Below are 144179 nucleotides of genomic sequence, written 5' to 3'. Positions count from 1 at the left end.
CCACAATTTTGTTAGTGTTAGAGTTCAAACACTTATAAGCTTTACTCTTAGTGGAATATCCTAGAAATATGCATTCATCACTTTTAGTATCAATTTTTCCATTTCTATTATCCTTTAGTATATAATATTTTCTTCCAATGAGGTTTAAATACTTAACATTAGGTGCATACTCTTACCATATCTCGAAGGCTGTAACATTTGTACCTTTCTTGACTTGTACTCTATTCAAACTATAGACTATTGTACTTACAACTTATCTCTATTATTTTTTTGACACATTCTTCTACATCATCAATGTTCTAGCATAATCCATTATTGATCTCTTTCTCCTTTTAGCTATTCCATTTTGAGGAGGGGTTCTAGGTGTTGACATTTGTCTTTTGATTCCTCTATCATTGCAGAATATTTTGAATTCATTAGAGATAAAATCTCCTCCTCTATCATATCTCAAGAAATTCAAACTCTTACCTATTTCATTTTCAACTCTGGTCAAATGCCACTTAAATAACTGAAAAGTGTCATATTTTTCTTTAAGAAACATTAAAGTCATCATTATAGAGTAGTCATCAACAAATGCAATGAAATTTTTTCTATATAGTATCTTTTCTCTCCAATAGATCCACAAAGTTTAGTATGAACCAATTTTAAAATATCATTAGATGTATAGGTCTTGCTCTTGAAACTAGACTTTGACATTTTTCCCAATTGAAAATATTTAGACAACATTATTAGGTTTCTTATGTATTGGCAATCCTCTTATTATTTTCATCTTACTAATACTTACCAAATTGTCAAATTTCATATGATATAGACTCTTATGCCATAAACATATATCTTCATTTTATGTAATCAAACATGTCTCATAAGATAAATCTAGATAGAACAAGGTACCTCTATTTAAATTCTCAATTGGGAAAAAATATACTAAGAAGGGGCAATATGAAGTCATAATTACTCACAGTCAAATACAACATTGCCTATGATCTGCATTCAAACATCTCTTTGTTCAAAATTTTAACAATTATACTAGAGGTAACTAGTTAGGGTATTAGATCTACAAACATAATTACTCATAGTCATTACCACACCAATCATATCATCATATTTTAGACTATTAGATCTAGAGACATAATTACTCACATTCATTACCAAGCAATTCCAACTTTTAGGAAAAGAACACAAATTCAAGAGAGCCTTCATTTCTTCATCAAAATTGACATTCATAGAAGATAGTTGACTAGTAACTATATTAAACTCATTTAAATGATATGTAATAGATCCACCTTCTACCATCTTCATATTAAATAAACACTTCATGAGAAATACCTTATTTGAAGTGAAGAAATTTTCATATAGTTTTTCTAGGGTTTGCATCAACTCTTCCACCATCTTCAGTTTTATTATGTTAAATTTTACTGATGGTGCCAAACATAATTGAATACTTTCAAGTGTCTTTCTATCTAAAATCTCTCAGTCCTCATCTTTCATATATCCATGTTTCTTGGCTTTTCCTTCTAATGGCTTCCATAGATCCTTCTGATAAAGGAAGTCCTCCATTTTCATTTTCCATAACTAAAATTTCTGCCCATTAAATTTCCCAACCTTCAGCTTACCCTTGTCTACCATTACTCCCACTCAATTGTGAGACTCCCACTTAATTGTGAGACTGTCCTGCAAAGGATAGATAAAAAAATGAGGATAATTTTGATTTTAAAAAATGATGACAATCTGGCTTTGATACCACTTGTTAGGATTAATAATGGAAAAAAAAAATAGTTACATACAAATATCACCAATATTAGAAAATAATAAATCGCATAGAAGAGAACACAAGACATAAGGATTTAACAAGGTTCTCCCAATCTCTAGGCTACATACAACAATCCCAAGTCCAATATTATTATTATCTAGTGATTACAATCTACAATCCCTTATAGCTCAATATAACTATATGAAGCTACAATATCACCATGCATTATGAAATCACTACCCCTGAGCCATTTTATACAAGATTTTGTCACTTACAAAATTATGGCTAGAATATGTCCTCCAAGAGAAAAATAACATCCACCACCTTTTAAAATAGTGAATCATTTTTGGCTTCAGGGGCATTGGCCTTGAAAATCCCTGTGGGGGCATTACCCCTTGACCCCACCCTATACTGTGATAGGGACCACACTTGGAGTGCTACCCAGGACCTTGTTTTGGGAGTGCTGCCCCCAAACCCCTATAGAAATAATCTTGGGGGAAACTGCTCCAAATAAACCTTCAAGTCTAATTTGGCTCCACATCACAATATTACATGTGATCTACATTCATATTATCTATGTCCAAATTTTGGACAATTGTGACAATAACCTTCAAATCTAGGTGTAGTAGGTGTATTCTCCATTCTTGTTCTACACTCATGTATTTGATGTCCTTGCTTCTTGTAGTAAAAACACTAACTAGTAAAGTTACATTTAGGGTTTTACATACCATTTTTTCTTCTATACATGTTTGCAATATGACTTAGTTTTCCATAATGATAGCATGTAGGCTTGCCTTTTGACTTTACATTTCTCAACTCTCCATTCTTGGATGATTTTCCTTTTTCAATAGATGAATGTTACTTTAACATTCTTGTCTAGAAGTTTTGTCAGATGACCTAGGTGATTTCATGATTTCTTCAAGGTACTTTAATGCTTCATTGGTTTTGTTCAACCTTTCCATAATTTCATTCTTAATCTTCAATTCATTCCTCAGTAAATCAGTCTATGATCTCATATTTTCTATTTTCATGTCCTTCCTATTTATCTCCTAATTTGAATGAATTAGTTGATTCATCATATCTAGTCAAGTATTTGTAAGCTTTTACAAATTAGATGACCTTTCTTCAAGTTTGATCTCCATTTTTCTTTTTTCTTCCTTAGTCACAACCTTGTCTTTTTCACCTTTCTTCTTTTGTTTGGTCACTTCACATAGAATTACTAACTAAATTTCATATTCCTTCTTTAATCCTCTAACTTCTTCATGTAGAATACTATTCTTCTTAAGTAGACCTACAAATACTTTATTTCTGTCATTTGAATTTCCTATCCCAAATAGTCCTTGAGTATTAACTCTTCATAATTTATTTCATTTAATTGAATGGTCACATCCTTTCTCTTTGTTCGAGATTTCCTTAGTTCCTATCTTGCTACCTCAAGTTACTGCAGTATGAGCTAGATGTCAATCACTTGATTGTTAATAACCTTTCCCAATTTTTAAGCCTTCATCTCCAAGATCTAAACTCCCACGATATTAGACTTTCTTAAGAGAACTAATGCTTTGATACCAATTTTTGGAAGTCTTAATAGGGAAACAAGATACTAAGAGGGGGTTTGAATCAGGATCTATAAAAAATGTATCCCTAAAACAACTTTATTGTATTCACCACATTTTCCATCTAATATCTAATTCATGCATAACATAACTCATAAAATCAAATTATGTAACATGCATATTTAACTGTCAATCACATGCATGAAATGTAAACACATAACACAAAGATTTGGTTACCTAGAAACCCTCCAAGGTGAACGTAAAATTGGGGGTGGGGATAACACCCAAAAACCTTCACTACTTCAATAATAAATTGTACCTATTAGGGTTGCATTTTTTATCACTTCTAATGATCTACCATGTGAGGGGTTTACTTTGTTAAAGGTTTTTAAGACTATTAGGTCTTACATTGTGAGAGGATTTCACAATTAAAATAAAGGACTTGGTTAAGAGATTTTAAAAAGGTCTATTAAAACCACTCTATTAAGAGATTATACCTGACTTAGTTATGATTTAGTACTAGATCCTTTGATTTGCACTCTACTAATAATTACAAATCTCCTCTCTTCAATTTTGATCTGATCTTCAATCAGATATATCTTTGTTCTATCCTTCACTGCTTGATAAGGTCGCTATCTTTGTTCTACAATATCAAAACTCAATTTTTTTCCTTCCTTGCAATGTTCTCAGTTTCACACTTTGATTTTCTCTATGATCACACACATATCATGCTCACTCTTCTCTATGTTATGTAAATATAGGTTTTATATCTATCTATTTAAAAATTTCTAGAAAGATTTCTAAACATTTCTCTTTTTCTCTAATTGGTTGATCACCACATAGAGATTTATAATCCATTTCATAAATGTTTAATAACATTTGTAACAACCTCTAATATTAAATTTTTTTTCTATGTCATCTTGAAATGGTTTACCTCAAAGTTTGTATCATTTATGACTTGAATGTCAACTTTGTGTTGCTTGGCACTTATTGTCTCTGATGCTCGGCATTCACTATTCTTGTTATTGTAGCTCGATCTCAACTGTACTTGGCACCTTCTATATAACTTGACATCAATTTTCTTTTTCTTCTCAAAGATCACTAGGCTTGGATTATACTAAAATCTCTTAGCAACTTAAGACTTTCTCAACTCCTAAAGAGCTTAGCACATACATGTTTATTTACAAGTCTTCATATGACTTGGCCTATATAGAGTAGCTTGATCATTGCAATGATCAACTAACTCTTCCTTATATATAAATAAGTGTTTGATACTAATAGACAACAAGATTTATAGATACCAACAATCTCCCCTTTTGACATTAGTAGCAAAAACACTTTTTCATGATTGCATCATTACAATAAAAAGGAAGAATAAGAGTACTCCCCTTAAGCCTATGACTCAATTCTTATAGAAATTCAAAAAAAAATCTGACTAAATAATCAATGAACAAGATATCAATACATATAGTACATGACTCTAAATAGCCCAATTTTCTTATGTCATACCATGTCTTTCTTTTCAAAGCCGACTCTTGTGTACTTCAAGATCTCATCATTGTCTCATTCAATATGTAATCATCATTATTACATTCCCTCTTGTTTTTGTGTCTCATGGCCTTTGTTGCAGTTGAGTGGGTGGAATCAAATCATATTTTTCAATAAATGGTTTATGTATCTAGTTGAACATGGAAAGAGCATGATCCCATGTGGTTCTAGTTGATTTGAATACATGAATCTACAATTCTAATCATGATGCCAAGTCAATTAAACTATTAGCAATCGAAAGATTATGGTCTATCTAAATTAGATCCTTTTTTATTTTAGTCCACATTTCATAGCCTCTAGATGAGGACTGAACATTGATTGGATTGAGATTAATTTATCCCAAATACTATTGTTAGTTGTTTATAATAAGACCAATTTTCCTTGTGCAAACAATAGTTTATTATAATTCATTATACTGGATTTTGTTGAATCTGAAATAGAGTTGCATGTTTGCTTCATTTCAACCTAAATCTATTGTAAGTTTTCCCAAAAACCATTTGTGAATATTGGCACATCACATAAAATATTATAGAAATATTGTATCTTATGTACAAGTTCTTCTGCATTTTGTATATTTTTTGCAGTTCAACCTTACACTTGGCAATGGTTGTAGGGATTTTCTCCATAACTTTATTTTAAAATTTCTTTGTTGACCATGTGAGTAGTTTCTCATTTGCTTCAATATCTCTAGTATTTATTTGTTCAACAATATGTACAACCTTGAAAACAATTGGAGCTTACCCATCAATATTTTGTACATCAAATGCATCAATGAATATGTCATTTATGTCATGCAACAGTCATTTTTATTTTTGTTCTCTTCTCATTTCTTCTTGTTTCTTCATCTTCTTTGCCAAATTATCATGAAACATGATTTTTTGCTCCAAATTGAGATCAGCCAGATCCCATTTTGGCATCTCAATGACTTCATTTAGACTAACAGTAATATCTAGAGAACTGTCATTTATTTCTTTTCCTTTTCTTGTCGATGGAGTGCTCCTTCTCGAAACTGCCTTTGTAGAAGTAAGTGATGGGGTGTCACCACTCAGTTGTGTTAGAACTTTAGTGCATGAAATATAAATTGTAGTACTTGGTAATATATTATCTACTCATTGTCTCACTTCCTTGCTTCCCTCAATGTGAGGTCCTAAAGCATTTTTTGCTTCTTGACCTATGGTAGCACTGGAATTCTTTAGAATAATTGAGAGGGGGGGTGAATCAACAAGGTCTAGATGTCCAAATAAAACTTTTATAATTTAGTGAACCCATAAAAATTTCTTAACCATGTATGCAATCATTGTGAGTTAACCAAAACTATTGTGTTATTGTTAAATTATCATGCAAAAATTTTAAGCATACCACATTCATCAGTATGCATTACACATTGATTTAATTTGGAAATCCAATTTGGGAAAAACCACCAATAACATGATGCCCTATTAAAGGCCAACCATATTAAAGGTTACAACACACACTATTAAATGTGATCCAATTAAGGGATTTCAATCACCCTATTAAAAGTGAGCCTTGTTAGAGGACTTTAGGCCATTCACTTGGAATGCCACCCTATTAAAGGATTTTTCAATGACTATTAAGTCAACCTTTTACCAAAGGATTTACCCTAATCGGATAGAATTGTTAAAGAGTAATAGTAGAGTTTGATCTGATACAATTTACAACCTTACTTATAGATTATAGATCACTATTTAGTCATCAATTCTTTTTGGCTTCCAATCTTTTCAGTTCTAACAACTTGTTCACCCTTCAAGCATTCATCTTCATTAAGCCTTCTTACTTAATTTTTCATTGCAGACTTCTTTACTTAGATCACTTGATGAAGCAAACCCTTCTTTCTTCTCCTTGTCAGATTTTCACATCTAAATAACCTTTTTTTTTACACCTCTCTCCTTTTTTTACTTCATGACTAGGCATCCCTAGATATAGGGAATTAGAACTCTTTTTCTTGCTCATTATCCATCTCAACAATTAGGGTTTTCAATGGATTAGGTAGGATACAATGTATCTACCCCATATCTTATCTTCTCTAAAAACTTCTCCTAGAATCCATTTGAATTTTCCTCAAAAATGTTTTACATAATATTCTATGCCTCTAGCTCATCAATCTTATCTTCCTCTTGATTCACAAGTTTCAAGAAAACAAACTTGTCATCTTTTATTTGACGAATCTTCAATCTTTTTCATAATGCAACAACTTGGCATTATCAATTTACTGATGCTTGGCACATACTATGTTACTCAACATCTATTGTAAAATCGCTCAGCATCAATTAGATTTTACCGGTGCTTGGCACATACTTAAAATTACTTGGCACCTGTTAGTCTACTCAGAAACCACTAGAAAATGCTTTCACTTGGCTCCAACTGACTTTTTGCTCAGCTTGCACTATCTTTACTCGGCACCTTCCATCAACTTGGTCAAGCTTAGAAAATGAATTTTTTCAACCATTTTCATCTGAAATTTCTAAGTGTATCTAAACATTTTGTAACCCCAAGTAGATGATCAATACATTATGTTATCAATGTCTTAACTGATTCTTGCACTTCAATACATAATCATAACTCAAACTTTCCTGTAGTTACTTTTTTTTACATCGTGTTGATCAAATCCTTTTCACCAATCAACTAAGTGATAGTGTTTGAAACATATATGCAATTATCTTACCAACATATAGTAGGTTTGACATTAGTGACAAAATAATGATTAAAAACACTACTTACAAAAATGTTCTGACTAAAATGATATTTTCAATCATATATCAATGGGTAAAAGTTTCTACACTAGTTTCATTTGTTGATTTCTCTACCTCTTTCTCTTCTCCTTTAGTATCTAAGGGCATTTGCTACTCACCAATTGATGTGTCAGGTGTGGTCGCATGAAAAGGTGAAATATCACCTTGTGGGCTCGGTACACCTAAACTCTCTTCATCACTATGATCATCTTTGATGGTCATGGTCTCAATTGCTTTCTCTTGTTCCACTCCTTTAGTGGTTAGACCAAAATTATTTTCCATAATAAATCATTTTACTATACTATAGCTTCAATTTTAGTCTAAAGAATCATAAAAATTCTAAACTTAAAAATTAGTTTCTATACATGTCCAAAGATGTTGGCTAGTGTACATTCTCTTATTTGTTTCCCTACTTCAAAATCATGCTAAAACTTCCTTTATAATCTATTGTATAAATCAATTGGAATTTTGTTTTCCAATTCAGTAAGGGACAATTTATTTTTATCCATCATATCTATCATGACCTCCTCTACTTTTTCTTTGACATCATTATTCAATGTATCATACTTTACAAATCTAAAACTTGGTAAGCCTACAAAGCTCCTAATGTCAACACATACCTCATCAATATTCTTTGGTCTTTTGGGCACTATGACTCAGTGATGTCCTAGTTCATTTGATCTAGTGCTCTCTACATCATCCTCTTTACCTTCTTTCTTCTAGACTAACTCTATTCTTTTTTTCTAGCTCTTAAGGGCTTTATTTTTCTTCTTTTCTATGCTAGAGCTACTCGGTATGGTAGTCTTAACTACCTCTGTCTTTTTTGAAGGCTTGAAACTAGATACTTCTACCTTAGTTCTTGGCTTGGTTGGTGAAGACTGAGAGAGGGGTTCCACTACTACCTTCTTTGCAATCTTATTTTCCTTAGACTTTGTGATTTTCACACTTTTAGCCTTCTTCATTGGTGGACTGACCAATACTGGGGCTTTACCTCAATCTCTTTCTCTTCCTCACCACAATATCAAAAAATATTAAATCACACAAAAAAGAACACAAGAGACAAGGATTTAATGTGGTTCATCTAATCCCTAGGCTATGTCCACCAACAACAAGCTAGTATTATTATTATCTAGTTATTACAATTCACAAACCCTTATAGCTCAATATCACCACAAGAAGATACAATATTATCATGCATCATGAAATCCCTAAAACTAAGCCATTTTATACAAGCTCTTTCAACTTACAAAATTATGGCTAGAATAAGTCCTCCAATAGAAAAATAGTAGCCAATGCCTTTTACAATAGTGAGTCATTTTTAGTTTTGGGGGCACTACCCTTGAAAACCCCCCTTGGTGTATTGCCCCTCAACTCCACCCTATAATACAATGGGGAGAACACTTTGGGTGCTACACCAGGACCCCATTTTGGGAGCACTTCCCTCAAACCCCCATAGAAATAATCTGGGAAGAAACCACACCAAATAAATCTTTGAGTCTAATTACAATCCACATCACAACTTTTCCTTTGACCTGCATTTAGATGCTCTATGTCCAAAATTTTGAAAAAATTTATAATAACCTTCAAATCTAGGTGTAGTAGATGTATTCTTTATTATTGATCTACACTCATATATTTGATGTCCTTGCTTCTTGTAGTAAAAACAATAACCAGTAAACTTAGGTTTAATGTTTTGCATACAATTTTTGCTTCTGCAAATATTTGTAGTATGACTAAATTTTCTACAATGATAGCATGCAGGCTTGCCTCTTGACTTTATATTTCTCAACTCTCTACTCTTGGATGGTTTGCCTTCTTCAATAGATGAATATTCCTTTATATGTTCCTGTCTAGCAGTATTATAAGATAACCTAGGTGATTTCATGAGTTCTTAAAGGTACTTTAATGCTTCATTGAGTTTGTTCAACCTTTCCATAAGCTCTTTCTCACTCTTCAATTCATTCCTTAGTAAATCAGTCTGTGATCTCAAATTTGCTATTTCCATGTCCTTCCTATTTAGCTCCTAATTTGCAAGCATTAATTGATTCATCATGTCTAGTTGAGTATTTTTAAGCTTTTACATATTAAATGACCTTTCTTCAAATCTAATTTCCATTTGTTTTTTGTCTTCCTTAGCCACAACCTTGTCTTCTTCACCTTTCTTCTTTTGTTTGGTCACTTCATATAGCATTAAAGACTAAATATCATGTTCTCTCTTTAATCATCTAACTTCTTCATGTAGGCTAGTATTCTTCTCAAGTAGATTTGCAACTACTTTGTTACTCTCATTTGAATTTCCTATGTCAAATAGTCCTTGAGTATCAACTCTTTATAATTTATTTCATTTGGCTGAATGGCCATATGCTTCTTTTTTTAGAGATTTCCTTGGTTCATGTCTTGCTACCTCAAGTTGCTTCAGTATGAGCTAGATGTCAATCACTTGATTGTCAATAATCTCTCCCAATTTGTAAACCTCCATCTCCAAGATCTAAACTCCAAAGCTATTAGACTTTCTCAAGAGAACCAATGCTCTGATACTAATTATTGGAATTCTGAATTGGGAAACGAGCTACTAAGAGGAGGGATGAATCAGGTCTATAAAAAAATTTCATGCATAACATAACTTGTGAAATCCAATGATGTAATATATAGATTTAACTATTAATCACATCTTTGAAATGTAAGCACATATCACAAAGATTTGGTCACATAGAAACTCTCCAAGGTGAAGGTAAAATTGGGGTGGGGATGACACCCACAAATCTTCACTAATGTAGTAATAAATTTAACCTATGAGAATTACAATTTTGATCACTTCTTATTGTCTACCCTATAAGGGATTTTCCATGTTTAAGGTTGTTAATACTGCTAGATCTTACCTTGTGAGATGATTTTACACTTACAATAAAGTAAGGACTTTTTAAAGAGATTTTTAAAAGATCATATGTTAAAACCACTCTATTAAGATATTATCCCTTACTCCATTATGATTCAATACCTAATCCTTTCGTCAACACTCTATAATTGATTATAGATCTCATCTCTTTGATTTTGATATGATCTTCAATCTAATATATCTTTTTTGTCCCTTCTCTACTTGATAAGTTCGCTATCTTTGTTCTCCAATATCAAAACTCAACTCTTTTTCCTTCTTCACAATGTTTTCACTTTCACACTTTGATTTTCTTTGTAATCACACACATATCTTACTCACACTTCTATGTGATATGTAAAACTGGGCTTTAGACATGTCTATTTAAAGGTTTCTAGAGAGTTTTCTAGATACTTCCATTTTTCTTTGATTGGTTGATCAGTGCTCATAGGGATTTGTGATCCATGTTATAAATGTGTAATAACCTCTATAACAACCTCTATGAATATTAAATGTCATGCCTATGTTAGATTGAAATGTTTTACCTCAAATTTTGTATCATTTCTAACTTAAATGTAAACTCTCTATTAGTTAGAACTTATTGTCTCTGATGCTCGATATTTACTGTTCTTGATGTTGTAGCTCAATCTCAAATATACTCAACACCTTTTGTATAACTCAACATCAATGTGCTTTATCTTCTCAGTAATCACTAGGCTTAGCTTATACTAGAAATACTCAACGATCAAAGACTTTCTTGGCTCCAATAGATCTCAGCATACATATGTTTATTTACACATGTTCATATGGCTCGGCCTATATAGAGTAGCTTGGTCATAGTGATGACTAACTAATAGTTAGCATGCATGTTGATGATATTCCTTTTGTTGGGATTAAAAAAAAAACATAAATAACAGTTACATGCAAATATAACCAATATCAAAAAATAACATATCAAACATAAGAGAACACAAGACATCAAGATTTAACGTGGCTCACCCAATCTCTGGGCTACATCCACCAATAGCAAGTTCAATGTTATTATGATCTAGTGATTACAACCTTATTACAATTTGGAATCCCTTATAGCTCAATACCATCGCAAGAACCAATTTTTGAATCACACCTTATGAAAAAATCCCTAACCCTAAGCCTTTTATACAAGCTTCTTGTTGCTTACAAAATTAGGGCTAGAATAATATAAAAATAGTAGCTAGCATCTTTTACAAGGTCATTTTTGGCTTTGCGGGCACTACCCCCAAAAACCCTCATGGGGTTCTTGCCCCTCAACCCCACTCTATACTGTGATAGGGAGCACACCTGGAGCACTACCCAAAGACCCTACCATCTTGGGGGTACTTCCCCCAAACCCTCATAGAAATGATATGGGGATAAAAACTATGCTGAATAAAGCTCTAAGTTTGATTAGGATCCCCATCACAACAATCTCCCACTTGGTTACTAATCAGGCTCCACAACAATAACCTCCCACTTGCAGAATGATCATAGCACTACTAAACCTATAGCTCCCACTAGAATATCAAACCACCCTGGACTCTATTGTTCTTTTATTCTATTTAGTCTAGAAGACCAACCAAAGCTGAAGAGGAGTTTAGTTTCTCCCTTGTCACTACCTTTGTAAACATATCTATTGGATTGTCATCTGTATGTATCTTCTCCAACCTTAACTATCCATCATCCAAAACTAACAAAATGATGTGGTACTGCAATTGAATATGTTTTGTCTTTGAATATAGATCTGAATTCTTTGCAAGATGAATGAAACTCTGACTATCTATAAGAAAATAATTATTCCTCTAAGGTTGTCCCAATTTTTCCATGAAGAACTGAAGCCATATCATCTCCTTGGTTGCCTTTGTAGTAGCAATATACTCTACCTATGTAGTGGATAAAGCATTAACCTTATGTAACCTAGAAACCCAGCTCATTATTGCTCCACTAATAGTAAATACATAACCTATAGTACTCCACCTAGTATTAATATATCCTACCAAATCTAAGTCAACATTTCCCTATAAATTGGTAGTAGAGCCCCCAAAGTGTAAACACTTACTAGATATTGCTCTCAGATATCTAGGAATCCATTTAATTGCATTCTAATAATCAATTCCTGGTTGACTCATATACCTGCTAACAACTCCCAGTACATGTGCAATATCTGGCCTTTTACATATGATAGCATACATCAAGTTTCCTACAGCTGAAGTAAAGGCAACTTAGACATCTTATCCTCCTCTTCTTGTGCCTTGGGACACATCTCCTTAGTCAACTTCAAATGACCAGGTAAAGGTGTGCTGACAATTTTGACCAGGTAAAGGTTTGTTGTCAATTTTGACATTCTCCATAGAGAAATGTTGCAACAGCTTCTTAATATAATAGGCCTAAGATAAAGTCAATTTACTATTCTTCCTATATCTACAAATCTTCATACTAAGGATTTTTTTTTCTGCCCCCAAATCCTTCATAGAAAATTCATGTGCTAACTAGAATTTCAGCCCCTTAATGTTATCCATGTTAGACCTAACTACAAGCATATCATCAACATATAAACATAAATAATGTAGCTGTCATCATCCAACCTCTTAAAATAAATGCAATGATCTGAATGACACCTATTGAATGTATGCTTATGCATAAACTTGTCAAATTTTAGATACTATTGCCAAGGTTCTTGCTTCAAGACATATAAAGTTTTCTTCAAGCTACTTGAAATGCAAATCTTTAGTAGCCACAATACTTAAAATAGTGTGAATAGAAGTCATTTTAACAATAGGAGAAAATATCTCATCAAAATCAATCCCCTTTTTCTATGCAAATCCATTTAGCACTAACCTAGATTTAAATCATTTCTTACCTACATCCTCTTCTTTCAACCTATAAACCCACTTATTATGTAAAGCCTTTTTACTTGCAAAAAACTTGCATAAATTTCATGTCTTATTTTTTAGTAAAGAGTCCATTTCTTCTATCATTGCATACTGCCATTGAATCTTTGTATCCACCTACACAGCTCCATCATAATATTTAGGTTCACCAACATCTATTTGTAAAATAGAGTAAAAAGAAAAGGAAAATCCCAAATCCTATAACAAAATTCATTAATGCCATATACAACAAATACACATTCCTTTAACTTAGCTTCAAGCTTGGTTTTATTGTCAGAATATATATAAGAAAATGATTCATAATTGAAGGTTTTGAGAAAATAATAATTCACCTTCTTACGAATCCATGTTTCCTCTGGAATACCATGCTCCAAAGGAGTAGAGGAATCTTTATTAATCAAATATATAGTAATATTGATAGCCTTTGCCCATATGTTTAAGGGAAACCCTGCATGTAACCTCATGATTCTTGCACACTCCATTATAGTCATGTTCATGCGTTCAGCCACTCCATTTTCATGTGGAGTCCTTGGAATAATTTTCTATCTATGAATACCATTAGTGGAGAAATAATCTTCAAATTCATGACTGAAATACTCACCACCATTATCAAATCTAGACATTTTAATTTCTTTCCAGTCTCATTTTCAACCAAGCATTTCCATTTCCTAAAAGTTTGAAATACATCAGATATATATCTAAGGAAATAAAACCTTAATTGTGTTTGATAAAATTGATTAATTGTGTATTGTCTTTGATGTTACAAAAATTTCATATCATTATCAAATAGTATATGTTGAGCTCACTTGGGAAATGAAGAAAGTTTTCTATCTACCGAGCGTTCTTGTGATTACCTAGTTCAAAAGGCAGTGTCTACCAAGTTCACTCAAGCATCAAAAGAAAGTGTGGAGAAGATGAGTGTTAACTGAGCTCACTCAATTAATGAAGGAAAGTTGGATGGAAAAAGTTCTAACTAAGCTCACTTGGTTGCAAAAGGATCTTTGCAAGTGTTAACTAAGCTTCTATTTGTTAACATAGGAAATCTCTTCTAAGTTAGTTTCTAGCGAGCTAGGTCAGCTAACGAAGGCTTTTCTTATTTTGGCATAGTAATCTTAGCTAATTTATCTATTGGTTTTAGCTAACTAAGGTAATGAATATTAGTTATTCTAAGTTGTATTTGATATGACTTGACAATATGAAAGATACAAGTACTAGGTCAAGTTGAGACTTTAAAAGAGTGCAAGTATGAAGATGTTATGAATGTATTGAAGATGATGAGAGCAAGTGAATTTGAATGATAATCAGAATATCCTTATGGAGTAGAAAAAATTTATTCGATTAGGAAGGATCAAGTACAAGCTAGAAAAGAGATCTATAATCAGCAATCTAGTTTCATTTAAATCATCTCATTATTACTCTCTAACCATTGTAGCAGTGATCTAAATCTCTTAATAGAGTTGTCTTAACAGCAATTTGTAAATCCTCTAACAAAGTGGCAATTCTATTGAATTGTCTCAAGACCTCTAACAAGGCCACTCCTAATAGGGTCACACCTAATAGTGTCTTTTTTAACCTGTAATAGGGTTGGCTCCTAATAGGGCTCACTTCAAAAGAGTGAAAATAGTAACTAGTTGTAATTGGTGGTTTTTCCCAAAATGGATTTCCACGTTAAATCTTGGTGTCAAATATGTTCATGCTATTTTCTTTATGTGTTTGAAACTAAGTTAAAGAAAAGGTAATCATATATAACATCTAAAGTTTGTATGTTAAGCATTTATTAAGTACATTCAGTAATTACTAAGCTACAACATTTTATGTATGTTTACCAAGCATCAACAATATTTAGTTTTTAGATTATACTTTGTACTGACATTTAAGGGATCTAGGATTTATTTTAGTAGTAACTAATTCACCCCTTCCCTCTTATTCACTCCTCTTATATTTCCAAAAATTAGTATCAGAGCTTTTGGTGCTTGTAGAGAAGGTTTCAAGGACCTAAGCTAAAGTTTAAGATGTCTTACAAAAGAGAGATTCCCAAGTTGAACAGAGAGAATTTTGCAACATGGCAAGGACTTATGAGGTTACATTTAGCTACTACCAGTGATTCAAGGTGAAAAATCTTGATATTGAATACAAGACTCCCACTAAAACATTATCAGCTAAAGGCATTATTAAAAAGAATAATCATAACATCATGATGATTGATATTGCATCTGCTCTCAGTTATGTCAAATTTGATGAAGTCAAAGACTACAAGATAGCTCATGAGATGTGGATCAAACTAAGAGACATATATGGAGGAGATGATAATGTAAGAAGAGCTAAGGATGAAAGTCTTAGAGGGCATTTTGATTAGATGAAAATGAGAGAAGATGAGAACATTGCAAAATATGTGGAAAGATTCAAAGTAAGTGTAAGTGGAATCAAAGCATCTAGAGGAAACATTGAAGAGAAAACAATTGTAAGAAAGGTACTTAGAACTCTTCTTCCTATTTATGCAATTAGAGTGTCTACTATTCAAGAGATGAAATGTGATCCAAATAATAAAATATCTTTGGATTCTCTAATTGGAAGATTGACAACTTTTGAGTTAGATAACTTTGATAACTATGTTCCTAGTTCAAAGGTTATTGAACCTGCTTTTAAAGATAAAATCTCACTCAAAGAAAAGAGTAAGAAATCAAAGTCCATTCAATCAGAAAGTGAAGAAGAAGAATAAAAAGAAATTCCAAATAGTGATCTTGAATTTGTTGAAGCCCTACTTGCAAGGAAGTATTCCAAAGGTAGAGGAATGTATAAAGGTAAAGTTCTTTTGATCTATTTTTCTTGTGAAGAAATTGGTCGCATTGCTGCATGGTATCCAAATAAAGAGATCAAAGATGAAAAGAAAAGCAATAAGCACAAAGGAAAGAAAGATTCCATGAACTATAAGAACTATAAGGACAAAGGTAAGAAATATTTTTTTATAGCTAAAGATTATAATAATAGGGAAGATGAAATGGTATATATTGTTGTAAAACATAAATCTAATGATGAAGGAGATAAGATGGCACTTATCTCTCATGTTAGCAAAAATGATATATGGATTATTGAAAATGGATGTTTACATCATATGATTGGAGATAAAACAAAATTTGAAAACATGGAATATTATGGTGGAGGTAGTGTGATATTTGGAAACAATGAACCTTGCAACATAAAAGGAAAAGTATGTATTTTATTGACTAAAGAACTTGTATGTGACAATGCTTATTGGGTTGAAGGACTAAAGCATAATCTACTGAGTGTAGTACAATTGAATAACATTGGATTCAAGTTAGAATTCATGAGTGGATAGGATAAATTACTAGATGGAAAATGAAATCTAGTTGGATCTGGCAAGAAAATAAAAGATAATATATTTTATCTTGATCTCAATGATTGTTCATGTTTTATTGCTCAAGTAGAAGAAAGTTGGTTATGACACAAAGGGCTATGTCATGTAAACTTTGATAGTCTATTTAAGATAAGAAAACATAGAAGAGTAAGACGTATTCCTAGTTTGAAGAAGTCTAATATGAGTTTATGCAAGAATTGCCAAATTGATAAGATGGGAAAGACTAGTTTCAAAAGAAAAAACTATCAGTCAGAATAAGTCTTAGAAATTGTTCATACAGACTTATGTGGACATATTGGAATAGAGAGTTATAGTGGAGAAAATTTTTTCATTCTTTTTGTTGATGACTATTCTATAATGATGACTAGAATGTATCTAAAAGAAAAATTAGAAGCCTTTCAAAAGTTCATGTGTTATCTAGAAAGAGTAGAAAAAGAAACTAGTAAGAGCTTGAAATATTTAAGATCAAACAGAGGTGGTGAACTCATCTCCAATGAATTCAATAATCTTTGTATTGAAGAGAAATTAAAAGAAAAGAATCAGCCCCTGGTACACTACAGTAGAATGGTATAGTTGAAAGAAGAAACTAATCTATCATGGATTGATGATTGAAAAGAATGTTGCTATCAAATACTAGAAGGAAGCTATCAGCACTGGAGATACTGAAGATTTTTGGAATGGAAGATTCAAGACTAGTTGGAACCCCTATGTCTACTAGACATAAGCTTTCCAAGAATGATGATTCCATAGAAGTAGATCAAACCACATACAGATCAATGATTAGAAAATTGCAAAATGTAGTACATACAAGGCCTAATATTGCTCTAGCAGTTGGAATGGTGGCAAGATTATCAGAAAATCCTAAAGAAAATCACATGATGGAAATCAAGATAATCATGGGATATCTGAAAGGTATTGAAGACTATGGCTTATGGTATAAACTTGGAGGCAATTTGGACTTGAAATATTAGTTGATGCTAATTGGGCAGGAAGTCTTGATGACAGGAACAACACTAGTGGTGGAGCATTCTTTCTTGGTAAAAGACTAGTGTCTTCGACAAGCAAGAAAAAAAATTGCATCTCTCAATCAACAGCAGAGGCAGAATATGTGGCAACAGTAGTTAATTGTTCTAACATTGTTTGGTTTTAAACAATTGTTGGAAGGAATGAAGATAGAGATCAAGAATCCAATAGTCATATATTGTGATAACACCAATGCAATCAATATATCAAAGAATCTAGTGATGCATACAAAAACAAAGCACATTGCTATAAAATATCACTTCTTAAGAGAATTGGTGCAAGATAAAGAAGCAAGATTGGAATATATGAATACAAAAGAACAAATTGCAGGCATATTCACTGGGCCATTACCTATAGATATATTTATGTATCTAAGAGGTAAGCTAGGGGACATTCCCCTAACTAAAGCTCACTAAACAAAGATTTATGATGCATCAACAAGAGCTAAGTTGAAGATCAATCACTTGGTGTAGAATTGACAAGGGCATATTGCAAATGAATTAGTACGTAAGGTACATTGATATTAATAGAGTTGTTATCTTTGGCATGTGTTGTAAAAGAGGGAGAAGTTTATAATCATATCTCATAGAATTTTTTGTCATTTCAAAGAACGAGAAGTTTTCTATAAGAGGGAGAAAGTTAAGTGAATGAACTTGATAGAAATTGTTGCAAATAGAGGAAGAATCCAATGAAAGGAAGAGCTCATACTAATAGAGGTAGTTCTCAAGAATAAATCCAAAATTTCATTGTGTCATGACATGTTGTGTTGCCATCAATGCCAAAGAGGGAGATTTTTGGATACAATTGATTAATTGTGTGTTGTCTTTGATGTTACACAAATGCCATATCATTATCAATCAAGATATGGCAAGCTCAATTAGGCAATGAAGAAAATTTTTTGTGTCTATTGGGAATTCCTATGATTGCCTAGTTTAGAAGGAAATGTCTACCAAATTCACTTGGGTGTTGAAGGGAAGTGTACAGAAGATGAGTGTTAACCAAGCTCACTCGGTTAATGAAGAAAAGTTGGATGGAACTAGTGCTAACCGAGCTCACTTGGTTGCCAAAGGATCTTTGCAAGTTTGCAAGTGTTAACCAAGCTTCTGTTGGTTAACATGGGACATTGCTTCTAAGTTGTATTTGAGATGAATTGACAATATGAAAGATATAAGTACAAGGAAAAATTAAGAATTTGAAATAGTGCAAGTATGAAGATGTTATGAATTATTGAAGATGATGAGAGGAAGTGAATTTGAAGGATAAATAGAATATCCTTGTGGAGCAGAAAAGCTAGATTCGATCAAGAAGGATCAAGTACAAGCTAGAACAAAGATCTATAATCAACAATTTAGTTGCATTCAAATTAGCTCTTCTTATTGTTACTCTCTAACCATTGTAGCAGTGGTCTAAGTCTCTTAACAGAGTTGGCATAATAGCTATTTTTAAATCCTCTAACAAGGTGGCAGTTCTATTGAATTGTCTCAAGACATCTAACAGGGCCACTCCTAATAGGGTGATTAAATCCTCTAACAGGGTCACACCTAACAGTGTGTTTTGTAACCTTTAATATGGCTGGCTCCTAATAGGGCTCACTTTAGAAGAGTGAAAATAGTAACTAGTTACAATTGGTGGTTTTTCCCAAATTAAGTTTCCATGTTAAATCCTAGTGTTAAATGTGTTTATGCTATTTTATTTATGTGTTTGCAACTAAGTTAAAGTAAAGGTAATCATAGATAACATCTAAAGTTTGTATGTTAAGCATTTACAAAGCACATTCAATAATTACCATGCTATTGCAATTTATGTATGTTTACTGAGCATCGGTGGTATTCAGTTTTTAAATTATATTTTTTACTAACATCTAAGAGATCTAGGATATATTTTAGTAGTAACTAATTCACCCCTCCCCTCTCAATTTATCCTCTTATATTTCCACAACTTTTCTAGTTTCATCATCAATAAATGTAACATAATAATGAGAGACACCAAGGGAAGATACCTGAGTCAATCCCCATACATCTATATGCGCAAGCTCTAATCTCTCACTTTTCTTTTCCTTCCTAGTCTTTACAAAACTCACTCTCTTTTATTTTTCATACACACAACTTTCACAAAAATCCATATTGACACATTTCAGACTTAGTAAAACTTTCTTTGAATGAAGTACTTTCATACTTTTGGTGTTTTTAAAAGGTACTAAAACTACTAAGCGACAAAATGCTTAATACCAAAATGACAGTACATATGCAATCTAAAGACTAGCCTATTCTTATTAACAATGGCATATGTAAGGTATTTGGACCCAACTTCAACAAAACCACAGATGCTTTTCTACTCTTTTGGCTCTGCAAAACCAGGGTGGGTGTACCCAGGGATGGTTCAAAACTAAAACAACTGTATGAGGATTATTCTTAGTTTCATTCTGATTCTCATTTCAAGATCCTCAAACATATACATAATTCTTACTAACTTGGTAAACACATCCCATAAACAGATATGGCCAAGAATTCTTCTATAGATCTGCAGATGTTTTCAACAACAATGGCTAACTGAAGCTAAAACATTCCATGCAGACAAGTGTTGGCCAACTTTGAAGGTCTACAAGAAATAAAAGTAAAATTTGATTTGATGATGCATTTGAAAAACCATTTGTAAGATATTTCTCCTTCAGCTGAAAAAACTTGATCAGTGTCTAATCCATTGGGGTTCAGAGTCTATAGCAAATTCTTATATCTAATTTGTTGCCTTACAACAAATTCTATCAGCAATTCTTATCAGAACTTATCATTCAAAAATCCTTTTCAATACTTAAGGAATCTTATCACATTCATCAAAGCCTTTATTTAATCCATTGAATTAACAGCAATGATAAATGGATATACAACCTAACTAGATTGCATTCAATTGCACAAGTTTTTACTCATACAACATCAAGGTAGCTAAGTATTTAAAAGGAGACAAAATTTAGAAAGAACTGATATGGGGACAGTTCATATTTTGTACTCATTTCCTTTGAAAATGGTATATCCTTTACAATAGACTCAGAATGTCCTTCAGAAAGAAACACAGCTCATTCTATATTCATGTATTCTTAGAGAATTTGACAAAAAAATACATTACAAACTTGCTTTCAAAATTTGGACTAAAAAACCAGACTAAGCACAATACTTAGAAGAAATAGAATTTAGACCCTTCTTTAGCCTTGGAATCTCACTTAAATAGTGTGAGATGCAACAAGCTTCGGGCTAAAGAAAGTGGCAAGTGTCTTCTAAAGGATACTGACAAATGTATGTCATAAAAGACAAAAACAAATAACAAAAAAGCTAATACATCGAACAATCCTTGGTGGGTCCCTTTCTGTTATGCTGCTCAATTGTTGAAACAAGAAGATAAGATCTGATTCTTCAATTATTCTTCATCCTCAGAGTAAATAGCCATGAGGTTTGAAAGTGATGTATCATCTTCAATTACCTATAAATTTATTTCAACCTAGGGATTTTCCATGTCCTCATTATTAACTACGAGGGTGACTTTTACTTTTACATTTTCCTCCTCATCATCTTCTGACATTTGTTCTAGAAACTAATTTTTCCATTTATTAAAAGCATCATCATCTGGCCAATCAAAACTTAGAGCTTCTCTTTGTATCATTATTAAAGAATTTGCACTTTCTTCTAAATCGTCAAATTCTTTCCTCATAGTAGTATAAAATAACTGTATTTTTACTAGCTCTTCATTTGTCTTTGCCCAGAACCAGTGGCTAGTTTCACTCATGATGTTTATTATTCTTTCATTGAATAACTCATCCATCTCCCTTTTCCACTTTTCTTTTTCTTTTATTGTATCAACAGATTCTAAAGCACAAGGAAATAGGGTGAATTTTTCAGCAATATATTGGGAAAAACAGAGTGTTAATCTTCTCTATAAAGAATCTTTTTCATCATCAAAATTCTCTAGCTTATTTAATAAATCAAAAATCTTCTCAACTTGATGATAAGGCATTTGGATTGCAGATATACATATGATTGTAATATCATTATTTCTCTCCCTTCATTTCTGTGCAAGAAGAGTCAGTTTATCCTTATCTCTGTTCAACTCATCCATGAGGGTTGCAATTCTTGTCAACTGATCAAAAAAGGTTAACCATTGTATTTTATCCCTCAAATATATCACACCCTGTTTTAATTTCTCTTCATATTGATTTCTCAATTCTATCTGCAACTCATGCAATTTTGTTTTTTCCTCTTCAAATTCCTCTACAGTATAGAATTGGGGCCTTTCAGGGGTGTCAGGTATTTCAATAATAGGGGTTGATCCAGATCCCACCAATGGCTGTGAAGGTTATGCAATTGTAGGTGCACTGGATTCTCCCATTTTTCTTTTCCCAAGTATCCTCTCCATTTGAGACATTTTGTTTTCCATTGATTGTATCTATATACCCCTTTCCTCATATGCTTTCAAAACTTCTTCAAACCTAGCATTGAGTTGGGCAAACTTATCTTCTTCTTCTTCAGATACAACACCACCCAATTTTAGCATTTCTAAAGCCATTCCCATTACTTTTTTACTACTTACCTCACCAGCCCTGTATATTGTCAATGTACCAGTATGTTTTGCAGTGGGAAACTCATGCATCCTGGTACTTTCTCTCTTATCTATGGACCACAAAACAAGGGCTTGGTGGTCATCACTAAATTTGACCCCTCTATGAGCCTGTAGTACTTCTTCAACGATTTTTAGTTGAACATCCTTCTGCTTTCTTACTGAATCAAAAACGATAGCATTTGCTATATCCCATTCTGGCAAAAGGAGGACTCCTAATTGTCTAACTATTTGCCTTCCAGCTTCAAGAGTGAACCGGGAAAAATCACTCAAAAACTTTGATTTTACCTCTTCCTTGATAATCGGGTCAGATTTATTTGGTTGCTCAGCCTTGATCTTCTCACAGGCTTTCTCAAAATTCTTTATATTTAATCTCCATAAAAACTGAGCAAAAGCCCTAGATCTTAAGAAATTTTCATCATTAATAAATCTTTCAGAAGCCTGGGCAACAATTGGGTCAATTTCCTTACCTTGGTAATCAGCAATGGTCAAGTCCAAGGAAGGTGTAGGAGGTTCTTGTGGCTCTCCAATATCCAGGTCTTTAGAAGTGACAATCACATCCCCTTCTCCTCCCATTTTTCTAAGCTGTTCCTTTAGAGATGCTTCATCATCTATCTGGATTGGAGACTGACTTGGGGAATATTGTTCTTTTTGAAAAGAAGAAGACCCCTGCTCTAATTTTTATCTTTTTGGAGAGCTAGTTGTAGATGGACTTCTTGACCTTGGCTCGTTATGAGGGGGTACCTGTTGCACACTTTGAACCATGACATAACCTGCCCTTTTCCGCAATGTATATTGGCCAGGAGTTACCACATTTCTACCACTCATTCTTCTTTGTATTTCTGTTGTCTTGTCTGGGTGTGTCTTAATAAATATATCTTTCTTTTCATTCATAGTCTAAATTATTATAGCAAAATTATTCATTAATGCCTTTATTTTATCTCCCCATTATTTCTTATCTTTCAATGGGTTGTACTGGGGGTCAAAAGCATTAATGAATTCTAGGTTTTTACTGAAAACTATCCATTTCTCTTTCCTTAATTCTTGCTCCTGCAATGTGAAAATATTTCTGATTATATCTTTCGGATAGTAAACCCGATGTACCATATGGGAAGCTCTCACCCTTTCTCTTAATAGATCATAGAATCCTTCAGGTTCAATGAATCTGGCATAAGATTCTGCCATGTTATATTTATTCAAAAACAAATTTAAATGCTTCCATCCCTTTTTAACAAAAACAAAATCATGCACTACAGTAACCATTGGAAAGAAAGTGCCCTTCTTGACCAATTCCCTCTCATCTATAGTACCTATCTGCCATAAGAGCTTGGCTATCCCTATCTTCAAAGGTACATGAAAAGGTAACACATGAGGTTTTCCTAAGAAACCATAAACTCTTATTACTGTTGAAACATTGTAGAGAATTATATCCCCCCAGTTGTGACTAACAAGTAGCCCTTTAGCATGGTCCTTGGGTCTGACCAATTCTAATAATGCTTGTGGGATTCTAGGGCTATCTCCTCTTAAAAGCAGTCTAAGCTTTGATGCAAAATACCTGTCAAATCTTACATAACTAGCATCACTGGCCTCTAAAGTCATATGCACACTCCATAACTGCACTGGATTCCTTTCTCCATCCTTTGTGGTTTCTAACTCCATACCCTTGGAGAAGAAAGTATATCCATTGTATAAACATACATGCATCATCAATGAATACCAATAGAATGGTTTGTTTACTTTCCCCTTTGCTATTCCAACCAAACCGTTGTGAATCTCTTTTGCTAGGAAAGTGGAAAAATCCAGAATGGTACTCATTCCAAATTGAAGGGTTTGAGAAATTATAAGGACCACAGAACCTAGAATTTGATCACCCTCATCTATCCCCAAGATCTTGCAAAGAGAAAAATATAGTGCTTGAGCTCTCAAATTGAAATGTCTTCTTAACAATGGCTCTGGAGTACTGGCTGTGATCACAGGAAAATTACCAACCCTAGCAGCATGCTCCTATAGTGGCCCTATTCTTAAGTACACTCATTGTGCATCATATCTAGCTTGCAATTCATCCAGATCAATGATTTCATGCATAGCGTGGTTAGGGTTTAGGTTGAAAACCTCACTGAACAGTTCAGGGAAAACCCTAAAAAGGTTGACCCCTAAATGATTTTTTACCCACCTTGTGATAGGATCATACCTCTTTGCCAGGTCCATCAATAAATTTCTATCAAAGAAGACATTGGGGACTACTAATTTTCCGATGTCAAATTCCCATACATTGCTCATAGGAGTGTCCAGTTTTCGCTCTGAAAACCATTTCTTAAACAACTCCAAACCTCCCATGGAAACCTGGACATGCCTTATCCAATTAGCTTTGTCATAAAATCCTTCTGCCACAACCAATCTAAGGTTTTTTGTTATGAGTTCCCTTCCCTTAGTTATTTCATGCACTAATAAGGGGAATTGTTCGAGAAAATCATCATGCACTGAACATTTTAGATAATCTTTTTGTCTAGTAAACTCTTTTCGGGGAGGCATTTTTAATGAAACTTTTGGAAAATTCACAACAGAAGATGCTTCAAATTTTACTCAGAAAGTCACAGAGAACTTACCCGCCAGAAATCACACTTCTGCACTATATGATGTCTTCTACAATTTTATCGGAGTATTAACTGAGAAATTCCATGCCTTAGCTCTGAAATCTTGAATGCCCTTTTCTTTCTGTGCTTTGGTGATTCATTAATGGTGAAATTGTGGGTTCTTTTTATGAATTAAAAATGCATGCACCAGGTCTAGATCGCATTTACTCTCAGTAACCGTTGCCCGCAACTTGCACTCAAATTTGAATCCCATCTGTAGATTTTATTAGAATCGCACGGTCCTGATTTAAAAATAACAAGCTTTACAGTCTTTTTAGAAAAATGCTACGTGTCACCATTGTGCTTCCCCGCATTACTTAAAAAATTTCATCTTTATTATGCGGGGATGTGTCAAACGTCGATCAAGACAAGATCGACGATCAGAATAATCCATTTTGTATTAATGACCAACTAGTTGTACTGACCAATAGGAAACTGCCATATTAGCTCATGCTGTCTGACAACACTTCACACCAACAGATACCATATCTTCTTCTGAGCAAGCAAGTGTTTGATGTCATCACAGACACAAGTCACAAATGCACTTCCCCACATTACTTAAAAACCTGCATCTTTATTATGCGGGGATGCGTCAACCATTGATCAAGACAGGATCAACGGTGATACTGCTTGGTAAGTAATCTTCATAGCTCTGCCAATGAATCCACCAATGATATCATGGAAAAACAAAACGTGTGCAAAAGTACTGACAAAGTTAACATACAAGAGCTTTTGCAACGTACTGGATCTCATAAAACATCAGGGGCTACGTGTCACAAATGCGCTTCCCCGCATTGCTTAAAGACCTACAACTTTATAATGTGAGGATGCGCTGACCCTTGATCTCTGATAGATCAACGGTGATTGAAAAACACTTCAACTTGGTGTCCTTTCAAATGGAAAATCGCAATTAAAGGTACATGAAAGGTTTACCAAAGGCATTTTTACTTAAATAAAACATTAGGATAAATAGCCCTGCCAAAATTCTTGAAGAAAATACCTTTTTCAAAAATTTGAAAATGAGGGTGCCACAAAACAAAAGCATAACTGATTTTTCACCCAAATATCAGAAATTTTCTACATTATGAAAAATCACACCAACACATACCTTTCTCACTCATGTGCCCAAGTCTATTGTGCCATAGTGCTATATCAGAATCTATGGACTCTATTTGTTCTCCCTACTCAACTATAGTAATTGTTCCTAATCATTCATTTTTCTCTGAAACAATCATAGTAGAAGGAACAATATGACCTATACAAAGATATAAGGTGTCTACTTTCACACCTTTTTATATTAAAATGGAACCTTTTGAAACCTTCCAATTTTTATCATCAAATGTAACTACACAACCCACATCACCAAGTTGCCCTACTAAAATTAAATTCCTACTCTGTCTTGGAACATGTCTTACCTCATGTAGTAGCCAATGATTATCATTTTTCAACTTAAGCTCTTAACTTTTCCCTTTCCAAAAATCTTACAGGGTTCATTATCCCCCAAATAAACAAGCCCAAAATCTCCTTGGACATAACCAATGAAATAGCCTCTGTGAGGTGTAGCATGAAATGAAGCACCAAATCTAAAACCCAAGAATTATCAACACTTTCTAAAGAAAGAAGAAAAGCATCCCCTTCAAATTTTTTACTTACAACATTTATCTCCTTATTCCCTTTTGTTTTATCTCCTTCACTATTCTTTTGAGTCCAATAGTCTTTTTTCTTATGCCCTATTTTACCATAGTACCAAAAATCTCTTGATCCTCTAGATTGAGACCTCTTCCCCTTTGACTTTCCTCTTTATTTCCCATGATTTCTAGAATTATTTTCTCTTGCAATCATTCTACCTCTACTTTGTCCATTCAAAGCACATCCTAATGTAGATTCATCTGAGGTTTTCCTATGAGTTTCCTCACTCAAAATAACATTGATCACATCATCATATTTTAGGGTATTAGATCCAAAAACAAAATTACTCATAGCCTTTACCAAGTCATTCCAGCTTTCAAGAAAAGAACACAAAATCAAGAGCGCCCTAATTTCTTCATCAAAATTAATACCCACAGAAGGTAACTGACTAGTAATAGTATCAAACTCATTTAAATGATCTATAACAGATCCACCCTCTTATATTTTTATATTAAATAAATGCTTCATGAGAAATACCTTATTTGAAGTGAAGGGTTTTCATAAAATTTTGTTAGGGTTTCCATTAACTCTTACATCATCTTTTCTTTTGTTATGTTAAATGTCACTGATGATGCCAAGCTCAATCAAATATTTTCAAGTGCTTTTCTTTCTAAAATCTCTTGTTCCTCATTTATCATAGTTCCCTAGTTTTTAGTTTTTCCTTCCAATGGCTTCCATAAATCCTTCTGATAGAGATAGTCCTCCATTTGCATCTTCCATAACTAAAAATTTTTCTCATTAAACTTGTCAACCTTAGCTTACCCTCATCTACCATCACTCCCACTCAATTGTGAGATTCCCACTCAACAATGAGACCTTCCTATAGAGGATTGCTAAAAAAAATGATGACAGTCTGGCTAAAAAAAATGATGACAACCTAGCTCTAAGACCACTTGTTTTAAATTAAGGTAAAAATAGGTTTTGAAGGGACCCAAAACCCTTAATAGAAAAACAAAAGATATTCAAATAGGCACAACCATGTTTTACAAGGACCTAAAACCTATAGTATGAAACTTACAAAACTAGATTTTAGAGGGACCTAAAACCATTAAAAAAGACCAAAAAATGAAACTAGGTTTTACAAGGACCTAGAACCTAGAGTTTAAATAAAAGGAACAAAACAAGTAAAGAAACCTGAACTAGAGACCAATTACCAAAACCACCACCAACAATGATTGCAACTCCTTGATCATTTTAAGCACCTCCTTTCCTACTTCCATAGTATTTTGGATAATATCAGCAGCAAATCCTCTAGTTGTCTCAGGCGCCTTCTTCCATGAACTCTATCTTTTTCTTTTGCTTGGCCTATCAACAGACATGATTTCCTCATTATTTCTCTTGCTTAAGCTAGCAGTAGTTGCACAGATGCTTGAAGTGACCTATTCCATCTTGTTACCACTATCTTTGATCAAAAAATGGAGCTCATGTTCATATTTCTTTAACTTCTCTTGGATATTGCCAACCTAAACTTCTAGCTAGATGATCTTAGCCCAATCAATTTCCTAGTCCTACTACATTTTTCCCTTTCTTTTTTTTAGATTCATTAACTCATTGTACATCCAAGAGTCACCTTGGAGAGAGGATTCTGCCTTGAGCTTGGCAGTGTGAAGGAAAGAAAGTGTTGCACCCTTACCAATTGAGTCATCCTTCTCCTTTTCTATATCTTCCTCCACAATTGTAGCACTCTTACCAATGAGCTCATCTTTCTCCTTCCCCATGTCTTCCTCCAAATTTTCCTCCCTAGCTTTTTGGGGTTGCTCAGTCTAGTATTTATCCTATTCTCCAACTTTTTTTGACCCTATATTTTTGTCATAACTTTCCTTAGCCTTGTCCTTTCCAGGATCACCTTTTCTACTAGGGTAACCCTCCAACTAAAGTACCCCATATCTATATTCTCCTCATTTTCTACATTCATTTCCTCTTTTTTGTCTAAATTCTCAAACTCAGTAATTTCCTTAGCATTTTTCTGAGGTGTGTCCTACTTCAAACTCTTCTCTTCACACTTACCCCTTCATCTCCCTTACACTTCCTTGAATATGTTTCACTAAAAAAACCTCTCTTTTTCTCAGAGGGTAGGAAAGATATAATGGCCTTACTCTTACAGTAATTCTCAATTAAAAGGATTAGCCCTTCATGTAAAACCAGACAGGAATATTTTTTCCTATGGGCTTGAAGGCTTTGAAGCAAGGAGAACCTTAGATAAAATGGAAAAGAGATCCTATCTTTATACTAAAAATGATTCAAGAACATAAAATGAAATTTATGAACTCTTTTTTCCCTACCATCTAAAATGAAGTACTCATGGATGCAAGAGAGGACATCCTACCAAATAAATTTTATTTGGCTTAGCTCAAAAATTTCTTCAATGCAACATTAGAGATACTAGTTTCCTTGTTGAACTTTATGCCCTCCTTAGGAAGCCCTGTGACTTCAGCAATGAAATATTTAGTCAAGTGAACTGTAACACCATACATGGTAACCCTGTCTTTGAACCAATTTTTAAAGAATGTCTCCATCATATGTGGTTTTTATCCATGAAGGTGCTCCAAGTAAGTAGTCACATTACCCTTCTCTAGAATCTTCCAAACACAGGCTTTCGCCTCCCATGCTTTACAGTTCTTCAGTTCCTATTTTCTCAATTCCCTGCCCATTTCCAAAAAAATTATTTCTTTGTGAAAAGCCAAAGTAGAGTAGACTAGGAAATGTAAAGATTTGAGAAAAGCTAAGGTACTCCTTAAAACAACCAAGGCACTCATTAAAACACTTAGATGCCAAGCAGAGGTAATAATCACTTTTAGGTACTTCCTAGGTTATAAAACATTGTCCTCTGTAACCCCACTTCCACTCATCATTAAATTGCCAATCTTAGAATATCTTTCCTTCCATCATGAGAGTACTATCATAATTAATTAGAGCTTTCAAATCCATGCTCCTATTGAGGTCATCATGTCAACTCATCCTATGTTCCCATGGGACAACCTAGCTAGCAAGCCAGTTAGCCACAATATTTCCTTCATGGTAGGAATGAGAGAAGATAACTTTATCAAATTTATCCATTAAGGTTTTAATTTGTGTTCCACTAGCTTCAATAAACCAAGTAATTGGACTTTTACCATTAGGAATATTTATGATATTAAAGGAGTCTCCTTCCATCTAGAGGTACTGAAAATTAGTTTCCACTACCAGCCTCATCATATAAAGAGTTGTAGTAGCCTTAGCTTTATGACTAGTAGAAGTACCAATAGGTATAGCAATAGCATCTATAATATTACAAGTGTGATCCCTCAAGAGCCCTCTGTAGCCTACTTTTCTAGGATTTCCTTTAGCAGCACCATCAAAATTCCCCTTGATCCATCCCATTGGAGGAGCCTTCCACTTAGTATTTAGTCTTTGATCTTCTTTCTTCATTTTAGAACCTTTAGTGTGCATTGGATTATCAATTTGGAAATCTTCATTGTACTTTCTCTGGGCATTGAAGTTTTTCTTTATTGCTCTAACAATGTTTTGGCCAAACACCCACTCAGGCATTTCTTTGTTTCTAAAGATTCTGTTATTTCTTTCTTTCTAGATTTGCCACCAAAGATGAGGAAGAGTAATTTTCCATAGGAAATCAACATCATTATCCTTAGATGGAAAATTCCAGCTCTAAAAATAGTTTTCAACGTTGTTTTGGTGGACCCAAATAATATACCAAAAGTTGAGAATAGAAATCTATTTTTTGACTATAAGTACAATTTAAGAACAAGCAATCTCTATCTTTATAACCTCCTTTACATAGGTTGTACCGATTAACCACATTAATGCCTCTCCTTTTCAAGTTATCCTAAGTATGTATTTTATTCTCAAGCAAAATCTAGTAAAAGATATTTATTTTTGGAGTGAGACCTTTTATCCAAGCTCTAGTCCACAAAGGGCGAGTACCATTCTCCTCAGATCTGAACACAGATGATACTTTGAAATAGCCACTTACATTAGCACTCCATATCATTTTATCTTCCTTATGGGGATACAGACAAAATGCATTCAACATAATCTAGATATTATGAAAGTCCTAGTTAATATCAACAAGGCTTGCCCACCTATTATTATACCAATAATGTCCCACAAGAGTTCCATACAATTTCTTACATTTATCAATCTAGGTCTTATCCTCAAATTCCTCAATCAGAAGGTGATCTAGGATCCAAACATCTTCCCAAAATCTGACCTTCTACCCATTTCCAACTTTCCAAGAGCATCCTTTACTTAAGATGTTCTTAGCTCCCTACATATCCCCCCAAATGGTAGAAGGGGTAAGAACATTAGGAGATGACATAAAATTAGATAAAGAAGTAGCATTAAAAAGGTATTTATGTTTCCATATAGTGCTCCATTCCTTATCATCATGGTACACTCTCCATCCCTACTTAGCAAGAAGAGCTTTATTCATACTTTGCATTGTCTTGATTCCCAGACCACCTTCCTTGATAGGCTTACAAATTTGATCCCAAGCTACTAGAGCCATTCTCTTCCTTTCCTTAGTACCAGACCAAAGAAAATTCCTTTGGATTTTGTCAATAGTATCTACAAATTTTTTCTAAAATTTTGAAGAGACTCAAACCATAAGTAGGGATACTTTGGAGACAAGCTTTAAGGAGAGTGATTTTTCCAACTTGGCTAAAAGGGTTACCCTTCTAGCCAGCAAGTTTCTTATTAAACTTCTTAATGAGATCATCCCAAAATGACTCTGGAGCTTTAGACCCCAAAGAGAGACCCAGGTCAATACAAGGAAAAGAACCTATTGAACACCCCAGAATTTTAGCAATTTTGTTCTATCTTAAAACTGAGGTGTTAACAAAAAACAAAGAACTCTTATTCCAGTTAATCAACTAACTTGAAGTAGAAGAGTAGAGGCTAATAGCTTTTTTAAGATTTCTAGCTTCCCTGACTTTAGCTTTCCCCATGAAAATAGTGTCATCAACATATTGTCCATGAAAGCAAGTAAGAGGCTAAGAAGAAGGCTATAGACCTTTAATATCCCCTTCCAAAACCAATTTCCCAATATACCTCCCCAAATAATCAATCATTATAGTGAAGAGAATAGGGGATAAAGTGTCTCCCTATCTCAATCCCCTAGAAGGGCTAAAGAATTCAAAGGAACATCCATTCACCAGAACAACAATCGAGGTTGTAGAAATTAACAGAAGAATTACCCTCACTATCCTATTACTAAAGCCAAAGGCCAATAAAATATTTTCAAGAAAAGCCCATTCCACTCTATCATAAGCTTTCACAATATCAATTTTCATAATAAAACCCTAATTATTGGAACAAGATAAAGAGTGAATATTCTCATGCATAGCAATAATAGAGTTAAGAATTTGTCTACCTAGAAGCAACCTAAAGGATTTTTGAGATAATCTTATAGAAGGAGTTACACAAACTAATAGGCATAAATTGGTCTGGAGAATCAGCCCCAAACTTTTTAGGAATAAGGCAGAGGAAGGTGGAATTGATCTCCATCAGCATACATTTTTCCCCAAAAAATTCTTTAACAACATTGCACACATCTTTTCCAATCAGTTTCCATTCTTTTTGGAAAAAGAACATAGGAAAACCATCTAGTCCTGGAGACTTATCCCCTTGTAAGGAAAAAACTAACTTAAAAATTTCCTCTTCCTTAGGAATGGCACCTAACATTTTATTTTTCTCTTTAGTAATCAGAGATGGAATAACCTTTAAAAGTTCTACTCAGTGAATAGAATCAATATTAGAGTTAGATGTCATTAGTATGGAAAAAAAGTAGACCTTCTCTTCTAAGATTTCCTTTTCCTCTATAATCTTCATATTTCCTTTCTTAAGATTTGAGATACAAGTTTTAGCTCTATGCTTCAAAGTAGAAAGGTGAAAAAACCTAGTATTTTAATCTCCTCCATTCAGCTAGACCAATCTAGATCTTTGCCTCCAATAAGTTTCCTCTTTAGTAATAATGTCATGTTACTCCAATTTTTCATTTTCTTCTCTAACAAGATCAAGAGTGTAACCTTCCTTTTGTATCCTATCTTGGATATTTTGTAGTTCTTCCTTGATATTTGATTTACTCTCAAAATTATTACCAAAAACATCTTTTATTCCAAATTTTAACCTCCTTTTCAACATTTCTTAGTTTAGAAGCCACTCTAAAAAGAGCAATTCCATCAATATCTATATTCCACCATTCAACCAATTTATGCTCAAACTGTGGACATTGCATCCACACTTTTTCAAACCTAAAAGGGAAAAAAAAAAATTGATATTAACCTTATCAATAGTAAATATTAGACGAAAATGGTCCAACACAATTTTCTATAATGTCTCTAACTTGCATACAAAATCTTTAGTCTAGTCAGGAGAAATAAGAGCTCTATCTAATTGGGCCTGAATATAATCATCACTTGACCTCTTATTACTCTAGGTAAACTCTATACCATGAAGATCTAGATCCATTAAACCCTCTTTATTAATGAAATAAATAAAATTTAGTCTCCCATCTAGCTAACTTACATTACCCCTATTTATTTCATGGTCATAAAGATAAACACTAAAATCCCTCGTGAAGATCCATCTGCCATAGTAATCTTTACTCTTCATATTAGACAAAGTTTCCCATACCTTTTTTCTAGAATTCTTAATATTAGGTGCATACATATTGATAATATACCATTCATTATTTTGGTCATTGCTAGTGATTTTGACCACCATGAAATGTTACCTAGCATTCAAAATAGTTCTTAAGAAGTAAGATTTTTTCCATAACATCATAGTACCTCCTAAAGATCCTTCTAAATGACTTGCCTTCAAACAGTAATCATTAAAATACTTGATCTTTTCCACTCTTTCCTTCTCCATTTTTTTTCTTGAAGCAATAAAATATTTGGCTTATGCTCCCTAAATAAATTTTGAACATCTAATTTATGCTTGCTATTCAATCCCCTAATATTCCAAGTGATAATTTTAATGTTCATTTTTTAGGGGTAAAATGTAGAATAGTTTCCTATCTTCCATCAACAATATTCTGTAAACTTTCTATCTCTTTGGTTTTCCTAGAAGATTTCCTTCCAGGTTTCTTCGAAGTTCCAACATTTAGTTTCACCTAAGATTTTTGCTCTAGTTTACTGCTTCAGATCTCTACTCCTTTAGGAGTTGTATTACTTTTCTTTTCAGTCTTTTTCCTTTGACTCTATTTCTATTTCATATCCTTCCCTTCCAAGATCCTCTCCTCAACTTCAAATTCATTCTAAAAGGGAACAATTTCTTTGCATAAAGGTGTCTCAAAAGGCTAAGAAACAACATTCTAGATTTCAATAGACTGGAAATCAACATTTTAGGTTTCCTTTGGAGCTAGATATCTACTCCAATCCACCAAAATTTATCCCTCCTCTATTTCCTCCATTTCTACAAGATCTTCCCATTTTATATCATTATTTTGGTAGATGACTAATTATTTTGACATGTCAACCATATTCTCTTTATTTTGCTTAGGTAAACCAAAATCCAACAATACTCTAATCTCTTGATTTTCATTGCTCGGGTTATCCTTCAAGGTAGATATTGACATCATGCTAGTTTCTTGATTTTCAGGATTCAGTTTATCCTTGAAACTATTTTCAAGGGTAGCTTTAGGTTTCCAAACTTTCTTCTAGGTTTTTTCTTCTTTCTTTTTATCCTTCTTATCAATCTTAGGATAGTTCTTTCTTTTGTTAGGGAAATTTTTCACCCAATGGCCCTATTTTTTATATGCAAAACAATTATTTGGAAGATGTTCATAGATAATTTTTTGTGTCTTTTTTCCATGTTTTGGAATTGGATCCACCTTTTCAAGAATGTGATTCAAGTTTTCCACTTTCACATATAATCTTATGCTCTAAAGTTTAGAATTTGAAGCCGTAGCATTATCCACTGCAATTAGTTCCCCAAAGGAACCAACTATTCCCTTTAAAATATCCTCATGCCAGAATTCCAAAGGAAGGCCAAGAAGTCTAACACAAATCAAGGTGGTTAAGAAGAAGGCATCAGATAAGTCCATGTTTGGATCCCATTTTGTTATAGTGAGGGTGCTTTTTCCAAATGACCATTGTCCTCCACATAGTACCATGTTCATATCTTCCTTGTAGTTAAAAATGAATGAAAGGAAGCCATTCATCATAAGAGCTATATCAACTTGACCACAAATTACCCATTTTCATTTTATCATATTTTTCAAAGTATCTTTATCTGGTATAGCCCCCATAAATTTACCAACAAGAGTAAATTCCATAGAGGAGATAGAGAAATCAACAATCAGGTCTGAAATAAAGATTTGAAACTCACCTTTCTCCTAGCAAGATTTCAATGTGACCGGAGGGAAAGATGAATTTTCCTCCAAGTTTCCTACCAAATAGAGAAGACCATGCCCTTTGATCTCCTAACCCTTTTTGTGGGTTCTTCGCTTTCCTTTCTTTGGTCTCCTCCACATTCTCCAAAGGAATCTTTTCAATCTCGAGTTACTATTAGAGAATGTGAGTTTCAAGCAAAGGATCCAAATGGATTTTTTGAACCTCGCATCTAATGGAACTGGAACTTGTAAATCCTATAGAGTTTGCTAAAATATCCACATTTCAATCTCATGTCCCACTAGGATCAATACCTCCCACAAGATTTCCCCCTTCCAATTTCTCACCTAACAAAGCGCTAGCCAATTTAAAAATGCTTAGAGCACCAACCATCCTCAGTTTGATGATACCACTTGTTAGGATTTAAACATAGACTAAAATAAAAGTTACATGCAAATATAACCAATATTCAAAAATAACAGATCAAACATAAGAGAACATAATACACCAAGATTTAACATAAGAGAACACAATACACCAAGATTTAACATGGTTCACCCAATCCCAAGGCTATGTCCACCAACAACAAGTCCAATATTAGTATGATCTAGTGATTACAACCTGATTACAATCTGTAATCCCTTATAGCTCAATGTTGCTACAAGAACCAATTTTTGCATCACACCTTATGAAAAAAATCCCTACCCCTAACCCTTTAATACAATATTTTTGTTGCTTACAAAATTAGGGCTAGAATAATATAAAAATATTAGTTGACACCTTTACAATAGAAGGTCATTTTTGGCTTTAGAGGTGCTACCCCCCAAAAACCCCTGTGGGGGCTTTGCCCCTTGACCCCACCTTGTACTGTGATAGAGAGTGCACCTAGGACCCTGCAAGGGCACTACCCCTTGACCCCATCTTGAGGGTACTACCCCCAAATCCCCATAGAAATAATATGGGGAGAAAAACTACAATGAATAAACCTCTGAGTCTGATTAGGATCCACATCACAACATCTTTGGGAGATTATCCTAAGCATTTCTAGAACACTTGAGGAGATTGTTAGCATGGTTTACATGTTGCATTCATGATTGTATTTTTAATTGATGTCAACATAGCAGTAAGTTTGTAAAGACTAACCAAGATCCTAGTTGTACAGACAATGTTTTAATTTTTTGTTGATGTGTGTTCATGTACATGTTCAATATATTGTCTTGATGTTAAGGTTCAATGCATAGTACCTGAGTTGAAGATGTATGGAAGATATGCCTAATTTATAGAGAGTAGTACAGAGATAGAGTACCTAAGAAGTGGTTTCTAATTTTGTATTATATCATCTAGCAAAGATATAATATGGAGATATGTAGTCAGCCAATGATATAAGATAGTCTAATGATGACATTAGTGAATGTGCAAACCCTAGTTGTATAGCCTATGAGTCGATAGTGTTATTATAATTATGAATTAATTGATTATCTTATTATAATTAAATGGGAAAGCCTCAAGGACAACTCAAGGAATTATTTTGAAGATATAGTATAAGGGAAAGATGTCTTTCTTATTTGTAAAATTTATTGAATGTATGTTCTAAGTGAAGTGCGAAAAGGAGCAGAGTACTTAGTGAATGTGTGTAAATGATCCAAGAGATTACTATTGAAGTTGATGAAAGATCAACCTCATAGCTCTAGAGAATCACCTTCATGCAAAAACATGTCACAAAAAGAGAGAAGAAAAAGCTATGGAGGTTGGAATTCCCTGATCCATAGATGAGACATTCTTGATGAGCAAAAAGAGAATTTGATATATCTAAAGTGAATGAATAAATTACAAAGAGATCAATCCTTATAAAAGAAGATCAAAACCCTAATAGGTAACTAACCTAGGTTGCATGATAATAATTAATAAAAGAATTAATTATTATATGCCCAAAGTTTAGCTTAATTAAACTATAGATAATAAGTGACTTAATAATTAAATCAATATGATTTCATTAATAAGAAAATACTTTATTACTCAAATACCCCCCTTTAAGATAAACTTAGGGAGTAGCTAAAAACCTAGAAATTACTACTAAAAGAAGAATTAGGTCTTGGCAACAAGGCCTAATGAGGTACCCAAGAACAACCAAATCTCTAAAAAGACAAGAAATAGAGAAAATTGCATAGGAAAAACTCTACTCCAAAAAGAGATGGAAAGAATGTTCCAGGAGAAAGAATGTTCCAGGAGATAGGAATAAAAGGATGATCATTAAGAACACCACTGAAGCATGAAGCTACAAATACTACCAAATTGTTGATCTGAAGAACCTCCATTGCATAGAATATGACTACGTAGAGAATCTAAGTCTAAAGAGCTAATCAATCAAAGATGGAAGGTATCTTCATGGCCTCCAAAGATAGGAATGAAAGAGTGTCTACACAATAAATGATCTATCTCACTGAAATGCATAAGTATCTAGCCACTACAATCACCTAGTATGTAGGATCAAATACTAAATAAATAGCTCACTCCATTGAACCAAGAAAGTAATAGAACCAGCATAACCCCCCTCTAATTTTGAGAGGTGAGACATGAACATTTAAACCGAATGCAATATCTCCAGTAGAAAGAAGAACTAGGAACATGGAGAGTGCTAAAGAAGTACAAACACCTTTAATGGCATGTCTCATCTACACATCATGAGGCTAATATTGTGGAAGGAACACTCACTCGAAAAAGGAAGATGATGAATATGGCCAACATGAAATCCCTAGGGGCACTGTATAATGTAGTGTAAGTACAACAAAACACAAAGATGTTCAAGATCCTAAAATCCAATAGAGTGATACTTTATATATATGCATTTGCAAAAATACTACAAAATTATGTCAACAAAGCTTAAAATACATGTAAGGTTGATACAATAGATAGTATGACCCATGAAAATCATCTAAAACAAAAAAATAAATCCCCATACTTGAAATGGCCAAGATATCCATCAGAATGCAAAAAATAAAAAAAATTAATGGGATGTGTCTAGAGCATAGTCTGGAAAATAGAATGTCTCAAAATATGTCTCCTAGAGTGAAAAATAGAACTCTTTATTTTGATAGCACAAATAGCCATCAAAGGAGCATCCAAACTAAAAATAACATGCATGAATAGAAGGGGCTCAAAACCATCTTCTTAGCTATATCTTGTTTGCAAAAAATGGAGTCCAGATGAGCAAGTTGTGGCCAAAAAAATTGTGCCCACAACTACTAGAAATTGCCTTGGGAAGCATATTAGTTTTGTACCAAAAGTATTTCAATTTTTGTGCCCAAAAATTTTGATTTGCATGCCAAAAAAACTTTATTTTCATGTCTAAAATCACCACCTAAAAAAATATGCCACAAAATCACAATTTTTGAAAAAAATCTCAATTTGTATGCCAAAATTCAAAAAAGTGTTGCCTCAAGAAGCATGCCAAAATTCTCAATTTTTGAAACAAAAATCTTGATTTGCATGCCAAAAATATAAAAATTCCCACCTAAGGAAACATGTAAAAAATTCATAGAATTGCCCCCCAAGAAAAGTGTCCAATCAGGAAGAAAAAATTTAGCCTCAAATTCCAACTATGTCCAAATTGGACAAATTTTATATGAAAATTGGATTTTTGGGGCGCTCTAAGATCAACTGTGATGTTTGTTTTGGCTCAAAGTGACCAAAAATTAGTGACCCCCAAATTCAATACAAAATAACTCTAAAAAATGAAACCCTCTAAAATAAAAAGCATAGATTTGAAAACCAAGCCAAACTTCTCATTAATAGAATAGGGGTGTGAAGATCTGGAGCTCTGATACCAGGTTGAAGTTGATGAAATATCAACCTCACAACTCCCAAGAATCACCTGCATGAAAACATTTGTCATAGAAAAAGAGAAACAAAAGCTATGGAGGTTGAGTTGGAGTTGATGAAATCCAACTCTAAAGACGCCCAAGATCACCTACATGTGAAAACCTGTCAAAGAGAAGCCAAGGAGAGAAGAGCGTAGAGCTAGGGAAAAAACTTGAAACGGACATGAGAGATAACAAGTATGCAAACACAAGAAAATATTTATTTACAATATGTTGAATGAGTTGTTGCTATGATACAATGAGGGAGAGATTGTTTATAAAGGCCTCAAGGAATCCCCTAGAACAAGCTAGAAGATGCTAGGAGATAAGTGTGACAACTAAGCATACATCCACTTAAGGTAGAAAGTCCTCAAACAATGTGAGAGGATAAGTACAACTTAGGAGAGAACAAACTCCCGTATTGTCAACAACTTATAACAAACTCCTAGACTACAACTAATAAATAAACGAATTTACCTAAGTAAGCTTAAGTAAATAGAATAAATAATTAGTAAATTAATTATTTACTCTAACACCCCCCCTTAAGTGCAACTTAGGGAAATGCCTTAAGCTCACAAAACTAAGATGAATGTAGAATACAGAATGCATAATGGGTCTCAGCAACGAGGCCATGTTAGGTACCCATGTACATTGCAACAAAATGCAACCTCTAAAAATGGGAAAAGAGAGAAAACCACGTGGAAAAAACCCTCCCCCAAAAAGAGGTAAAAACCTAGTGAAGAACTGAAGAAGCCTCCAACTAGGGAATGTCCCCTAAAATAGGAATAAGGAGTGATCATGAAGAGCATCACTGAAGCATGAAGAAGTCACAAAAACTCTACCATCAAGAAGAAAAATTGCTGATCTGAAGAGCCTCCATGGAAGAAGAAGGCATGAATTGAGCATGTCTATATGGTAGATGATCCATCTCACTGAAATGCATAGGTAGCCAGCCAATGCAATCGCCTTGTATATAGGATCAACCATTGAATACATAGTTCACACTATCAAACCATCGAACCACAGATGCATTAGAACAACAGCATAACCCCCCCTTAATGCAAACAGGGTGAGATAATAGGCAATGAGAAGATGGGCCAAAGTCTCCTACAAACGAACCAAGAATGATGAGAGAGGAAGAGGTACAAACACCTATAAAGACACGGTCACAATGATGCTACATGGGGCTAATTTCATAGAAGGGACACTCACTTGACAAAGGGAGAATGCCTAAAATAGCAAACAACTATCCCCCCCATCGTGCTTTATAAAAATAGTGCATGTACAACTGACTCAAAAACAATGTTCATGACCACCGAGATGGAAAAGTCGCACTTTATCTTAGTGTGATACATTAAAGTGCTTCAAAATGATAGCTGCAATGATCATAACTAAATACAAGCTACAATAAAACATAGTACAGCCCAAAACAAAGGAAATCATGCTAGGAAAATGATCCTCAGGCCTAAAACATGCAAGATATCCACCATATAGCAAAAATGCCAAAAATATGATAGAAAGAGCATGGGCCAAAATCTAAGAAAAAGGACCACATTTCTGAAAAGGTGACAGAACCAGCTTTCCAAAAATATAAAGTTTTCAAAAAAATGACATGGGATGCAAAAGATATGCATGTTAGAGTCAAAAATAGAACTTTGAACTTTAAATAAAAAAATAGGCAATAAAAATGCATCAAAACCTCACAATACCTACACCAATGTCTCTACCTCAGAACTAGTTTTCTGGCACTTCTTTTGGATCGAAAAAATACCTCCATATGCTCAAGTTATGGCAAAAAACTAAGAGTATGTCAAAAGGGACCTTGGAGAGTGTAAGAAGAAGGCTTAATGATGCAGTGCTAATGTCATGCTGATGTCAACATTTTACGACCCTAAATTTGATGGCTTGGTGGCCATCGCAGCAAAAAATTGCCATGTCGCAATGCCACATGGTTGTTGGAAATATTCAGGATAAGATAGGTTACTGAGAGGGAAGGGGTAAATCAGTAACTTCAAAACTTTAACCATTCATCATTCATTCATCTAATCTACTGCATAAATGAAATATCAAAAATTTATTACACATGTACACAGAGATTTGGTGACCCAAAAACCTTCCAAATAGAAAGTAAAACTGGGGTGGGGATGATACCCACAAAACTTCGTTACTGCAGTATGAAGTTGGTCGGTTAAGGCTTACATTGACCACTTTTGGTGATCTGCCCTGTTAGGAGCACAAAGGACTACTAGGTCCACCTTGTTAGAGGATTTACAAACATACACTTAAGTATGCACTCTATTAGGAGATTTATACAAAGACTGTTAAGTCTACCCTGTTAAAGGATTTACAAAACTGATTCACCTGTTAGGATGAAATAGTAGATCTACTTACAAACTTGAATTTCCAATTAGATCCTTGAAGTATATATCACACTTTTTTGACTGATGAATCATTACTGCTCCTTGTAGATCTTGTTGAATACTCTGCTCTTATGCTAATTCGCAAAACATCACATTTCTCTCTTGATACTCTTATCCATACACATTACATCTTTTTTACAAATGATATATAATACACTACATATATACCATTCCAAGAATTACAATTGCAAGGTCGGGCAAAACACAAGTGAACAAAACATTACTGAGTCGGTCCAATAGTAAATAACTTGGGTTCAATGAACTAACTTGGTGACCTCCTAATACTCGACATCCACTACATTACTCGGCATTGTCATGCAATCGGTAGAAGTGAAGGCTCAGTCCATACTAATCACTTGATGTAGTTTTGAACTCAGTAACCATAGGTGACTCGATAGATGTAGTGTCACTCGGTAAAAATTGAATCCTTTGTTTACCTTGCTTTCACTCGATAAACACTATGCTTCCATCACTCAGTAATCACTGCACTTTCATCACTTGGTAGGCATTGTACTTCCATCACTCGGTAGCCACTATGAAGCTCAATGAATACTATAAGCTCGATTAATACTAGAATGCTCGGTGTGAATTGCAAAGCTCGGTGACCAGTAGAATGCTTGGTATGAACTATGAAGCTCAGTGACCACTTGAATGCTCGGTATGAACTGTGAAGCTCGATGACCACTAGAATGCTTGGTATGAACTGTGAAGCTCAGTGACCACTAGAATGCTTGGTATGAACTGCGAGGCTTGGTGTAAACTACTTAAGTGATGAATGTACAAGGTAACTACTGAATGCTCGGTATACATTATAGACTGAGTGATGAGCTCGGTAGCAATACTGATATAGATAAGTGTTGTCACTAATGGCAATAATAACTTAATGCCAACAATGGCAATTATGGATGATGTGGCAGGGGCCACGTAGAAAACCTACCATGTGTCAGGTGGAGACTTGCTCAGAGATATGTTGACTAGGCACTGATAGGCCTACTGACTATGCAGATTCAGAGTACACGTGTCAATAGGTGGATGGTGACTGGGCAGAGTGGCGATCGGGTCGTGGTTCTGCTACAGTGGCGTGACTGGCTATGACCACTCAGCGGCTGCACGCAGGTAGGGCCACGGTGGCATGGCAGTGGCTACCGGGTGGCGAGCTAGCAGAGCACCAAAAAAAAGATTTTTTTTTTAAGAAATTCTCAAATTCGTCCATATAGTACATACGACAGCCCTGCAAGCAAAAAAATTTTGCCTCGCGAAGCCCTGTCTCCAAAATTAATGAATCTTATATGGATCCTAGCTACAAATGGCCTTCTAGATCTAATGGCAGCATCTGTTTGGGCCCAATGTGCTCTAAAAATTCACTGTTCCCCTAATTTTAAGAAAAATACATAAACAAACTAGGGTTTGTAACTCCAAATCACAGCTTCAAAAAATTTTCAATGAAGCAACAGCAAGGAGGCTCTGATACCATGTTGGAGTTGATGAAATCCAACTATAAAGATGCCCAAGATCACCTGCATATGAAAATCTATCAAAGAGAAGCCAAGGAGAGAAGAGCGTGGAGCTAGAGAAAAACCCTAAACGGACATGAGAGACAAAAGGTATGCAAAAATAATGAAATTGTATTTAGAATATGCAAGAAGTGATATGAGTTATGAAATACAATGAGGGAGAGACCACTTATAAAGGTCTCAAGGAATCTCCTAGAACAAGCTAGAAGACGCTAGGAGATAAGTGTGACAACTAAGCATACATCCACTTGAGGTGGAAAGTCCTCGAACAAGGTGAGAGGATAAGTATGACTTAGGAGAGAACAAACTCCCATATTGTCAACAACTTATAACAAACTCCTAGACTACAACTAATAAATAAATGTATTTACCTAAGTAAGCTTAAGTAAATAGAATAAATAATTAGTAAATTAATTATTTACTCTAACAAGTTGGAATTCCTATATCCATAGATGAGACATTCTTAAGTAGCAAAAAAAGAAATTGCTATATCAAAAGTGAATGAATAAATTACCTAGGTTGCATGATAATAATTAATAAAAGAATTAATTATTATATGCCCAAAGTTTAGCTTAAGTAAACTACAGATAATAAGTGACTTAATAATTAAATTGATATGATTTAATCAATAAGAAAATACTTTATTACTCTAACAATTATTGGATGTGAGATTTGTGATCTAGTTACAAGATTACAAGAAGCATAAGTCTAGTTGACAAGATAGAGAAATAGGAAGGAAGTACTATTAGTTTCTATTATTCTACAAGGAATAATACAAAGATAATTTGGACAATGGTTTAATTGGTCTTTCCCTAAAGCTATTTGGATAGTGGGTTCATCTATCTTCTACAACTCCTAACAGGGTTGGAATCTCCTAATAGGGATTCAAAGTCTCCTAACAAGGACTGATATGTACTGAATGTTGTTATAGACTCCTAATAGGGTCCATCCTCTAATAAAGAATATTTATATTAGTACATCATCTTGTGGGTACCATCACCACCAAGGTTTTCCCTATGATTAAGGGTTTCCCTAGTTAACATATTTGGTGTTATTGTGTATGAGTATATTGTTGTGATTTTTTATTATATTTCTTATCTAGTTAAAGTTTAATAAGGTTGATATTTATGGTATTAGTTCGATAAATTATTCATGCCTTGCCTCCCTAGTTATATTGGTGGACTACATATTCTAACCATTGGTATTAAAGCATCAGGTCCTTGAAGAGAAATATTAATAGCTTTGGGAGATTAGTGGTGAATCTTTTTAGAAAAGATAGTCCCAAGTTAGATAGAGTGATACACAGAAGATGGATATTATTGGCGAGTTATCAAATATTTGTAAGGTCTAAACATTGAGTTTCTTGATCCAAAATCCTTTTTTTGCATACAAAATAATAGAAGCATAAGTAAAGACATATTCAGATATGAAGAAGACAAGAAGATCAAAGAAGGTATAAAGGTACGAAAAATTTTGTTTGTTGGACATGTAAAGAGTTTGGTCATTTTTTGTCTAGATGTCCTAAGAGAGTAAGAAAAACTAGAAAGAATTCATTATCTGATGAAGATGAAGAATTTGAAGCATGTATGGAAAGATTCTTGAATTATTGTGATGTTAAAGACAATGAGCTTGAATTGGTTAAGGAAGAGGAAGTAGTAGAAGAGATAGCTTTTGTAACTATTATTGATCCAAAGGCCTACCATGGAAATGTAGAAGTTATGTAGACTAAAAATGATTTTTAGAATAGGAATTAGATTGAAGAGTAGAGATCTGAGCCTAGAGTAGAAGAAATAGTTGAGTTGACAACTCCTAGCAGAAGTATATCAAAGAATCACCCTCTAGAGTAGATAATTGGAAGCAAAGACAAAGGTGTGATCAAAAGAAATAGAGTTAATGAGGAATTATGTATAATTTCTCAAGTTGAACCTAATAGCATAGATGAAGCATGCAAAGATGATAATTTGATTCAAGCAATGAAGAAAGAACTAGATCATATTGTGAAGAATGAAATGTGGGAATTAGTTCCTAGACATAAAGATAAGACTGTGATAGAAATCAAATGGGTATTTAGAAACAAGATGAATGAGCAAGGCAAAGTTATAAGAAAAAAGGTTAGGCTTGTGTGCAAAGGATATTCACAACAAGAAGGAGTAGACTATGAGGAGACATATGCTCTTATAGCCTAAATGGAACCAATAAGAATGTTCTTGGCTTAGGTAGTGATTAAGAAGTTCAAAGTATATCAAATGGATGTTAAATCAACTTTCCTGAATGGAGAACTTGAAGAACAGGAAAAATTGAGCATCTTGAAGGTTTCCCTCTGAAAAAAGACAAAGATATGGTATGTAGACTAAAGAAAGCTCTATATGGACTAAAGTAAGCACCTAGAACCTAGAATGCAAGGTTGGACAGCTATTTGGCAAAACTTGGATTTGCTAAAGGTATGACAAAAAGTAAATTGTATTTGAAAGACATAGAGAATGGTTTGTCGATAATAGTAATATTTTTTGATGACATAATACTTGAAGATAATGATAAATTAAGTGATAAATTTGCTGAAGAAATGAAGAATGAGTTTGACATGAGCATGATAGGAGAAATGAAGTTTTTCCTAGGGTTGTAGATTATGCAGAATAGTGGTGGAATTTTCATTTCACAAGCTAAGTACTTGAAATATTTTTTGAGAAGATTTGGATTGGAAAGTTGTAAGACTATTGGTACACCTATAATAATTGGTCACAAGTTATCTAGCAAGGATGAGACACCTACAATTGAGCAGAAGAAGTATAGACCCACGATTGGAGGTTTGTAGTATTTGATTCACATGAAACCAGATATAGTAAACACAGTTAGGATTTTAGTTATATTTCAAACTAATCCTAAGGAGTATCACTATGATTCAGTAAAGAGGAAATTCATATATTTGAAAGGTACATCTAATTATGGAATATGGTATGATAGATCGAGTGATTTCACTCTATGTGCTTATACTAATGCAAATTGGGTAGGAAGAATAGATGATAGAAAGAATACTAGTGGTGGAGAGGTATTTCTTGGAGGAAGATTAGTTTCTTGGCTGAGAAAGATACAAGATTATATTTCATAGAGTATAGATGAGTAAAATTATGTAGTAGCATCAAATAATTGTAATCAAGTTATCTGGATGAAATAGATGTTGAAATATATTGGGATTGGGTTTCCAGAATGTATTATCATATATTGTGATAACACAAGTACATCTAAAAAATTGGTGTTGCATTCTAAGACTAAGCATATATCTATTAAATATCATATCTTGAGAGAGAAGGTAGCAAAAAAAGAGATTAGATTAGAATATGTGAGTTCTAAAGATCAAATTTTAGATATCTTTACAAAGCCCTTACCTAAAGATACATTTGAGTACTTAAGAGGTATGCTTGGGGTTATACCCCTACCTACTTCTGAGTAGATGATGTAGAGAGTGCATCAGTCTAGTGGCATAGAGCACTATTGTTAGACTAGAGTGAACGTTGATGCTTCTTGTATGGGGGAGTATCTATTATGAGCTGGGTCATTTAGGACTCTTGGTATTTGGTCTTGAATAGTGACTTTGTACACTTTAGCTAGTTGAAGACTTGGATTATTAAATTGACATAATGAGGCCTTTTTCATGTATGCAAATGGGGGAGAGAGTACATGAAAAACATCCTCTATTTGAATGAGGGAGTGATAAAAAAATAATCCTCTAGTTGAATGGGGGAGAGACAATTGCATATCTCTTAGGGAGATTTAGAAATATTCATGAAGATGTAGAATAGAGTAGTGTTCTAGAAGTTATTAGATTTGATTGATGAAGAGGATTTGAAAAGATGAGAACAGTAGCAGTAGAGTATTATTTAGTATTCTTGGAACTTAGGTGGTTTTCATCTATATTGCCATCAATGCCAAATTGGGAGATTTTTATCATGAATGGTGATGATATTCCTTTGGGGGAGTATCTTAAGCATTTCTAGAACACTTGGCAAATTGTTAGCATGATTGACATGTTGTATTCATGATTGTGTTTGTCATTGATGTCAACATAGTAGTAAGTTTGATAAGACTGACAGAGATCCTAGTTGCATAGACAATGTTTTGTATTTTCTGGTGATATGTGTTCATGGACATGTTTGATATAGTTCTCTGATGTTAAGGTTCAACGTGTAGTACCTGAGTTGAAGATGTATGGAAGATATGCCTAATTTATAGAGAGTAGTACAGACACAAAGAACCTAAGAAGTGGTTTCTAATATTTGTATTATATCTTCTGGAAGAGATATAATTTGGAGAAGAACCATTAGCTAGTGACATAAAAAATCTGATGATGACATCAACAAATGCACAAGCCATAGTGTTGCACATATTAGAAGTTCTATAGACTATGAGATGATAGTGTTATTTTAATAATTAATTATCTTATTATAATTAATTGGGAAAGCATTAAGTCCAACTCAAGGAATTATTTTGAAGATACAATATATAGGAAATATATTTTCCTTGTTTTTAAATTATGTTCTATGCAATGTTTGAAAAGGATTAGAGTGTTTTGTGAATGCATGTAAGTGGTCCAAGGGATTATTGGATGTGAGATGTGTGATCTAGTTAAAAGATTAAGAGAATAAGTTTGGTTGACAAGACAGAGAAAGAGGAAGCTCTTCATTTATATTGTTCTACAAGGAATGATATAGAGATCATTTGGATAATGGGTTCATTGGTCTTGCCCTAAAGTTATTTGGATAGTGGGTCCATCTATCTTTGACAACTCTTAACAGGGTTGGCACAACTCCTAATAGGGTTAGAATCTCCTAACAGGGATTCAAAATCTCCTAACAGGAATTGATATGTATTGATTCATGTTATTATAGACTTCTAAGAGGGTCCATCCTCTAACAAGGAATATTTATATTAGTACATCATCTTGTGGGTACCATTCCCATCGGGATTTTCCCTCTAATCAAGGGTTTCCCTAGTTAACATGTCTAGTGTTGTTGTGCATGAGTATCTTGTTATGGTTTCTAATTATATTGCTCATCTGGTTAAAATTTAATAAGGTTGATAATTATGGTATTAGTTGGATAACTAACACTATATTGGTAAACTATATATTCTAACACTAACTCTACCTTATATATGGCTAAGTGTTTGACACAAATAGACAACAAGAGTTAGAGATACCAACAACCTCTTGTCTGATCTCCAATTCCAATTAGTTCACCAATAGAATCAAATATCTTGGCCTTCCTATGATAAAATTCAACTGTGTATCCTAATTTTTTCAACTATGAAACACTCAAAAAATTATAGTTAAGTCCTTAAACATAATAAACATTGTCACACTTGATTTTATCAGTCATTTGTGTTGATTTTTTACCTTTCACAAGACATGGTGCATCATTACCAAACTTAACACAACTACCTTTGTATGGTTTCATGGTTTCAAACTTACTTTTATCACCAATCATGTGATGTGAGTAGCCACTGTCAATTATCCACCTATCATATGAAATTACTGGAGTTTTCTCATCTTAATTAGAATCTTCTTTCATAGCAACATAGACAACTTCTTCATCATTACTATCAGACTCATTATCATTTTCTTCTTCAACAATGTAATAATATTTCTTACCTTTATCTTTGTAGTCTATGTTTCTCCTATTGTCTTAGTCATCTCTTCTACCTTTGTACTTTATTTCCCTCTCTCATCCTTGTCTTCTTTGTCAAGACATCTTGCAGCACTATGACCAACTTTATTACATGAAAAACAATTTGTAAGAAGTTTACCTTTATATTTCCCTCTACCTCTTGGAAGTCATCTTTCCATTAGTGCTTCAAGCTCACCAAGTTCATCATCACAAGCATCGCTATCACTATCGACACACTTTGTTATTCCTTTCTTACTAATAACCAATTGTGATTTAAAAGAAGATTCAATGAAAGTAGGAATGAAATTATCAAAATTTGACATTTCAGAAGTAATAAGCCTACCAATTACACCTTCCAAAGTTAGATTATTACTAGGGGTACATCTTAATTCTTGTATTGTAGAAACACTAATAGCATAGATAGGAACTAGATTTCTCAATACCTTGTTGATTGCAGTCTCATCATCAATCTTACTATTTGCTCCTCTTATAGAATTTACCACCTCTTTGATTCTTCTACAATACTAAACAATATTTTCACCTTCCATCATTCTCATTTCATCAAAATTACCTCTCAATGTTTCTAATTTTTCTCTCAAAACATTTTTGTCTCCTCCATAGATATTTGTAGTGTAGCCCACATTTTCTTGGCAGTGGTGTAACCCCTTATGTCACCAAAGTTAGCATATCTTAGGGATAATGCAATCTCCAACATATCTTTTTTGTGTTCTTGCTTTTCTTTCATCTATTGGTTTGTCATAGGAATTATTATAGTCACATATTCATGTTCTATATAATGTATTGCAGCTTCTCCAGTTCTTGCTAGGTGTAACTTCATCATAGTCTACCATGCATGGAATTTCTCTTTGTTCAACTTTGGCACCTCCTTTTTGTACATCTTGATATTTAGCTCCAAGTACTTTCAAACTTTTCTCTAAAAGCACCAAATCTCTAATACCAATTATTAGAATATTTTAGGATAACTAGGGGGGGGGGGAGTGAATCAATTATCCAAGGTCCATATGTACATTAAACTTTTAATCACTTTAAATACTTTAAATATAAGCATTCAATCGCTCGATCTCTATAGTAAACAATTAGTAACATAAGCTTGTGGTCTATTGTCCTAATAGTTATCAATCTTGCTTAATGTAAAACATTAATAGTAAAACATCTCAAATGACACCCGCACAAGTATGACACCTAGATTTGATGTGGAACCCCAATTTGGGAAAAACCACTAGTAACAAGTCACTAATTTCTCACTCTTTTAAAGTGAGCTTTGTTAGGAGTCAACCTTATTAAAGGTTATAAAACACACTGTTAAATGTGACCTTGTTAAAGGATTTAATCACTTTTTTAGGAGTGGCCTTATTAGAGGGCTTAAGAACATTCTATTAAAATACCACCTTGATTAAAGGGTTTACATGACTATTAGGTCAACCTGGATTAAAGGATTTCAATAGTGATATAATGGTTAGAAAGTAACATCAAGTTGATCTAACGAATACAACTCACTTTGCAAATTCATATCATAGTTCAGTTCCTTTATTGATCCAATGACTAGCCACCATTTTCATCTTTGTCTCTAATCTTCTTGGTAACCCTTCAACCAATCACACTTCAACTCTTCACAACTCTTCTCAACCTCCTACTCAAGTTCTCCAATAAATAGCATCAACAATAGCTCCAACCTTTCCTCACTAGCTCTGCTAACCTCTTTAATCTTCACCCTTGAACCTTCTTAAATAGGTAATTCTAATATTTTTCTAATTAAACATCACTATAGATCTTAGTGTTAGGTCAGATTCATTGAATCCTTCCATCATTTTATCTCCTTTGCTCCCTGCTAGAGGCTTCTCCAAAATTTTCCTTGAATTCTTGCATATAAACACTCAAACATGGTTTCCCTTGAATAAAGTGCTCTACCTCATCCACCCTTATCTTCAACAAACTTTGCATATTCCATGAAATCAACTATGTCTGCTAGAAATAATGATTTCCTCATAATCTATCAAATTTTATCCCTCGACCAACAATGTTTCCTAACACTTGTTCATCACTAGATTACTTAATCGCTACTAACTTCTATGTTTGGCACATATAATAATGCTCTGGGAATACTAATGCTCAGTTGACACTATATTCTCTTAGCTTATATTGTTGCTTGATTGATAGTAACATCACTTGACATAAACTTCAAGTTTGTTAATCCTCTTCTCTTTTTCTCAGTCAAGCCTATGCATTTGGTCATTCTTTGATCACTTCTTCTAGGCTTTAGTACAACTTTCTTCTTCACTTAGTTTATAATTAAATAGTCACTTTATCTTATCAAATTCTAACTAATCAAGTGCCCATTGTAGTTCTCCATAACTCAACCTTTCCTCTAGATCCTTTTTTTATGTCCTTCTCAAATCCTCTTCATCAATCATCTTGATATGGCACTCTAATTAGATAGAAAACTATCTTACAAATAAGATCTGACATCAATGAAAACATAACAATTGTCTCAATTGTAGTTTCTAGCAACATTGATACCAGTAGTTGTAGGTGGAGCGTATGTATCTTAAACAAAAGTAACATGATATCTTAAGTGATTTCCATTGGCATGTTAATCCTAATCTACATTCTAAAGTTAGATGTCCATGTCCTCAACATTGATAACAATTCACAAGTTTGATTTTGTAGTCTTGCGGATAGTATTCAGTTTTATTTTTTGTCAATGATCTCATTTCACATGTATCTTACTTTGATTGTACTCATTTCATTTGTAAAAATAACCATTAAAGTTGCTTTCGGTTGTCCTATCATTTTCTCATATTTTGCATTCTTGATCTTTATGACCATATACATTGCAATTGTTACAATAACCATTGAATGATATTCTTCTTTTTGCACTAGTTTCCTATTTATATCCACAAGAATATCATGTATTATTATATTCTCCACAATAATAATAGATAGGATGGTAGTTCATTCTTTCTATTTTGTCTTCTTTTGTCATTGATTTTTCAAAATATGTTGTTTTGCCTTTTTATTGAAGTGTTTTTTATGTTGATCTTATCAGTATCAATCAATTTCTCCTTTTTTATTTACCAAGATTCTATCCAATTCCATCATGCTCTCTCAAATTTGGTAATTCTAACATTCACATCCTTTTCAACTTTTAGTTCATTGCTCAAATCATTATTTTATTTCCTCAATTTTTGGTTTTCATTTTCAATATTCTAACTTCTTTCATTGATTTTATTGATTAAATCATCTTGTGCATGAATATCATTTTGTTGTCTTGCTATGACTAAGTCCCTTCTAGTCATTGTCTCTAGGGCATATTGTTATCTCGATTCACTATCATATTTTTCACATTCAAGAGTTCTCACTCTGTATAATAACAACTTAGCTTATCTATCTGCCTAACTCTTTTGCTCTCTTTTCATTAGATTTAACTTTTCTTTCAATTCTTTGTTCTTTTTGAGTATCTCATCATTGTTTTCCAATAATTCCATTATTGTGGTGTCAACTTCCTAAGAGTTGACACTTCCTTCCAATATTTTATCTGATTCATCTAGACTCATATGTAGTTTCTTAGTAAGTTCCTTTCATTTTGCAAATGAGCTCTTAGTTTGTCTTTCAATTCAAAATTTTCTTTATTTGCATCCTATGGGGCTTCTTCTAATTATTTCAGATATTTATAGCTAGCCATGGTTCCAAAGTCACTCAAGTTTTTAACTTTTCTTCTGAGAACCAAAAGCTCTGAAACCAATTGTTGTTAGCTATATGTAGGACAAAGTACTAAGAGGAGGGGGGAGTACTTTGAACAAATCACTTTTTAAACACTTGCTTCCCTTTAAATAATAGTCAATCTACACATTCACCTGATAGTGTCCTTATTATCCTCTTAGTAAACTAATAGTTAATGTAGCTTCAACAATAAAATGGAATAAACATTCAAACCATTAACTTGAAACACATAACACACTAATTTTGGTATAAAAAAAAACCCTTCGTTAGATGGAAAATTTATGGTGGGAATGATACCCACAATTCATAATTATAGTAATAAGGTACTTGGTTAAAAGCTTACAATTATGTCATCTTCTAAATGACTACACTTTGTTAAAAGTGTGTAATACCATGCTAAAAGTATCAATAGTCTTATTAATGAGTACTTTATTAAGAGATTTAATCCCACTCTTATAGTGTTCACCCAATTAAGAGATTTGCAAATGAGTTCAAAATAAGAACTATTGAGTCTTGTTACATACCACCTTGTAAAAGGATCTTACAATCTTACTAATTAACTTGTTAGATAAAAGAAACAAGAAATTGACCTATGTTCACCTTTCCTCTACTTGATAATTTTATTGCTTCTAATACCAACTAGTCTCCTTCTAATAGCTCATTGTTCTTCTTGCTTCACTGGGTAGCTTCTTTTCATGTCTCTTTCTTAGATATCTCGTCACTATAGTACTGCTCATGATAGCTCTCTCTCTCTCTCTCTCTCTCTCTCTCTCTCTCTCTCTCTCTCTCTCTCTCTCTCTCTCTCTCTCTCTCTCTCTCTCTCTCTCTCTCTCTCTCTCTCTCTCTCTCTCTCTCTCTCTCTCCTCTCTGATCTTACAATCTTACTAATTAACTTGTTAGATAAAAGAAACAAGAAATTGACCTATGTTCACCTTTCCTCTACTTCATAATTTTATTGCTTCTAATACCAACTAGTCTCCTTCTAATAGCTCATTGTTCTTCTTGCTTCACTGGGTAGCTTCTTTTCATGTCTCTTTCTTAGATATCTCGTCACTATAGTACTGCTCATGATAGCTCTCTCTCTCTCTCTCTCTCTCTCTCTCTCTCTCTCTCTCTCTCTCTCTCTCTCTCTCTCTCTCTCTCTCTCTCTCTCTCTCTCTCTCTCTCTCTCTCCACTTCTTAACCTAATTTGGGTTTCTATATTCTTCTTCAAACTTCCTTTGACCCTTCTCTTCCTTGTGACACTGACAGACCTTAACATCTTTGATAAGCTAAGCCTTGTAGTATCTTTGATAAAATATTAGTCTCTGACAAAAACATAGACAACATCACAAAGAATCATACCAATAGGATTGTAGGATTTTGTCAATGTAACAAGGATAACAACTACAAATTTGAGAGTCTGTGCTTATCTTTGGTGGGAATTCTTGCAAACTGATAGATAATGAAGAGGAGAAAAAATCAAGACTTGGATGAAAATGTTTGGTTATTTCAAAATGAAATTACTTCTTGTTTATTATTAACTTACATTTTTAATTAGAATGCAAAGTTCAAGATAGAAAGATATGACAATGAAATATTACATTGAGTAATTCTACAAGTTCGAGTTAAGATCTAGACATGTGGATGATGAGGTTGAAAAGGTTGCTAGATACTTGAATGGTTTTAGAAATTCTATACAAGATGAAATTAGTTTCATGAAGATGTAAATTGTTGAAGAAGAATACTTAAATGCCTTAAGAGATAAATAAATATTAGCTAAGAAATATGAATATAGACAAAGATCCAAAGGTGGAAGATTTCAAAGAAGTAGAGGTAGATCTTATGGAGGAATTAGTAGATTTGAAAGTTACATTATGACAAAGGAAAATCATAATGGAAAGAGAATAATGCTAACAAAGGAAGAGGTAATTCTTCTACTTACCCTAGGAATAAAAATGTTGGTAAAAGACTAGATAGATCTTGGATTAATTTTCTAGAAGAAGGATATAGAGCCTTTAAATGCACCTTTTCTAGTAAGAAGACAAGAAATAGCAGCAAAAATTATTTAATTCATGAAGAAGATATTGATGCACCTAATGAACCTGAAAAAAGGAGAGAATTTGATTGTTAGAAGAACCTTATGGAATGAAAAAATGAATGAGGAACCTATTTTGATGAAAATTCTTTTCAAGACCAAATGTAAGATTGAAGGAAAATGTTGCAAAGTGATTATTGATAATGGTAGCTCTTATAATTTAGCATCTAAGGAGTTGGTATATAAGTTAATGTTGTAGATATTGAAGCATCATAGTCCTTACCAAATTTCCTGGATCAAGGATAAATGCAAGTTACTAGTAAGAGAACAATGCCTTGTGAAATTTAACATTGGAAACTACTTTAATGAAGTCTTGTGTGATATTGTGCCTATGGATTGTTGTCAAATTCTTTTGCTAAGACCTTGGTAGTATAATACACAAGATTAACATAATTGAAGATTTAATCACTATACTATTTGGGCTAATGGGAAGAAATAAGTATCATTTCCTTTGATTGAGAAACCTAAGGAGAATCACTACACTACAATTAGAGTTTTGTTGGTTGAAGGAATCATCTTGTGAAAGACATAAAGAAACATAATATTTATTTTTCTTTAATTCCTAGAAAGAATAAGAAACAAGATGAACTTGAGCATACACCTAAGGTTAGATTTTTGTTGACAAAATTTCAAGGTATTATTTTTTTTTAATGTGCCTGATGGTTTACCTCCTATGAGAAGTATTAATCATTTTATGGATTTGATACTTGGAGGTAGTTTTCCTAATTGAAAACCAAATAGGCTAACACCTATAGAGAATGAAGAGTTGAACAAACAAGTGAAAAAACTTCTTGGGAAGGGTTTGATCAAAGAAATTTTGAGTCCTTTTGTAGTAACTATTGTATTAACACCTTAAAAATGGAGAATGGAGAATGTGCACTTATTCTAGAGCTACAAATAGAATAACAATGAAGTACATATTTCCATTTCCTAGGATGGATGACATAATGAATCATTTGAATGGAGAAAATTATTGTATAAAGATTGATTTTAAAAGTGGTTATCATCATATTAGAATAAGAGAGGAAATGAATGTGAGACTTCTTTTAAGACTAATGAGGGTTTGTATGAGTGTTTGGTTATGCCTTTTGGTTTAACTATTGCACCTAGTCCTTTTATAATTTTAATGAATAAGGTTCTGGAGAAATTCTTGAGAAAAACTATGATTGTATACCTTGATGATATACTAATCTATAGTAAGAATAAAGTGGAACACCTAATGCATATCACACAAGTGTTGTGAAGGTTGAAAGAGGAAAACTTGTTGATAAAATTGAAGAAATGTTATTTTATGAATGAGGAGATTGTGTACCTTGATTTGTGATTTATGTTGATGGATTGAAGATAGATCCTAAGAAAGTAAAAGTTCTTATTGATTTTCCTACACCTATGAATCTTGGATAAATTAGATCCTTTTATGAATTGATAAGTTTCTATAGGAAGTTTATCATAAATTTCAATTCGGTATGTAATATTGTGGCAAAGACAATGAGAGGTGATAAATAGGAATTTAAATAGACACTTGGAGAAAATAAAATATTTAAAACATTGAGGGAGAAGGTAGAAAAATTGTCTATGCTTGTTTTACCTAATTTTACAAAAGTTTTTCAAGTTCATTGTAATGCTAGTGGAAGTGTAATTGGATTTTTTTTGAGTCAAGAATGTAAGCCTATAGCTTTTTATGGTGAGAAATTCATAGGATGCTAAAATGAAATATTCAGTCTATGATCAAGATTTTTATGCAATTATTCAAGGTTTGAAAAAATGGAGTCACTACTTGATGCCTAGAGAGTTTGTATTGTACATTGATCATAAAGCTTTACAATATTTGTGAAGTAAGAAAAAGTTGAATCAAAGACATGAAATGGGTTGTGCATATGAAAAACTTTTCTTTTGTGTTGAAACATAGGAGCAGACAGTTAACTAAGGTAGAAAATGCATTGAATAGGAGTTTATTAACAAAGATGAGGATTGAAGTGCTTGGATTTGATGATTTGAGGAATTTGTATGAAACTGACCCTAATTTTGCATAACCTTAGAAAGATTCTAAGAGTCACATGATTGATGAGAAAGATAAGTGGGTTGATTAAATTGCATCCAGAAATACATGTTTTTTAAAGAAATTTAGTTGTGTATACCTAGAGGATATATGAGAGAAAATATATTTAAGGAGAAACATAGTGGTGGACTTGCAAGACATTTTGGGATTGATAAAACAATAAAGTTAATTTTAAAGAGACACTCTCGGCCATAGATGTATAAAGATGTTTAGAAGATGGTGAAGAGTTGTAGAATTCAAGTAACTAAGGGAGTTAGTCATAATATTGGATTGTATACACCTTTCCCATTCCTTGTAAGCCTTGGGAAGATATATGTATGGGATTTATTCTTGAATTGCCTACAACTCAAAGAGGTAATAATTCTATATTGGTAGAGGTTGATAGATTTTTATGATGTCACATTTTATACCTTGTAAGAAGACATTAGATGTAGTATATATAGCATATCTATTTTTTGAAGAGATTTTGAGATTACATGGATTGTCTAAGACTATTATTTCAAGTAGAGATACTAAGTCTATTGGTTACTTTTGGAGAATACTTTGGAATAAATTGAATACAAACCAAAGTTGTAAATATAAGTTTGTGTAGCTTGCTCAGATGTTTGATTGGAGACAACCCTACTAATTGGGACTAGGTCTTAGCACAAGAAACATATTCATATAACAATTCAATGAAAAAAAGCACTAAGAAAATTCATTTTGAGATTGTGAATGGAATGCATCCTAAAGGGACAGAGTCAAGGAATTTGAAAATTCATTGAAAACATAGTGCTAAAGCTAAAGAATTTGTGGACTTTATGAAGAATTAATTTGAATGAGGAAGTGAAGTTTAACTTGAACAATAGTAATCAAGGATATAAGGAAAGAGCATATAAGAGGAGATTACATAAGAGTTTTGAGGTCAAGGATGAAGTGATGGTACGTTTGAAGAATAACAAATTTCCTATTGGAACATATAGTAAACTAAAAAATGAAGATATTTGGGCCTTGTAAGATCTTGAGGAAGAGTGATAATGGTAATGCCTTTGAAGTTGAATTTCCTAAAGACATGGATATTTCAACTATATTCAATATTTCACACATCTTTGAGTACTTTGAGTCCGATGAAGAGACATTTGATAAACTTGATTCTCTTAAGAAGAAAACAAAGGGAGTTAAAAAAAATTTGGATACCATAATTAGTAAAAGTACTAGAGGAAAAGATCATAAGGAATTGATTATGTAGTAGAAGAATAAACCAGCTGAAGATAGCTCCTAGATTTATAAGCTAAGTTGGATCTTTATGATACTTCTTAAACTATTAGGGCTTCCTAATGTGGACATCAATCTTTATTTACCCCAAGTGTTTGATGTAGGAGCATTTTTTAGGATTAAACCATGGACAGAGATAAAAATTACATGCAAATATAACCAATAATAGAAAAATAATAGATCACAGAAAAGAACACAAGGCACCAAGATTTAACATGGTTCACCCAATCCCTGGGCTATGTCCACCAAATAGAAAGTTCAATATTTTTATGATCTAGTAATTACAACCTAATTACAATCCATAATAGCTTACAGCTCAATATTGCCGCAAGAACCAATTTTGCATCACATCTTATGAAACAATCCCTAACCCTAAGCCCTTTTATACAAGTATTTTAACTGCTTTAGGGTTATAATTAATAATTACATGTCAGCCCAAAATCTTGATAAAATAGGGCCCAAAATCTTGATAAAATAGGGCTCAAACCCCAAAGAATTTATGAAGTATGTATAGTACTTTCCTAATCAGTCACCACAATCTAACAATCTCCCACTTGGGGACTGTTTAGGCTCCACACTAAACAAAAATCTCCCACTTGGAGACTGATCCTATAGCAATACCGCTACCACATGGGGCTCCCACTGGATCAAACCACCCTGGACTCTACTACTCTTTTATTCATATTCAGTCTAGAAGACCAACTGAAGATAAAGAGGAGTTCAGCTTCTCCCTTGTTACTACCTTTGTCACCATATCTGTTGGATTTTCATTGGTATGTATCTTCTCTAACACTATCCATCCTCCAAATATGACCGAATGAAATGGTACAGCAATTGTATGTGTTTGGTCTTTGAATGTAGAGCTAAATTCTTTGCAAGAGGAATGGCACTCTAACTATCTGTGAACAAATAACTATCCTTCTGAGCATGTCCCAATTCTTGCAAGAAGAACTAAAGCCATATCATCTTCTTGGTTTCCTCTATAGAAACTACATATTGTGCCTTTTTAGTGGATAAAGCATTAACCTTTTGTAACCTAGAAACCCAGCTCATAGCTGCCCCACCAATAGTGAAGATGTAACCTGTAATACTCCACTTGGTATCAATATCCCCTACCAAATCTGAGTCAACATAGCCCTGTAAATTAGTAACAGAGCCCCCAAAGTGTAAACACTTATTGTATGTTCCTCTCAAATATCTAAGAATCCATTTGACTGCATTCCAATGCTCAATTTCTAGATGACTCATATACCTGCTAACAACTCCCACTGCATGTGCAATATCTGGCCTAGTACATACCATAGCATACATCAAGCTTCCTATAGCTGAAGCATAGGTACCTTGGACATCTTATCCTCCTCTTCTTGTGTCTTGGGAAACATCTCCTTAGTCAATTTCAAACGACTAGGTAAAGGTGTGCTAACAGCTTTAGCATTCTCCATAGAGAAACGTTGCAACACCTTCTCAACATAATCAGCCTGAGATAGTGTCAATGTTCTATTTTTCCTATCTCTACAAATATTCATACCAAGAATTTTTTTTTCTGCCCCCAAATCCTTTATAGAAAATGCATGTGCTAATTGGCTTTTTAACCCCTTAATGTGATCCATGTTAGACCCAGCTATAAGCATATCATCAACATATAAACATAAAATAATGTAACTATCATCATCCAACCTCTTGAAGTAGACACAATGATCTGAATGACACCTACTGTAACCATGCTCATGTATAAAACTGTCAAATTTTAGATACCATTGCCAAGGTGCATGCTTCAAGCCATATAAACTTTTCTTCAATTTGCACACTAAGTTCTCCTTACCTTTGACCGCAAACCCCTATGATTGAGCCATATATATCTCTTCATCCAAATCACCATGAAGGAAGGTTTTTTTAACATCTAGCTACTCTAAATACAAATCTTCAGTAGCCACTAGACTTAAAATAGTATGGATAGAAGTTATTTTAACAACAGGAGAAAATTTCTCATCAAAATCAATTACCTTTTTCTGTGCAAATATTTTTACAACTAACCTAGCTTTAAATATTTTCTTACCTCCATCTTCTTCTTTTAACCTATAAACCCACTTATTTTGTAAATCTTTTTTACCTGTAGGCAACTTGCACAAATCCCATGTCTTATTCTTCAGCAAAGAGTTCATTTCATCTTTCATTGTAGACTCCCACAGAATCTTAGTATCCACCAGTATAGCTTCATCATAACTTTCAGGTTCACTAGCATTAGTAAGTAAATTAGAATACAAAGAGGGAGAGAATCTTTCTGCGGGTCTAATTTGCCTTGTTGAACATCTAACATTCACCGGTGTATGTGGTATTTTTTGTTGTGGTTGTTGCACATCATGAGGAATGGTTGGAAGATTAGCTTTTGGAGTATCATCCAGCACTACATAATCATCTTCTTTCTTCTTATGTTGTTGCAACAGATCTTTGTACAACACTTTCTCATTGAATATGACATCCCTACTTGCAATTTTATGATTTTCAAAATCCCAAAGCCTATAACCAAACTCATTAATGCCATATCCAACAAATACACATTTCTTTGACTTAGCTTGTAGCTTAGTTCTATTTTCAAAATCTATGTGAGAAAATGCTTCATAATTGAAGGTTTTGAGAAAAGAATAACTCACCTTCTTACCAATCCATGCCTCTTATGGAATACCACAGCCCAAAGGAGTAGAGGGACCTCTATTAATCAAATATATAGCAATATTGATAGCCTCTGCCCACATGTGTAAGGGCAACCCAGCATGCAACCTCATGCTCCTTGCACACTCCATTATAGTCTTGTTCATACATTCAGCCACTCCATTTTCCTGTACAATCCTTAGAATAGTTTTATGTCTACAAATACCATTAGTGGACCAATAATATTCAAATTCATGACTGCAATACTCACCACCATTGTTAAATCTGAGACATTTTAATTTTTTACCAGTCTCATTTTCAACCAAGCATTTCCATTTCTTAAAAGTTTGAAATACATTAGATTTATGTCTAAGGAAATAAATCCATACTTTTCCAGTTGCATCATCAAAAAATGTAACATAGCAATGAGAGCCACCAAGGGAAGATACCTGAGCTGTCCCCATACATCAATATGCACAAGCTCTAATTTCTCCCTTTTATTTTCCTTCTCAGTCTTTGGAAAACTCACTCTCTTTTGTTTTCCATACACACAACTTTAACATAAATCCATATTAACACATTTCAGATGTGGTAAAACTTTCTTTGAATGAAGTACTTTCATACCTTTCTCACTCATGTGCCCAAGTCTATTGTGCCATAGTGTTGTATCAGAATCTACAGTAGCTATTTTTTCTCTCTACTCAACTGCAGCAATTTTTCCTGAACATTCATTTTTCTCTAAAACAATTAAAGTAGAAGGAACAATATGACCTGTACAAAGATATAAGGTGCCTACTTTCACACCTTTTGCCACTACAAGGTAACCTTTTGAAACCTTCCAATTTTTATAATTAAAAGTAACTACACAACCCCCATCATCGAGTTTCCCTATTGAAATTAAATTCCTACTCAACCTTGGAACATGCCTTACCTCATGTAGTAGCCAATGATTCCCATTCTGCAACTTAATCTTAATTTTTCCCTTTCCAACAATTGGACAAGGTTCATTATCCCCCAAATAAACAAGCCTAAAATCCCCTTGGACATAATCAATGAAATAATCTCTATGAGGTGTAGCAAGAAATGAAGCACCAAAATCTAAAACCCATGAATCATCAACACTTTCTAAAGATAGAATCAAAGCATCCTCTTTGGATTTGTTACTTACCACATTTGCTTCCTTGTCTCCATCTAATTTATCTCCTTCATTTTTCTTTCGATTCCAGCAATCTTTCTTTTTGTGCCCTGGTTTCTCACAGTACCAGTAGTCATTTGGTCCTCTCAATTGAGACCTCCTCCCCTTTGACTTTCCTCTTGATTTCCCACGATTTCCAGAATTACTTCCTCCCTCAGTCATTCTGCCCCTACTTTGTGCATTTAAAGCACTTCCTGATGTAGATCCACTTGAGGTTTTCCTACAAGTTTCCTCACTCAAAATAACACCAATCACATCATCATATTTTAGGGTACTAGATCCTAGAATAGAATTAGTCACAGCCATTACCAAGCCATTCCAGCTTTCAGGCAAAGAACACAAAATCAAGAGAGCCCTAATTTCTTCTTCAAAATTGATACCCACAGAAGATAACTGACTAGAAATAGTATTAAACTCATTTAAATGATCTATAACATATCCACCTTCTACCATTTTCATATCAAATAAATGCTTCATGAGAAATACCTTGTTTGAAGCAGAAGGCTTTTCATACAATGTCACTAGGGTTTTCATCAATTCTTCTGTCATCTTTGCTTTTGTAATATTAAATGCCACTGATGGTGCTAGGCATAATTGAATGCTTCCAAGTGCCTTTCTATCCAAAAGATCCCATTCATCATTTGACATAGATCCTTGATTATTGGCTTTGCCTTCCAACGGTTTTCGTAAATCCTTCTAATACAAATAGTCTTTCATTTGCATCTTCCATAACTGGAAGTTCTTCCCATTAAACCTATCAACCCTCATCTTCCATTGCTCCCACTCAACTATGAAACTTTCCTACAGAGGATAACTAAGAAAAAACTAGGCTCTAGTACCACTTGTTAGGATTAAACCATGAACAGAAATAACAATTACATGCAAATATAACCAATAATAGAAAAATAATAGATCACACAGAAAGAACACAAGGTACCAAGATTTAACATTGTTCACCCAATCCTTGGGCTACATCCACCAGACAGCAAGTCCAATATTTTTTATGATCCAATGATTACAACTTGATTACAATCTGTAATCCCTTACAGCTCAATATCGCCACAACAACCAATTTTGCATCACCTTATGAAACAATTCCTAACCCTAAGCCCTTTTATACAAGTATTTTAACCACTTTAGGGTTATAATTAATAATTACATATCGGCCCAAAATCTCGATAAAATAGGGCCCAAAAAAAATTTTGAGTCGATTCCTTGAACCCTAAAGAATTTATGAAGTATGTATAGTACTTTCCTGATCAGTCACCACAATCTAATAGCATCTTGGGTACTTTCGAAATCTTCTATCAACCATGAATTTCATGTTTATTGTTCATGTCTTTTGTTCATAAAATGGCCCATTTTGTTTATGTTCTTTCTTTTTGCACAATTGGCTAGTTAACATGGACCTATTATGGATCCTTATCCTATGTTCACAAAAAATAATTACATCATATATGCAAGTTGTCCTTTCTCTTTGCTCGTGGTGTATTTTTTGTTAGTAGCTCAAGTAATGTGCAAGTTTATCCTCAGTGAGGTTGTTGATGATATCAAGGATTTTCGTGGCCTTGGGGATCTCTTTTTGGATCACATGAAGACTTATCTTTTTCCCTAGAGAAGTTATTTTTGTCGCCTAAATTTGGACCCTATCAAATTACAAGAAAAACTTGAAAATTTAGGCCAACATTGGGACAACCAAAGGCTATGGGTAACCTATCAATGGCTGAACCTCCAGATTCTAGGCCGGTTCCTCTATGGAAAATCACCTGATTAATTATCCTAATGCTAATTTTTTGCTAATAAAAGGGGTAAGGAAGATTGCAAACTGAAAATTAAAACTAATTTCTGAAAGGTGGTGCACCAAAGATGTTTAAAGAAAAATTTCAAAAATAATAACCTTTTACCATCAATATATCGAAAAACACTAGTAAGCACTCAAACTTTGTATTGGCCTGCAATAGTATTTCACATTAAGGTCTTGATTCTCACTCATTAAGGAAATAGAAATTTCACTTAATAAAAATAAAAATGAAACAAACACAAAAAAGGTGACCTGCACACAAAATACACTTCAGTGATAGGGCAAAAACTAAGATAGATTAACAAGGAACCCTTGAATTCATAGATTAATCTATCAAATCATAACATTACACAACACCATAGAAAAAGATTAAGGCTTGAGAATCTTCCCACAATGAACCTGTAAAAGCTTATCATATATTCAACTTTTCTCCAAAAAAGTTACAGAAAAATGCATAACAATACTCAAGATAAAAATATCACTCAATATTGTTTTTTGCATAACTCAGAACTCTCTACAAATGAGTTACCAAAATCCATAAGTATAATGCCCAACTCCTTGGGTCATATGCAGAATGATAGCACAAAAAATAGGACTTAAAGACACATGAAATTAAATCCTATGCCTGAGAAAGAGCCACTACTTCTTAATGAACACCATGACTCACTCAAAATGACCCTAAGAAATCTCCAACAGTCAATAGAGGCTCTTCAATTGCCATAATAAGTTCAAAGTCGACCCTAGATTCCTTCCTAAAAAGGCTCTTATTGTTTTTAGTTGAACCTTTCATTCAAGGCTCCTTCATTTTGCATTAAAAAAGGAAATAATATTAATGATTTATAATTTATCATTAAAATATTATTCCTTTACAATCACACCTATGCAAAAATAAAACAAACTTATATCCCATAAAATCCCTTAAACATAACATAAACCCCTTAAAACAATTCCCTTCCCACTCTCATAGAGTAAATACAAAATTTGACAAGGGATTAGAATCTCACAAAAATGCCTACGGACTCCAAAAAATTATGGAGAATAGAAAAGGGCGTAACATATTGAAAAGCCCTAATCTTTTTTCATTTTGACATTCTTTGGAAACATTCTTTGAAGCTACTATGAGAAGGGTTTTTGAGAGCTTTTTGAGGAAAATGAGAGTTTCAATCTTGCATAAGCCACCATTAATGAGTTCGCTGGTCTTCAATGAAGCCGCCATTGAGGCATTTTCTAGAAGGTATCCCAAAGCATGTGTTTAAAATATTTGTCATTTTATTGTTTGGATTTCTTTCTTTTCTAGCTATGGGTATTTGTTTCATTGATTTGCTTGTTAATGAAATAACAAATTTTAACTGTGTATCATCATGGCCGCTATTTCCATTATTTGATGGCAAAATCTATAAAAGTTTGCTTCTCTTTGCTTCCATAAAGATATATTGTTGTTCTCTAAAGAATATGAAGCCACCATGGATGCATCTGTTAGAGTTTTGAATTTCTTATTAAGTACTCTCCATTTGTTGTTACTGTGATGTCCTCCACAAATGAACTTGCAGATTTTTGTGAATCATTAGTAGATTCTTCACTAATTTGTTTTCCATTGTGCTTATTTTCTACTATAGAGATAAAGTTCAAACTTTGAAACAAAGGATTTGCTAGTTTTGAACTGGGTTTCATGCTCTATTGGTCGCCATTGAACATTCCTTCAAAATGTTTGGATTTTTAAAAGCATGGTCTCTTTTCTCTTAGGCTTCTTCTTTTTAAATGGATATAGAGGAAGATATGGATGTACCATATTGTTGTGCAGATTTATGCTTTGATTAGAAACATGAAATTTTTCTTTTCATTAGAACAATACTCGCTGAAAGCTGTATACCATGTGTTCTTCTGGTTTTTTCTTCTTCTTTTTTGGACATTAAGGGTTTGCTATGTTAAAGTACTAGGCATTCTAATGCACTGAGCTGCACATACTTTTGCTACTTTTTACTTCTCAGCTAACCCATGATTATTGTGCTAAAATATGGAAGATCCTCTAGGTAGTATCTTCTCTTATCTACAAATTTGTTGATAATGACTTTTAGGAGATCACCTACTCATTATATATTTATTCCTTATGAATCTTTATGAATAACTATTGAAAAACATGTGGTGTCTTTTCACTATTGTTGTCATGCTGTAGCCGATACTCATTCCCTTTTGGGATGTATTCTGAAGATAAAGGTGTCCTTCTAATAAGCAAGTATCCTGAAGCAAATCCTTGTTAACTGTTACACTTTGTTCTTTATTGGCCCAATTTCCTAATGACTTAGAAAAATTTGATTCCTCTTCGAGGAAAGAAATCCAATCCTCGTAAAACTCATCAAAGCCATCCATAATTTCAATATGAGTCACTGATTTCTTCAATATTATATTCATTGTTACTTCTATGCATTGAAAAACCACATCTAGACCACCATTCTTAGCCATCGATTCACATATTTCATCATTTACTACTACAATTCTGAGAGTTACATAAAAGTTGTCAAGGAAGTGGAAACAAGGCTGGCTTGCTGAACAAAGTTTAGAAAATACTTCAGCCATACCAATGTCTGCAAATCTTCAAGCATGTATATATACTTATAAAGTAGCAACATGATCATCAGCAACTGTAACCATCACTCTAATAATATTGTGTACATTTTGACATTGTTGGTTTCCTAGGAGGTAGGAGCACACTTTTAGAGTAAGTTCTTCTTTCTCTGCATCTGGAAAAAAAATTGTTGATTGAGTTGACTTATAGGGTTCGAGCACGGGCTCGTGACACCTATAAAAAAATTCATCAACAATTTAGCTTGTCACCTAAATATCAATGTCCCTACCTTCTACACATGACACAATCATGTTAGCAATAAAATCACTTGTATACATGGTTTTGATTTTCAAACTTTGATTTTGCTTCTCCATGATTGATTGAGTTCACTGTTCTTATTCAAATTAGGATCATGGGCAAATGGTACAAGTGTATATGTATATTTTTGCAGAACCAGACATTGCTTAGATCCATATGGATCTAACCTGTACCTTCCTTTCACTTTTTGTAGGAGTTGGGTGCTTGGGAAATCAGGAACAACTCAATTTCAGCAAGGCAACCTCAGGAATGTGGACTCAGACCAGCCATATACCCCCAGGAAATGGCTGGTTCCCTTTCTCATACTCTTGCATATCCATTCGTATCATTTATTCTATTTTTTACATGTTCCTTATTTGCACAAGAATAATGAATACTAGGTTACTCTCACGGCCTTGTGTGAGAGATTTTGGTCATTTTTTCATTCAGTACATGTTCTTTATTTCTTCAATGTATAAACTCCAAATTGAAATTTTTCATTGTTTAATACAAATAAAGAATTTTCTCATTTTATCAATGCAATGTACTTTTTTCCGTTTCTGTGAACATTGGCAAATGAATGCTTGATAAATAGTAATGAATGTTAAAGAAAAATTTTGTAGGTAATGGAATTTTGATAATAGTTATTTTACATAATTATTTAGTCTATGATTCCTCCTTTGGGGTAGGACCTATATTTTGTAATAAATTTCCTAACATGTCAACTTGTGATCTTGCTATCTATATAACTTAAAATCTAGGATTAGGAAAGAAGGAATGAAGTTAGGTAGAAGGAAATAATACAAATTTAGCTCTATAAGCCTGATCTTCTAATATCGATGATTGTACTTTGAATTTTTATTGTTGCAACTAGGTAGGCCTTATGCATGGCAAGTTAGAAGAAGATTGTCTCATCATATCTATATTTAATTCAATATATTTTCTAGCGGTTTCTCCAATATTGTGTAGCTTCCATGTGTAACTCTAGAAAGGGTAGCTTGAGAGTGTCCTATTAGCCCTCCTTTTCCTTGCACCAACTAATGTACCAAATGATTTATAGTTGACTCCTAATAGGCTCACATCCTTTTATAATAAATTTATATATATTAGTGTATTATCTTGTGGATGTCATCCTTGCTAGTGTTTTCCCTCTGATTAAGGGTGCCCCTAGTCAACAAATCATTGTGTTAAGCTTTTTTTGTGCATCATTGTTTTAATTGTTGGAGATCAGATTTATAAGTTTGGATTTAATTGTAGTTGGTCAAAACTAATTAACCCTTGCTCCCCACCCACCCACCTTAGTTGTGTGTGGATTTTACTTCTTAACAAAGAATTATTGATTATTACTATCTAGAATTACTCCAATTAATTTCTTAAGGGAAAATTTTGAAGCATTAAAGAAATTCAAGATATTAAAAGAAATGGTTGAGAATTGCATTAAATAATCAAATGTTTGAGAACATGTAGTGCCTCTCCCATTTGATTTCTGTAAGTCATCCTAATGGATGAAACCTTATTGATCTTTCATTGTGAAGAGATCATGATTGGGACCATGAGTGGTCTACACCCTTAAGGTGATTGAATTTACGTTACTATATTTTTTTCTTTGATTATGCTTATGGCTGATTTTTGAGATTATGATGTATTATATGGTTCACTAAGGTTTGTACCACTAGTTACCAAGATTGATTTGGTATCATGATGTTGTTATATGATTACCTAGAGATACGCATAGAGATTACACTATGTACTATTATCTTGCTACATTGGACTAGGTTCCTGTAGCAGTGGTTAGTCATGTTTATGATTGTGTTCACTTATGTGTTTTAAGTGTCTTTTCATGTTGTGTAAACTACCATTATTAAATGCTTAAATAATTAGAAATGGATTGTCCATATTGGATTCTTTGGTTATGCATGTTGGATATTTACCTTGTCATATTTTGATCCGAGAGATACTTGGTACTCATGTTATGTTTTACATTTGAGATGACTTGAGGGTCAGATATTATATTTTGATTTCAGTATCATAGATGTTAGACTATTATGTTATTATATTGATCATATTTGCATGATGATTCCATTTTGAGATGATAGTATGTTTTATGATGATATCTAGTTAACTGGTATTTGGACATATCTATGATTATGTTATGTGATGGATTTAATACTATGGTTATTTACTTCATTCTTGTTTCATTATGCTATATGTGATGATGTAAATTAATTATTTTAGTATAATTGAATAGATCATTAAATTAGATTATTTAATGCATTTATTTCTTTACCTATGTTGTTATATGCAATTGCACTTGATTGTGTTGTTTAGTGTGTAGGATTTATATCCCTAGCAATGGCATATGGAATTAGTGATTCAACTATTCATATTTACCAATGTTGTCCTTGTGTGGTCGACGTATCTTATTTAAATATTTACATTAAACCTTCTAGTGATTTGATTAAATTTGGACTCATTTGCATTATATGATTAGACCCATGAGCGTGTCTATGCATTCAAAGGTTCGCATTATTGTGAAGGTTGTTAAGGAAATTCTATGATTTTGGGATTTTTGGGCTTTGTTTTATTTTATTTTAATGTTTGGTAGCTTTTCCATAGATGAATTCTAATTACTTGGAATAGCCTATTTTCATTTGGGTTGATTCGGGGTTTAACTAGGTTGGCTAGTTATTTATCTTAATCGATTATTCACTCAAAAAGTGAATAAGTATCAAAAAAGGAATTTAATTCCTCACTTCTCACTTTTGAATTAGAAAGTTGAGAGTAAAACCTAAAATCCTTTTCATGAGGAAATATTGTTTCGTTCATTGTGGAAGCTATGGGTGTGGGATCGTTGCGAGGTTGGTCTCGTTGGATCCAACTCAGGGAGGCCTTGGATTGCCACAATTTTTAGCTACTTCTGCAAAAATTTTATTTTATGTTTCAGATTCCTATTTTGCCCTTTTGGCTATGAGGTAGGCTCTCCTATTTTATTGTTTCAGCTTTGTTTCTATTTTTTTTTTGGGTAGTTGTTTGTTAGGAGGCTGAGAACTAGTGTTCCCCTCCATTTTTGTAAGCTAGCTCTACCCAATTGAGCAAGTATGAGAATTTCCCTATTTTTTGGGATGATAGTTTGGGGTTTTGCATCGTTATGCTAGCCATTTTTTAATATAGACTCCAAACCCAGATATTATTAGATTTTTTTGGCTTTTGTGCCCTAAGACCAAATGGGTTTTAATTTTGAAGTTTTTGAGTTTTGAGGTTTTTTCAACTCAATTTGTCTGTCGCTCAGTTTTCTCGAGTTTTCTTCACATGATGTTGGGCATGGACTTAGATTATTTGTAGGATGCTAGTCAAACCATTGTTGCACTTTTATGTTGCATTGGGATGCATGTCACATTCGTACTCCCAACTTTTGTTTGGTTGAGTGATTTTATACTAGGTGTTATTGTTTCTTTTAGACCCTTGTTGTTATTCCATAGACACTAGGATTTGTGTAGAATCCATACTCCCAAATTGAGGTTAGTTGAGTGAGTCCATGATGTTTGGTCTTGTTGCATCATTGGGATTCATGTAGAATCCATACTCTCAAATTGAGGCAAGTTGAGTGAGTTCATGATGTATGGTTTTATTGTTCATTAGGACTTGTATAGAATCCATCCTCCCAAGTTTATTTTTGGTTTAGTGATATTTAGCTTGTGTTCTCATCTAGAATTTATGTTATGATCTTCGTGATGGTGGTGTTCCACACACGAGTACATACATGTACTTTGTTGGGTGACTTAAAAGGCCCGATCTCCCATTTCTACTTTGGTGGAGTTATGATCCATTTGGGGTTGGGTTGGGAATATGAATTTCTATGGGAACTCATCATTGGATGAGCATGGTTAGGGTAGGGTAGCATATGGAGGGGGCTTCTATCTTGTAGCCTAGTGTTTATGGCACCATAGGGTTGGCAGAGGAAGTTTTAATTAAGTGATAACTAAATAAAATGTGTGAGTGGTAATAAAATTTAAGATAATAAAATTCTTTAGTGTGAGACCCTTCTATTGGGAAGTTGAGTCTACATAGTTCCAAGCTTGGGCTTGACAATGCCAAGAAACTCTTCATGGTGCCAGTCCCTACATAGTATCTCTTTTGAGTGTCTAGCCAAGACCTATATTTCTTGCATTGTCTCATACTCTTGGTTTTAGTCTTCATTACTGTCTGGCATGAGTGATAGCCATGGATGTGTATTTGTGTGTGTTTTTGGTTGGATCATTATCTCCATTAGCACGATGGGAGTGGACCTATGGGTTCCACATGGTTGGGAGGCATAGCTACCTCCAGTGTAAAAAGATAGTCTATTGTCCTAGTGCAACCATTGCTAGATGTTGCATAGCTACCTCCACCCCTATTGGGAACTAGTGTACAAAGATAGTCTATTGTCCTAGTGCAACCATTGCTAGATGTTTTCACTTGGTACTTTGGATTTCAAAGTATGCTTGCCTATGATTTATGCTTTCATTGGAATGCTTAGATATCATTTTTAGATGATGCTAGCTTATTTGATGCATTCCTATATTATGATGTTTATCATATGATAGATGATGTGGTTGATTTATTGAAATATCTAATGCTTTACTTCTAGCATGTTAGAATTCTTTATTCTTATATTGTAGCACATTTAAGTAGTGATGTCCTCATAGGATAGCTTCAACAATCTAGTTGGTAGTTTGGGATGTTATGCATGGGGGATGACTAGGACCCATGAGGTCTCATGATGCTATTACGGTTGGGAGGAACCATGTACTTAGTTTCGTTATTTAGTTCATTGTGATGTTGCTTCAGTAAATTATGATGTTAATTTTAGTTATTTCCCTTCACTGCTATGTTATATGGTTAGATGTAGATCCATCTAGTAGTTATGGTATTTGATTGTCTATGCCTCAATTTGTGGCTCTGGTACTCCCTAGTGTGGAGAAAATTTATTTTCTATCTTTTTACGTTTATGTTTACTAGCTTGCTAATTTGTATCCTCGTGCAAAATTTACTTTCTCGCATGAGAATGTAAATGTCTATGTGTTGTGCTAGGTTTCTTTGCATAGCTTGTGGTTAATCCTCACATGAAACCCCACACTAGTTTTGGGTGTTTTGGCTACTGAGCCAAGCATGTCCTTGTGCGAGATGGTGTTTCCTCACATGGCTCAGTGTACTTTCTCATGCAAACAGGTACTTCCTTACACAAGATTACTAGTTATTATTCTCTCATATGAAAAATATGGTGCATCTTCAATGCAATTTGGAATTTTGAGTACCCTTTAGGATTACTAGTGTTTCCATGCTTCAACAGATCAGATTTTTTAGGTTATGTTGTCATCTTAGATTTTTTTTGTCAGTTTGAGTGTGTCAGTTTGGTTACGACATCTGGAGATTTGTTGGTTGATGGGATTGTTAGTAAAGTCTTCTATTGCAATCTTTTTTATTCCTATATCATGTTGTCATGTGCATTTATACTTGTAAAAAATAAATATCTTGGCTTGTATTGAATCCTTGTTCCAAGGATCTCTAGGTGGGGCATTACAAAACAGCTAGAGGAGGGTAATTTACTTCAAATAAGTTTAATATTTCCTATGAGAAACGTAGAATTACAAGATATGTGTGTGCTTCTAGAATACTAGAAATAAAATAGTCTAGTTGATAGGATGAAAACAATAATTATGTGCTTAGATGTTATGGTGTTCTCTAGTGTCTCTCTTATTTGACTTTTTGATGTTTCTAGAATGAACTATTGTGCTAGATATTGGAATATGTTGGAAAGGGTATTTCAAGTTTGTATAGGAGAGTTTTTTGTATTACTCTACATTTGGTGAATAGATTAGGTTAAAGTTACAATATTTATGTTTTGTGTATTTTATATTATCTTGTTTTTGAAGTCATCAAAATTGAAGTTTTTATAATTAATAGGAAAAGTTTGCTAATAGTCTAGCTATTTATAAACATTTCTCTAAGGAATGCTCTGCAATGATATTTCTAGTATTTTGGTTTGGAGGAAATTCTTAGAATGCTTGTGCTTATCTCAATTCAATTTTTGGTTTGTGTTTTTCTCTGCAAGAAGATTTGTGATGTTATATTTCTCAGTAGTGTGGTTTGTTGTCAAAATCTTTGAGTGACTTGGTTATTTTTCATCTTTAGACCTTATTCTTTTTGTCTGGAGTACTTGTGTTAGAATTTTTTCAGCCTCATCACGGTGTATGGAGACCTATATATGTTCATGTAATTATGGTTTTGGGGTGATTTTTAATCTACATGTTACATTTTTTGCCAACTTTAGAGGATGTATTATTGCACAAATAATTTTTTAAGCTACTTAAAATATGTATTATGACATTTTTAGGTCTCATTTATCTCCTAGAGTGGACCATTGTTAAATGGTAATTGTGTTTTGGTCTTAGATGTTTTCTTTTAATTAACCTTATTAATATTTTTGATGAATTATATATATATAGAAGATCATTTCAAAGTGCTAATGTGTGAATTAAAAAAAGTGTATTAAGTGTAGTGTGCAAATATGTGTTGAAGATAAGTGAAGAAATTAGTTTTGTGCAATCAAACCAATCAATATGGTAATATATTAAGATATTGGATATGTGAGTAGTGTTTGTTGCAAAGATGGGACATGGTGATTCAAGGATGACTTCTTTCTTGGATGATTTTTGGAGGTAGTGTGATGGAGGATTGTTACTTTTGATTCACAATATTCATATAGACCACGTCGGAAGATTTTGATTCCCTCTTGCATATATGTATCTTACTTGAGGTAGTTTGCCTCACTATACAAGTCTTTTGTATCTTTCCTTATGGTTGTGTGTCTTAACCTTCAAGTCAAATCAAGAGCAAGAAATTTCCTTGGCAATAAGCCTAAAACAATCATTATAAATCAATCTTTCATATAGTGTGAGTTGAATCTCATTTTGATTTTTTTCTCCTTGTATTTTCCATGTAAATTAGGTGTTCTCATGTGTATGATATTGTTCATTTATTTATCTTTATTTTCTACTGATTTTGTTAATAGGGCAAAAGCACAAACCTGTGTCACCCTTTTGTATAGGAAAAGGCTAACAAAAGTATATCTATTCACATTGAATGACATAAAATTGGTATTATTATTTTGAATTTGAAAATGAAGTAAACTAATGAAATGTGTATAGATGGATGAAGTTTAGGATTATAATTTTTAATAATTATTTGGAGTAAGAATTGATATATTTTTCTAATTTTTATAGATAATTTTTTAGTTGCTAAAAAATGCTGAAAATTAAGGGTCTAGTTCCCACCAAAAAACTTTATAGAAATAAACTTATTTCCCTTTCATCTCATACTATGTTATAGATAACATATATAGCTAAAAAAATCAAAAATAAAAATCAGCTTTAGACTTATATTTTCTCTTTTATAATGATTCAAATTTCAACTCACCTAAAATTGATAGTTGTCATCTCCCACCACATTTTTCAAAACAAATCTATTCTAACTAGGAGAAAATTATACATTCTAGAAGAGGACTCTCTCCTCTAGAACGTCATATAATTTTTTAATTTTATTGATATGATTTATTATTATTTTTCTTTCAGAATATCAACATACTTTCAAGTGTTAAAATACGTGGTTATAGAAGTTTTTAATTATAATAAACTATAACTAATTAAAACACTATAAAATTTAAATGAGAATAGTCTTGACTCTGAGCTCTACAAAATGGTGTTTATATGTTATTAAAAATATATATTAAAAATAGTAAGAGTTATTGAAATGTCACTTTTCTAAAATAATTTTATTTCTTTAGTAATTGTATACAAACTAGTATAAAACATGTATTTAATAGACATTTCAAATTGGAAAGGTGTGAGACCATATATAACTTAGCTAGAATGAATTTATCTAGATCATATGTTTGAAAAAAAATTGATTTTTAGATAGAAATACTCAAATTCAGTCATTCTGATAAGTCGGCCTGAAAGGTGACACAGCTTTGTACTTTTACCCATTAAGGTTAAGTGATGTGGAATTATGATAAATTTAAGTGTATTTCAAAGACTGATTCACATCCCCCATTTTCCTTTCCCTTGGTATTGAGGTGTGTTCAACAACATACACAATCTTGAATGTATAATCATATCTAAATTATAATGAAAAAATCTTTGGAATAAAATAATCAAATTCATTTAGTTTTTTGTTGTAAATTTATTACAATCCCAGGCCCTCTACAGTCCCATGTGAGAATAAAAAAGATATAGTGGCTTTACAATTGAATTTTTAAGTAGGATCATATTGTAATCCATTGGTAGGTAACCATATTACAAATTAATGTTGTGATAGTGCTATCAGGATTTAACTGTGTGATTTTGAGTCAAACTCATTGACCCATGTTTCATGAGTAGTGATTCAACATAAACCCATCTCTCATGAGAATAAATGGAACACTTAGCACTCATTGGATCTAGGTTATGTTCACAAGGGTGAAGCACCAGGACTTCCTGGGAGGTCACCCATCCCAGTACTACTCTAGCCTGAGCGCGCTTAACTACAGAGTTTCCTCCATGGTTAAACCCAAAGCTTGCAACCCCATTCAAAACCTTCCCCAAGTGTTGTGCCTTATGAACCATTCATTAGAAAGCCCCTTAAGCTCATCAATTGATAAGTAGGAGATAATTTCCATAGCAAGTCAAATTGTGATATTGCTATTAGGATTTAACTGTGTGATTTTGAGTCAAACTCATTGACCCATGTTTCATGAGCAGTGATTCAACATGAGTGCTAAGTGCTCCATTTATTCTCATAGCAATATCCCAATAGCAGTGATTCAACATGAGTGCTAGTTAAATCCTGATAGCAATATCACAATTTGGCTTGCTGTGGAAATCATCTCCTACTTATCAACTTAATGTTGCTTAATAAACTGTCAATATAAGATAAAATTGTTTTTTATTAAGGAAAAAAAAATTTGAAGGGTGCCTAAAACCCTTTACAGATCTAATAGTTTTCAATGATGCCCAAACATAATAACAACAAACCTTAGGTGAAACAAGTCACCCGTCAAACCAAGATGACCAAGGTGGCCTCACAAATAACATAGTACTCAACTACCACCTAAACGGGTTTTAAACAGGATCCTGAAACCCCATGATTACAAAAGAAGACATTTAATCCAAAACCATGTCAAGCTACTAGACAATAGGCCAAAGAGACTAGGAGAACTAAAACAAAAAGGGATAGTCTCAAAAAGACCAAGCGAGCCACAAGAAAAGAAATCCAAGCCTCGAGATTCACATTTATATCTTGTCTTTTGAAAACGTAAAGACATATCAAATGATGGAAAGGAGGGCTTGACCTTTTTTTCCTTTTACTATTGTCCATCCCTCCTCCACCACCCCAGCAACCTTCTGCCAAGAAAAGTCATCCACACCATGAACATCCCCCAAAGCCCTCTCAACTGGGGAAGAAGTACCACCACCACACAAAAGAGAGGCAACAACTCCTCCCAATGACAGAGCCACATGAGGAGAAACATTCAAATCCGTAATAGCAGTATTCGTAGGAGGGGCATTTGTTTTAGCCACCATCATAGGGAAAACATTAAAATCATGAGAAGCAACAATGAAATCTGCCTCCAACGAATCTTGAGAAGAATCTACCACCTCATCCCCAACAAAGGGAGCTTTCTAAACAGTGTAGTGCTCATCCAAACCCCCATCCACCAAGAACATGACTTCTTTGATCTAACCTTTCCAGAGGAGCATCATGTTGTGAGGTGGGTGGTCTTATGGAATTTTTGACATTTGAATGGCATACTCTCATAATCAAGAAGCTCAATCCAAGAGCCATTTGGAGAGGCTAACTTAATCATTTATGGGAGCCACTTGGAGACATCTATCTCCGCAAGAATGCGAGCATATGTTGTTTGAAACACATTGGAAGATGTGGTATCAACCAACAGAAAATCCCCTAGGGCCTCCCCCACAATCTTGATGACCAAATCCAACCATAAGTGAAGGGGAAGATTAGGCAACCTTACCCACAAAGGAATCTTGTTAAAGGATTCAATTGATGGATCAAAATCCACATACCAAGGTTTGGCCATTAAGGGAAACCTCTCCTCCCAAGAGAAACCATGCCAAAGGATGGCATTTTGATCATCAGTAGAAGCAAATTTCACAATGAAAAAGCCCCTTGCCATAGGGAAAATCTGGACTAAACCTGAATGATAGGCTCCCAAAATTTGGATATACAAGCATATAGATCTGATCAAGAGGGCCAAAAACCCCTAAAAACAAAAAAATTGTGGCAATAGAGAAGTCCTCCACATAAGTAGAAATTTCATCGACAATATCATACTCTAGATTAATTAAAATGGGGTTACTTATAGCAATAGGCTTAGTAGCATGGGGCCCAGGACGTACAACATGACCACCAAGACCAGCCTTATAGGCAACCACATTAGCATAAGAAATGGTCGAACCACCCATAGCTCTTGTGGAGTGAATCTAATAGGAGAAGCCCTAGCCCAAGAAGCAGCAAAGGGGCCTCCCCTTACCTTGGGCAAAAGGTGAAACCCACCCTCAAAGACTGCCTAAGAAAGGGTAGGAGAGGCCCAATGACTACAACTAGTAGTATCATCGCCAATGGAAAAAGTGGGAGAAAAAGCTAGGGAAAATAGAAACGTAGAACCAAAAGTCATAGCACAAGCTAGAGCATGAGTGGGAGTAGGCGCCACTGACCCCGAGCGGGAGCGGAAGCAGGCGTAGAATAAGTTGGAATGTTAAACTGGTGGCCAACATCCAAAAGTGTATGTTGAAATTGTTGCGAGGAAACAAATTTTGAATTTATCAACACATGATCCTAATTTGGCACTGGTCAAGTTGATTTGTTTCCCCAAGTCTAAAAGTAGTTTAAACATGATAAATCTTAAAACCACATTATTTTAATCATGAGAATTTATTTTCTCATATCAAAATCTAATAGAATACATAGAATCAATTTAGTTTTATGACATGTGCTTTACAAATCCTTTATAAATTGTAGCAAGATTTATATGATAAGTGTCATTTAATAGGAAGGTCATAATATCTCAATTGTTGTGAAAAGAGGAATCATCTATAGTTTTGTAGGGCTTGAAATGTTAAGAAGATTTGTGAAATTTTCGCTTTCAATATTGAAGTAAAATTTGGGTTATTTATGATATACAAATTTACATTCTTGAGATGGTCTTCTATTTATAATTACGATTTTAAATAAATTGTAGAAATTTTACACTTGTTAGAAATGTGGATTTTTTCCACTTCTAGGATATAATTTATTTTGCAAAGGAAGATGGAAATGTGATTATATAACAATATTTTGAAGATTCGGCCTCAATAGAAATATATCCTAAAACTTAATAAAAATATTGCAATGTCTGTATATTTTTAAGATACTATAGTGCCTATGTCTTCTCAAAATACCATAGAATATTTTTCTTTTGAATGTCCCGTGATTTTTCTATCTGTACTAATCCCAAACTTTTGAATTTTTCACATAATACTTTATTGTGTTGGCTTATTTTATGCCATTTACAAGTATATGTTAATGATATGGTCTCGAATTGGCATTTCAATTAAGATAACTAATTAGTTTCCTACTTTTTGATATATTCATATATTTTAGCATTTCTTGAGAGATCCTACATGATCCTATTTCATATTTTTGCAGAATAATTTAAGGTTGATCCACATTTGCAAATACATTTTTGTTTTCTTTCTCTAGACAAAGAAGCTCGATCTCACATTAAATACGAATTCAAAAAAGACATTCGAGTGTTTAGAGACTTATGGAACTCGTCTAGCTTCACATGAAAATCGTAAGATCAACAAGTCATTCTTCAATCTTAATTATAAAAACAAACCACAATGTTGGAGCTGCAAAATTTGTACTAACAAATCTCATGATCCTCGTGTCTTCTAGTTGTCACTCAAGGTTTGATACATATTGGAGGTTGTCTACCGGAAACAATATAACAAATTTTCCTCTGAAAATCCTACTTGTCCCCTTTCACTATCTACTCAACTCTATTTGAAACTGTAACATCAACAAAACTAATTAGAATAAAATAAACTCAACTTGCAAATTTAGAAGACCATTTTCCATGCAAAAATATCAATAGAAACTCATCTTAAATTCCTCTATTGTCATCCTTCTTGTCTTTTTTGTGATAAGATTGAAACTCTTAAACAATTTTTGGTTCTACCCATATACTAAATTATTTTGGAAAGCCCTTACACATCCTTACCTGCCCTATCTCATTTTCATTGGACATGGAAAAATGCCCTTCTAAGGTCTTCTAAAGTCCACAACATGTTATCTATCTCTTCTCAGCTTATTATTATAATAGGGAAGGTGATCTCTAGAGCTATTTTGGAATGTGGCTTGATTGCTTGAGAAAAGACAAAGAATTTGTTTATTGCATGGATGAAGTCAGACCAGTTAATTATTTAATTATTCAAGAAGAAACAATGAAAAGTAATGACCAGATCTAATTATAAGACCACGATGTTTGTATATGTTTTTAATAAACAATATTGTTTTATTTTAAGAGCGAATTTGTATCTCAACTCTTAGACTATATGTTTGTTTTGGCTATTTGTCGTTTGTGATCTGATTTTAGCTCATGATCCTTTGTTTTGTTGATTGTATAAATTGATTCTAGTTCATTACCAATTCTTTGGCAATAGTCATAGTATTTTTGCTGATGTTTTACTGTTATATGCTGATTTTGATGTAATTTGTCTGTTGCTGATTCTCATTCTAATTAAAAAATCTCTACTAGTAGATAAATATAAAATATCTCAGATGTAAATGTTTTATGTTTTGAGGAAAGTAAGAGATTCTAAAGCAGCATTCAAAATGTTTTTAGCACTAACTTTAGCAATGCAACAAAAACATACAAAATGTTTCATCCCTATCTTTAGCACTGTTTCAAGTGATAGTTATTTCACTTCCTTTACGACTTGGATATATTTATGATTTACAAAAGCTCCGCCAGGTTTGAAAGGTTCTTTCAAGTGAAAATTTATATGTGATCACTGAACAAATTAAAGAATGATAAATTGAAGATTGGGCATTGGACATGAGATTTTATTTTGGCGCTAGCTAATCTTTGCATAAAATATACTAAAGACGAAAAAAGAAGTGAAACATGATTCTTTTTGAGATTCACAAAAATACAGTGAGATTTTCTCATAAATTTTGATGTTATCGATTACAAAATATACAGATCATGAAGATCAAATGCTGAAATTTCAAAAAAATATCATTGTGTTTTCATTTTTTTGAAATTTAGTCAATGATGCAATTTGTAGGGAGGATAGCTGCGTCCAAATCATATAACACATATAAGAAAAAGAATTTGTGAATTCATGGAGTGAATTTGTGGAAAATAGGTGAGAATTTTTTGTCTAACACTTGTTGTTATTCATGTTTGTTCTATTAGGGTTTTGGAGGGTCAATGTGTCATAGTTGAAAAGGTTCAAGCCTTCAAAAATATCGCAAATGCAATGTGAGTGTTTCGCAAGATGTGGCTACTCCTACTTTGCCTCCCCTTTTATAGGATTCTTCAAATCTTATTATTGATTAGAGTATAGATCAAAGTGTAGAGGGTTTTGAGTTCTCTCTTTGGTCTAGATATGCTTCTGTACAGTGTTCCCTTTCTAAGTGAGGACTTCCATTCTTCAAGTTTTTCTTCTTAAGCTATTTTGGAAGGTGTCTATTGTATTCCTTCTCAAAGTACATTGTAGAAGTTTAGTGTTGGGGATGTCATTTCTTCTATTGTTCTTAGGATTTCAAATTAGTTCATATTTCACATTATTCTAATTATTCTTGGTGTATTGGTGGATAGAGATTTTATGAGCTAATAGGCTATCTTTATTGAGAAGTTCTTTGTTTATATAACAAATATTAGTTCATATCTCACATGATTCTAATTATTATTGGTGTATGGGTGGATAGAGATTTTATGAGCTAATAGGCTATCTTTATTGAGAAGTTCTTTGGTTATATAACAAATATCAAGATTATTTGCAATTGAACAACTAAACGTTAGTTTGCTTCAATTCTTGTATATGTAGTGACCATATTGAAATTTGTTTTATCTTTTTTTAAATTCTAGAATAAACTACACTACAAGTGTTCAAGGAGGCCCTTGGTTTCTTGGTAATGATTTTCTTCATTTAAAGATATGTTTTTTTTTTTTTTAATTCTACCAAGTTTAACATTGTTGGACTATTTGGGCTCACTTCACAAAGTTTCTTTTAGAATTCTAAGATGAAATTATCATTGAATAGTATTATCGATGTTATTGGTTAGTTTTTAACCATTGATGAGCTAATAGATTTTATGAGCTAATAGGCTACCTTTATTGAGAAGTTCTTTGGTTATATAACAAATATCAAGATTATTTGCAGTTGAACTAAATGTTAGTTTGCTTCAATTCTTATATATGCAAATTGAAGTTCATTTTATCTTTTTTTAAATTCTAAAAAGAAGTACACTACAATTGTTCAAGGAGGCCCTTGGTTTCTTGGTAATGATTTTCTTCATTTAAAGATATGGTTTTTTTTTTTTTAATTCTACCAAGTTTAACATTGTTGGACTATTTGGGCTCACCTCACAAAGTGTCATTTAGAATTCTAAGTTGAAAGTATCATTGAATAGTATTATCGATGCTATTAGTTAGTTTTTAACCATTGATGATGTCATCAAATCTAAAAGAAGGTAGCTTTTTGTGAGAATTTGTATCTCAGTTGGAACTAGATCTGAGTTGTCAAATAGTATTAAAATTGTGATCCAAGTTTTGTGTTTGGGCATATGAACTTCTTTATGAGACCTCTCCATTGCACCACTTTTGCATTGTTGGGCACGCCTTATTGATGGGTGCCCTTAAACATCACAAACTAAGGAAGAAATAAAAAATAAGTTAGCTTTGACTTTTTAGCATTTTTAGCCTATGAATGAAACCTTAGTGTGTGATGTTTAAGTCGTCCACTATGAATCCATGATCTCCATAAAGAATCTAACATGATGTCAAGATTTGTTTTGAGAAGGGTCCTTAACCTTACTACAAGGGGATGGTACTAGATATATTAATATAAGGGACCATGTTTGCTATAAGGTTTTATATTCCTCATGCAAGGAACAAGACATGAACATTTTTTCTTCAAAAAAGGTTAGACAACTCTTAGTTGTCATCTTAAAGCCCCTTTGATAGACAAGATGAGGACAAAACATCTCCATGTAAGTTAAAATAAAGCTCAATGACATGATTGTGAATCATGTAATTGAGATTTCTCCCTTGAAAAATGAAAGGATTTCACATTCTAGTCTTACACCTCTTTTGTGGTATTTGATAAAGTTTAGTTTCACGCCACCTCAAATTTTCCCTCAACTTTATTGATAGTTTGTTTTTATTTCAAAAAATAGCTTTCAATTCAATTCTCCAAGAATTTGCAAGTCTTTGATTTACTCTTCGATTTTTTAAGTTTCTATCTTCTTGTGAGACAATTTTTTTTCACCTTCTTACTTATTTTTTGATTGGGTTAAAAAAAATATTAATAAGTTTCTTCTATATATGTATAATAAATATGACTTTAAGCTTGTCATAATTTTATAATATTTAAATTGTATTTAAAATATCCATAAACTTTGAGTTTGTATCATGTATCTTATAATTTGGAGAAAAATATACATCATATACTAAATTGTCCTTACAAACAAACTAAACTAAATATCATACCTAAAAGTTTACAATTACATTTTTTTTTTTTTAATATCTTATATACAAAGAATATTGAGTCATAACAAACCAAACTAAATATCATACCTGAAAAAATGCAATTACATTATATTGTTTAAAATCCCTTATACACAAATAATATTAAGTTAAATCCATTTTTAAACATCACTTTTGCATTTTTATGTCAAAAAAATCTCTTTGGTGTATAATAGATTTATTACAATTAAGTCTAGTTAACATTAATGTTTAAATATAATGAACCAACTCAAATTCAAAAGTTTCACAAGTCTAAATTATCTAATAGAAGACAATTGTTTGGGCTCCAAAAAAACTTGTAGTTTTTGTTTAAGGTTCAAATACACAAAATTAAAAGCTTCTATTTTTCCATTGTAGTTATTAAAACAAGTGAGTCTATTTATAGATGTAACATGTCAAATGAATAAAAGAAGTTTATATTTATACCAACAAAAAGTCAAATCCAAAACATAAATTGATATTTATTCAAATTCTGAAAATGGCCCAATTTAACTTTCACCATGCTATTTTAGACACATCAAACTATAAATTCTTTTAAAGGATCTTCTAATATTGAATAAAGTTTACTTTCATTTCTTATTTTGAGTTTTTTTGTTTGTTTTGTTTTGTTTTGTTTTGTCTTTTGTCTTTTTTGAAAAAATTATGAAGGGTTCAAACTTGTGAGGCAGTCTAACAAAGGGAGAGATGTTTTAGTAATTCAATATAGGCACACCTATGCCTAAAACTTCTTTTGGCTTAGAGCCAAGGATTGAGGGGTATCCACATTGTCAAAATCATTAGGGGCAAGCCTCATGGTTTATGATGTCAGAATCTTACCTTTCAACTTCACTGGTAGACCAAGGGCCCATCGACATTGTTTTGAATTCAAAAAACAATCTTATATTTAAATTTTTCTAAGATATAACATTTCAAATGTATAATAGTTAGGTGAATTCTAACAATTAGACAAATTGTAATGATTCCGTTGTAATAATAAATATCAAGTGAATATATATATATATATATATATATATATAGAAAGAGAGAGAGAGAGAGAGAGAGAGAGAGAGAGAGAGAGAGAGAGAGAGAGCAAAAATGTTAAACTCCTCAAAATATGAATCATTTAATCTATAACTAGATACAATTAAACTAACAAACAAATACATACTAACTGCTAAAATAAAATTTTATTTTATTTTTACTTTTTTAGATCAATATACATTCCTTAATTAATCACGGATCAAAATTACAAATATGAAAATCTTACCAAAGAAGAATGTATCATTTAGCTTCTTTTGATTCACTTTTGTTCGTCCTTATTTCAATTATCTTGATAATAGATCACCAAACATGATCTTATCACTAATACGTAGTAAAAATCTAATAAAAGAAGAATGTATCATTTAGTTTCTTTTGATTTACTTTTGTGGCATCCTTAATTTAATTATTTTGATAATAGATCAATCTTATCACTAATAGAATGTATCATTTAGCTTCTTTTGATTAATTTATTTTATTTATTTATTTATGAATGTTGATAATAACAAAAGTTCTGAAAGATTAAGATAGAAGTTACCAATCAAATTTGCCATGCTGATAAAATTCAATGCAGTTATATACAAAAGACTGCAGTTTGGTCTGAAGGGGGAGAGTACAGAATGAAGATGTGATAAATGTATGAGTCTGAAAGTGCACTGACCAGAGGGAATGAAAAGAGAGGTTTCATAATTATGCTGCTGATACAAAGGAGAAAGTTTAAAGAGAATCAGCCAATACAAACATGCCCAGCAACTCTTAAGACAAGAAGAAAGTCCAAAAGAGGACAGTACATTCAGATAGATCTAAAGCACCCATCACTGTTCTACTGATAAAGTATCATTCTCAATAAATGTAATTACTCTGAAAATGATGCTAAATTTAATAGTTTTCAGATAATTTAATGTTCAGATTCTAAAACTTCATCGCCCATGACATATAAATATTCGTTTTTAGATAATTTAATGTTATGATTCTAAAGTTTTAAATTACATGCAGAGTTGGAATTATTACAAGCACAGTTTCTAGAAGCAACTAAAGAGAATAAGACAATGCATTTGTCCATAATAAGTTTTTGATTTACTCGGAAATTTTGAGTATTTTATTTGAATGTTTATAATCATATTTTTTATTTACTAGTGATTTTTTTTTTTTTAAATTCTTTTGGAGTATGTGTATGTCTTACTATCTAAAATTATAAATATTATCAGATTATAAGTTACTATATAGTAAAGAATATAAATTTCAAATTATATATGAATAGCATAAGTCTAAGATTAGTTGTTTATGAAAGTTTTTCTTTCTTTCCAAACAATGATCGTAAAATAGTAGGATTTATAATGTTCTTACTGTCATAAAATCTAGGGGTTCTTTTAGCAATCTCCCACCACATGAAAGTTACGTGATGACAATTTTATAGAGGTACTTATATTATTATTGAAAATTACATCATAGTTTTGTTGTATACATCATAACTCGTTGAAAATTGTGATGTCAATCTAATAAATCAAAAACTAGATCATATCCATAACTTTTCCAATTCTTCATTAACGTGGATTGCTTTTTATCTATAGATTCTTGTTAATCTTTCCTATAAACAAGCATGGTTATGACTATGTCTATTTTATGGTAGAAAGTATCTTGAAAATGGCTACTTTAAATGTCAAACAAGAAAGGTGTCTTTGTAAAAGATATCTCAAAGATATTTTTTTGAGAAGTGTGAGTCTTTTTCAGCATACCAAAAATCATTGCAATAGACAAGGACAAAATGTTTCTTATCTATTTGTTTGTCTTACGTGTGGTCCATAGTAGACACAAATTGATGAGATCCACAACACTCCATCTAGAGCTAGATAAGTAGATAATTTTTTTCTACTTCACAATTATGTAACTTTGAATGTAGAGATGAAAACTTTTCTTATGAGTAATGTAGTTATAATTGCTCAAATATATGGTTCCATGAGATAGTCAATTCCACATGTATCTTAGGTGCAAACCATTTAGACATCTTTTGGTGCAACATTTCCTATAAAGTTATATGTGACATCACTATATTTGAAAAGGGAATTGGATAAGGTTGTTTAATATCCTTTAATAGGATATGAGTATCTACAATAAGCTTACATGATCTGCCCTAAATGAGTGAAATTTATAAGAAATGATATGATCAAAATTGTTTCCTTCTTTAGTTCTAGGTGTAAGACAAGGTATGATTACACCTTCAAAAGGAAAGGATTCAAGGCTAAAATTAGAAAGCCAAACCTTTTTTATATAGTCCAATACACCATTATTATATTAGTGGGTATATGCATGTGAATTCAACTTTTCATCACCATCTTAGATTATATATATAATTCATAACCATTTTAGCAATACTCTTTGGTACTATTGGACATGTTAGGTGTTGTTGAGCAAGGAAATGCACCTTGGTATTTTTTTTGATGAGCTTAATGTAATTATTGGACCTTGTATCATCTAGGATCTAACATGGATTGATTAGTGGTGCAGGGACACCTAATCAAAGCCCTCATTTTGCTTTCTAATTAGATTGAATTTTCCTGGCATGTATTGTCTTTAGCCAAGTCAGGGGTGTGAGTGAGTTTGGACCTTTTCAAGGTCATCTTTTTGGGTTGCAGTTGTTCCTAGGTAGATGGTTTTGGTGTGTTTGTGAGTGTGGGTTGTGTTAGGGGACATAGGGGGTCAATGCAAGAAGTTGGGTCTCACTTTTGGCCAAAAAGTGGAAGTGTTTTTCCTGTTTTTGAAATATTTTGTCGATTGATGTCAAAATTTGAGTCATTTAAAGATTAAATATAAAAAAACTTCAGAAATAAAAATTGTAGTGCTTGGAATCTTCTTTTTGAATATGTAATTTATTTGTATACCCATATGATAGATTTTTTTTTTTGGTATGGATCTTTAAAAACCACTTTTTCAAAATGCCTGTTTCAGGACCATACCACGCTCGTGTACGGACACCATAATTTGACACAAATGAATGAATTTTTGTGAATCCTTTTAAATGGAGTTACCTGACACACCAAAGATTGATGAGAATATTTTTTTTGAATTTTTTAATGAATTTTTTTTTTATTATTAATTTTTAATTGGCTATAAAAGAAAATTTTTAAACCTCTCATGTACGGACACCATAATTTGATCAAAATTTCACTATTTTCAATTTTTTCTTTTTTAACTTCAAAATAATTGAATGTAGATTGATGACATATAAATTAATTTAAGAAAAAATATAAAGTAAAAAAGTTATTAAAGTTGTAGTGAACATTGTTATTTTACATGTAGGTACCACCTTTGATCAAAAAATAATAATAAAATAGTAAATAAAAACATAACTCTATAAAATTTATATTTCTAAAATCAGGACAATGAGAGCTCTAATGGGTTTTTGTTTCGTAAAAAAATTTGATCAGGAAGACCCTCTAAAAATTATGGCAAGGCATGAATTTGTCAGTTCAATGCCTTAGCCAAATCTTAAGAGGCCAAGGCATAGGCTTGGTCTCACCAAGCCTGTCCCAAACCAAAATCCAAGGAAGGGAAAAAAAATCCCGCCTCATGTTGTAAGAAACGGGCACTCGTTATTTGAATTTCAAAAAATGGGTACCCATTTTAAAAAGCTAAAAGCAGCATGTAAAATCCGCCGAAAACTTAAAAAATTGAATTTTTAAGAAACGGGTACCTGTTTTTTACTTTTAAAAAATGGGTACCAGATTTTTAAAAAACAGGTACCCATTTTTTAAAAATAATGGGTGCCCTTTTTTAAATTTAGGGTCGGGCACCCGAACCAAAAATGAGTGCCCGTTTTTTAAAATCGGGTGCCTATTTTTTTAAATCGGGTACCCATTTCTAAGAAGTTTCATTTTGCGGATTTGACTTCCGCGGAATTACGACCCAACTTTGTGCATTCACCCTAGGTCTAGGATCATGAAAGTATGAGAAAGGTGTTGTTTTAAACCATCTTGTCCTCCATGATGTGTTTTCATCCTCATGCATGGACTAGATCCCTTAACATGTCATTTGGAAGCTAGAAAGGGAGAAGATGTCCAAGAGATGTAAATTGTGCAACAATTGTGCAAAAATGGCATAGATCATGAAAATTTACGTCCTAGGGGATAAATCATACCTAGACATCATTTATGGGTCAAAATAGACAGGTTTGGAACTTTCCAAGTGAATGAGAGAAAAGTTGCTCAAAGATGCAAAAAGCTGTCATAGTTGTACAACTTTTTGAAAAGTTGCTTGACAACTTTTTAGCAGAAAAGTTGCAAAATGCAAGAAAGAGGTTGGTGGTTACTCCAACTGCTTGCAACCTCTTTGGGGACTTATAAAACCATGAAATAAATGCATCCCATGGGTTGGGTGTTGTAGTTAGCAATTTTGTACAATTGGATTCACAATTTCCATCTCAATGTTGACAATTTTTAGAGTTTTTGATTACCTATACAGAATAATGGATTGAAGCATTCAATCTGGTGTTGGGTCTTTGTTAATTTTTTAATACATTAATTTTCTATTCAAGTTGCAATTTTTTAGGTACTCATCTAAGTAGGTTTTGAAATTCATAAATAAATATCCTATGTGTTGGTCTAGTTTTGATAGTATATGCAAGAATGACTCTCCCATGAGTTCTTCACAATTTTACAATTTTAGGGGAATTGGGAGTAGAGCCAGTATACATAAAATATGTAGGTTTTGGGGCCCTAGGAAGTTGGCTAAGTTGTTCGAATGTGATGCCCTGGGTAGGTTTGTTATACTTAGTTAGGCAATCACAAGTTTGGAAGAGACCTTTTGGGGTTTGAATGTGTTGAATACTTCAAACCAAGTGTTTCAAAATTAAGAGAAGTGATTAATGTCAACATCTACCAAAGTAAAAGGTTTCATGACAAGTTTTGTAGAGGGAAATATCATGCCCTAGTCAAACTTGTCATCCTTATTATGAAACCCTTAAATATAGGCATAATATTTACTTTCTGGTGTATAGATATCTTGGAGACTTGAGACGTAAAAAAATTTGAGATTTTCCAAAATGGTACTGGAATATTCTTATTATTTTCTACCTTATTCAAATAAAATCAAGATTAAAGTCCAAAAATTCAAGTTGGAGGGCTAATTCTAGTAACCCTATTTTTTACAGTTTTGGGGTAGGAGTAAGGAACTTGGTGGTAACTTGTAAAATTGATATCCAGAATTCTAGGAGAATAATTCCATCACTTTTTAGAGCTCCTCCCTCTACAATTTTTAGAGAGATGGTTAAGAAATGCTAAGGAATAATGTCAGCAAGTGGGCTTGAAGAGGTATTTGGATAAAGAAGGAACTATAACCATTGATGTAACTAGGATGGGGGTAGTTAGAGGATGGCATAGAGATCCTATAGAGATTAGGGAATCAAGGGAACCCTAATAGGATAGGAGAAAGCCTAAGAAATTTCTTAATAAGATAAGGACAAAAGAATAAAAATAACCTAGTATTACATTGGAGTGGTATCAAAGCAAGAAGATTAGGGTTCGCAAGTAAATGTTTTAGTCTACAGAGTCAGTTGGAGAATCAAATATGGTGACCAATGCCAAATTGGACAAAGAGATGGGTGAGAAGAAGGAGATGAATATAATCCTTGACAAATCTCTAGAAGAAATGAAGACCAAATTGGAAGAGGTTGTTGAGGCAGCTAAGAAGAAGGATCAAGAAGGTGAAAGTAGCAATAAGGGTAAGGAGAAGGTTGATGAAGAACACCTTATCCCTGAACCAAGCATTCCTATAAATGAAGAGTCATTCCTAAAAGCCATCAAAACCTTAGGTAGAAAGGACCTAGAAGGAGTCCCTTTGTTTAGTGGGAAGATGGACCCTAAATTGGTAATGGAATGGATTTAAGGGATGGAGAACCACTTTGAGTGTGAAGGTGTGAGTGAAGCACAAAGAGTCAAGGTAGCCAAATCTAGGCTAAGGGGATCAGACCTAACATGGTAGAATTACTATTGGGCTAACTACCAACATTCCCCTTCAAGATTCGTGACATGGCTTAAGTGTCTCTTGTGTTCTATAAGTCTAGTGATTGTATCAAGCATTGACAAGTTGATCTTGTGGTGCAATGATAACTCTAGATTGTAACAAGTAGTATCAAGGCTTGGTCACATGTTTGAATATCCTTGAGCAATGTTGAGGGGGGGATTGTTGGACTAACTGCCAATGTTCACCTTAAAGATTCATGACATGGCTTAACTACCTCCTGTGTTCTATAAGTCTCATTGATAGGTCGATCTTTTGGTGCAATGGAAACTCTAGATTTTAACAAGTACCTCCAAGAAGAGAGGGAAAAAGTGGCAAAGAAGCCCATTGCAAATTGGAATGTCATGGTAAAAAAGGTAAAGGAGCAATACCTATGAGAGGATTATGAGATTCAATTACACAAGAAGAGACAAAGTTTGAAGAAAAAAGACATGGATATATCAACTTATAATGAAGCTCATTCCAAAAGTTGTGTTTAAGGTCGAGAGTGTAATAAGATGAGGCCATCAAGGTGGCTAGGTATTTAGGGGGTTTAAAAGGAGCATACAAGAAGAGATCAATTTATGGACTCCTACAACAGTCTATAAATGCTTCCAACTTTCTTTGAAAGTGGAAGAGAAGAATAAGAAGAAAGCCGACTCAAACTTCATAGGTAGAGGTAAGGGAATAGATGAAAGAGGTTGAAGCTATGGTGGAAGAGGATCAAATTATAAGTCAAAATAAAATAATAAGGTTACTGAACAATAAGAAGGAAGTTCAGGAAGAGGAGGTTTTAGTAGGGGTAGAGGCTCTAACACTAGTTGGAGAGGAAGGAGCAGCAACCAAGGAAGAGGATCCTACTTTGCCACTATTAAGTGTTATCATTGAAATCATCTAGGGCACCTTGCATATAGGTGCCTTGAAAAAGGCTCAACTTCCCAAGGAAGCACAAAAGGGGTCAACTATGTACAAGAGGAGGGATCTAGTGACAACAACAAACACTCTAAGGTACCCCTAGAATCAAAGGAAGGGGAGAGCCTGGTGATAAGGAGAACATTGATCACAAGGAGTCAATCAAAGAAGAACCAAGTTAGAGAATAGCACTCTTTAGGGTCAAATGTAAGATCATGGGAAAGGTGTGTAGAGTCATCATTAACTTAGGCTCAACTGATAATATAATCAATGAAGAGGCAGTCAACAAGTTGAAGTTAAAAATAATTCATCATGACAATTCATACAAGGTCACATGGCTCAACAAAGGACAAAATATTCTTTTCGGGGAGCAAGCATGGGTAGAGTTCACCATAGAGACATACAAGGAAAATATATTATGTGGTATTTTTCCCATGGATGCATGGCATCTTCTACTTGGAAGGCCATGGAAATTTGATAATCATGCTAGGCATGATGGGACTAAAAATTCTTACTCATTCAAGAAGGATGGGTTAACTTTCAAGATCCAATCCTTGCTAGAAGGAGAGTTGAAGGCCTCAAGTCCAAGTGTGCTCATGGTTGGTGAGAAGGAGTTATTGAAGATCCTAGAGGAAGGAGATGGATTTGGGTTTGCATTGGTGTTGAAACCCAAAGGTGAAATTGCTACGGAAGACAAAGATACTAAGTGAAGTGCAAAAATTTGTTGAGGAGTATATGACTATTGTTAGTAATGGTCAACATACCCCTTCACCACCTAAGAGACTCGTAAGCCACCAATAGACTTCATCCCAAGGGCTACCCTACCCAAAAAAATTCCTATAAGATGACTCCTCAACAAAATGAGGAAATTGCCAAACAAATGCAAGAGCTCCTAAACCAAGGCCTAATTAGGAAAATCATTATCCCATGTAAAATCCCTACTATTCTAGTACCCAAGAAAGGAGGAACTTGGAGACTTTGTACTAATTATAGATCCATTAATATGATCATCATTTGGTATAGGTTCACAATACCTATGATTGAAGACCTAATTGACTATATAGTGGAAGCCAAGTATTTCACCAAGATAGACTTGAAAAGTAGCTATTATCAAACCAGGATCAATGAAGGGGATCAGTGGAAAACAACCTTCAAAAATATAGAAGGTTTTTATGAATGGCTTGTGATGCCATTTGGTTTATCCAATGCTCCATCTACATTTATGAGGCCTATGAGTGAGGTATTGGAAGATTACATTGGTAAGTTTGTTGCTGTCTATTTAGATGACATCTTAATTTTAGCGAAACTAAAGAGGAAAATATTAAGCATTTACAAATTGTTTTAAAGATGTTGCATGAAGGAAAGTTAATGATCAATTTGGAGAAGTATGACTTCATGAAGTAGGAGCTAGTTTATCTTGGCTTTTTTTTTTGTCTCAAGGTAACCTTAAAATGGATCAAGAGAAGGTAGATTCCATTTTGAGTTGGTTTACTCCTAAGAATGCATCAGATGTGAGAATCTTCCATGGTCTAGCTTAGTATTATAGGAATTGTATCAAACATTTTAGTGGCATATGTGCTCCTATGTCAGACACAATCAAGGGAGGAATGAAGATAAAGTTCCTTTGGACCCCTCAAGAAGATCAACGATTTGAAACACTCAAGAAGAAGATAGCAAAGTTGCCTACAAAAGTACTCCCTAATTTTGACAAACCTTTCCAATTGGAATGTGATACCAGAAATGTATCTATTGGGGTTGTCTTAATCCAAGAAGGAAGGTTAGTGGTTTTTCATATTGAGAAACTCAATGATGCCAAGAGGAAGTAATCCTCTTATGTCTTGGAGTTGTATGCTCTAGTCCAGGCTCTAAGGAAGTGGAGGCATAATTTTTTTCCAAAGGAATTTATTGTGTATTCAGACAACCAAGCCCTTGGCTTTGTTAATTCTCAAGACAAACTAAGAAACAAACATATGAAGTGGGTAGAGTACCTACAAGCTTACACAGTTACCATCAAACATAAGAAGGGGGTGCAAAATAAAGTAGTTGATGCATTGAGTAAAAGACTATTCAAAATTCAAGATGTTCAACTACAAAGCATAGGTATTGAAAGCTTCAAAGATTTATATGCTAGTGATGAGGATTTTTCTCAAATCTACAAGTTATGCAAGGAGTTCAAAAATAATTTTCATGGTGAGATTTCTAATTATACATTGTAGAATGACTTATTGTTTAAGGGAAGTCAACTTTGTGTTCCAAAAGGGTCAATGGCAAAAAATTTGATTCGAGAGGAGCACAATGGGTCACTTAGTGGTAATTTTGGAGTCAATAAGACTCAAGAGTTAGTCACCAAGTTCTATTTTTGGCCTAGGATGACTAGAGATATTAGACAATATGTTGAGAGTTGCATAGTGTGCCGAAAAGCCAAGGGAACATCCTCAAATGCTAGTCTCTACCAACCACTTCCAATCCCTAGCAGGCCATGGAAATGTATCTAAATGGATTTTGTAGTTGGTCTACCAAGGACAAGGTAGGGATATGATAGCATTTATGTGATTATTGACAAGTTTAGTATGATAGCACATTTTTTACCTTGCAAGACAATACACGATGCTTGTTAGATTGCTCATTTGTTTTTCAAAGAGGTGGTTAGGATCCATGGTCTACCTATGAGCATTAATTCTATAGATTTCAAGCTTGATTTTTGCATTAATTGGGATGTTCATGATTGTGTGGATGTTGTCATTAACAAGTTATGAGGGGTGCTTAATATGACATGAACTAAAAAAATGATTATCAAATTAAGCCCTATTGATGTAGGAGTCTTGCCTTTCAACATCACTAGTAGACCAAGGGCCCATCGACATTATTTTGAATTTAAAAGACAATCTTAGATTTAATTTTTTCTAAGATATTACATTTCAAATAAATAATAGTTAGGTGAATTCTAGTAGTTAGACAAATTGTAATGATTTCATTTTTGTAATATATATCAAGTGACTCTATTTGTAGATATTAATTGTCAAATATGTCAAGAAATATTAAACTCATCAAAAGATAAATCATTTAATCTATAATTTAATACAATTAAGCTAATAAACAAATAAATGCTAACTATTAGAAAAATAAATTTTTTTTTTTTAAATATCAATATACATTCCTTGATTAATCAAGCTCAAAATTGCAAATATGAAAATCTTACCAAAGAAGAATGTATCATTAGCTTCTTTGATTTACTTTTGTAGCATCCTTGATCAAATGTGATCTTATCACCAATAGATAGTAATAATCTGATAAAAATAGAATGTGTCATTTTGTCTCTTTTGATTTATTTTTATGGCATCCTTATTTATGGATCTTGATAATAAAAAATGTTCTGATAGATTAAGATAGAAGTTGCCAATCAAATTTGGCATATCTTGAGAGTAATTTGAGAGGTCGTGCTAATGAATTCAATGCAATTTTATACTAAAAGAATGCATTTTGGTCTGAAGGGGAAGAGTATGGAATGAACATGTGATAAATATTCTAAAACTTCTAAAATTCAATGCAGTTTTAATGTTTAGAGTCTAAAAATTAATTGCCCACGACATATAAATATTCGGTTTTAGATAATTTAATGTTATGATTCTAAAGTTTTAAATAACATGCAGAGTTGGAATTATTATAAGCACAATTTCTAGAAGCAACTAAAGAGAATAAAACAATTCATTTGTCCATAATAAGTTTTTGATTTACTCATGTTGTTCTAAATACTTAATTTTTGAGTATTTTATTTGAATGTTTATAATTAGATTTTTGAGTTTTTGAAAAGTGATTTTTAAAAAAATTCTTTTGGAGTATGTAGAGCATTCTGGGTGTAAGAGAAATCTTGCATCACCTAAAAATATTTTTATTTTCAGCCTTTTCTATTTTAATAAGGACTAGTAGACAAGGGGTTACTATTTTTGGGAACTTGCTATTTTTATTAAGTTTTCCATACGAGCTCGGAATGTTCTAATTTTCTACATGAAGTTTCATTTTAGAATTATAAGCCTACCATAAAAATCTCATTGCTCCAACTTAAGTATCAGTGAAGTTATTGCAGATTTTTGGAGAAAAATCTTTGAGTTCAGTTTTGAAGGCCTCAAAGGCCCCAGATGAGGTCTAAAAACTTGATGCAAGGGATGGCATTCCGAGCCTGTAGATCAAGAGCTGACATTTTTGAAAAGTGGCTATAATAGCCAACCAAAGCAACAATTCAAGAGTTATGGCCTTCCAAAGTTGGACTACCCAAAATTTCTAAAATAAATGTCAAAGATGTATTTGATCAACTTGATAGTATTTTTAAGGTCTTTCGGCCCTAGTTATTAAGATTGAGTGTCTAGAACCTTCCCAAGTGGCATAAAATTGCCTATTTAAGAAAGGCCTAAAAATTGTCTAGGACATCTCTAGGTGGTAGTTTGCAGAATAGTCTTGCATATTACTATAATGAAGGCACCCATGTGGGTTAGCATATTGTATTTGTGAATTCTATAATTCCATATTTGTGGTGACAATAAGAAGTCCATATTTTGTTCTCACATTTGTTGTTGTTTCTTCCTTTATGTTATGTGTTTATGGTATTAAGGGGAGCACCCTTCATCAAGTGGTATCAAAGCTAGAGTTCTTGAGTGTGTGGAAAAATCGCCAACCATGGGGCAATTCATACTAGGACCGTGATTTGGGCTAAGTGTGTAGATAGATCACTGATTGTGAGGTAGTTTGTACTAGGGTTTCAAGGAAAACATGAAAAATGCCTCCACAGAAAGAGCATGGCGAAAGAGTTGTAGGTTTTACACCTGATGGTTTTAGAGCCCTCCAAAGACAAATGCAAGCATTGGAAGAACAAATGTATAGAGGAATAAATCTTTCTGTAAGAGATAAAAGCAAGGATGAGGAAGAAGAAGAAGAAAATGTTGAAGTGAAGATGGTTCTAAACCCAGAGGAAGAGAGGTTTTTTAAGGCCATCTCCAAGATTGGAAAAAGACCTAAGTTTGAGGTTCCCACATTTTTGGGAAATCTTAACCCAAAGGAGTTGATCAATTGGATCAATGAACTAGAGGAGTACTTTGAGTATGAAGATACTGAGGATCCTAATAGGGTCAAGTTTGCGAAGGCAAAACTAAAGGGACATGCAAAGATCTGGTGGTAGGAGGTTTAGTTAGAGTGAAATAGAAAGGGAAAAGACAAAATCACTAGATGGGATTGAATGATAGCTAAACTAAAGTGACAATTCATTCATGTGGATTATGAGCTTGATCTATTGAACAAAATGAAAGGGTTGAAGAAAGTGAGAAAATCTATTCAATAGTATACCAAAGAGTTCTATCGAATTCTCATTAGAACCAACCATGTAGAAGCTAAGAAGGAGAAAGAGGCCCATTGCCTTAATGGGCTAAGGCCAAGTAATCAAGACGAGCTGAGTCTAGTTCAAATGAATAGTATTGAGGAGGCATACCAATTTTCCTTAAGAGTTGAGGAGAAAGTAAGCAAGAAGTTTGACAATAAGAATAGTGGAAGAGGTCACAGTGAAAGCTCTAGTAGACACTCTTATGGAGGTTGTAATGATAATCAGAAGAATAAGGGTGAGGCTAGAATTACCAATTAGAACCAAAGGGGAAACAATTCCAATCACTTCCATGATCAGAACAATAGTGATCAGAAAGGAAGAGGAAGAGGAAAAGGATTTTGGAGAGTAGGCTTCTATGGGAAATGTTTTCACTACAGAGAAGAAGGGCATAGAGCATTTGAATGTTCCTTGTACCAAGGAAGGATAGATTGAAGAACAGAAGGCTAGGCCAGAGTTGTACATGTTGATGGAGATGCCAGATCATCACATTCTAAAAATGTTGAAAGAGGAGAAGTCCTAGTTAACAGAAGAGTCATGTTGAGTGGTGAGAATGAACCTGATCAAAGGAGCTTGTTTCATACAAGGTGCAGATGTGAAGATAAGTGTTGTGATGTGATCATTGGTGGTGGAAGTACTAAAAATATGGTGTCAGAAACGATGGTCACAAAGATGAAGTTGAAGAGGTAGAAAGACCCACGTCCATACTTTATTGCTTGGTTGCAAGATGACCATAAGGTCATGGTCAATGAGAAATGCTCTATGAAGTTCAAGATTGGAAGCCACCAGGATGAGGTACTTTGTGATATCATACCTATGGACATACATCATATGTTGCTAGGTAGACTATGGTAGTTTGACAGGCATGTTGCACACAATGGGCAAGCAAATACCTACACTCTGACCAAGGATGGAGTGAAGCATAAGTTAAAGTCGTTGAAGGAGAAAGAAGAAAAGGTATGTAGTTTTTCTAGAATTTTGTTGATGGAAATGATTTTCTCCATGTTATGAAGCATGAGCATATGTGTTTTTCTATCATTCCAAAAGATAGTAAAGAAGAAATAGAAGAGGCACCTACAGATGTTACAGATATGTTGGGAGAGTTTTCTCATATTGTGTCAGATAATGTACCTAATGGATTACCCCCAATGAGGAAGATCAATCACCAGATGGATTTGATTTGAGGAGCCAATTTTCCAAACAAGGCAGCACACAGAATGACACTAGCAGAAAGTAAAGAGTTCAACAAACAAGTTCCTGAGTTGTTGCAGAAGGGGCTGATTCGAGAGAGTCTAAGTCCATGTGATGTGCTAGCTGGGTAAAGGAGGATGTGCATAGAATTCTCATGTTATCAACAAGATCACAATCAAGTACATATTTCCATTGCCAAGGATGGATGATATTATGGACTGTTTGAGTGGGGCTGAGTATTTCACAAAGATAGATATGAAGAGTGGTTACTATCATATTTTTATTAGAGAAGGTGATGAGTAGAAGACTTCTTTCAAGAAAAGGGAAGGACTATACGAGTGGTTAGTCATGCCTTTTGGGCTAACCAATGCACCAAGCATTTTCATGAAGCTCATGAATGAGGTACTAAAGGATTTTTTGGGTAAGTTTGCCATTGTTTACCTAGATGATATTTTGATCTTTAGTAATTCATTGGAGGAGAATTTGATTCATATTTGAAAGGTGTTTGATAAGTTGAGGGAAGAAAATTTGTTGATAAACCTCAAGAAGTGTAGTTTTGTAAAGAAGGAGTTGGTGTACCTAGGATTTGTAGTCTTAGCAGAAGGTCTAAAAATGGACCCAAAGAAAGTGAAGGCTATCCTTGAACGGCCTACTCCAAGGAGTGTGATAGAGGTAAGATTTTTTCATGGACTTGCTAGTTTTTATAGAAATTTTATAAGAGGTTTTAGTAGTATTTGTGAACCCTTGACTAAAACAATGAGAGGAGATAGGAAAGAATTTAAGTGGATTGTAGGAGCAGACAAGAATTTTAATTTGTTGAAACAAAAAGTTACTGAGCAGCTTGTTTTTGCACTTCCTGATTTGAACAAGGTGTTTCAAATAGACTATGATGCTAGTGGTACAACAATAGGAGCTATTTTGAGCCAAGAAGGTAGACATGTTGCTTATTTCAGTGAGAAATTGAATGATGCAAAAAGAAAATATTATGTTTATGATTAGGAATTTTATGCTATAGTTTAAGCATTGAAGAAGTGGAGACACTATCTTCTTCCTAAGGAATTTTTTTAATTTATTGATCATCAAGCTTTGCAATATTTGAATAGTCAAGGAAAATTGAACCAAAGGCATTTAAAGTGGGTTCATTTTTTGTAGAGTTATACATTTGTTTTGAAACATAGGAGTGGTAGTCTAACAAAATTGCAAATGCTCTTAGTAAAAGACAACTTTTGCTGACAAAAATGCAGATGGAGGTAGTTGGATTCAAGGAACTTAGTACTTTGTATCCAGAGGATCCTGATTTCGGTGAAGTCTAGAAGGCTTGTACAAAACCTATTACACTTGATAGGACAAAATGGTTGGATTTCATGATCCAAGATAATATGTTCAAAGGAATCCAGTTGCACATTCCTAGAAGTTCAATGAGAGAGAGTCTCATCAAGGAGAAGCATAGTAGAGGATCGGTTGGACATTTTGGTAGAGGTAAAACTATACCTTTGGTTGCTAAGAATTATTACTTGCCACAGTTGCAGTAAGATGTGAAGAAGTTTGTTTAGAGTTGCAAAGTGTGTTAGATGGTGAAAGGAGTGAAGCAGAATACAGGGTTGTATCAGCCATTACCTAAACCAAAGAGGCTCTAGGAGGATGTCAGCATGGATTTTGTTCTTGGATTACTGAGAACACAACATGGGCATGACTCTATTTTTGTGGTGGTTGATAGGGTTTCAAAGATGGCACATTTTATTCCTTGCAAGAAGACTAGTTATTATGTTCATGTGGTAGAGTTGTTTTTAGAGAAGTGGTGCAACTACATGGTCTGTCAATGAGTATATTTTCAGATTGAGAAACCAAATTTGTTGGGTATTTCTAGCATAAATTGTGGAAGAAGTTGAAGACAAATTTGAAGTTTAGTTCATCACATCATCCACAAATTGATGGACAAATAAAAGTGGTGAATAGGAGTTTTATAAATTGGTTGAGATGTTTGGTTGGAGACAAGACAAAAGGATGGGATCTAATTTTACCGCAGGAAGAATTTACATATAATAATTATGTCAATCAGAGTACTAGTAAATCACCATTCCAGATTGTATATGGGAGTAGTCTCAGAAATGCTTTTGAATTGAGGTGGTTGGATAAAGGAGAGATAAGGAGTGTTGAAGTAGAACAATTTGTTGAACATTTGAAGAATATCCATCAAAAGGTGAGGAAGTACATCATAAAGATGAATACATAGTACAAGGCTAATTTATATGTGAAAAGGAGGTATAAGGAATTTTAGATTGGAGATGAAGTCATGGTTCATTTGAGAAAGGAGCATTTTCCAGTGGGTACATATAATAAGCTAAAGATGAAGAAGTTTGGATAGTGCAAGATAGTGAAAACGAGTATGAGATAGCCTATTACTTGAATGCCATTGAAGCTATAGCTTCTTCCACCAGTGAACTAGCTACCAGCATGATAGAGCCAAACATCAAGTTCCTTAGTCAAAAAATAAAAAGAAAAGAAAAGAAAAAGAATAAGAGTTCTGATTGACCACTGTGTGGCGGTGTTAGAACCAAAAAATGTAAAAATAAAGGACATATACAAGGGTGAAAACCTCTCTGAGGCATCTAAGGATGAGGTATTTGATCGTCTCCCTAGCTATTTTCAAGATATATCTTTAGTACTTATCAAACCAACACAAGCATTCAATTTGGGTATGGATGTGACTTTGCAGACGGTACACTTGGCTCAATCCTTGTCACTGCAAGAAAAAGAAGCTTACATTGAGTTCTTATGAAAAAAAAAGATAAATTTTGCTTGGACTTATTCAAATATGCTAGGGTTAGACACTAATCTTCTCATGCATCATTTATCCATAGCTCCGAGTGTCAAACTAATTAAGCAAAAATTGAGAAAGATGCATCCTCGCATAGCCCTCCTAGTGAAAGCAAAATTAGAGAAACTACTTGGTGCAAAATGCATAAGGGCCATTGACTATGTTGAATGGATATCAAACACTGTACTAGTTTCCAAGCATGACAAAACCATTTGAGTTTGCACATATTTTAGAGACGTCAATAGAGCATGCCCAAAGGATGACTTTCCACTTCCCAATATAGACATGACAACGAATATGACTGCGAGTTATGAGATTTATTCCTTGATGGATGGTTTTTATGGATACAATCAGATTAAGATAGCTCTTGAAATCAAGAAAAGATTGCATTCACTTGTGTATGGGGTACCTATTATTGGAACGTTATGCCTTTTGGATTAAAGAATGCAAAATTGACCTACCAATGCGCTATAGCCACTATTTTTCATGATATGATGCATAAAAACATGGAAGATTATGTGGATGACACCTTGGATAAGTCTACAAAAAGAGACACATACTTAGATGACTTAGAAGTCATTCTAGATTGCATGGAACAATTTCAACTAAGGTTAAATCCTAAGAAGTGTGCATTTGGAGTTACCTCTGGAAAACTACTAGGATTCATTATTTTAGAAAAAGGAATAGAGGTAGACCCTGAAAAAGTCCAGGCAATCATGGATATGCCACCTCTTAGAAATATTAGTCAAATGAGGAGCCTTCGGGGACATCTTCAATCCATAAGGAGATTTATTTCATAGTTGATAGATAGAGCTCAACCTTTTAACAAGAGCTTACATAAAAGAGTCAAATGTGTATAGAATGAGGATTGTCAAAAGAGCATGGATCAAATCAAGAAGTACTTGGCAAATCCTCCAATTTTAATGCCTCCTATCCTTGGGAATCCACATATTCTATACATTTCAATGACAGAATCTTCCTTAGGGGCATTACTAGCTCAACTTGATGAACATGGGAAAGAAAGAGAAATATACTACATTAGTCATACTCTTGTTTCATATGAGGTTAACTACACCAGTATTGAGAAAGCTTGCCTGGTGGTTGTGTTTTCTTCCCAAAAGTTGCAACATTACATGTTTGTGCACACTATACACCTCATAGAAAAAAGAGATCCACTCAACTATTTACTGGGTAACGTTTCCCTCATGGATAGACTTGCTAAATGGATAATAGTCCTTTTAGAGTTTGACATCAAGTACATTGAGCATAAAGTGATCAAAGGACAAGCCATAGTAGATCAATTGGTTGATTTTCCAATACAAGATAATGCACCTATTCAAGTTGATTTCCTAGATGAAAACCTCATGTATATGACTGAAAGAATGTGGAAGATGTTCTTTGATGGATCCTTTATGCAACATGGTTCAAGAGTTGGTGTGTTGTTTGTTTCTCCTCATGGGTACACAATTCCTAAATCTTACAAGTTATTATTCCCATGTACAAATAACATTGTTGAGTATGAAGCTTTAACAAACAGACTTAAGATGGCCATAGAATGGAGAATCACAGAGTCACACATCTACAAGGTTTCACAGCTGATAATCAACCAAGTCAATGATGAATATTTGACAAAAAATTAGAAATTGGTACCTTACAAGAAAATGGTTGATTCCTTGAGATGATATTTCACATTTGTTACATTTCAAAAAATCCCTAGAGAAAAAAAAAAGTAGTTGATGTCATGGCCACACTTGCTTCACTTCTTTAGTTAGAGCGACACAAATCCAAATTTGAATTCCTAGTGGAAGACCTACATCACCCTATCTATGATTCCCAAGAAAGTCATGTTATTTGCACCCTTATTGGTCATGATTCATCCTATTATGGTGTCATTTATTCATACCTTTGTGATGGTATTATACCTAAAACCTTTAATCGATCTGAACATAGAAACCTTATCCAAAATGCCTCTCACCATTCCCTTATCTCTGGTGGTTTGTATAGGAGGGGTTTAGATGGAATGATTCTTAGATGCTTAGAAAAGGAAGAATCTGATCAAGCGTTAGTTGGCATCCATGAGGGCATCTATGGGGGACATTCCAATGGTCTTTCCATGGCTCGAAGGTTGCTTAGGGTAGGATACTATTGGCCCACAATGCAGATTGATGCAGTAGCTTTTGCAAAGTCATGTGAAAAGTGTCAAAAACATAGTAACCTAATACATGCTCTAAGAAGGGAGCTCATTCCTTCTATTTCTCATTGGTTGTTACAACGTTGGGCCTTTGATCTTGTTGGGCAGTATCATCCCAACTCATCAAGTGGACACAAGTTTATTATCAATGCTACTAATTACTTTACTAAATGGGTAGAAGTTGTACCACTTTTTGTTTCCTCAGGCAAAAAAATCTCTCCATTCATTCTGAATCATATCATCTATCAATATGGAGTGTCTTCCAAGATTATTACCAACAATGGAGGTCAATTCAAAAATAAGGACCTTAGACAACTCTACAAGAGATTCAAGATTAAACAACATTGGTCTTCCATTTACTATTTGCAAGGAAATGGTCAAGTAGAAGCATCAAATAAGGTCATCCTGAAGATCATGCATAGGACAACTCATAAGAGTGGCAAAGATTAGCATCTATAAATAAATTTGGCTTTTTGGGCCTATAGAATGAGAATTCATACTCCTACTGGGGCTACTCCTTTTGCCCTAACATATGGCACTGAAGCAGTGTTACCTTTAGAGTTTGAGATTCCTTCACTTAGATTTTCTCTCAAAGGCTTAGTTACAAATGAAGACTACCCTGCCATGAGATTTCAAGAGTTAGAACTTCTAGATGAGAAATGTAAAGCACCATTTGACCATATGAGGGTTTATCAAAAGTGCATGTCCAAAGCCTTCAACATAAAGGTTCACCCTAGAGAATTCCAGGTGGGAGATCTTGTCCTATGTAAAAATCCCAAGAATCAACAACAAAGAGATCAAAATGGGAAATTCAACCCTAATTGGCTCGGACCTTACATCATTACAATAGCTTTTGGGTCCAATGCTTATTTAGTGTCTATAGAAGAGGGAGAGCAACTCCTTGATCCTATCAATGTCTTGCACCTAAAGAATTTTTATCCATGATGCCTGAGGGCATCCTTTGTATATATGTATTGATCTTGAAGAAATCCAAAAAAATGATATATTTCAAAAGATCCAAAAAAAATGATATATTGTCAAAAAAATTTAAAATTGGAAAATGTCCTAAAAAAAATGATCTTTTTAGTGAAAACCTAGCAATAGGCACTTTGATGTATCTCCAAAAAAATTATATATTCCAAAAAAAGAGAATGATGAAAAAAAATTGCAATAAGATCCAAGTGGTGAAAACTTGGAAACGGGTGCTACTTGAGGTCTTTGCACCCGTATTTCTTAATGTGTATCCTCAACACTTAGCCTTTCTCCATCATTCCTTGTCCTTGTTTCCTTGGTTTGGAATTGGTCTTTGTCTTTTTCTAGGGGGCATAACTTTGTTAGCTTTGGTCTCTTGGATGCATTAGTCTTATTGATTTGATCCTACCTAGTTTTTTCATGTGATCTTACCTAGTTGTGAGAATTTGATCCTTATCCTCCACAATCAATATCAGTTAACACATTTAGATTTTTAAACACAAATACTTAATGCTTAAGCTATGTCATGATCTTTTCTTTGTGTGTTGACCATTATTGATTTTTGTTGTGTTCTTGTCTAATAAGTCTCTTTGGTATGCATAGCTAGAGGATTTGAGACATGGGGCATGTCTTTTATATTCTTTCTACTTGTGGGTTTGGTCTTGAAACTCTAGAGCGTCTCTTGTTGTCCCCTTGAAACACTTGGGAATTTGAGATATCATCCTTGACTATTTTTGCACAACCATTCTTATGGTCATCCCAACATTTATGCCTTGATGCGAGCATGGTTTTGCTACATTAAATTGGGTAAGCTAACATCAGAGTCATATTGACCTTTATGTCTTTGATGATTATGTAAGAATCTTTCCACATTCCAATCCGATATAAATCACATTCATATCTTCATAGTTGCGCTTGTGACTAGTGATGATTGTGTGATTTTTCGATGTCCATTAACAATGGCTCAATGATGAAAATAAGTTCCTTAACATTCTATAATGAATGATGAGCACAAAATTCTATGTTACAATTGCTCTATTGCAAATACACCTTTGCATTTTCATGTAGCTTGCGATATTACACTTCATTTTTAGGTTGCATTATGAGTTTGAGAGGGTTTTCCTTCATCTTACTTGTGGACTTTTAATCAACTATGGTCATGTATTGATCTTCATTTCCTTATCTTCTTTCGTGACCTCAATTAAAATTTTCTATCTTAAACAGTTGATTGATTTTGAGGCATTCTCTTTTGTCTTTCCATTTCTTTCCACCTCTTTCAAACTTATATCTTCTATTTACTTTCACCCCACTTCTTTTCTTCTAATTCAACTCTGCGGCACAATCTTTCATGATTGATGATCTACCTTGGTTCTATGATCCTTATATTTTTCATCTTACATCAAGAACCTTATCTTCAGTTCAATTTGATCAAATTTATCAATTTGTTGTTTCTCCTCTATTTCATTTCAATTTCAATCATGAGGGGGCAGTATCTATTAAACTTTAATCCTTGATTCAGCTTTATCGATCTTTGTTCCACCTAGGATAGCCTTGTCTTTGTCAAGACAAAATTGTTATAAATAATTAATTCTTTGTCCTGATGTGTTCCTAAGTTGACCACACATCTATGTTGTTTTTTGATCCCAAATTGACCTCACACTCCAACTACATGTGTTCCTGAAATGATCACACATAGTCAAAGAGGGGCAAATATATGCACCCTAAAATGGTCGCCTAGACTATGGGCCCCAATTCTTCAATTTATCAATTTCCTGAATCAATGCATTGTAATATTTTATTCAGTCAATTCAAATCATTTTCCTTGATCAAATTGCAATTAATTTAATTATTTTAATATTTCCTAAGGTATGATCATTTCATCAATAATCTTATTTGATTAAAAGAAAACATCCTTTTATATAAATAAAATATGTCTTTTAATTAAATAGTTTTATCTTATTTAATTAAAATCTTTCTTTTTATTAAATAATCTTATCTTATTTAATTAAAAGAAAACATCCTCTCTCTTTTTTTATCAGTAAACAGCCGAAGCCTAGATTAATTATAAAAGAAAACATCTTTTTAAATAAATAAAATAATCTTATTTAATTAAAAGAAAGTCTCTCTTTTAATTAAATAGCTTTATCTTATGTAATTAAAATCTTTATTTTTATTAAATAATCTTATCTTATTTAATTAAAAGAAAAAATCCTCTTAAATAAATAAAATAACATTATTTAATTAAAAGAAAATCTCTCTTTTAATCAAATTGTTTTATCTTATTTAATTAAAATCTTCCTTTTTATTAAATAATCTTATATTATTTAATTAAAAGAAAATCCTTCTTTTAATTAAATAAATAAATTCCCACTTAGAGCTCTCTTTTTGATGAAAAAAGGAAATAAATCAAATAAAGATTCCTTTTTTTTTGCACATATCTCTAAGTGGTGAGCTTTTTCCTCTTACTTGTCTTTTTAGGGATTAATCTCACATTGCTCTTGTGAGAATTCTCCCACTTCCACATTGTCTTTTATTTGGATAGATGTTAGTTGCTATAGTATTGTTATGTTGTAGGTTTGGAGATTGATTTTGGACAAAAAGTTTGACCCTTAGAGTTTGGACATTGGAGCTTCATTGCAACTTCTCTTTTCTTGTCTTCTTCTCTCATGCATCCATTACTTCCATCATCATGCTTCATCCTTGCATTTTCATATTAGCTTAGAGTCATATTTGCTTCATAGATAATCTTGCATTGTTATTTTCTTCCATAAATTAGATTTCATTTCTTGCATTTATTTGCATTGTTATCATTTAAATTAGCTTGCATCTCCATTTGCATGCATATTTTGATCTTTGAATCTCTCATTTTATGGTGTAGTTGCATGGGCACAAACTAGGTCAAATTGAGGGCCTCCCTTACAAACCCTTGCACTCCATAAATAGAGAGCTATGAGTCGTCATTTGAGATCCCATTCTTGAGAAATCTTGGATATAATGACTCATAGAAGTGTGTCAACATTTTAGCACACAACTAGTAGATAGGGGGGTTACTATTTATGGGAATTTGCTATTTTTAGTAAGTTTGTCATACAAACTCGAAATGTTCTAATTTTCTATGAAAGTTCATTTTAGAATTATAAGCCTATCATAAAAATCTCGTTGCTCCAGCTTAAGTATCAGAGAAGTTATTGTGGATTTTTTGTGGAAAAAATTGGAGAAAAATCTTTGAGTTTAGTTTTGAAGGCCTTAGAGGCCCTGGATGAGGTCCAAAAACTTGATGGAAGGGCGCTTGCATTGATTCACGCCTGTAGATTAGGAGTTGACATTTCTAAAAAGTGGTTATAATAGCCAATCAGAGCAACAATACAAGAGTTATGGCCTTCCAAAGTTGGGTTACCTAAAATTTCTAAAATAAATGTCAAAGATGTATTTGGCCAACTTGATATGTATTGTTAGGGTTTTTCAACCCTAGGTATTAAGATTGAATGTTTAGAACCTTCTCAGGTGGCATACAATTGTTTATTTAAGAAAGGCCCAAACATTGTCTAGGAGAGCTCTGGGTGGTAGTTCGCAGCATAGTCTTGCAAATTATTGTAATGAAAGCACCCATGTGGATTGACATATTGTATTTGTGAATTCTATAATTTTTCATTTGCAACGATAATGAGAAATCCATATTTTTTTCTCATAGTTGTTGTTGTTTCTTTGTTTATGTTATGTGTTTATGGTATTAAGGGGAGCACCCTTCATCAGTATGTGTATGTCTTACTATCTAGAAATATAAATATAAATATGATCAAATTATAAGTTACTATAGAGTAAATAATAGAAACTTCAACTTACATAAATTATATATGAATAGTACAAGTCTAAGTTTAGATGTCTATGAAATTTTTTCTTTTTTCTCAAATATTAATCTTAAAAATAGTAGGATTTATAATGTTCTTATTATCATACAATTTAGGGGTCCTTTTAGCAATCTCCAACTGACATGAAAGTTAGGTGATGACAATTTTATAGAGGTACTTATATTATTATTGAAAATTATATCATAGTTTTGTTGTAAACATCAAAACTCATTGAAAATTTTGATGCCAATCTAATAAATTTAAAACTAGATCATGTCCATACCTTTTCCAATTCTTCATTAACTTGGATTACTTTTTATCTATAGATTTTTGGTAATCTTTCCTATAAACGCACATGGTTATGACTATGTCTATTTTATGATAGAAAACATATGGAAATGGCTATTTTAAATGCCAAACAAGGAAGGGGTCTTTGTACAAGATTTCTCAAAGATGTTCTTGAGAAGTGTGGCTCTTTTTCAACATAACAAAAATCATTGCAATAGACAAGGACAAAATGTTTCTTATCCATTTGTTTGTCTTACATGTGGTCCATAGTAGACACAAATTGATGAGATCCACAACACTCCATCTAAGGCTAGATAAGTAGATTTTTTTTCTACTTCACAATTATGTAACTTTGATTGTAAGGATGAAAACTTTTCTTATCCATAATGTAGTTACAATTGCTCAAATATATGGTTCCATGAGATAGTCAATTCCACATGTATCTTAGGTGCAATTCCACATGTATCTTAGGTGCAAACCATTTAGACACCTTTTGATGCAACATTTCCTATAAAGTTATAAGTGACATTACTATATTTGGAAAAGGAATTGGATAAGGTTATTTAATATATTTTAATAGGATATGAGTATCTACATTAGGTTTACATGATATGCACTAAATGAGTGAAATTTATAAGAAATGATATGATTGTACCTTCTTTAGTTCTAACATCAAAATTGTTTCCTTCTTTAGTCTAGATGTAAGATAAGATATGATTGTACCTTCAAAAGGAGGGCTAAAATAAGAAAGACAAACCTTTTTTATATAGTCCAATACACCATTATTATATTAGTGGGCATATGCATGTGAATTCAACTTTTCATCACATTCTTAGATTATATATATAATTCATAATAATTTTAGCAATGTACTTCATGGTATTACTAGACATGTTAGATGTCGATGAGCATGGAAATGCACCTTGGTGTATTTGTTGATGAGCTTAATGTAATTATTGGACCTTGTATATCGAGAATCTATCATGTACTAATTAGTTTATGACTTAATCTTTCTAACACATTTATGAACATCAATTTTAAGTAATGAGTTAGAATTTACTATCCTAAGAAGTAAAATATCAAACAAACAACTCAACCAAAATTAATTAAAATACTTATAAGAATGTTCCTATTTAAACATCCATGTGGGTTACCACTAAGTGTGATGACTCTTTAGTTCTCGCAAGGAAACCTATTTAACTAATTCTATCTATTTTTTTATATAATAAATCTATGTAATAGCTAGATTTGAAGCATATAATGAGATACAAGGCATAGACACCTCCCATAGAGTTTTCTCACTATATATAAGATTTTAGTAGAAATAAAATTATTTCCATTCATTAATTATTGTTATTGTGCTATCATAGTTTGCTCGATTTTTTTTTATACTACATTACTTTTCTCAATTAAAATACGATGATATTATATATATTATATAATGCATATGTGCGTCTGTCATTGCAAATCTCACCAATAAACAATAAGGGGTTATTCACAAGGTGTTTTTTCATCTTCACAAGCTTTGAAACTTTAATTCTATGGATTTCAATTTTGATTTTCACATTAATTGGGAAATTCATGATTGTGTGGATATTATGGTTAGCAAGTTATGAGTAGTGCTTAATATGATAAATTAAAAAATTAATTATCAAATTAAGCCCTGCTATTTTTCAATGGGTGCATAATTGATAATTTGTCCCATTTCAAGGTTGCAAATGCAAGATATCAAATTTAAGCACGAACCTAATTCAATTGTGTACATAATTGACAATCTCTCATCTTAGACACATACCATTAAATTCAAGCCCTATTTTTTCCCAATTGGGTACACAATTGATAATTTACCCCATCTCAAGGTTGAGACACAAACCATCAAATTCAAGCCCTAATACTTACAATCTCCCTCATCAAAAGGTCAATATACAAAACATTCCATACCAAGTTGTAGTAAACTTATTAAGGTAGATTTGACCCTAACAACTATATATTTGACCCCAACAATTATTGATTTGACATTGACATGCACTATGTTACTTTCCAAATGCACACTAACAATCAAAATCAAACCCTAATATATTTCAATTAGGTACATAATTGACTACCTTCAAACACAAACCACAAAACCATCAACTAAGAACATAATTAACAATCTCCCTTACTTTATGATTACAAACACATGTCATCAAACTCAAGCCTTAAACTCTTTGAATTGGATACATTTTTAGCAATCTTGAGACAAACCATGAAATCATCAAGTTAAAGCCCTACACTTTTTCAATTTGGGTACTACATCCCATCTAAAAGCATAAAGGACATTCCTTACCAAGTTGAAATAAGCTTGTTAAGATAAGATTTGACCCCAACTGACATTTGATCTGACCTATGCACCATTATTTCTCAAATGCAGACTCCAACCATCATTCAAACCCTAAATCTTTTTAAATTGAATATATATTTGACAACCTTAATATACAAACCATGAAACCATCAAAACGAGGCCATGATCTTTTAAACTGGGTACATTATTAATAGTCTGGATACAAACCACTAAACCATAAGATTCATTGTCCACTACTAAACTATGAAATTCAAGCCCTAATCTTTTTCAAATGGGTCTTACACAATGGACACTGAAACTCCCCATATGAAATTATCAAATTGAAGCCCTACAGTTTTTCAAGTTGGGTACCACATCCCATCTTACAGCATTAAGAACATTCCTTACCAAGTTGTAGTAAGTTTGTTAAGATAAGATTTGACCCCAACTGACATTTGATTTAACATATGAACTATTATTTCTGAAAATGTAGACTCCAACCATCATTCAAACCCTAATCTTTTTAAATTGAATACAAATTTGACACCACAAGATGCAAGCCTTTAAACCATCAAATTCAAACCCTAATCTTTTTTCAAATAGGTACTACATAATGTACAATCAAATTCCTATCTGAAAGTCTACAACACAAAGCATTACTTACCAAGTCATAGTGAACTTGTTGACATTTGATTTGACAAGTGAACCATTATTTCTCAAATACAGACTCCACCCATCATTCAAACCCTAATATGTTTAAATTAAATACAAAATTGACAACCTCAAGATACAAACCGTGATCTTTTGAAATGGGTACATTAATATTAGTACTTTAGATAGAAACCACTTAACCATAAAACTCAAGCCCTATCACTAAACGACACCGTCTATGCAGCCGACCAAATCTACCATTTCTTATTATTAATATTAAATTACAATTACAATATAGAACTGTTTTGATAATTTTTAGATAATTAATAAATGACAATAACCAACCATTCGATCGGTTGGATAGCCATTTTGCCACTAAACCATCAAATTCAATCCCTAATCTTTTTCAAATGAGTACTACATAATAGACAATAAACTCCCATCTCAAAGTCTAAGCCACAAGGCATTCCTTACCAAGCTATAGTGAACTTGTTAACATAAGATTTGACACCAACAACCATTGATTTGACATATGCACCATTATTTCCCAAATGCAGACACCAAGTATAGAAAGAATCAACTACGTTTTCCCTATTCCCAATAAATCCAACCTTGACTTAGCAACACATCCATTCACATTTTACCTCATTTGGTGGTGGTCAAAATAGCCTGGTACAAGCAAGGGGTGAGGTTGTGTAACGTCAACATATGCTTTTATGCTTTATACGTGAATGGATAATAAAAAAAAAACTGAGTACAATTCCATGCGCACTTGCTCCTGTTTCTTCTGCATGAGGGAACGTTTGAGCAGTCAGTCACATGGGAGCGGGCTGCACCTGCCACATCTGACTGACATCTGTCCGTCTGTCAACATGGCCACCTGACGGGTCGGTCAAACCGCGGGACAGAGTGACGTAACTGTCAATGTCATTTTAATGCACTTGGATAAAATATGTGTGATATATTTTATCCTCTGGAGATTTAGGATCCTAAATCTATGCGCATATGACCGGCCAGTCATGTGGCCGGCCGCTTAGTTTGAATTCCCTGGTACGGACTCTTTCCCTTTCACATGGTGATAACGGGACTCCTCAACTTCCATTCAAGATGCCCTCATCATAGAACATGCCATGATTTGTAGAATAATGTTAGATTTAGGTATTCTAAGGTTATTTTAATGAGAATGGGCCATAGGATTTGGCAAGAACAATCTTAGTTTTTAGATATTCCAAGGTGAAAATTGAAGAAATGGGCCCATATGATTTGGGAGAACAATCTTTGTTTATTGATATTTTTAGGTTTCCTAGGGCCTTGGGTTGATGAAATGGGGCCTAAGGATTTGGGGAGAGCAATGTTTATTGATATTTTTAGGTTTCTAGGGCCTTGAGTTGATGAAATGGGGCCTGAGGATTTGGGGAGAGCAATAATGGGCCAGTGGAGGCAATCAATCTTGTTTTTTATATTGGTTTTGGGTAAAGAATGGGCTTTATGATTTGGGGCTTTAGGAAGAAAGGGGGGGAGCAATCTAGTTTTTGGAATGACTTGGTGCAAAAGGCATTCCAATCATGGAATAAGAAAAAGACAATGAGTGATCTTCATCTTCCAAGGCATATCTATGAATATACAATTCAACTTTGAAATCTTCATTAATGACAAAGGTGTGTAAAAGGCTCCATGGTCAGAATGTTTTCAGTCTCCCAATGTTACATGGCACTGAAAAACTTGGAGGAGAACATGTGATTTGAGCCACCCACTAGGGGAAAAATTTAATGAGGGAATATGATGATCCACATGGTCAAGTCAATGCCACTCAAGACAAAGAGTTATTTTAGTGAGAGTTGGTGGGTATTTACAAAAGACTAAGTAAGACCAAGGATTAATTCTAATTCCCACTCACTATCAAAATCTCATGGAAGATTCTTTCAAAAGCCCCAATGTGCCTAAATTAGGTCTAGAATGTTTATTAAATAACTTTCTAGGGATTAAAGTTCCTATCTTAATATTCCCCTTTTTCTCCTTCCATATCTATGGAATGTGATGGAGAAATTGTGTGAGTACTAATATCATTATTTTAAAAAGAAAAGGAAGCCCAAACGGAACGGGGAATCTATCATGGCATGATGCATACTTATGCATGATACATATGCATGTGTATGAAAGTTTATTTTATCCAAAACCACATGCAAGGTAACGGCTATTACGTGCCGCCAAATGCGCCGGCGGCACCCGTCGCTGCCGCTAATTTGTCCACTCTACCGCTATTTTAAAACCCTTCTAACATGCATTGGCGGAGATAAAATACATGCTAATTCTAGTTTTTCCGCTTTTAGTCAAAGGGTCCCTCCGCTAAATTAAGACGGCGATGAAATCTAGGCCCGGCCACCCATCAGCCCGTCGCACGCCGCCACGTGGCTGCACTGCTGGCAGGAAGTTTTAAGGGGCGTGTTCTGACACGTATGTTACCTAGGCATGAGAATCTAAGGAGTGCGGGGGTGTGAAGTACTTTTTGCCACGTGGCCATTTGGGATTGGTAGGACCCGGACCCCTAATTTGGCTGTCATATCATTTTCCAAGACAAAATTAAAATTCGGTGCAATCAGCTTTGAGTTTGTTCTTTTTCCATAAATGTTTTATATGTGGGGACTTTTTCTTTATTGAAATAATTGGAAAACTATAAATAAATGTGGGGACTTTATGGGTATTGAAATTTTTTTTTTTTAAATGTGGGGACTTTTTCTCAACTTGCTTTTTGATCCTTAATGGCATCCAAAAAGAGTAGTAAACTTAAATTGTTCGAATGAAAGGGCTAAGTGCTTTGAATTGAATTGAATTGACTAGAATAATTGAGCCATAATGTGGGGAATACATTAGATGATGTGAAGGCCAATAATCTTGGGCTTCTTGGGCCCTATTGATATTGAATGAGCTAGCCAATCCATAGTCTCACATGCCACCAAGTGAGGCCTTCTAGTGGTTTGTTTAGGGCATGTGTTTGTGTGTCCCATATGTTGGTTTGAAAAGCCATTGAAAACCATGGACCCCTTGGTCGTTGTAAGATAAGACTTCTGTTGAGCCCTCATAGGCCACAAAGCTTGTCTTGTCTTGTAGTTTTGTGGGTTATAATTGGAAAACTTGGCTTCATATCCCCCAAATATTTTATACTCAATTGCTTGGGCTATAAGTTCAAAAGGGCCCCTTAATCAACAACTTTCTAGTGTCCTTGAAAAAGTTTAATAAAGGTCATGGTAGGAATATAACATAATATTTGCACTTGCCTAGGATATATATGTGTCTTATGTGTAATAGTCTAGATGGTTTTATTTGCTTTCACAACATGAAATCAATGTTTTGTCGTTGGGGTGGGAAGTGATCTACCTAACTTTTCGAGCTTAGAAGAATCATGACCTTATTTTAAAAGCATGAAATTAAGTGTTTTGTCTTTGGAGTTTTGTGGAAAATGATGCAACCAATTTGGCTTGATATGGGGTCTAAATCATTAAAGGTGTGATACTTGAATAATTTTATTGAGCCAAATATTGAAATGAGTATTTTAAGTTAAAAAGTGTAATTCAACTTGTTAAATAAAATTGGTGAGAATGTAAATATGTTTTTTAATAATAGTATCTACTAAAGTTTAAATCTATTAGAGCCACAATTGAATCATGATCAAACACTTTAAGGATTTTGATGGATGGGACACCATTGTTGATGGTGGTTTGGATGAGACACTATTGTTGATAGTGGCTTAGCTAAGGATAAGCTCAATCGTAGATGCATGTACTTATCATCTTGTAATATGCATAATAAATAGAAAAGTCAATTATAATCTAACTATTTATTAAAAAAAATTATTGGTATCTTTTTTTCATCAAAAATTACCTCATCAACTCTTTGGCTCTTTAACAAATATATAATTTTTGTAATGATGAAAATTTTGTACATGTTTTTTTTTCAAATACATTTCGATTTTTTTTATTAGGTATATTGACTAATATATAAGTCATATATTTTAGGTGTATTAATTAGAGTATAAATAATATATTTTAGTATGTTTGTTCTTTTAACATTCATGATAACTCAATATCACTCATTAAATTAGATGCTTATATTATTGTTCTTAGTGGTGAATTATTGCATGATGAATTTCATGAGCCTAACAATGCATCTTTAGATGTTATTTCTTTCTTGCTTGCTTGATAATTATGAGTATACACATGATGACACATTATTATAACATAAATTACATAATTTACAACTTCATAATTGTATTTTTGTAATCATTTTACTATCCATTATGGTAATAAATCTTTCAATATATTTCATATTATTTTAGCCTTCTTGGTGTCAATAATTGAACTTTATAAGTTTTCTAAAAATATGACAACTAAACTTGATCATTCCATGTGTCCCTTAAGGTCGTATTTTCTTCTCTAACTTTACAATAATTTTACCCTAAGATCACAATAGGCATTTTGTAGGGGTCAAATTAAGAAGGATTGTCTTAGGGAAAGGATAAAATTAGAACGTGACTCTAAACTAAGTAAATAGAAGCCTATGATAGATAAGCCTCCTAGTAAGGAAGATATAACCTTAGACAAAGAGGCAAAAAGAAACTTTTCAAAGGGTGAGAGTAAAGAAAATTACTTTCCTAATTTGGGAATTAAAATCTGAATATAACTAAGCAAGAAATTGATTCTTTTATAGGATCTTCTCTTGTATGTGGAGTTAGAGGTTATGAATGTTGAACAATCCACTATTCCAAAACACTTGTACATGAATTTTATTAGAGAAAAACGAACATTTAAAATCCCTTAGGGTCCAAAAAGGCACAAAAGCTAGCCTTAAAGATGATACAAATTAGAGTTAACAAAGGTAAGTTGTAAAAATTATCCTCCAACCAAGGAGTGGTTACAATGGCGTTGAAAACTACAATTGGAACAATTATTATGTTGTCGTCGATGTCAAACCTACTGGTAAGACATTGTCTAACCCATTGGAGAGACACTTACTAATAGTGTAGAGTGCCATATCTATTGATTAATGAAGATGATTTGAAAAAATAGATAGTAAGATGAGCTAGTGATGTTGTTGAGAAGAGAGAAGTTAAGTATTATGAAACTACCATGCACACTTGATAAGTTAGTTAGTGACAAGAAAATGTTGTTTAATCAATACATTAAGTGAAGAAGACAAATGAAATTGATGTATAAGCGAAATGAAAAGAGTTGAGTTAAACTCTAAGCATGACCGAGTATCAGTATAGGTTGGTCAATGAAGGAGTTGGGACAAAAGATTAAGGAACTTGAGTAGAAGACGAACAAAGAGTTTGAGAAGAGTGATACTTATTGTCAAATAAATTGATGAAGGAAGGTTAGTAGCTGAACAACTGAAAGAGAACTAGGAGCGCAATCAGATGATGGTTGAAATTGCAACAACCCTAAGCTATGTTGAATTTGATGATGTGAAGGAATTCACTACTATAAAGAAAATGTGGCATAAATTAGCACAAATCCATGGAGGAGACAAAAATGTATTGAGAGTTAAGATAGAAATATTGAGAGGCAATTTTGATGATATGATAATGAAAGAAGATGAAATCATTACAAAATATTGTGGTTGAATCAAAGAGGTAGTGAATGTTATTAGAGGAGCTAGATGTATAATATCTGATGAGACTATCATAAGTAAGCTATTGAGGACTTTATACTTCCTATCTATGCAATTAACATATCTTCAATTAGCATATCTGCAATATGAGAATTAAGATGTACACCTGGTAATGATCTAACCTTGGATAGTCTAGTTGGTAGACTCACTGCATTTTAATTGTCAATTTCTGACAAGTATTCCCTTGCTAGTGTTGAATCTTCTATAAGGCCAAATTGACCCTTGATGGATCTAAGACAAAGAAAAAAAGAAAGTATGTAGAAAGTGATGATGAATCTAATGATGATCTTGATGAGCTTGAAGCATTATTGGCCAAAAGATGGCCTAGAGGAAAAGGAAAATACAAAGGTAAACATCCTATAATTTGTTTTACATGTAACAAAGTTAGTCATATTGTTGTAAGATGTCCTAACAGATATGAGAAGGATGAAAGTAAAGATTTCAAGTATAGAGGAAGGAGAGATAATAGAGACAAATGATGTAGTAAAGACTACAAAGAAAAAGGTAAAAAATCTTGCTACATTACTGAAGAAGATGGTTCCAATAGTAATTCTGGTGATAGTGATGAAGAAGTTATTTATGTCATAGTGAAAGATAATTCTAATGAAGATGAGAAAGTTGAATTGATTTCACATGTGAGTAAGAATGACAAATAGATAATTGGTAGTGGTTGTTCAAAATGTATGATTGGTGATATAAGTAAGTTTGAGAAGTTAGAACATTATAATTGAAGTAGTGTTAAGTTTGGCAATAATGCAACATGTTATTTGAAAGGCAAAGGATCAATTATATCGAATGTTAAGATCAAATGCGACAATGTATATTGGGTTGATGATTTGAAATATAATTTGTTGAGTGTGGCATAGTTGATCAGTTCATGATACAGAGGTTAATTTCAAAAAAATAAGGCAAAGATATATGATGCTACTTATGAACAAATAGGAAGTGGAGAGCAAACAAGAGGAAACTTGTTCTATCTAGACCTATATGAAGATACTTGTCTATTTACACAATTTGAAGATGCTTGGTTATGTCATAAGTGGCTATCTCATGCGAACTTTGATAATTTGGTAAGCACTAGTAAGATGAAAAGAGAGGGATACCAAGATTAAACAAACTTGAAAAGGTGATGTGCAAACAATGTCAAATGGATAAAATAACAAAGTCTAGTTGCAAGAGCAAGACCTATTGTTCTGATGATATTTTGGAATTAGTTCATGCTGATTTATGTGACCTCCTATTGGAGTGTAAAGTTAATATGGTGACAAATATTTCATTTTGTTTGTTGGTAACTTTTCTAGAATGATGACTGTGATGTTTCTTAAAGAAAAATATGATGCATTTTAAATGTTTAAGTGGTATTTTCCTTCAACTAAAAAGAAAATAGGGAGGAGTTTGAAGTGCTTGAGATTAGGGAGAGGAGGTGAATTCATATTAAATGAGCTCAAAATATTCTACAATGACAAAGGAATCAAGAAATAAATGAGTGCACCTAGGACCCCACCACAAAATGGTATAGCTAAAAGAAGGAATAGATCAATTAAGGATTGTACAACAACATTGATGTTGGAAAAGAATGTTTCACATAAGTACTAGTGATAAGTTGTAAGTACTGCAATCAATACTCTAAATCGAGTACAAGTGAAGAAAGATACAAACAAAACCCTTTTGAACTTTGGTATCGCTATGCACCTAATATGAATTATTTCAAAGTTTTTGGAAGCAAGTGTTATATATTGAAAGTGCAAGAAAAGGAAAAATTGATGCAAGGAGTAATGAAGGCATATTTATGGGATATTCTTTTTGGAAATACAATAGGGAAGTAAACTTTGAGAGGGGGGTGGTGAATCAACACTTGAAACTTTTAACCTCAAAAAACATTCACCACACATCCATCTCACAATCTATGCATATAAACTGAAATACCAAATTAAGGATATACATAAATAACATGAAAGTAAAACATTCAACACATTTATGACACAAGATATTTGGTTACCTAGAAACCCTCCAAGGAGAAGGTAAAACTGGGGTGGGGATGACACTCACAAATCTTCACTATTGCAATAATAAAGTGTATCTAATGAAGGTTACAATCTTTGATCATGAAACATGATCTACCCTATTAAAGGCTTACAAGATTGTTAGATCTTACCCTATTAAAGGATTTCAACACCCTACTAAAAGTGTGCCTAGTTAAAGGACTTTAACTTGCAATGAAGTAAGAACCCTGTTAAAGGATTTACAATAGCCTGTCAAGACTACATTGTTAAGAGATTTTACAAATTCATCTGTTAGAATGTCTCAGCAATGATCCTTTGGTTAGCACTCTATTGCTTGATGTTAGATCACCTTTATCCTTATGTATACTTGATCCTTTCTAACCAAATGTATCTCTGATGTCTTCTGATTCCTTTCTTCTATTCTCCTTTAACTATTTCTACTGTGTAACTTAAATCATAACACCTTAGTCACCATGAATTTTCTATTTGTGCATGCAAACTCTTTTCAATTCTCCTTAAGCATTCATAAAAGTTTAGGGTTTATCCTCCTTAAGAAGACCTAGGTGACTTAGGGTTAGTTATGAATCAACAGTAGTGATTCACCCATATTTTTTCTTAATCCTTCCCTTTTTCTGATTGGATGCATGTAATGCATAGGGATTCATAATTAACATTTGTCCATATCATCTAAGATTGCAAAAAATTCCTTAAGTTAGCACAAAAATGGTTTACATAGAAGTTTGTGCCATTACAAATAACTATGTCAAAATTGTGTAACTTGGCACTTGAACTCCCTGATGCTCAACATCTAGTACAACTTCAATGCTGTAACTCAGCCTTTGAATGACTCGGCATCCACTGATCACTCGATATTTGAATAGCTTAGCACATACCATTTGCTTGACACTTGAGTGAATCGACACTTGCTAGTTACTCGGCTCATACTACTATATGTTGGTTGACATATACTATTTAACAACTTATGCTTGACATGTATTACTTGTTCGACATGAACTAAGTAAATGACTTAAGTATATTTCCACTCATATGTCAAAACCAATATGAGATTAACAATCTCCCAGTGGAAAAATATGTGGTCATGAATGAATAACCTTTAGCCTTCCAAGCATAACTTAGATAATATCCATCTACATACAAAGTTTCAAAAACTTCAAAATTTTGCAAAAACTTATGACTCATCATCATACTTCAAAATTCAATAATTCCCCCTAAGTTGATTATGTTGTTCTATATCTAAACTCAAAATTATTCCTCCTATTGAGTAGAATTGCATTAGTTGATTCGTGTACTTTGTTTCTATCATAGTTGAACTTTTCTCAAAAATGGTATCTCCCCAAAAAATATTATCTCTCCATCATATCTCCCCCATTGATCAAAACATAGTCCAGGAAGATGCAGCATATGTTGGCATAAGCAAAAATGAGAAAATACCAAAATCTATTTTTTCAGTATTTTCTATGCTCTAGTATTTTACATTTTCGACGGCCTCTGGGGAATTTCTAGGCTTTAATAGGGTTGCAAATTCATAGTGCTATGCTTAAGACTTCAGCCACAAAATGTAGAACTTCAGAAGATCTTTCCAAAAATTTTGACAGTTTGTGTTTTCGAGCTACGAGTAGAAAGTTATGACTTCTACAAGTAGATGTATTTTTTAATATATATTTTGGTAGTTTTTTTATAGCTGTTCGGATTTATTTTGTAATTAATGATCTTGTGGGCTCTTCATTTTCATTTCCAAGGGATAGTGATGACCTTTGTGATCCATCATACTTGTATAAACTCTATTTTTGAATGGAATGGATCACTTTTGGCTTGTAGATCATATATTGTGGCATTTTAATGGTTTTTCAATTAATTCACAATATCGCAGGTTCTACACCAGGTATTGTAATCTAAATTCTTAATACAGATCACCCATTCTTATCTCTCCCTTTATCTCTTATTTCTCCCTCATTTTAACACTAATGTCAAAGGGTTATACACTTAGAGTGTATTTGTCCAAAAATGTTTTGTAGACCTCAAGCATGATTTTCAAAGAAGCTTCCCAACTATCACAAGCTACCTCCAATGATTTGATCTGGATGACTAGCTTGACAACAAGGTGAACTAAGAGATCATGAGTAGAAAGATGCAGATATTTCTTCATGAGTGTTTCAAAAAAGGCTAGTTCCTTGTTCAATATCTCCATATGTGGAGTCATAATAGACTGGATGTTGATCATTTTAGCCTTGATGTTTGCTTCATCTATATGTAACACTACTAAATGACTCTGGGAGTTCAGGAGATTCCTAAAATGCTTCTCACTTTGGGCTGGAGATTTTAGCAGAGTTATACTAGATGACTATGTATTACTCTCCAAACTCAGTATGTGACTCCTTATTTCTTGTGTGAAGAATGTTGTATTGCACAATTTTGTGTACAACGAGAAAATGTTTTGTAGTACCTTCTTCACACTGTCAATTTTGGTTGCTAACTCAAAACTGTGATAGTGCAATAACACTTGATATCTTTTCAACAACCTTACTTTGAAACTTTCTTTTAGACCATTCCATTAGTTTCACATTTGAATCTAGGTCTATGTCATTTATCTTATCCACTAAGGTGGTTAGCTACTCTATGATCGACTTTTTTTTTTCTGGTGCTAGCCTGCTAAATGCATTAAAAAAAAATGTCATTGATATCTATCAAAGCTTGCTTCTACCTATGCTCTTGTCTGAGAAGTTCTTGGAAAGAGCATTCTGGAGTATGCTCATATGTTCAATAGTGATGGTTGCAAAATTGAACTTGGGCAACTCAATCACTTCATCCAAGTTCACATCAACAAATGATGTAACCTCATCTACCTTTACTGTACTTGGAATCGGCCTTGATGATTTTAGGGATATAGATTCTATACTTGGCCTATGAAGAGCTTGACTTGGAGGAGTAGCAATTTCTAGTAAAGTCACCAATATTTATATTGCTAGTTGCTCCTTAGGTTTTGTAGTCATACCTAGCTCTTCATTCTTATCCTATGCCTTCTCTATATTTATAGATGCACCTTGATATTATGTTGTAGGTGTAGGAGTATCTACCTAACCTATTACAACTTGTGTTTCTTCATTCTTTTATGTCTCATCTTTATGCTTTCTAACTGTCTCATCCTTGTCATTTTCATTTTCCTTTACACTGAATGAGACTAGAATACTTTGTGCCAATATATTGATAGAAGTTTTTGTCTCCTTCCTTTGATATACCACAAGGGGTAATGTAGGTTGTATCAGGGTGAATTGAGGAGGGCCTTTAGATGTGATTTTTTTCCTGCACTTCCTCCCCTGCAGATACCTTGTCTTCCTTCTCAATCTCATCAACACTCACCACTACATGATTTTCACAAAGTTTAGCTTGGGTAGTGGATTTTACTAGTATCTTCTTCAAGTCTTCCTTTCTAGGGGGATTAATGTTCTGAGTTACAATATCAAAAACATCCTTAATTTTTATAGTATCAATTTCTATATCCACCTCATGTTGAGGACTGATACTGGACACTAGTGTATCTGGCACACTCTATTCTGTCTACTGCTCATCCTCAACTGGTGCTTGTGTATCTTCATGTGTTTCGATGCCTTCCTCTTGTGTAACTGTCTCAATGTTAACTATGATCACCTTAGTTACCTATTGTTGTTCATCTTGGTCTTCACCTACCTCAATAGGTGCTTGCATTATTGCCTTGGGTGTTATCAAACCATATAATGATTTCCAAATTAGAGTGGTGTTTTGAACAACATCCTCAACCTTGTTCTACAATATGTTGAATGCCCTATATTTTGGTTCAAATTTACCAATATGCTTCTTTAATGCCTTAGCCATTATTTCCCTATCCAATTTTGGCAGCACTCATACAAGTGTAGTCTCTCTGATTTGTCTCTCTATATTGAGACTATATTGCCACTTTTGCTCAACTCTATTAGATAATTCCTTTGGTATAGAGTTGGCAATCTCAATTGGAGTTTGTTTGAATGTTTTCATCATGGCATATATTGACTCCTCTACTTGGTTAATCTCAACTTTTTGTCATGTCCCCTTTTCAAATAATTAAAAATAATAATCTTTTTCTAAGGTAGGCAGGCACAAAAAGGTGAAGTTTCGAAAAAAGGGGATGATCTTTGGAAGCTAATGGACTAATAAATGAAAATTATTATTAAAAAATATGTTTTATTAACCCCTCTTGGACGTGAGTTAGGGTTATTCCCTCTTTTAAGGAGTTTGGAGGCATTTTGGGCTCATTCCAGAACTTGATTTTTGCTCATTCTTTGTTATTCTTCAAAGGCTGCCAAACCTGTGGAGAAGGAGACCCAAGAACGAGAGTTTCCAGGTTTCTAGGGAGACCCAAGAATGAGAGTTTGTAGGTTTCTAGGAAGGCTAAGGATGGGAGTTTGAAGCCATTCCATGTGCATGCTCATACAAAGTTTACCGTTGTGCTGAACAGTGCAGATTTGTGAGTTTTCGGGTGTGTTTTTTGTATGAGTTTGGTGTTTTCAGTTGAGTATTTCATATCATTTTGGGTTGCTGCTGTATTTTAGACTTTAAGATGTTAAAATAGAGCTGAATATATGTATTGGGATGTGATTAAACTTCTGAGATAGATTATTAGTGTTTTTGTGGTGTTTCCGAGCATTTTTGTGTTAATTTCGGGAGCCCAATAAGCATAGTTTTTGTCCTACATTTGTGAACTATTGTGTAAAGGCTATATAGATCTAGAAATGTCATTTTGTAGGCTATTATGCTGCTGAAATTTCTGTAAAAATGTCCATTTTCAAATTTATTAATAATTTTTGAAGTTGTGAAGCTTTTGGCACTATTTCGGTCATACCCGATTTGGGTTTTATTGAGAAATTGGTGGATCTTTGTAATATTGGTTGTTTGATTTTAAAGATCTGATTTGAGGCTTGAAATATCATGTAAAATCAGAAAAGGGACATTTCAGTGGTATCAGAGCCATGATCTTGCTAGCCTGAGGGTTTGTAGAAGTTTGCATGTCAGTTTTGACAACTACCAAGATCTTGCATGTCAGTTTTGACAACTACCCAGATCTTGCATGTCATAATTTATGGTTGCATGTTGCTTCTAATCAATTGCATTTCAAAATCTATGGTTGCATGCTACTTCTAATCATTTTCATGTCAGTTCTTGGTGAATTTGGTGGTTGCATGTTGCTTCTAATCAGTTGCATGTTAAAATTTATGGTTGCATGCAACTAAGTGAAAGAGAAAAGAGATATTTACAGTGAGAAAAGAATAAAGGAATTTTGATCAAACCTCTAGTTGAAAGTAAAAGTACAAAATCCAAGGAAGGGAAAAGTATGGCGGATCCAGATGAGATGGCAAAGAAATTCTTCCAAGACATCCAAAATACTCAGAAGCAAACAGTGGATAGTTTGGCAGAAACTAGAGAGGCTTTGCGAATATTGACAGAAAAACTACAAGGAGTTGCATCTATTAATGAGAAAGGGAGCACTTCAGAGGAGCCAAGAAATTTGAAATCCACACCATCTAAATCAACCAGAACTATTTTCTTGCCTGCAGATGAGCCACCAGTACCAAATCCAGCTATTAATCCTGTGGAAGAGGTTACAGGTAACTTGATTACATTAAGAGCTACTTAAAATGGCTTAGATGATGACTTTCATAGTTCGGTTCCTTTTAGAGAATATGTGGATATGATGAACACTTTGATGCCCAAGAAAGAGTACAGAAGGGAGCACAACATAAGTGGAAGAGAGCTCAAAAATAAAATAAGCAAGTTTATAGCACCTACTTTTGATGGAACAAATAAAATTTCAGCTAGAGCATGGCTACAAAAATTACAGACCTTCTTCACACTTAACCCCATGAAGGAGAGTGATGCTGTTTAAATTGCAAGTCTACACTTGGAAGATGCAGCCTATGATTGGTGGTATCATGGAATGACTACTCAAGGTCATGATCAAGTAACTACATTTAATGATTTTAGTCAAAGAGTGATAGATAGATTTGACCTCAAGGATGATGATTATGAGGATGTTGTTATGCATGATGGTGAGATACCTGGTGGAGATGAGCAGACATTGAGCATTCATGACTTTTCTGAGAGAGAGTACCAGGCACAGTTAGATGCTTCGTCACATGAGGTTAAGGCTAGTAGTACTTCACATGATTTATCCCGCCAACTGAAGGTGAGTGAAGATAGTATTGTGACTACATTATCTCATCATGACATGTATGTGGAGTTAGTTGGTATTGGTCATATTACTCAAGTAAGGATTTTGCTTGAGTTACCAGCTGATTCTAGTTTACAGATATGGACTCGAGATTGTTATATTGGCATTTGGGATTCAATTGACTGGAAATCTTTAACACTTTTTGGTAGCAGTGATTGTTTGGGTGCTATCATGGATTTGATTAGCAGATTGCACGGTGTTGTATTTTCTTGTGCCAGGAGCTTATCCGATGTTGTTATTAGTTTTTATACACCAATGTTGGGCTTTATTCATATATCCAGTCGACCATACTTGCTGGAATGTGTTGATGATCTTTCATATTTGGCAATGTGTACAGATGAGTCCCAGGATCATATTGGCATTGATGACATGCAGGAGGATGCAATGGGTAGTTGTGAAGACTTAGTTTCCTTGGGTACAAAGGAGTTGGACAGCAGTGCTACAGTTTTTGATACTTCGTATGTTGATATGAGCTTTAGAGTTGATTCACAGGACATGGATGGTAATACTCTAGAGACTAGTAACTTTGAGGATACTCCTTTAGACAGTGCATCAGAGGAGGTTGGTAGGAGACAGTCAAGCTAGTGCCATCACGTGTCTAATCAGTTGAGAGTTAGTGACCGAGACATTGCTATCACTTGCCATCATTTTGATGCTGCTCGTCAGTTGTTAGCAGTTTATGGATGGGGTTCTCCTACTAGTGATGAGCAGGAAGGCAGTTATCTTTCCTTGATAGAGATCCACTCTTTATGGGAGGCTATTCAAATTTTGAGACAGAATTATATGCAGTTGGTAGCCGACAGAGATTATCTTATGGAGTGGGGAAGTACAGCATATGATGCATTGTTGGCCAAGGAAGATGAGGTGAGTGAGCTTACTGAGCAGCTTGAGGTGACTTCTGAGATTCTTGAGAGTACACAGTTGGCTTTTAAGGAGTCATAGTTTCATTTGGCTAAGGTGACCATGGAGTTAGAGAGACTACAATCTTTACCTAATTCTATACAGTCACAAGCTGTGGTGTTTGGTGATCCAAGGATGTCCATGGCTGAGATTGTCAGAGACAATGGAGATGGGGATGCATCCATCCTTGATACTAACATTGGCATATCAGGTTCATTCCCACTAGATTCAGGTTCAGTTGAGTTGGGTGTTGTAGCAGATTGTTGTATGCTTGACAGGGTGGTGGCCTCTAGTACTGATGGCACGAAGACTAGAGATGTATCAAAGATCATGTGTGATGTTGGTGAGTCGGCAGTTGGCATGGTTCCTACTAGTAATACTACTCCCTTGGTGATATCTTCAGAGGTAGTAGTTAGTTCCAACATGGTTAATGATCAATTATAGTTAGTTTCATGTAGATTACAGTATGAGCCACTGACTGAGATTGGCACATTCTATCGACATTACACTATGAGGTACGCTCATCAATTTGCCTTTGATGACCATGTTGATGAGATGATGATACAAAGATGTACTTTGGTTCCTAGTGCTTGCCATCAGTTATGGGACAGTTTGATGCCTCAGGATGAGGGTTGTGATGGGCATGAAATGGCGATAGGTTCTATAGTTGACAGCTTGATAATACATGACTTAGAGCAGGAGTTTCAGAGTGATGCTTCAGCGGGTGTTGTTATTGATTCTACTCCTTTGGCTATGACATCTCCTAACTTAGCTGGTGATCAGTCACAGTGGGTTGTATCACTTGTTCATGGTGAGTTGTTGACTGAGGTTGGTTTTTTTTATCAACATTATATTGCAAGGTATGTACATCAGTTAGCATTTGATCCTTGTGTTGAGGAGTTGATGGCAGGAAAATTTGGTTTGGGTTCCAATTCTTGCTATTTATCTTGTGATGGCTTTTCACCATCAGGGGTGCATGGTAGTTATGGTTATGAGATAGTGGTTAGTGATCTATAGAGTTGTGTTGACTGCAAGTGTTGTATAGTGTGTGGATTCTCCATACTTGGTACAGTTTCATTCGGGAGCATTCACCATTGTTGCAGAGTTGGATTGTACATTCCGTATAGGCCAGTGAAATGCATTGATGGTATTTACTGTGTTGGTAGTCCACTTTACTTGGGTTTTGATGTTCTAAGAGTTTGTGTCTCATGGGTTTATGACTGTGGAAGTTGTGATTTTGGAGTTTGGTGGAGCTATAATTGTCAGTTTGATTATGGATTCCTCTTGGTCATATTGCAGAGGATATTGCAGGAGCCTGTGTTAATTGGTAGTAGTATAGTTCATGACTACATTTGGGATCCAGGTGGATTGATTGGTTTATTGTTCAGCCATTGCTTGAGGACAAGTAATGTTTGGGAGGGGAGGACTTTTCATGTCCCCTTTTCAAATAATTAAAAATAATAATCTTTTTCTAAGGCAGGCAGGCACAAAAGGGTGAAATTTCAGAAAAAGGGGATGATCTTTGGAAGCTAATGGACTAATAAATGAAAATTATTATTAAAATATGTTTTATTAACCCCTCTTGGATGTGAGCTATGGTTATGCCCTATTTTAAGGAGTTTGGAGGCATTTTGGGCTCATTCCAGAACTTGATTTTTGCTCATTCTTTGTTATTCTTCAGAGGCTGCCAAACCTGTTGAGAAGGAGACCCAAGAACGAGAGTTTCCAGGTTTCCATGGAGACCCAATAATGGGAGTTTGCAAGTTTCTAGGAAGGCTAAGGATGGGAGTTTGAAGCCATTCCATGTGCATGCTCATACAGAGTTTGCCGTTGTGCTGAACAGTGCAGATTTGTGAGTTTTCGGGTGTGTTTTTTGTATGAGTTTGGTGTTTTCAGTTGAGTATTTCATATCAGTTTTGGTTGCTTCTGTATTTCAGACTTTAAGATGTTAAAATAGAGCTGAATATATGTATTGGGACGTGATTAAACTTCTGAGATAGATTATTAGTGTTTTTGTGGTATTTCCAGGCATTTTTGTGTTAATTTCGAGAGCCCGATGAGCATAGTTTTTGTCCTACATTTGTGAATTGTTGTGTAAAGGCTATACAGATCTAGAAATTTCATTTTGTAGGTTGTTATGCTGCTGAAATTTCTGTAAAAATGTCCATTTTCAGATTTATTAATAATTTGTGAAGTTGTGAAGCTTTTGGCACTATTTCGGTCATACCCAATTTGGGTTTTATTGAGAAATTGGTGGATCTTTGTAATATTCGTTGTTTGATTTTAAAGATCTGATTTGAGGCTTGAAATATCATGTAAAATCAGAAAAGGGACATTTCACTTTTCCAAGTTTATTAAATTCAATATGTGTGAGACTAGATAAATCAACATTATTCCTTATGTTATCACATATATTGTCTAAGTTTGAGGAAGAAGGGTGACTTACCATTTGAAATTGGCTTTTGTCATTAGATTTTTTCCTCTCTTCATCAAATTTAGCTAGAGCTATGTATTTTTTCTTTGGTCTTTTCTTAGGCTCCTTTTCATTGCTAGTTGATCTAGCCCTTTTCTCTTTTGGCTTATCTACTTCTTGAGCCTTCTTAGTAGTAGCCCTTGTGCTTGCTCTTGTGGAGGGAATAGTAGGCTTAGGTTTTGCAACCTTCCTTGGTTTGTTTTAGCTAGGTATTAGCTTTCCTCTTCTTTTTCTCAGGTGCTCCATTGGCTTCTTCTCCCTTGAAACCTTCTTCAATTTCTACTTCTTCTACTTGATCTTCTCCTTGACCTTGAGTTAAGGCCAGTGATGCTTTGGAACATGTATATCTTCTTCATCATCATCATCATTTTCTTCTTCTTCTTCATCATCATCTACTCCTCCACCAAATTTTTGCTTTAGCTTCTTGACAATCTTGTTCTTCTTTCTAATGACTGAGGAAATCTTCAAATCCATTGTTATCTTAGATTTAGCCATGTCATAGTTCCCAAAGGCAATAGCCTTAGCATCTACATCTTCTGCAAGTAGTGTTGTTATTGTTGTAGAGGCTTCATCAACATTGATCTCATAGCCTAGTAGTCTTAACCACCTTACCCTTGGAACAATAGCTTGAACATAAGTAAAATTAGTGTCAACTAGAAAGAAAACATCATTGAAATGTTTCTCAACTAGTAAAACTAGTATCCTCAATTTTTTCTTCATTAATTGCTTGAAATCTTCAAAGTAGCTTGTCATAACTGACTCAAAAATGTTTCCTAGTTGCTCAATAAATTCACCTATCTGCACTACAATAGACCTTTTTTTTTCCAGGTAACTTTACCAAATGTAGTGAATGTATTTTGTACATAAAAGAATATATATACAAGAATTGAACCAAATTTACGTTGTAAACTTTTGGTCTTCCTTATTGCTCCTAAATTTTCTGATAATTGTTGCATCTACAACTTGGCAAGGTCATAAGTATGACCCTTCTTAACTATCTTATAGCCCATGTCAACAACAATACATGGTACACTATTGAGCCTACTTGATTGATAGAATTTATGTGTTATTATCCTCACTGCAAATGCAATTAGGGGATCAGAGATAATATCAATTGGCATGCCTTGTTTGTTCCATACTCCCCCTATATTCTTCTCAATGACCTCTTTAGATTGACTCCTCATGGTTTTAGGTCAATCAAGTGTTGGATACCCTATTACTCTATGTACAATTTTCTTTATGATTTTCACTGGTCCATTATCCAACCATATAGAATTATCATGAGTTCTACTCAGAACTATCTTTATCCATTTAGTCTTGAAAACATTTGGAAAATCTAGGGCACAAGTCAACCCTTTTCTCTCCACGATTTTGAATTCATCTTTAAGTGCCCCATTTTCACATAATTTCCAATAGGTTTCCCTAATCTCCATGTCTCCTATGCTATCCACCTTGAATGTGTAGAAACATATTACATCTTGAATCATCAAAACTCGAGGTGGTATCATTGACAATGTGTAATACCCCAAAATTGGCTCATTGCCATGATACCAATTCTGGTCTATTTTGATCATTGCTAAAGTCCTATTTCATTAGACACATTCTTGATCTACCTTGCTACTTGACTTAATTGTCAGATGCATAAGACCCTAATCTGCATTCATCACATTTCTTATTTAATTTCTATAATATGTACTCATATTAGTCACATTAAACCTACTTGATTTAATTATAATTTAATTTAAAAGTATTTATACTTTATTAAATTAAATTATCTCCTAAGGCTAATGTACTATGGGATTAAATTTATTTAATTTAATAAATATACCTATCTTGATTAATTAAATGTAATTATTTAATTAAATGGGAAAGGTATTTCTAATTAATTAAAGAAAATTATTTAATTAAATGGAAGGCTATTCTTTAATTAATTAAACAAAGTTATTTAATTAAATAGGAGTAATTCCTAATTAATTAAATATAGTTATTTAATTAAATAAGAAAGTGTCTCTAATTAATTAAATGAAATTATTTAATTAAATAGGAAATATATTTATGAGAGCATATCTCATTTTATTAAATTAAATATCTCTCCAAAATCCTTCTTCAGTTCAAAAAGGGAAATTCCCAGTTCACTGTTGATTAGAAAGGAATTAAATCAGTTAACTCCTTATTCTACTCAAATTAAATCAGTTAACTCCGTTTAATTTGGGAATCTTCCTTTATGACTGAACTTCACCTTTAATCCTGACCGTTGATGGATTCTAGGAAAGTCTATTTAAGAGACCCTCATCTCTTCATTTTAGGAGAGAATGAATTTGAAATTTGCATCAAATTGTTGCTGGAATTCATACTCACATTTTCTCACATGTGCTCATATTTTACATACATTTGCATCCTTAGCTTAATTTCATTTAGCATAATATGCATATGATTAATCTAGTTTCCTTTACGTATTCTTAGATTAGAATGCATTTTTCATTCTAGATTAATCTGCATAATCATATAGATTAATTTCATTTCTTAAATCCTTCATTCATAGAGGGTCTGGTTGCTTAACACCTCAAAGCTGAGGATATATAACAAGCAAAATCCCTTTAGATAGAAGGCAAAAGGTCACCTTGCCATCTGATTTTTCGATGAACAATCCAATGTTCATTCCGGGATGAATTCGCAAATAAAGACCGTGTTGAAGTGTGTGTGTTAGTAGAGGCCGCATATTCACGCATACACAATGCACTAGATGGATCTTGCTTGTAAGTAATATCAGGAATGGCTCTAAAGTTTGGTTGTCTGATCTAATTGCTTATCAATTACACATTCAAAACTTCTTTACCCTCTTTAACCTTAGGAGGTGAAGAACTAGACGCCATTATGAAAACTAGGGTTTGCACAAATTCAAACTACGTAGCTCGACACACAATAAATACCTTTTTAATTCTTTTGTTATGGTGTTGAGTGATTGTTGAATCCTGCTTGCAAATGCTAGAATAATCTCTTCAATTTTCCTTTCTCTCTTCATGCTCTCCTTCAAATTCAAATAATTTCAAATGAGTAGAAATTGATCATATAGACCTTAAAACCTTGCATTTAATGCTTAGTACTTACACAACTGTAAGCTTGGCTTCAATAAAGATTTTGACTCACTCAGCTTCCACGAAGTTTCCTTTTCCACTCAACAATCACTACAAGATCAGTCAACATTATTACCTTTGATAGCTTGGCATCAACTAACATTTCACTCGACATCTATATTGAAACTTTTCATTCTCGGTAGTAACATGAAAACTAACAAAACTTAAAGATTTCTTCTAGATTTTTAACAACACTTTGCATCTTTCTTCATGCATAAGTAGTCTTTTTAGAACTATATCTTTGGAATTGATGTATGGTAAATCTTTTAAATATCAGTCCCACGTATACCTCTTGATTGCTTAATTGGAGTTGGTGTGATCACCTGACCCATTGGGTGAAGTGATCCCATATAAACTTGATGTGTTGCAATCTTCCTTTCTCTTCCATGTCTTGTTCATCTCATCTCTAACATTTTTAGCATTTGCCTTTCCTTTTCCTTTGTTGAACTCAATGCTCGGTTCCTTTGACCTTGTTGGAAAATTCGTGCTTATGTGACCAATCTTCAAACAACTAAAACATGTGGTTTGACTCAATCATTTTTTGCAATTACTTCTAAGATGCGTTCTTATGTGATTTTCAGCAACATGTCCATACTCTTGATTGTAGTGACAACTATACCTAGTATTATAATCCCAATTATAAGAGTTTCCATTGTGCTTTACCTTTGTCAACTTGTTTGATGACCATTTAGGCATGGATCTACATTCATATGCTCTATGTTCATACTTCAAAAAATTATAGTGATATCCTTTAAATCTTTATGTGCTTATGGTCTTGGTTTTACATTCATGTGTCTGACATCCTTGTTTGTTGCATTTGTGGCAATGACCCATGAACATTTGCTTAGGATTTTGATTTGCAGTCTTGCTCCTATAAATATTAGTAGTATGACCTATCTTACCATAATTATGACAAGTAGGTTTGGAGTTCTTACCTTTGTTACTTCTTTCTTCACCACTTTTGGATGTTTCTCCTTCTTTAGTATGAGTGTAACCCAATCCAAAAGTATCACTGTTGGATCTAGGGGATCTCATTAATTGTTCAAATTACTTGATGGCTTCACTAGGTTTGTTGAAATTTTTAGCAAACTCCTTTTCTCTTTTAAGATTATTTCTCAATTGTTCAATCTACAACTTCAGCATTGTGATCTCAATAACCTTTGCATTCAATTCATGATTTGCAATCATCATTTGACCCAAAGTTTCCAATTACATGTTAGAAATCCTAGTTACCTCTGATGTTTTCTCTTCTAGGTAAAAATTCTTTTGTCATCTTCAATCATGAATTTTTCCTCTTCAACTTTCTTCTTTTGCTTGGTCACCACACATAGTAATACTGATTGGACTTCTTGTTCTCTCTCTCGAGATTTTTGACCTCTTTAGTTAGGGTTCTATTCTTTTACATCAAATCTATAATTGCCGCATCAAATTCATTGGTGTTTCCACCTGCAAAAAATTTAGTAGTGTTAATCTCTTGGTATTGTGTGTCATTTTGTTCAATAGCAGTTCCCTTCATTCTCTTTAGTGATTGCTTTAACTCATTTCTTGCTTCATTCAACTCATGTAGGGCAAGTTGTACTTTAACCTTCTAGTTCTCAATAGTCTTTCCCAACTTGTAGACTTCCATCTGCAAGATCTTTCCTCAAAGTTGTAAAGCTTTACTTTCTAGAGAACTCAACTTTGATACCAATTGTTGGAAATATAATAGGAAGGTAAACTCTGAGATGGGGCAGGCAGGGGGGGAGGGGATGAATCAACACTTAAAACTTTTACCCTCAAAAGATATTCACCACACATCCATCTCACAATCTATGCATATATACTAAATACCAAAACAAGCATATACATCCATAGCACTAAAGCAAAACATTCAACACATGTATGACACAAGATATTTGGTTAACAAAAAACCCTCCAAGGAGAAGGTAAAACTGGGGTGGAAATAACACCCACAAATCTTCACTACTATAGTAATAAAGTGTATCAAATGAAGGTTACAATGTTTGGTCATGAAATATGATCTAACATATGAAAGGCCTACCCTGTTAAAGGCTTACAAGATTGTTAGATCTTACCCTTTTAAAGGATTTACAATAGCCTATCAAGATTATTTTGTTAAGAGATTTAACTGATTCACCTATTAGAATGTGTTAGCAATGATCCTCTAGTTAGGACTCTATTGCTTGATGTTAGATCACCTCTATCCTAATGTATACTTGATCCTTTCTGGTCAAATGTATCTCCGATGTCTTCTGATTCATTTCCTTTATTCTCCTTTAACTGATTCATCAATGTAACTCAAATCATAACACCTTAGTCACCATGAATGCTCTATTTGCACACACAAACTCTCTTCAATTCTTCTTAAGCATTCATAAAAAATTTAGTGTTTGTCCTCCTTAAGAAGATCTAGGTAACTTAGGGTTAGGTATGAATTAACGGTAGTGATTCACCCATATTGCAACTTAATCCTTCACATTTTTTGATTGGATGCATGCAATGCATAGGGATTCACAATTAAAATTCATCCTTGTCATCTAAGATCATAAAACAATCCTTAAGTTGGCCCAAAAATGGTTTACATAGAGGTTTGTGTCATTACAAACAACTATGTAACTCGACACTTGAAGTCCCTGATGCTCGACATCTACTACAACTTTAATGCTATAACTTAGCCTTTGAATGACTCAACATCCACTAATCACTTGGCATCTAAATATCTCGGCACAGACCATCTGCTCAACACAATAGTTACTCAACTCACACTAAATATCTATCGCTCGGCATATACTATCTGACAACTTATGCTTGACATGTATTACTTATTTGACATGAACTAGGTAAATGACTTAAGTATATTGTCACTCATATGTCAAAACCAATCTAAGATTGACAATTCTACTAAAAGAAAATCTTATAAGTGTTTGAGTTATAACACTAACAAGATTGTGGAAAGTGAAAATGTTAGAGTTGATGAATTTGCAGAAAGAATGAAGAAGAATGTGAGAAAGAACCTGAAGACTACAAAAAATTGGTCTATATCTATGAAGGTGAACCTAGCACCTTGCCTAAACTAGAAAAGGTGGTTGTCAAGCATTGGCAGCTAGGCATTTTCAAGATTTTGTAGAAGAGTTATGTTGAGCATCAACATACTATTGAGCATCAAGTTATAGGAGTCGAGTTAGAGACATATATTGTCGACTATTAGACAAAGGAAGTCAAATTGCAACTAGAGATAATTGAAGAAGAAGAAAAAGGTGAATCTAGTGAACCACAACAAGAAGAAACAAGACCTAAACCTATTTTGGAAAAGTATGTGAGAAGGCATCATGCACCAGATCAAATCATTGGAGACAAAGATTCAAGAGTAATGAAAAAAAGAAGATTGACGAATGATACATTCTTATTATGTGAATTTGAGCTTAAATCAGTTAAAGAAGCTCTAGAAAATGAAGATTGGAAAGGAGAAATGAATGACAAAATTGAGAAAATAGAGAAAAACAAGACTTGGACACTAGTAAGTAGACCTAAGGATAAGAATGTGATTGAAACTAAGTGGGTTTTCAAAAACAAATTGAATGAGAAAGGTGAAGTCACAAGGAACAAGGCAAGACTAGTTTGTAAGGGATATGCACAAGAAGGAGTTGACTAGGGTTAGACTTTTGTCCCAGTTGCAAAGTTGCAAGGAGTGATAACTTTTCTTGCATATGTTACTTACAAAGGATTCAAAGTATATCAAATGGATGTCAAATCTACATTTCTAAATAGAATCTTGGAGGAAGATAGAAGAATGATACTTTCTTATTTGAGCCTAAATTTGTTAAAGAAGCTCTAGAAAATGAAGATAGGAAATGAGCAATAAATGACTAAATTGAGAAAATAGAGAAAAATAAGAATTGGACACTAGTACCCAAACCTAAGGACAATAATGTGATTGGGACTAAGTGGGTTTTCAAAAACAAGATGAATGAGAAAGGTGAAGTCACAAGGAACAAGGCAAGAATAGTTTGTAAGGAATATGCACAAGAATGAGTTGACTATGGTGAGACTTTTACCCCAGTTGTAAGGTTTGAATGAGTGAGAACTTTGAGTGCATATGCTACTTATAAATGATTCAAATTATATCAAATGGACATCAAATCTGCATTTGTAAATGGAATATTGGAGGAAGAAGTCTACATTGAACAACCTGAAGGTTTTTTTGATCCAAGAAAGAGGAATATGGTATGTAAGTTACACAAAGTTATATATGGTTTGAAGCAAGCCCCTAGATAATGGTATGAAAGGCTACACAATTATTTGGTGAAAATTATTTTTTCAAGAACTAGTGGCAATAACAATCTATATTTGAAAAGTGAATCTGAAAGTAAGATATTACCAGCTGAAATTTTTATTGATGACATCATATTTAGAGGAAAAGATTGAATGTGTAAGTCATTTTATGATCAAATAAAGAAGGATTTTGAGATGTCAATTTTTGGAGAGATCAAATTCTTTATGGGATTGCAAGTCTATCAAATGAAATTTGGCATATACATAACACAATCTAAGTATGTCAAGGAGATATTGAAGACTTTTGGAAAGGAAGACTCAAGACTAGTCAGAATACCTATGAGATTGGACATAAGTTGTCAAAGAATGATGATGTTGTTGAGGTGAATCAAACATTATACAATTCAATGATTGGAAAACTATAATATGGTGTACATAAAAGACTTGATATTACATTAGTAGTTGGTATTGTTGTTAGATTCTCTACTAATCCTAGGGAAAATCATATGATGGAAATGGAAAGGATATTGAGATGCTTAAAAGGAGAAAAAGACTATGTATGGATTATGGTATAAGAAAAATGATAAGTTTGAGTTGAAGGTTTTTATTGATGTAGATTGGGCTAGAAATGTTGATGATAGAAAGAGTACAAGTGGAGGGGCTTTCTTTCTAGGCAAGAGGTTGATTTCATGGACAAGCAAGAAGTAGAACTATATTTCACAATCCACATCAGAGGCTAAAGATGTTGCTATAGTAGTGAATTGTTCTAACATTGTGTGGATCAAGCAATTTTTGAAAGGTATGAAGGAAGAGATCACTAAACCTTTTGTGATATATTGTGATAAAACAAGTGATATAAACATATCAAAGAACCTTGTGATGTACACACAAACTAAACATATTGAGATCAAGTATCATTACTTGAGAGAGTTGGTACAAGAAAAAGAAGTGAGACTTGCTGATCTTAGATTGGTATTGACTAGTGAATGTCTAAACACGTAAGTCATTTACTTAGTTCATGCCGAACAGATAACATATGTCGAGCACAACATATAAGTTAGTGCATGCTAAGTAAAAAGTGAGTGCCGAGCCACTCATGTCTCAAGTAGATAGTATGTGCCAAGTGATTCAAGAGCCGAGAAAGTAATGCATGTGAAGTGACAGTATTGAAGTCATTATCTACTGAGCATCAGGGACTTCAGATGTCAAGTAGCACAATTTTGTCATAGTTTATTGGATTGGCACAAACTACTATGTAAATCATTTTTGAGCCAACTTAAAGATTGAATTATGATATTTTGGTGATAAGGATGAATCTTAAGTTGAAATCCCTATGCATTACATGCACCCAACTAGGTAAAGGGAAGTTTTAAAAGGCAATATGGGTGAATCATAGCTATTGATTAATACCTAACCCTAAGTCACCTAGATCTTCTTAAGGAGGAAAAACCTTAAAGTTTTTATGAGCGAGAAAGGGAATGAATGAATGGTCAAGGAGATTTTTGCATGCGCAAACCAAGACATTCATGGTGACCAAGGTATTATGATCTGAGCTGTATAGCAAAATTAGTTAAAGGAGAAGAGAGGAAGGAAAAAATGAACAAAAAAAAAGACATTTGATCAAGAAGGATCAAGTATACATCAGTTTAGAGGTGATTTGTCATTAAGAAACAAAGTGCTAACTGCAGGATCATTGCTAAGACATTCTAACAAATGAATTAGTTAAATCTCTTAAAAGAGTAGTCCTAACAAGTTGTATTGAAATCTTGTAACAAGGTGCTTACTTAATTGTGAGTTGAAGTCCTTTAACAATGCACACTTTTAATAGGGTAAGACTTAATAATCTTTGTAAGCCTTTAACAACGCAAACCTTTCATAGGGTAGATCATGGTTCATGATAAAACATTGTAACCTTCATTGGATACACATTATTACTGTAGCAGTTATGATTTTTGGGTGTCATCCCCACCCCAATTTTACCTTCTCATTAGAGGGTTCCTGGGTAATCACATCTTTCATCATATGTGTGAATTCTTACTTATTTACATGCTTTAGATGTAAGTGCTTTATATGGTATTTTAGTTTACTTATTAAATATGTGAGATGGATGTGTGATGAATATTTTATGGGTTAGAAGTTTGAAGCACTGATTCACCCACCCCCCCCACCCCCCCAAAAAAAAAAAAAAAAAAAAAGTTTACCTTTCCTATTGTAATTCCAATAAGTCCACCTAAAAGAATAGATAGTCAACATATTGACAAAGGGACTACCCAAGAATGATTTTTAAGTATCTAAGAGGTAAGTTAGGGTCATTCCCCTAGCTAAAGAAAATTGAGAAGAGATGATACATTGCATCAATTGGTATGATCTAAATATCTTACAGATTGATTTAGGAGGTCACACTTTAGGAGCTACCTAAGGGTGTGAAAAGTAAGACATTGAGCCATGAGTAGATGAAACTGCAATGAGTTATGAAGCATGATGATGAAATGCCATGTCTATATTAATTAGAATAGTGACATGAAGGTGTTATGTATGTTCTAGATAGAAATGAGTTCAGATACATGTGAATGGTTGATGTCTTTGGAAATGTTGTCAAAGAGGGATATCTATTTAGTTACCATACATGCTACATATAAAGAGGGAGAGAATATAAGATACATATTGCTAGAAGTGTTGAAGTTATTAGCAAAAGAGGGAGATATGACAGAGAAAGAGTATGTGTTGAAATGATGAAATGATAGAGGGAGTAGTATCATATAGTTGATACTACTATAGTTGGTGACAAAGGGAGCATCTATAGATTGCGTTGAATGAGAATCATAATTCAACTAAGAAAGAGAGAACAAACATAGATGGAGATGTTACTACAAGTTTAGAAGAAGATAATGAAGATTTTTGGATTGCATGGCAACTAGAGGTGTTGCCATCAATGCCAAAGAGGGAGATTTTTGGAAACCATAATTAGAATTTTTTTAATATTGTCATTGATGTCAAACCTACTGGTAAGACATTGTCTAACCTACTAGAGAGCATCTAGATATTGCATTAAGTGAGAATCAAAATGAAACTAAGAAAGAGAGAACAAACATAGAGGGATATGTTAGTACAAGTTTAGAAGAAGACAATGAATATTTTTGGATTGCATGGTAACTAGAGGTGTTCCCATCAATGCCAAAGAGGGAGATTGTTGGAAACTATAATTGAAACAATTTTTATGTTGTCATTGATGTCAAACCTACTAGTAAGACATTGTCTAAACCATTAGATAAAAAATTACTAACATTGTAGAGTGCCATATCTATTGATTGATGAAGAGGATTTGAAAAATAGATATAACAAGGTAAGCTAGTGAAGTTATTGAGAATAGAGAAGTTAAGTATCATGGAACTACCATGGGCACTTGATAAGTTAGTCACTGACAAGATAATGTGTTTCTTAATCAATACATGAAGTGAAGAAGATAAATGAAATTGATGTATAAGTTAAATGTTAAGAGTTGAGTTAAAATCTAAGCATAACTAAGTATTAGTATTGGTTAGTCAATAAAGGAATTGGAACATAAGATTAAGGAACTTAAGTAGAAGCCAAAAATAGATTAAGTGGAGTGATAGTTATTTCTAAGAAAGTTGATGAAGGAAGGTTCATAAAGACCAAGCATAGTAATGGCCAAGTGAGCTAGTAGATGACAAGAGAAACAAAATAGTGTACATTGAGCTACACAATGGTGATTGAGAAGAACATAGTGATTGCCGAGTGAGAGAAAAAGTTATAGTTTGTAAAAGCATCAAGTTTGAGGCCGATACAGTTGATGTTTTTTGGATGAGACAATGTGCATGAATGATAAGGATTAATGATATGGTATATTTAATGCAAGAAGATTTTTTTTATGCAATCAAAGGCAAGGATTTGATTAGAAGTTTCTAGAAGTTTCAAGAAAGGATAACAAGAATAAAATGATGGAATAATTTGATGAATATGACCTAATTTGAGATCTACAGTGATGTTTAAGCATCAAACGATCAAAATTACCTATTCAAGGAGGCACAAGAGATGCTTTCTAAGGTTGGCTCATTTTTTATTGGTGATCTTAAGGAGGAGTTGTGAGGAGAAGAACAACACAGGATAATTTTGAAGAGAATAGGGAGTTATGATTGCTTGAAGGGATGCCAAGCAGATAAGTGATGGAGATAATAATGTAGGCTAGTCAATGAACCAACAAATGAGAAAATTAAGATCTGAATTTACAAAGTGAGTTGTGTTTTATAGATCAAACTTGTTGTTACATTCTAACTATTGTGACACTCAAAATCCCTTAAACAAGGTAAACCTAACAATTATTTTGTAAATCCTTTAATCAAGGTGGTATTCTAATGGAATGGTCCAATGTCCTCTAACAAGGCCAATCCTAATAGGGTGATTAAGTCCTTTATCAGGGTCACATTTAATAGTGTGTTGTATAACCTTTAACAAGGTTGGCTCTTAATTGAGTTCACTTCAGAAGAGCTCTTAATTTAGCTCTTAATTGGTAGCATGTTACTTGGTGGTTTTTCCCAAGTTGGGTTTCCACATTAAATCCTAGTGACAAATTGTTATTTACATGTGTGGATGTTACTTTATGCATGCTATTTCGACACTTGTTTATTTCACCATTAATCAACACACATATAGACATAACAATTGTTAAAGAATGTTAAATTATTGATATATTGATCTATGGACCGAGTTTTTTAATGAGATTGTTTGAATCTATTGAAAGTTGAATTGGTACATCTAGACCTGAGGATAACTCATTCACCCCTTCTCAATTATTCTAAATCATTCTAAAAAATGGGACTTGTTAGGATCCTTAAACTCAAAGTTGGTGATGTTGGTTAGGCGGATTCCACATTAATTAAGACTTTCTCCTTAGAGAGATAATCGACGAGGCCCATGTTGATGTATGCCCTACCTTTATGAAAGATTATTTCCCTATTGATCCCTCATATTTTTTATCTCTTCCTCTATTATATCTAATTCTTTACCTTATTCTTTCAAGCTCAATCCTCCTCAATGACAGGGTTTACCTATATTGTACTAAAGTTGCCACTTCTTTATCCAAAAGACTAAATAAGAACCTTGACCCAATTCAAGAATGAGACTCTATCATATATATATATATATATAAATTTATTTAAATTAATGAGTAAGATGAAATATTTGGATAGGAATAACCTAGATGACTTATTGCACCAAAATTTGTGAGTTTATGAAGCTCAAAGTAAAGATAATAACCTTTTTAATCCTCATTTCGAAGTATTTTTTAGAAAAACTAAATCCTTTCAAAGAATGGTACAAATTTATAAGTTTAAGGGGTAAAAGATTAGAGCCAAGATGAGTTGTCATTGTGAAGGTAACAAGGAGCACAAATATTTTTTAAATATAATTAGACACAACAAAAGTAGTAAAGAGGGATTTTTTTTAATTGAAGATAAAAGGGATATCATAGATCCTATATTTAGGGTAGAGATTTTCCACTCTTTATTCCAAACCTTGTTCTCTTTCAAATCAAATTATGATTCTCTTAAGCAAATTGGATTTTATCTCAAATGATTCCTATAAATATTTATCCTAAAAATTCTTACAATCTAGGCAAGTATAATGCAATTATAAAGATTGGGAATACTAGTAATTCCTTATAAAATGATAAGTCTTTGGGAGTTGAGGGGTTTGATTCTATGTTCTAAAAAAAAAATATATATTGGATAGATCTTAAGCTAAGTTATAGTTACATAATCATGCATATCAAAATTCCTTGGTTTAGAAAATAAACAAGGGCATCATTAAGTTGATTCCTATGGGTTGGAATATAACCTTGATCAAAAAATGAAGAATACAACATATTTCCTTCCTCATTATCTGTTATAATATTATGTACAAAACCCTTTTTTTGGATACTTTATTAGAGAGCTAAATAAAAATCTATTAGTAAAACAAACTAGTTTTTGTAAGCATAAGTATAGGACTAAAAAATTGATCAGTAGTTGGGAGGCGAAGAGTTGGGCCAAGCATGGTAGAAAAAATATTGCTATGATATTCTTGATTTTGAAAAAAATGTATGACATAATAGAATGATATTTTGTAATTGATAGTTTAAAATCATTTGTATTCCCCCCTGAATTCTATAGATGTGTAAGTATATTTTCTAATGGTTCCTATACATAAATTTATGTAAAAGGAGAGGTTGCATGCCTAAATTTACTCCAAACATCTATTAGAAAAGGCTTCCTAGTTTTCCAACCTTATTTGTCATGGTTGTTGATGCAATCCACTATACTCTAAAAAATAATATATCTCCCCTAATAAATGGCATTGAGCTTTCTAATCACGACCGTTTGATTAATGCTTAGTTTTTTTATGATAAAAATATTGTCATTGAAGTTATAATGAGTAATTTTGACAACACAATGGATAGAATAAAACTTATTGAGTTGTCTATTAGGCCTAAAATATCTCATCATAAATTAACTATGATTAGTTATTATTACGAGTCTCCTAATTGGCTAGATAGTAAGGGTTGGAAATGGGTTGACTCCTCCAAGGTGGTAAGGTATATGGGAATTCCATTTTCTATTTCCTCCTCCTAAAGAGTGTGTGGGGGATGTATTTTACAAAATATTAAAATGAAGCATGTTAAGTGGAAAATTCACTTTTTTTCCCTTACAAGTAAACTTCCAATTTTACAAAACTTTATATACTCCCATGCCATATAATATTAATATGATTGTCTATTTTCTAATCCTCAATTTGTAAAACTCCAAAAAATCCCAAGATTTTTTATTTGGGAAGATGATAAAACTATTGAAAAAATACACTATTTTAATTGGAAGTGGTTATGCTTTTCCAAAGAAATGGGAGGCCTTAGTCTAAAAGGTTTTAGATTCCAAGGTTTGGAACTTGCTAAAAATGGATCTTTTTAAAGCTACAAAAGGTGACTAGCCATGAAAAATATTGATTGAAAATAATTTATCCCTTCCATACATCAAAAATTAAACATAGGGGGTCCCCTCCATGTATGAGATATTTTGTTTGGAAATTTTGAGCTCAAGGTTTTGGGCTTACACATGTTTACCACTCCTTGAAAGGTTTGGATTAAGAACAAAAATTTGGCAAGGAAATGTATTTTTTATTTCTGAATCTCTTATGTTTGTGCTCACAATATATGTATATAGTGGAATGATGCTTTTAATTAAAAATTATTGGATCTTTTAAGGATTTTCTACAAAAATATAGTACACCTTGAGAGTGAAATGTATTTAACAAATTATCATCAGTAAGAGATTGGGGATTTGGGAGTAGATGATAGAAGACTTTGGCATAACCTAGTCACACAATAAGACATGTTGTATGCTCATAAAAAAATTTGGGTGATGTGTTAGTTTGTGGTGACTGATCAGTGAAGTACTGTACATACTTCATAATTCTTTGGGGCTCGGGATTTTGGGGATTTTTGGATTTTGGGCCGACATGTAATAATTAATTTAACCCTATAGTGGTAAAAATACTTGTATAAAAGAGCTTAGGGTTAGGGGTTTTTCATTATGTGTGATGCAAAATTGCTTCTTGCAGTAGTATTGATCTGTAAAGGATTACAAATTGTAATAATGTTGTAATCACTGGATCATAATAATATTGGACTTGTTATTTGGTGGATGTAGCCCAAGGTTTGGATGAACCATGTTAAATCTCGGTGTCTTGTGTTCTCTTCTATGCAATTTATTATTTTTTGATATTGTTTATATTTGCATGTAATTGTTATTTCTGTTTGAGATGAATCCTAACAAGTGGTATTAGAGCAAGGTTGTTTTTCAATTATCCTCTGCAGGAAAGTCTCACAGTTGAGTGGAAAACTCATGGTTTAGTGGGAGGGATGGAAGATGAGGGTAAGCTAAGGGTTAACATGTTTAATGGGCAAAAATTTCAGTTATGGAAGATGCAAATGGAGGACTATCTTTATCAGAAGGATTTATGGAAGTTGTTGGAAGGAAAAACTAAGAACCAATGAACTATGACAAATGGGGATTGGGAGATTTTAGACAGAAAGGAAATTGGAAGAATTCAATTATTCCTGGCACCATTGGTGACATTTAACATTACAAAAGAAAGACGACAAAAGAGTTGATGGAAACCCTAGCAAAATTGTATGAAAAGCCCTCCACTTCAAATAAGGTATTTCTCATGAAGCATTTATTTAATATGAAGATGGAAGAAGGTGGATCTGTTGTAGATCATTTAAATGAGTTTAATACTATTACTAGTTAGTTATATTCTATGGGTATTAATTTTGATGAAGAAATTAGGGCTTTCTTGATTTTGTATTCTTTACCTGAAAGCTAGAGTGGCTTGGTAATGGTTGTGAGTAATTCTATTTCTAGATCAAATACCCTAAAATATGATGATGTGATCGGTGTTATTTTGAGTGAGAAAACTCGTAGGAAAACCTCAAGTGGATCTACATCAGGAAGTGATTTGAACACACAAACCAAAGGTAGAACGATTGAGAGAGGAAATAATTCCAAAATTTGTGGGAAATCAAGAGGAAAGTTAAAGGGAACGAGGTATTAATCCAGAGGACTAAGAGATTGTTGGTAATATAGGAAACTAGGGCATAAGAAGAAAGATTGTTGGACTCAAAATAATAATGAAGGAGATAAACTAGAAGGGAACAAGGAGGCAAATGTGGTAAGTAACAAATCAGAAGATGATGCTTTGCTTCTTTCTTTAGAAAGTGTTGATGATTCATGGGTTTTAGATTCTAGTGCTTCATTTCATGCTACACCTCATAGAGGTTATTTTATTGATTGTGTCCAAGGGGATTTTGAGCTTGTTTATTTGGGGGATAATGAACCCTGTCAGATTGTTGGAAGGGAAAAGTTAAGATTAAGTTGTAGAATGGGAATCATTGGCTACTACATGAGGTAAGACATGTTCCAAGGCTAAGTAGGAATTTAATTTTAGCAAAGCAACTTAGTGATCAAGGTTGTGTAGTTACTTTTAATGATAATAATTGGAAGGTTTCAAAAGATTCCCTTGTAGTAGCAAAAGGTGTTAAAATAGGCACCTTACATCTTTGTACAAGTCATATTGTTCCTTCTACTTTGATTGTTTTAGAGAGAAATGAATATTCAGGAACAGTTGCTATAGTTGAGAAGGGAGAAGAAACAATTGTTGTAGATTCCAATACAAAAATTTTGTACAATAGACTTGGGGACATGAATGTGAAAGGTATGAAAGTACTTCATTCAAAGTAGGTTTTATCAGGTCTAAAAAATTTTAATATGGATTTCTATGAAAGTTGTGTGTATGGAAAACAAAAGAGAGTTAGTTTTGTGAAGAGTGGGAAGGAAAAGAAAAGTGAGAAATTAGAGTTTGTGCATGCAGATGTATGGGGAACCACTCAGGTATCTTCTCTTGGTGGCTCTTATTATTGTGTTACATTAATTGATGATGTAACTAGAAAAGTCTGGGTTTATTTCCTTAGGCAAAAATCTAATGTATTTCAAACTTTTAAGAAATTGAAATGCTTAGTTGAAAATGAGACTGGAAAGAAATTAAAATGTCTCAGATTTGATAAAGGTGGTGAGTATTGCAGTTGTGAATTTGAAGATTTTTTCTCCACTAATGTTATTTGTATAGAAAAAACTATTTCAAGGACTCTACAAGAAAATGGAGTGGCTGAACACATGAACATGACTATAATGAAACATGCAAGGAGTGTGAGGTTGCATGTAGGGTTTCCTTGAAACATGTGGGTGAAGGTTGTTAATACTATTGTATATTTGACTAATAGAGGTCCCTCTACTCCCTTGGGCTATGGTATTCTAGAGGAATCGTGGACTAGTAAGAAGGTGAGTTATTCTTTTCTCAAAACCTTTAGTTGTGAAGCATTTGCTCATATAGATTTTGAAAAT

Source organism: Cupressus sempervirens, chromosome 6 (assembly GCF_028749045.1).
Source record: "Cupressus sempervirens isolate cs-2001-9-10 chromosome 6, ASM2874904v1, whole genome shotgun sequence".
NCBI classification, from domain to species: Eukaryota; Viridiplantae; Streptophyta; class Pinopsida; order Cupressales; family Cupressaceae; genus Cupressus; species Cupressus sempervirens.
This window is presented reverse-complemented; position numbering follows the sequence as displayed.